Here is a 138,971-nt window from a genome sequence, read left to right on the forward strand (position 1 = left end):
ATCTTTTAAATTTATAAATATCTTTCTTTTTTTTCTTTTTATGTTTTCCTTTCTTATTTTTCTTACTTTTCTTAATCTTCTTCTTCTTCTTCTTCTTCTTCTTCTTCTTCTTCTTTTTCTTCTTTTTCTTATTCTTGTTTATACTCTTGATCGAAATCAGAATATTAATATCCTTATAAATTTGAATTAAATTAACACTTTTCAAATTAAGATTAGAATAGCAATATTTTGAAAATCAAAACAATCTGAAATAGCATATATTAGATTTCAATTAATACTTTTAACATTTGAGGTATTAATATATAGAATAATACTATATGGGATTATTATTAATATTTAAAATATAAAAACTTTATATAGTAATATAGAAAATTCAAATATTGAAATATTAATTTGAAAATGTTTTTATAGTTATTAAACAACTTTTGAATATTTAATGTTCTATTATGAATCACTAATTCTATTTAAAAAATAGTTTAAATGATTACTTTTATTTTCATTTTTATTGACTAGAAAAGGATTTAATTGTTTCTTTTTTCTAATATTATAATTATTAATGTTAATTGAATTCCTTAAAATTATTTGGTTTTATCTTAGTATTTATTTATATCAAAAAGAATACTCCTTATTTTTTCTCTCTCTTTTTCTTTTCTTTTTTTTCTTTTCTAATAAAATCCTGTTCCTTTTATACTTTATGAAATAATAATTAAGAATATAACAGATACTTTTCGTTTATACATATATATTTGGTTTTAATTATATTTGTAAATATTTATCCTTGAAATATATATTTGTTTATTCTTCGAAATTATATTTAGCTTTTTAAAAATTTAAAAGATGTTAGTTTTATTTTCAGTAATGAAAAAGGAATTATTTAAAAAAGCTTTTCTACTTTTATGTATAAATATACTTTTTATGATATTATATAAATTAATAGTATAATATGTTTCTATAGAAAAAAACACAAAAAAACTAAGAAAAGATTTTCTTGGAAAAACTCATTAATCTTTACTATATTCGAATCAGAATATCATCTTCTACTCCCTTTCAAAATTATTAAATTAATATTTACCTAAATTAGAAAGATATCATTATCAATATTAAGAAGGAAAATTTAATACATTTATATCAAAACTATTAATATTAATATTATCAACAATAGGCTTGTTATATTAAATATAATTAATAAAAAAGATTAAATTATAAATTTTTATAATGAGTTGGGCTTTTTAGTATTTAAAGGTTTTATAAGGGAATCTCAATTATAAAGAAAAAGGTTTTTAAGTATAGGAAAATAAAGAATAAAAACTCTTCAAAAAGCCTTACTTTTTTTAAGAAATATTTTATAAAAGATATATTAATATAATATTTAATATCCTATTAATATATCTATAATTATTTTATATAATAAAGAAAAAAGTGAGATCTTTTAAAAAATATTTATAATATATTGATTTAGGTATATAATACTTTATATCAATATATAATATTATTGTGAAATATTAATTTTAATATTACTTTATATAATGAACAATATACTACTAATTATAATTGAAGAAATAATAACTTTTCAATATAGAGTGTATATTATTAAAGTGATAGTATTCCAATATTATTATATTTATTATTTCGATTTTATTTAATCATTTAATTCTATAATATAGTTTTGTTCTTTATATTGATAAAATAATCTAATAGATTCTAATATATTATATTCTATATTAATAAAATAATTCAATAGAAGGAAAGGGAATAGGAAATATTAGATTTTAAAAAGAAATTATATATTATCAATGTATTATAAGAGAAAATGAATATAAAGCTTATAAGTAATGAATTAAAAGTTATAATAGGATTCCTAAAGGACTCAAAATATTAAAAAATGAAAATAACCTTTCGAAAAGGATATAATATTATAATTAACTATAACTTTTATAATATTTTAAAAAGAATTAAAATTGAAAAAAAAAGATTATTATAATAGAATAAAAATTATAAGGTTTTTATAAGTATATTAAGGAATTTAATATAAAGAAATTTTTTGAATATAATAAATCTATAATATAAACAATTTAAAGGATTTGAAAGGATTGTTTGGGAAATTGCTTATAGGTTTTAATAAGGAAGTTTAAAAAGGGATAGGTTTTTATTTCCTTTTTCCATCTATTTTATTCAATTAGAACTATATATAGGCATATTGTATAATCTTAGTATAACTATATAGACCGAATTGATTATAAATTTACTACTATTACTATTAGGTTTCTATATTCTTCAGGAGATTCCCAGGGTTGACCTTATGCTAACTTGCTGGATATTAATGAATACTACTACTACTACTACTACTATATTTAATCAGGAGTATAGCTCAGATATTATATTCTAATCAAGTATTACATAATATAGGGATACTATAAGGGTTCTGTTCCCTATTCCCAATTTTCCTCTCAAAATACCTTTTACTTATAAATTAAATAACTATATCAAAGATATAATTGAGCTTAAAAATTCAATTAAGTTAATATCCAAAATCTAACAAATCTAATAAATCTAATAAATTTAATAAATCTAATAAATCTAATAAATCTAACAAATCTAATAAATCTAACAAATCTAACAAATTTAATAAATCTAATAAATCTAATAAATCTAACAAATCTAACAAATCTAATAAATCTAATAAATCTAATAAATCTAATAAATCTAATAAATTTAATAATCTAATAAATCTAATAAATCTAATAAATCTAACAAATCTAATAAATCTAATAAATCTAATAAATCTAATAAATCTAATAAATCTAATAAATCTAATAAATCTAACAAATCTAATAAATCTAACAAATCTAATAAATCTAACAAATCTAACAAATCTAACAAATCTAACAAATCTAACAAATCTAATAAATCTAACAAATCTAATAAATCTAACAAATCTAATAAATCTAAGATTTCCTATCTCTAGCTATACTCCCTAAATTAATCGATTTTATTTGTCCAAATCCATTTCAAGAACTTCAAATACTTGAATATTTTCGAAACTTTAATCTAAACTCTAATTAATTCTTTTTAATTTAATAAGAAATTGCTCATAAACGAAATATATCATTCACATGTTCTTATTTTTTTTAACATTTATATTCTTTAGATTTTATTTAATTGAATTTTCAATTCCAATTTTTGATTAATTGTATATTTCTAATTAATATCTATCCTTATTACCAGTTCTATAAATATAATATTCTTACTTTTAATTATCATTAATCGGTTTCCAGTTATAAGATATAAGAACACAAAAAAAGAAAACCTGGGTCTTTCAAAACACAACTATATTTATAGGTATGATAAACAATAAATTATGTTTAAATTTTACAAATTTTATAAATTTCAAAAACTTTCTAGATTTCTAGATTTCTCAAATTTCTTGTATTTCTTATTCTTTAAAGTTATTCTTTTACTAATTAATATTATTAATAACATATATGGAAATCATATATTCTCTTATTTGGCGAAATCATTGAAGACATATAATATAAACTAAAATTGAATATAACTTCTACAAATTTTATTTTAATTCAATCAAATTTTATATAGTAATTCCTGTATATCTTCTTTATATGGAAATGAAGTTTTATAGAATTTCAATCAAAAATGAAAGAGATATAATATTAAAGTTAATCAGTTAATAAAAATAAATATAATTTTATAATATATTTTAGATTTTATTTATCTTTATTACTTTTGAATCTTTTGTTTTTATATTTTAAAATTTAAAATTTAATTGAAATTCAAATAATATTTTATCATATAAGGAGTTTTCTTTTCAATTTTTTAAAACAAAAAAGTTATTGAAGATTAAAGTTAAATAAATAAATAAAACTTTTTAATTTTTATATTTAGTATTCTTCAAAATGAATCAATTCATTCTTTCAAAGATAATCTTTTTTCTATTTCAAATATCAAGAACTTTTTCAATTACAAATAAATCTTTAGAGAAAAAAAAGGGTTTTATTGAATAATATATTCAAATTTCAATATTAAAAGTATTAAATTAATCAAATTAATCAAAATCGAAAAAGTATTCAAAAATAAATACTTTTAGGTAAATTTAATATATTTAATTACTTTTATTTCAATTATTATAATTGTATTCCTTTAAATACTTCTATATATTATAATTATTGTATTTATCAATTATATATATCAATTATAATTTATTCTATTCAAAAACATTAAAGTTATAAATATTTCAGTTTATATTATACATCTTTAATTATTTCGTTGAGTATAACAAAACAATATTAATATTTTTTTCTCAATTCAATTCTTAAAAGATAAAGAATTCTTATGCTTGAGATTCATAGATTTGATTTCCAAAGAGATTGATTAGAATTTTGAATTTCAATCGAATTTTCAAAATAGCTCTTCAATTTAAATCTAATAACAATATACTAAGTTTAGAATTCTAATCTTTAATCTCAAACTTCCATTCTACTAAAGCTCTTTTCATTTCTTATTCTTAAGTCTTCTATATCATTCAATTGATTTAACATCTGATCATGAGAATAATAGAATAGCAAAGGAGTTTAGAATTACTCTATATTATTCTAATACATTTTTCTTTTATTCCTACACCTAAATTCTAAGATGTATCTTATAAGTTTTTACTCGCACCTATAAATTCACCCTTGAACGCCCCTCTATGATCTTCTTAATCCACCAACTGAGTTGACTTCACCATTATCACATCTATTCACCTGAAAGTAACTACATATTCTGAAAACTCTTTATTGCTTTAATCTCATTTCATAATTTCGGTTGAATCTATATACCGAACTCTAGCACTCCCCCCGCCTCCCTTTAATCAAAACCAATTTATATTCCAATTATTTTTGACGGTCATTCGAGAGTCACAGAGAGTATCTCATCTAATTGCAACATATAATGACTCTCCTCTCATTCAATTAACTCTCGATTCCCGCCGTTTTACTACCCCCGACAAACGAGAAGATAGACCAAGCACCAATTGTCAGTCGTTTCAATCCTAAGTCTAGGAAGCCACTATAAATTAGTCGGTATTATTTCCATTTCCATTTCCATTTCCATTTCCCCAATCCACCTTTCACCCAGAACAGAGATTCGATCAAAAGCGTGCACAGATTTAAACCCCCTCATCCAACTGAGCTCCCCATCCTAGCCCAAAACTCCCATTCAAACCCTACCCGAAGTCCTCACATGTACACACACACCTCTTTAAACCTCAGGGTTTGAGATTCTCAACTCATCCACTAAATTGTCAATCTTGGTACCATTTGCCTAAATCCGATACTCAATATAAACACAACCCACTCCACTTTCCTTGCTGTCCATTAGAACCCACCTTTGGAAGAGATGGCTTGCAGACCATCTTTCAGTACCCCAATGTCAAGCAGTGGGCCCTCAGAGATGAGAGGGGTAAAGAAGCGACGGAAGGAAAAAGATGAAATTGCACACAAAGAATCATGTAGGAAATCCATAGAGTGGGGTGCATTTCGTATATTTCATTCGTTGATAAGCAACTTGTGAATATCTCTTGAAACCCAATCTACCAGAAGGGCAGAAAAGATGACAAGTACTAACTAAGCTAGCTAAGGTATTTTGCGGGGGTTCAAAGAAAATATGTAGCAAATCAAATGCTGGAAAAAGAGCCCCAATCAATCCTGTCGATCCAGTCCATATACTCGTAAACCCATTTAGTCGTGAATCCATCCAGTCGTCAAGTAACATAGGAAAAACAACAGGCAAACATCGGCATTCCGATGCACAGGTATCATGTGAAGGAGCCCAGACCGCAAAGATAGATGCAAGTAGATAGTAAAATCCAAAACCAAACAAAAAAGTGATGCATGCAAGTAGAACCAATATCCATCTCCAACAAATTATAAATTCCAACCCTTATCGTCAAAGCCATTATCGTCAAAGCCATTAGTATCCATATTCCATCCACATGATTGACTCGCCTTCTGCGAGCAATGTTCAAACCACAAGCAACACCAAGCCAAATCAAGCCCCATAACTACCATTAAATGCAAAGATGAAAACACCAGTAATTTAAAAACACAAATGCGAAGCGAAATAGTGCATGCAAACTGGTAACCAATTCCTTGTTGCTTTGCCTGAAAAATAGTAAGAAATTCTCCCACACTTGAACAACAAATTGCTCATAGAACAACAGCATAGATTCCTCATTGTCCGAGGTCCATGTTGTATTCATCCTCTTCTTTGAAGCCACCAATAGAGCCAGGACCGCTGCCTCCACTATTGTGTCCACTCCAATATTGACCTGGGCCACCCATACCAGTTTGACCAACGTCTGTACTGCTATGGTTGTCTGGGCTTAGAGAGTTGTCAAGCTGAGAGAAGTTGGAGCCACGGTCTGGTTCACCTCTATAATCGGTATGTTTAGGTACCCTTAAACCTGTACCTGGACGTCGGGTGTATTCGAAACTAGCTTCACCATTCTTCGTCATAGCATCCATCAATTCGGTATGCATGCGCTTCTCATCTTCAGTTTTCTCGTAAGGCCATGTTCCTCCCAATTCCGCGATGAGATTGGCTAGATCTTCCATTTGTTGAGCCTGATGATGACACATCCACATCAGATCTCTGGTCCAGCTTACGGCACCATTAAGAATATCGCCCTTATTTGGACCCTTGTCTTTTTCCTCGATCGGAATACCGGTGGTAATGTTACCTGTGGCCCTCCTGGCGCCAGGGCCGGCAAGACCCGAGGTAGCTTGGGGAGGGCTTATTCCATTTGGTGGTTGTGATACAGCCGTGAGGCTTGGAGACAAAGGGGAGTTGTTCATAATGGCTTTGCGTACTTTCTCATCCTCAAGTCGATGCAAGGGAACCAGATGACTCAACTCCTGAATGCGCTCATTGATGTTATCTCGCCTTCTTCTCTCAACAAGGTTGTGTGATTCCCGTCGGCGCCTTCTCTTCATTTCTTGGGATTGCAAACCGGGTGCATTCGCTGCTCCGTGACCATTGTTGAGTTTGGTTGGCATCGAAGTACCCTTAAGAATGTCGGAAATTTGAGGATTTGGATGAATTCCTTGGATAGGCGAACCGAACTCAGAACCTGGGAAGGAACCAAGGCTGTTCGGTGGCTGATCCCATTGATTAGACGAAGTTTTTTGGTGACGGTGGGCATGATTGGTGCGAATTGGCTGAGAAGGAAAGCTCGAGTGATCCGTTGATCCAATATTGAGAGATGATATCACAGGAGTTTTCGGTGTCAGGGGACTTCTAGTGCTCGATTGCCTTCTTCCAGATCCCACTTGACTCAATCTTGGTCGTTGTTGCTTGGTAAAGTTACTGTCTCCAGCTCCATTATGCAAATCCGCACCACTTAATGGCGAGCCTGCATATGAAGCAGGGGACTGCAGCGACGAGCTAAAGTTGTGTTGGGTTTGCATATGCCTGAATTGCGCATGGTTGAAATTGTGAACAAAGGGACTCTGGATAGGATCGCCATCTGGGGTATTCGAATAGCCATTCATGTTTGGGTCAACAGCCAAGCCGTTTCCGTTATTGCTCGCATAGATGTTGTGTCCGTTGTTGAAGTCGAATTCCATGCCAAAGTCTTGACCTCCATTTTGCATACCACCATGAGTGTTCAAGGTGTCTAGACTATCTAGCAATTCGTCATCGCCAAAGGTCGAGATGCCCTTTGAGAAGCTTGCGCTTGGGTTCGATGGCTGAGTTGTGAAATTGTTCTGGAACGAGGTACCGTATCCACTGTTTGGAATAGACATGGCATTACTGCCAACATTCAAATCATTGGGATTGATGCTACCTCCATGTGAACCGAATTGATTGAAGTGTGTCTGCGTAAGACCGAAACTTTGTGGGCTCGACATGAATCTTTGGTTGTGAGAGGAGAAGAATTGATCATCCGGCTCGTCTTTGATAAAAGGGCTTAATGCACCCGTGCCAGCCATTTTGGCTATTTTGACGCCTGACTATAAAGTCTTTGAGGAAGTTATATGTCTTGTACGTGGTTGTTGGTTTGTATTTGCACCTCTTGTGAACAAAAGGTGATCGTTATCTATGTGTGTGACAAACGTTAGCCGTTGTCAAAGGTTCCCAAAAGCCAATTTCGAATGAGAAACAAGCATATCCCCAGATTTGCCACGGAATTGATACTATGCTTGTAATTACCTTACAAGATGACAAAATATTTGTTCGCATAACCAATGATCATGCTATATGACCACAATGCAGAGTATTTTATTTGCCAAGTCGTCATAGGGGGGGGGGGGGCATGCATATATGGAAAAAGGATGCGCACTTACATGCGGGCAGACGGCTGTCGAGTTTCGAAGATTGCAAGCGGGAATGCAGCTGATGCTGACTCCTGAATTTATAAATCCTATCGATCTTCTTGCAATCCTTTGAGCTTTGTTGTTGGATAAATAAGGGCCACGACGGTTATGTGGTCTTTGACTTGGCTGATAAGGCAGGTAGGGCGAAGTGATGAATATATTATCGCGAGGGGGCCTTGTCAGATAGATTGTTAGTACTCTATCTTTCTTCTTCCTTTGATGAGTCCTAGCAAAGTAAAATTGATGGGAGAAGAATGAAGGAAGGATAATTGAGTTGTCAACCCAAGAGGGGAAGGAAGGTTACCTTTTCTAGAGTGCGCTAGAAAAAGGCGGAGAAGTTATGATTGGGGAGAGAAATTTCCCAAGAATGTGTGCCAAAACAGCCGTTGTGTGGGATAACTCACGATATTTCGTTGAAAGGCGGTGGGAGGGATAACCTTTTCTTTCTAGCTCTCGGTAGTGACGGTCGAGGGTCGCACGGGGTGATTTCTATTGACGGGTCGAGTTAATAAGTTGAAGAACATTTATTAATTTCTCTCGTTTGAGAATGAGTATTTCGAATAATTCTGTGTGATGACACCCAAAATCGATAGGAAGCAAGTTCTTGTAAGATGTTGATCGAGGAACAGGGCGAGGAGGATTTGTTTCTGTAAGAGGGATGGAAATAAATAAAATCTCCTTTATTGAATGAAATCTTTTTTAGCGCAGCGCAACGCAATGCAGTGTGAGAGAAAAAAAGACTAAGATTGAATAATTGTTTTGAGTTTTTTTCTCCCTGAAATTTCCCTAAACGTGAAAGTGTGAAGGTTAGAATTGAATCGTACCAGGTTGAGGTTGAGGTTGAGGCGTATATCGATTGCGAAATTGGATGTGCAGTGGAGTGCAGTGCAGTGCAGTGCAGTTGTAGGGAGGGAGAGGGGGAGGGAAAGAGGTAACAAGACTTGGGGATTTCTTTTATTTACTTACCTAGGTATTCAGTCGTCTTGTACGAGTATTCTGCACCGAGTATGGTATTAATTCACTCGAGTCGAATCCTTTCTTTTTCTTGACCGGATTCCTCTTCTTGGCCTCTTTTCCCGTTTCGGAATGGGTTTATTGGTTCGGAATCTTCGATAGTGAGTGAAATGAGATTTTCCTTCCTTTCTTTCCCTTGTTCTTGGGAAATCCGGGGTGGGATGGTCGGTCAATTCGGGACTTGGCGTAATGTAATGACGAATGAACCGCGTCTAGCGATGTCAAATATGGAAAATGGAAGAATTGTTCGGTGAATTGACTGATTGAAGAAGGGAAAGATTCTGTACGCTGTCGGAGAGATTTCGGATAGCTATTGGATTGCTCTTTGACTCGATCTCCTTGATGTTTCGCAGAAATGTAGGTGGTAAGTGGTGAGTGTTGAGTGTTGAGTGTTGAGTGGTAAGTGGAAGTATTACCTCGTTGTATGTATGTAGATGTGAATGTATTATGCTGTTGCATGTATGTGTATGTGTATGTGTATGTGTGTGTGTGTGTATGTGTATGTGTGTGTGTGTGTATGTGTAGATGTGTATGCGTATATGTTGTAGATGTGACTACATGAGTCAAGCAAGTATTGATAGGTTCAGAGGAAGTTGATCGGGTCGGGTCCCAAGCTTCTTCTTTATAGATACCTAGGAAAACCAATTGAGGGGCGATTTCGTTGGAATTAATGGCAGAGAATTCCTAACTTAATATGGAATAAATACCAGCCTTATTATTATCTGTCAATAAGGCTAACTCGTCTTTCGATTATTCGGTCCTCCCTTCAAATTTGGGATGATTACTGAAGTACCAAGGCGATGAAATGCTCGCGTGTAATAATTTGACCGACCGAGAGTGCAAGATGGATAGACTTTCTTAGATGCAGCACAATCTTTTTGTCAATTAGTTTTCTGATTGGGTCAAGAAAGAGAGGAAGGCTTCTTGATTAATTCTTGTCAAACGTTGTACTGGTTATTTACTTTTTTTGCGTTTGCCAATTCAACGAATGAAATAGCTGGGAAGCTAAGGAAAAGAAAGAACAGCAAGCAAGGGGAAGGAAATTGGGAGTCAAGTACCGTATTTTCCAAGAAGATGGAGCTCTTTGCGAATCAGAATGGCAAAGAGGGAATGCAATTTATTTTATTCCGTCGCCAAAATGCGTCCAAGGAGCTTATTTCGAACGGCGGGGTAGATAATTGATAAGGATTAGATAGATAGATACCCAGTCGATAAATAGATAGATAGATAAAATAAGTAAATAAATAAATTAAATATCTCCTCCGTAAAACCCGATAATGTAGTCGTAAAGCGTCGTAGTCGAAGAAAAGGTTCAAAGGGTCTAGGGAGCAACGGAAGCCAAATCTTTATCGGCAAAAAAAGATATTGTTCGTTTCCTTGTTTCCGTGAAAGAGTAGGAGTGAGATCCAGAAAAATCCAATAATCTGATATATCGCCGACAAGACCGGCAGGACGTGTAGTAGAATGGAGTTCAGCCTGTCCGGTGAAACGGGTGCAAGCTTCCACTTCTGAAAACCTTGAGGAATTCGGCCGTTGATACAAGCAAATGAGATGAGATGGTACAACCGAAAGTCTTACACGATTGGGTAAGACGGGATAAAATAGGTAGGTAGTCCAATCCAATATCGAAGCGGGGAGTGAAGTGAAGTAAGGTCGATGGTATGTGTGTAGTATGTCGTATATAGCTTGTAGCTTGTAATGTGTAGCTTGTAGTACCAAGACCTCGGCTTGAAAGGTAGCGAAGGATGGCTGATATCAAAGTTGAGTTTGAGGTTATTGATCTTGTAGCGGTTTGTGCAAGTGTACACAACACAAATGTTATGCAGCCGATAGAAAGGACTTTAGGCTGAATACCTAGGTCGTATGTAGGTAGAAGCAGTAGACGGTGGCTCAAACTTCGGTAATTTGGTTGGAAGAAGTTGAGAGGTTCAGGAGGCGAGGATATCCTTTTATGTTCTTCACTCGTGCATACAACCTCAAGTCACTTGACTTCGCAGAAAGGTTTGAAAGTAGTCTCTACCAGGTTTTCCAAGATTTTATTAAAAGGTTGGGGAGGTTTCACTCAATAATCAGAAGTAAATGGTATCGAAGACTCATACTTTCCCATCCTCTCGAACCTAGCGAACCACCATCCACACCTTTTCATGCCCCTTCACACCCTCTCGCTTCTACATTTGCATCTTTACAACCTTAATCAGATCTATTGATCCATGTCCGGTATTTGCTACCTTGCCCAAAAAGATTGCAATGGAGGGTTGAATGTCTCAAAGTTGAACCACACGCTAATACGCAAGCTCGATAAGGTATGTGAGATAGGGAATCATGCAAGACTTGCGGGATTCCTATGGCCCTGAAGAGGAATAGGCTACTATGCATCGTACTGTATGTAGGTAGATATGTACTCCAAGACTGTGCCACAATACTATTTTCGGATACAGATATTTCGTGCTCCTCCTGCGCGTAAATGTATAATAGAATACAGTTGCGTCTTTCCCCTTAGTTCTAATTCCATAGATTCAGATTTCACTAGATCTGACTACACTATACGCTACTAGGTGAATTGAATACTGTGTGACCTGATTATAGTAGTTAAATCGTTCTTGTCACTCATTAACTGGACTGGCTGGTTCGTCTAGGGCGTCTGTGTACCGGTACAATTCAAAACCCCTGCCGACTAGCGGCATATTATGTGAGATATTTTAGCGTCAAAGCAACAACTTCCCATCATCATAAGCTTTCCCATGATTGCCTATCAACAATACCACCTACACCCAAACTTGACTCTTCCACCACCATCAGCGATAAAAAGAACCCACCCGAGCCACCATAATAATTCTAAAATAAAATACCAGGGCTTATCGCATACAACTGGAGCCCAAAGCTAAAAGAGCGCTTAAGGCTCTTCATTCCGATCAATCCTTAGAAGCTATACCACCACACCCCATTCCTGCTGACTGCGACAAACTGTCCTCAGATCCCACCTTCATCAGACATCCATTATTCGATTTCATCATCAAGAGCCTCTAGAGTGATCACGAGGAGATCTTTCATTGCAGAGAGATATTCTATTCCACCAAAACCCTGTCCGTTGAATAGGTCATTGGACACCCCTTTTCAACATTTGCAAAGAAACCAGTCGCATTCTTTCCACGAGGTCGATTAACGCACGACATACCTGCAGACGAATTATACTGAGTAGGACATAAACGGCCGTATTATCTTCAACAAAATACCCCGAATCGATCGCATCTCTTCGGCCCATCTCTTAACTAGGTTCTTGAACTCGGATCAATTACCTACCTAATCTTGAACATTCACGGCATCTGCGAAAGAAATGACAGGGGTGGAAAAACAACATCAGTACTACATATAGCTATAACTACCGAAAGATCATCGCGACAATGGCTTCCTCCTCTTTCAGAGATTCCATGAATTCCTTAGGCTGGTCACGTCGCGACCCGGACCTACCCGTCAATACTGCTCAGCAGACCGGTGGCCTATTATCCTCAATTAAATCGCTGAATCCATTTGGAGATAGTGGCTATGTTCGACTGCCTACCACAGAGGGTGCGGGTGCGCCTCTACCTGGTCGAAATCGCCGCGAAGAAGAAGAAGGATGGTTTGCCTGTAAGTCAACCTACTTAACTTTCTCATTTCCCCACACGTTGCACTGTCCCTGCATCCGCCGCCACCTGGTGCGACGTACAGTGGCGTCGTTGACCAGTGTGGCTTGACTGTCTTCTTGTGTTACTTACAAAAATTGCTTATTTGAAGGCTGACTGACTATTGATTTTCTTATACTCAGTGAGTAGGTGGGATCGACTCCTATTATTTGCTGGGTTTAATATCGGTGCATTGGCCTGTTTTGTCATTTGTTTCGTCCTATTCCCGTACTTGATCGTTCTTCCAACCAAGTTTGCGATTTTGTAAGTCTTACTTTCCTTGCCATCTGAAACACATGTCCTGCAAGTTTCGTCAAATACGAGCGGCAGTACTCCAAATTCTATAGCAATATGCGTCTATGCAACTACGCGTCGGACATTGCGTATGGAGCTTAAAGTTTGTCGATCAGTCATGATACTACTCAAGCATCTATGAATGGTTTAAGACTTTGAAGGATTACGAAGTTAAGATATATACATCTACACCCTCAAAACTAACTTGGAGCGTGTGACATCTAGATGGACCCTAGGTTCAATGTTATTCCTCGCATCATGGGCCGCGATGATGGGCCCGTGGACGTACATGAACCACCTGATATCAGCGCCACGCCTTCCGTTTACCGCGACTTATTTCGGTTCCATCGCGTTGACCCTATATTTCAGTCTAGGCGTAAGTGTTTACATTGATATTTCTTCACACCATCTTCTCATAATCTAATCTTGTGTGTAGCTTCGAAGCAAGCCGTTGACCTTGATCTCGGCGATTATTCAAATAATCTGCTTGACTTGGTATCTGGTCAGCTATTTCCCGATGGGTTCTAGTGGTCTTCGACTGGCGACCAACTTTGGAGTTAATAGAGCAGCTGCGTGGATGTCGGGATAAAGCAGCGGAGTCAAATCAGGCATTCCTTTGAAGCGGCAATTTTGTAGATCTAGCACATACCCATTTTTCATGCCGGAGTGATTATCTCGGCGTCTCTTTCTATGAGGTTTGTATCAGTGTACCAATCAATGTACGTATCAAATGATGTGGATATGTCGGAAGTTTTCCGTGAACGAAGAGAAGCTTTTGTAACCTTTCACTTGCATGCAGCATCTCGTTTGAAGGACGTGACATAATAAGTTCTCTCGAGTTATGTAGTGGTACCGACGTTCTCCCTGCGTATATGCAGGAAGAGGAGTGGTTGCAGACGATAGTGACACAAGATCTCCCAAATGCTTGCAAGCGTATGCGAGTCGATCAAAAGGACATGTATCGCTGGCGCGGAGGTTACACTTAAGGAAAAGCGCTCATTAATTAGGGATCTCAGATGCCGTCATTTGCAGATTAGATAGTTGGCTTCACGAAAACGGGGAAAGGGGAGATATCGTGAAGAAAGTGTGGGGTTCGGCAACCCGGTGATTGGGATTTGCACTTTACGAATGAACATTTCGGAGTTGGCTCCTTCGTCTGAAGATTGCATCGACTTGCGGTCTGGATTTTGGTAATGTGATGTTGCTTCATAATAGATAGGGTAGCGAAGGTAGGGTAACTAATGTAAGGTGACTTTAAAGTTTGAACCATAAAGCACGGATGGATATAAATAACATCATCGTGAAGATGTTACTTTACAATAAATGAGATGGCTTGACATGTTTGAATCAGAAAGAAATGAGATGGCTTTGGGACTCTGAATCATGAAGTACAAATATAAATGTAGTCATCATAGGTGTATGTGCTTTCGCTATCGTATAAGTTCAAGATGTTGTAACTTCAAAGATCCACTCACAATCTGTTTCCACTCCTTCGCACAGGTCTACTACGTACATTCACCGCTTGTGTAGTGCGTAGCCTATATTTCTCTCCATAGGGCTGCTGGACTCTTTGAATCAGACAATCAGACAATCAGATGCAAAGATCGATCATCATAATTCGACAGCATGAATTTTTTTCACCTTGGTAAAATGGGCCAGAATGAGGGGGGCGGGTGTGGGCATGATGATTGCCAGATACGATCAATGATACGGTGGCGATGACCAGGTGGAGTACGATACCATTATCGAGATAATGGAGGGGTCGTTATTTTGTGTGGATACACTGACTTATTATACGCCCGCACACCTTCCCAACATATTTTGGATGCGATGCTTGTTTTTTCTTGTAGGCGCGGGATCCAGCTTTGTTGATTACGAGATGGTCATTTCGATACCGAAGTTCCGGTCCAAATACTCCGTTCCGTTCCGTGCTGTCTGTAAGTACAGACAGTACAGACAGTACAGACTGTATACACAGTACCGAATAAGTATGTATGGAGTAAGTACGTATGTAAGAACTTACTTTGGTTTCAGATTTCTCGGGGAAGGGATGTACGGCATGTGTGTGATTTTTTTGTGGGGGAAGGAAGAATGAAAGATGGGTAAGTGGAAGTTCATGGATGTGAGGTTGAATAGAGAATAGAGAAATGAGAAGGTTTAGAGAGTCACCAAACAAGCCTCTCCAATGGCAAGGTGGGAAAACAGATCCACTCTGTATGCAGGTAAGAGAAAGAGGAAATCACCTAGGTTGACATTGACAAAATGGAATGAAGATTTTCAACCCCTCATTACATTGTGGCTGGATTGGAAAATGGGGATGAGGGCAGGGAAAAGAAGGGAAGGAAGTATATTTGGTTATCTTCGGCTACCTACCAAAGTGTTGTTATCACGGGATGGCTTCAGATGTTTATTATTGATGAATAGCAATAGTCATGGCAGTAAATGATAATAATGGCAGGAAATGATAATAATGCCAGTAATGACAATAATGCCAGTACATGAGCAGCAATATAATTCAATACAATAAAGAGATTGACTTCGTTCATGCAGGTAAAGATACCGGTACTAGGCATTGTTTAAGTTTGTAGGAGAGAGTGAAGATACCAACTTTGTCATTGTTCGCACGCTCGTTTAACCAAATTTGAGTTCTTCGACCATAGAGTAGTGATTAATGAAACACGATAACATTGATGCAGGTGTCTCATGCGTTTATGCTCGTAGTAATCGTGATTAACTTGTATCATGTTGAAAGGGCCATTTTTGTACGGGTCATCGTAATGTAGATACTTATTCATATTGGGTTTACAGCCCTGACGACGGAGTGCCTAGGTAGGCTCTACGGTGGGCATATCGTTGATTAGATGGGCACTGATAGGAAAGAGGAGGGGTGAATAGAGGGCCGGATGTATGGTTTGAAGTTTGCAAGGCTTTTCTCTCTGGCTACCAGTGACCGGCTGGCTGTTTATCACCAGTTGAACTGGATCTGATGGGGTTCACAGAGGGCACAATGTATCGCGAGTAACATTCAATGATTGATCAACTACCGGTACCTACCAGGTAGCTTGAGCTTACGTAGGTACAATGCACAGCCGGGTACATTCGCATGTAGTGAATGTACCTAGGTGATGCAATGGAATGATATGATATGATTGATGATTGATGATTGATCCATATTTCACCCAGAGACCGAAGTTTACAGATATACCTAGCATGTATATATATGTATGGATATATAATATGCCTCGAGGTAATATCTAGAGCTGGTAGATATCTAGTTATTTTCTGAATGAATGTTCTGTTGTCTCTCACCCAAATATCAAGGTAATAAGCTGGGTAGATACACTCACATACTTACATACAGAACCCGAGATGTCTGCAGTAGTAACGATATCCCAATCCAGGGAAAAATCAATATCATACTACATCGTATGTTCAATTGAATTTCTAAACATTCCATCCATATCACCCATAGCCATCTTCCCCCCAAAAATCCGACTTGATGGACCAGTCATCTGTTGCGGTGAGTTTCTCTCTCAAATCCAAAATCATACCAACGGAACTTTCATACCAGGACCTTCCGTGAAGCCGTTCAGTTCAGCCTTCATCATAGAAATTTACTAGACTTAACACTTAAATCTCTCAGCCGAGAAAATTAAAATCCACTAAATACCGAATCTAACAAAAATTATTATTCCCTTCCTTTCAACCCTAAAGAATCTGCCTTCACAATTTTAATCTCCATTTTTTTTTCTTCCTTCAACGTCTTCCTTTCCGACCCCATTTGGTACCTCTCCTCATAAAAGTGGTGAAGAGAAGAAAAAGATCTTCTCTCATTTGAATACTTACCCTTCCATTCCAAAGAAAAAAATCTTTACTTTGTATTTAGAAGGACAACCTCCAAATAAGATTTCAAAGGCAAAGAAGACAGTGACTGACTGTAATACATTGTCAAACACTGGGGATTTTACATCACTGCTGGCTTATTTTCTCTGGATTGGAATAGTAAAAGACTCATCTTACAGGATTGATCTTCTGCTATTTCTATCCTCTTCGAAAGGTGCGTGGGGGAATTTCGATGTTCTACTTATGACTTTTACTTTTGTGCGGCTTTACATCTGCGCCATTGCAGATCAGACTACTCGAAGAAGCTGCGTCCCATGTCATATTGATTCACAGAATTGGTCATATCATGTTGGAATCATACAGCTGACATTCTCTAATTGATCATAGTTTCCATTCAGTTGTTCGAGCTCACTTTCGCGTTGCCGCCAGCACCACCTGTGCCATCAAACAAATCTTCCGTTTCGTTCCACGAGTCACTGCCCACAGTTCATAAAACGTCGAAACTTGTTAAAACATCGGTCCTTGATTCCCCTTTGACATCTTCAGGTGATTTCTTGGACTTCGATACTCTGCGAAACTTGCGCGACGAAATAAGTCTTCACATTCAAGCAGATACCCCTCATCCACCACAAACAAAGTTTCAGCAGCGATCTTCCCAATCCCCATTCTCGCGGTCTGTACTGAGTCGCTTCGATATTTCTTGAGACGTGATATCTGATCAGCGCATCGGGATAGAAGTGCGGAGAGGTCGAGTCAACCTCTCCGGACGTCCATACTGAGGGTGAAATTTTAGTCACCTCTGTGTATCTACTTCAAGAATTACAGGTACCCATTCGCAAGAATTGGACTTGCTTGATTGAGCGAAAGATTCATACTTTGTGTGATACAATTCATAATGTCATCGGCAACATCGAAATCCGAGGGCACCCCTACCCCGCCTACATTTTCATATGCGATGGCCGCAAAAGGTCGCGTAACTTCAACTGCAAATTCCGCTATGCAATCAAGTCAGGCATCAGCTTCTGGTGTCAGCACACCTGCTAAGGAATCGAATTCCGTATCGAATACACCTTCAGCGTCGGTGAATGGGGCAGCAGCATCTGAAAACGGAGATCGAAATACCAATGGTTCCACCGAAGTTCTAAGTAAGAGTGATCCGCTAGGAGTTGGATTAAACACAGATGCGAACCCAACATTACAAGTAAGCGCAGGTTCCATTCCAGAATCGCCATGTGTGGTTGCTACTTCGAATGCAACAATACCAAAGGAGGAGGAGTTCGCTTTGAATGTAGCTGCGGATGATTCTGAGCAAGGATGGGAGAAAGCTGGGCGAAATAGAGAAGAAAAGCCTACCCCGGAGGTGATCGAGGGCAGAAAATCTAAAAAGTCCAAGAAGCAAAAGAAGGACGACAAGGAGGCAGAAAAGGAGAAAGTGAAAGAAAAGGAAGAAGTGAAAGTGCCAGAGGTTCCTCTGGTGCCAGCTCCACCTCCGGCTGTGAATTTCTGGGAGCAGCGCAAGGTGGCACAAGCCGCAAAGACAAAGTCGAGCCCGTCAATACCTCAAACAGCAAACTCCTTCGGCGAAACCTCAAGTTCCACTACAGCTCCAAAAGGTATCGAATCTAGACGAAAGGGAAAGGCTTCTGTTGAAGATGAAAAGGCATCCCAGACTGGCAAAGATACTACCTCAAAGCAGGGCCAAAAGAAAGGTCCAGATAGTCTGACCAAGGGAAAGGAGGATTCATCCAAGCGACCTGCAAGAGGCAGTAGGAGCTCTGAAGATAAAGATAGGAGTGCTGCCACTTCCTTGCCCCCTCCAGTCGAGGACTCTTTGGCATGGCCAACACCGGAAACTGCACTGGAAGAGGAGAAGCGGAAGCTTCAAGAGGAAGACAAAGTAAAGAAGGATGAAAAGGATGAGAATCCCTCCAACAAACCAAGGACGAAGGAGAAGTGGGTCCCGGTACCATACACTCCATCAGTCACATTCAATACCCCGCTACCTGTTCGAGGTGGTCGAGGACGAGGTGGTGCTCGTGTAGGTCGTGAGGGTGGACGTACCAGTCATGTACCAAATGGTACTGCTGGAGAGAAGTTGCCAGGAAGCGCCACTAAGCCTGCCGAATCTGGTGAAGAAACCGAAAAACGTGGGGTCAGATCATCATCACTTCCACCAAACTCTTCCAAGAGACTTTCAAATGAAGATGAAGTCAGTCGTGATGCACGCAAGCATACACCAAATGCAGAGAAATCAAAGGGGGGTGCCAACAAGAATGAACCTGGATCGCCAACTGACACTGGGCGAACTTCAACTTCTCCGCAAACCGATAAGGATAATCAAACCAATCAAAAAGGACAAGGTGTTGGCGAAGGACAATTCCCTGCAAGATCTGGCTTTGGTGACCGCAGAAATGATGGTTCCGGAAGTTCTGAGTTCAAAAATGGAAGCAAGGATCAGAGAGCTGAGGGTCGAGCAGAAAGAGGCCGTGGAGGTTATCGTGGCAGAGGCTCTCACACTACCTTCACCAATGGCCATGTTTTTGCCAGTGGTCATAACACCATTCCTCCTTACCAAGGACGTCAAAACTCAACACCATACAGTCCCCCACCTCAAGGACCGTTCAGCCACCAATACGCACAAGCTTCTTCCCGTGGCCGCGGTAGCTCGAGATCACAATCTATTCCAAATGTTGCCATGTATCCAAGAGGCTATACGAATGGTAATCAACAGATGCCAGCTCTTCAAACCATGTACGACTATGTACCAATGCAAACCATGAGTGCTATGCCCTACGGTCCTTTTGACGGCCAGTCTGCTACTGTTTTGTCAATGGTGAAGATGCAACTGGAATATTATTTCTCGATAGACAATCTTTGCAAAGACGTCTTCTTGCGGAAACACATGGACTCTCAAGGATTTGTTTTTCTACACTTTGTGGCCGGGTTCAAGAGAATCCAGTCTCTTACATCAGATACTGATATGTTGAGATACGCTTGTCAACAGTCTACGGAGATAGAGATAGTCAAGGGCGAGGATGGCGTGGATAGAATTAGAAGACGCGATGGTTGGGATCAGTGGGTCATGCCTTCCGAGGAAAGAGAAGAGTCAATGAAGCACAATGATGGGCCAACTACACTTATTCGCGATAACCATGGACCACCAAGCCATATGGGCCAAATGATGATGCCAGGTCAAGAGATAGGCTCGCCAGCCTTCAGCCCCGGTGGAAATGACTTTGTGAGATATGGGAACGGAGCCACTCAAGCGCCTTTGGCCAATGGCAACAATAACCACTATCACGAAGAGACACCACTTTCAGCTGCCGTCCCTAACTTTACTCCTGGCCTGTTACCATTAAACGGAAACACCGTCCCTTCGCCCGATCCTTTAGCACCAGAAACCACGTTCACTGATGAACAAATCGAGGATCTAAACTTAGTGTTTGCACAATCTTCTCGCAAGACGAGCGATCAAAGACCCGCCCGACACCCATACCACAGCTCATCTTCAAGAACTTTCTCCAATGGGTCAATTGATGGTAGGTCCATTAATGAGGAGTTGTCCGAAGAGCGCCAAGGTCGACCATTGGTCAATGGGTCAAATCCACAAGAAAGGTAAACAATTACATGCCACCCAGATTTCCACGTTGATTTGCCATTCTAACTCGTGTCATTTTAGCTCTTTGGAAGGTGACTTGAGGGCAATGTCTCCCCATTCAAACTACAGCAATGCCCCAACAGTCATGTGGGTCAAGGATCAAAGACGACAAGCAGCGATCTCCGAATCCAACACCATTGAGAAATATGCCATCTTCCGTGAGAGAGCAACCAGACTCCGAGAAGCCAGTCAGCCTGGTGAGACTCACACTGACATGGAGCTTCTTTACAAGTTCTGGGCCCACTTTTTGTGCAGAAATTTCAATCCAGGCATGTACTACGAGTTTCGCAAATTGGCACTTGAGGATAGCCGTAACAACGCCTCTACCGGAATGGAGCAATTGATTCTTTATTACGATGAAACCCTCAACAACAAAAAGAAAACTATCAACGAAGTCTTAGCCGGACATTATGTTGATGTTGTCAAGGGCGATGATTCTCCAATCCAGCGATCCGCATTTGCAAAACTTCGAACTTCTTTACGCAACGGTGCTCTCGATTTGAAGAGCCGAAAGAGGATCGACAATCTACTGGATGCTAAGTTGAAGGAATTACTCGAGCAATAAATTTCCTTCCTAATCTTCTTGATTTCTGTCTCGATACCCTCGTAGCTTGGAGTCATGCTTGGCCACCGACCTCAAAGTTACGTGCGTGGTTTGACATTTATGTTCTACCTATATCACTTTTACCAATTAGCCCCATATCTTATGAATCGCCTTAACGTGGCACGACTGTTCATCGCTCCAATTCTGCAACGTTGGCTTTCGCTCGTATGACATGTAGCGATACAGATATTATGATCTGAACAACTTACGTTGACTGTATTTACGAGTTTTGACATGTGGTTTCTACGGCGTTTAATAGGAGCTATCAGAGGATTGGAGATCTCTGGGCATCAACTACAACTTGAGCTACGAAGCTTCAACCTTTTTTTTCTCGGCAGAGTATTGGGTGGGTATGACGAATGATATGGCTTTCTCCTTCATTCATGTTTTGCTTTTTACATGTTCATATTCTGGCATAGCCACGGCATACTTTTTAGTTTCACCACCACCAAAAGTCTTCGACAGACATGTTGTCAGTCGGGCGCATTGCTTTTTACGAGAAAAATTTGGGTTTTATGCACGCGATTAATGGTTACAGAAAATGGCTTTTACACTTTTGGCATGCGTATTTCGCGAATACAAATTGAATGTTGCATCCTCTTCTTTTGAATGATAGGAGTGAGGTATCCAACCCATAGTTTGTTACATGAGATAGAAAACACAAAATTTGCTGCTACTTTGTACCATAGAAAATTTGACAGCAGCTCTATCTTATATTTGATTGAAGTGTTGACATATGTTATGTCGTGTGATTTTGACGAACTAAGGGTTTAACAACGCAAGGCTTGTATGTTCTTGTGATATGATATGCTGAACACTCAAAATGGCAACAGCAGTAGTGTATCGAGGTTGGTGAGTTGGTTGTTAACGTGCCTTCCATGTTTGTCAAGTCTTGAAGAGAAACTTTTTATGAACTTTGTTTGATCTCAGTGTAATACTTCAACCATTCATCTCCCTTCCCCCCATCAAGAACCTCACAAGAACAATCAGTTCTTACAAGTTGTCCCTTAATACACCAGTTAAGTTCATGTATCAACAGCACCATCACATTGGATGCCCAATACCTTTTCAACAGTTTCCAACAATCTCGAGTGGTCTTGCTCTCTTTTTGAACAATCTTAACACCTCATCCTACATGTTCTCACCAATTCAACTTTATGAAATACAAAATTTACACTGCTGATCTGATTCCAAGAAAAGAAGATTTCGGAATCCGGATAAAGCTATTCATCTTCCAAGAGGGTTCTCCCCCCTCGAACTTTCACTTTATTTTCGTTTATTTTGTCAGTGAACAACAAAATAAAAGAACAAATCTTTGCCATTGAAACAAGAGCAACTTGAGGTTTATTTTATTCTCTTGTATAATCTAATTTTCATTTCTCCCACTCCTTTTTTTTTCTTTCCCAAACATTAACGTCTTTTCAAATATTTGTCTCACCACCAACAACTACACCAATTGTTGATATACATCAACAGTTTCCTTTGAATCATGAAGCCTCCATCCAACAATGAATTTCTCATTTCGAGTGAGCTTGATAGCTTCAAGAAAACACTAGCTGCTTTGAAGGATAATGGTAAAAATCTGAACATCGAGGATCTCGCAAAAGAGCTATTCGGTCTCACCCTGGAAGACGCATCAAATAATTTGGACATTCGTGATGGTCCCAACGGAGAAAGACCCACGAAGGCATCACAAATGTTGAAGGTTTATTTGATTTTGTCGGATGAGGAGTGCAAGAGAGTTGTGGAGCTCCGCAGCAGGGTAAGATATTTTTCGTTAACTCTCTAAGGTTTACTGCTTCAGTATGATCTTGTGCTGTGTTGATTACAACACGCGTTGACTTACAGACCATTGACTTGAGCCTTTTCGCTATTCTTCTTCACTTCGTTGATTTAAATTTCATGTGTGGCCACTAATCAGCGCGTATAGGGATGGCATGACAACAAAGAAGACGGCGATGCGCACTTCAAACAACAACGAGAGCGTGCCGACTCAACCACACTAGAGGGTGAACGCGGATTTTACAAGATGATGCAACAAATCGGAGAGGAGATGCACGATGCTCACAGTATCTTCAACATACCTTTCGTCCCAGATGGTCAGGTCAACATACTCGATCTCTGCATGGCACCTGGAGGTTACACTGCAGCGGCTCTCGATTACCGCAATAGCTTCAGAGCATATGCCATCACACTGGACCCTAAATTTGGTGGGCACAAAGTTATAATCGACACGGGACGCCTCCACGGTTTTAGATACCATGATATTACAATGTTCAGGGAGTTTTGTCCAGAAGGTAAAAACATCCCCGAAAATTTCAAGTCGGAGTTTGATGATGTCAAGCCCTTCATGTTTATCAAATATCATCTTGTGTTTGCCGACGGCAAGACGCTTCGTACGCATGATCGCATTAAGGACACCTACAATGCCAACCTTAACAAGGAAACAGTGCGATTGCAAACTTCGCAACTGATTCTTGCCATGAATAGGATGCACAATGGAGGTACTTTAGTTATGTTATTACACAAGATTGATACATGGCAATCAGCATTCATGTTGTATACATTCTCGAAATTTGCTAAGGTTGAAGTCTTCAAGCCTGTTAAGAAGCATGCTACAAGAAGTAGTTTCTACATGATTGCGAAAGATATTAAAATCAATCATCCAGAGGCAATCAAGGCTATTGAGGAATGGAAGGAAGACTGGGTGAGTTCGTCAACTTTATGGCTATCATACTACGTCATCTTGCCCTTGAGTTAGCGAGATGGGCCCTTTGTGGAATCTTAATTCTATCAACACAACTAACTGATTACCTACAGTTTTATGCCACATTTGGAGGTCCAGATAACCTGGGTCTAGTCAAGGAGGAGCCAACAAATGAAATAGTTCAAGAACTACTGACTAAATTCGGACCAACGCTGATCGAATTGGGTCACAAGGCTTGGATGATCCAGGCGAATGCATTGAGCCACACTAGTTATGCAGGCTCGACGACTGATGGTAAGCTTGAGAGAGTTTCTGGTAGAATTAATGAGATAAAGGAGAAGCTTAACCTGGAAGGGAAGGTCGAGGAGATTACCGTGGGCTTGGAGAATTTGATGGACAGTGAAAAAGCAGCGAGGCTTGGGAGATTGGTTGAATGATATTAGTCGGTTTTAGCATTGTTTTCACGTTGCTTTGTTTGTTATCCCAGGAATATTTACTAAGATTACTCTGCGTTGCCTTTAGGAGTCAAACAAGGATTAAGAAAGCGGATTTGGTGTGGAATAAAGGGCGTTTTTAGGGACCATCATGAGGGATTCAGAATGGAGCGTGGTGTGGGATATGCTCCGATTGGTGGTAGGGGAGCTGGCTGCTGGTCAGTGGCCAGCGATGGTCAAGTTATTCCTGGCGAGAAAGCACAAATCGATGACGAGGCTACCGTTCATTGCAACGCGGGTATTAATGGAGACAATCGAGCCATTTATATGATGGGAGCTTAGTGCGATGCCACATTTGTGACCGATTGGCTTTTTCTGGGGTGGTTGACTTTGATTTGTATGTCAGGATGGCTGGAATCATTATGGGACGGACGAATAGTTGGTAATAATCTGTTCAACTGATGCGAACATCAGCCTTCACATGTATATTCGAGCAATACTGTTAACAAAAATAAAACTATGGGATGGCGATCGCAATGTCATGTTGCCATGTAAACTAGCGAGCACAATTCAAGTTTATGATGTAACTGCACTCCTAGCTATCTATTGTAGTAAGGCAGTCATTCTCTGAGATCCCCAGATATCTGGAAATCATACCTGGATCCCAAGTACTATCAGAATGTATCACCTCTCTCGTCCCATAGGAACGCTAATCCTGATTACTGTTGTCTCTGTATGATTGATGAGGAATCAAACAGTCTATTATCTGCCACTTCGGCCTGATCTAGGAAAGACGCAATGACTGTGAGCGAGTCGAAGAGAATTATTCGTTTGAGGTATTCCATAAATAATTCTACAACATTGAAAATAGCTCCCAATCGGGACTGGTTTTAATACAGTGATACTCTGATTCTTGATTATAGATACTTTGCCTGCCTGCCATGAACACAACCTTGACCAGTAAATTTGCACCTGTTCCGCAAAGTGTGCATGTACTTTTGATACGGGAGCTGAGTTTTTTTTTGATGCGGGTGTGTCATAGCATATGTTATGGTGTGGTTTGGTTTGGCTGGGAATATTCTGGTTTATGGGATAAGGTTTCGTTCGTTTGTTATTATCGTTGACTGCTATTTTGTTAGATTGGAGGCAGTTATGGAAGTGCGATACCGTGCTCTTATGTGACTTGGGTTGCACAAGAAGGTGGGAGAAATGTAGTCAGGTGCGTAAAGGTCTATCCTGTGAACCGTGAAAATCTTACCCCGAGCAAACAGGATCTCCCTTCGATGCCACAAACTTTGTGAGAAACTATTTTTTCATAGTCACGAATACCGGTAATCATGTGAAAATATTCTCGTTGCTGACATTCCCATTATCAACATTAGATCCTCACCACCGACGAAATAATCGCTTTGTCTATCTCCCCTCTGTAAATTAATAACTAATGAGTACTCCAGCACTATCACCACTCTTCTCTTCTCTTTTCCTCTCTCTCCTCAAACGAACAGACAAACATCCCTCTCTCTATAACCCTACCATCTACTCTCCCTACCGTTCAAATCCCCATCTACACTATAGCAGGTTCATGAAATCAACTTCTCCTACCAGCTCAACCGGAACGGAATTTATCAACTTCCTCAGGCCGGAGTAGCGCACTCTCTTCTCTGCTCTCTCTGTAATATCATTCTGGGCTTGGTATCTCTCACCCTCCTGTGCTTATACACCTATCAAATCGGAAATGGTGATAACAATTGATATACTGCACATTTCATAGTCAACACAATACAACACAACAGCTTATGCAAGGAAAGATTCGATCGACATCATCAGTGTTTATTCATATCTCTCACACATTCAATTTGGAGAAATCGATTTGTTTTCGAAGTTGGCTGGGGACATGTGGGTGTAGTGGTTGGGTGGGTGGGTGTTGATGAAACTGTGGTTAGGGTTGAGAAAGAGGGATGGGTATTCATTTAAGGGTGGAGAATGGAAGGTGTGTAGTTCGAAAAATTCACAAATGGGATGAGAAGAGGAAAGAATAATATGTTGGTGAGATGCAATGACTCAATCTTACTGACTGATAGTATCAGAGATGGTGATTTGAGCTGTTCTCTGATCTTGGGGAATAATCGTACACTCGTACAAATCGGATGTCCCATTCTGCTAAGAATGGGATATGTGTATGTTAAGCGAAGCGAAAAGGAACAAAGGTTTTATTCAAGCTGATGGCAAGATTTTCTTATAGGCAAATATTCAATGGAATTAATATAGATTGTTCAAGATTGCCTGATTGAATATTCCTTTGCCCAACCCCAATGCTATTGAAACAGCTGTCCTATTCATGAACAGATACAGAGAGGAATAAAACCACTCGATCGATATTCTCGAGAGTGTATTTTCCTTGAACGCCACCGTCCAAACCCATTTTCCTTCCATAATTGATTTACCAAATCCATCCATTGAACGCCATCATCAATTCATAAATTCGTTCAACCATATCCCATTCGCCTATCCATAATTTCGACCGACAAATCCCCTCTCGCATCTACGCTCCGGGTTGAAATAATGTCACTAATCCCATCGCAGCCGCCGCCGCTACACCTCCAATGAGAACCATCTCGGCAGCACCCCAGCAATTACCTCCTATACACTTCGCTTGGAATCCTGTTATCATACCCGTTTTGACATATCCAAAGACAAATAGTGTTATCACCATAACCCCAACTGAGATATATAATCCCTCGGCAACCGTGGATACGAAAAAGTATGGCAATAAAGGTAACAAACCACCGAGGAAATATCCCATCGAGATTGTAAGAGCAGATGTAAAAGCGCGGGATGTAGCGGGTTCCTCTTCACAATGTTGGAATTGCATTACGTAGTCGGTGAGAAGCTCTGGGTGCATTTGAGCAAGATGAGTTGATTGACCGGTGATGACTTCTTTGGGAAAGTCGTATGGTTCATATTCCTCCATCAGATCGTTTAAGACGCCTTGAAGATCGTTTTCGATTCGTTCCAGAGTCTTTTCTCGTGTAGCATGATATGATGCACTAATGTAATTATTAGTCAGTCTGATCTCAACTTTGATGCCACTCCGTTGGCCCTCCGGGGGCCACTGCTGTGGAGGCAGACTCATTGATGATAACTTCATTCTTTTGCTGGATGTACTTGTGGGGTAAACTCACAGTTCACTCTTAGCAGCAAGATATCCACCCAATCCCATAGAAATGGCCCCTGCAATCAACTCGGCCATTCCTCCCCCTATAACGATTTTTGAATCATTAAAAGCCGATAATCCAGCCGTCAATGCAAATGGTACTGTCAACCCATCACTCAAACCAATAGTTGCATCCGAAATAACTCTCGCGTCAATTCTCCATCCCTTCTTCTTCGAGGATTTTTCTGATCTAGAATCTTGAGATTCTAAATCCAAAGTACTTTCATCATCATCGTGAGTTCCGTCGACCGATTCGATGTTGTGGATTGTGTTGCTATTTGGTAAGAGAGGCTGTCTAGATGTAACGAAATCGATTTTTGGAACTCCTCGTTCTCGCTTTGGTTTGGGCGATTTGGGAGTGACAGATTGATAGAAAAAGATGTTTTTAAGGACAGCTAAAACCATGATTCCGGTTGGTGGTGGTGTGTGGCTCTTAAGTTATGTTGGGTTTCTTCTTGGGAGACGTTGTAGTTGACTCGTAATGTCATTCAACGAAGATATGTAGTAATTACCTAGTATCTTCTACAATTGTACTTTTAAGGGAAACGAGGTAGATGGTTTTGATATCAATATGGAGTCGAATTGGAGGTTGTTCTGATTCTTGATCTTTTCCACTGTTTGATAGTTTCGTACCTCTGGTTGAGCGTGTATGAAGTGACAGATTTTCAGGGTAAGGTTTGGCTTATGAATGAGAACGGAAATGGGAGGACACTTGAGATCTTTATATGTGTTGGATGGTATGGTTGGTGGTAGTTATAATCTAGATGACATTGCCTACCTAGGTTTTTTGGAAGCTACTAGGTATTTATATTCCAGGATTATCTCAGTTGGTTTGTTAGTTGGACCACGGGCTTCATTCAAAGGTTTCCAAGCTTGTTTGAATATTTGAGGGTCTTGCTGACCATTAATTACCTCGATTCTGATTCGTCCAACGTGGGTAATATCGCAGCGATGATTGGTCGATTGGTTGATGGGGCTAATAAATTGTTGGTTAGTTTCTTCCTACCTGGTCGTTTCTTTGTGCATGGAGTATTTCCGTCTGATTGCACTTATCCTGAAGGAGTTGAGAGAATGGAATGTAATATTTCATTTCGATAGCGATACCCATACGATACTGGTGCTGTACAGTCAATGAAAATGTAGATATGGAGGCGTGAAAAGCTTCATTCAATTGGGGATTGCGATATCTCCTACCGCTATCTCTCTTTGGGCTTACCAGGAATCGGCACTGAATTTGATGTTGCTCTCTTGCTCTCTTGCTCTCTTGCTTTCTTGCTTTCCATTCTAATCCAAACCTTTTCCACATTCAACGGTTCATTTCTATTCAAACTTTTTCTGCTCTGGTTCCTTGACTCCGTGGTGCATGGTCCCAGTTACCACACCACCAATGTCCACCATGGTCCATAACACAGACGCTTTGATCAACCCGGAGCTTCGAATCCAAGTGCAAACCTCCGCGTTGTCAAATGTCTAGCAGCTAGCTTCTCTGTAACCCCGTCTTGGTTGCTAATATCCGTGGTTTCATTGGCCGTTTCAACGGCTTTATTACAATATCCGTGACTGGATTGGCTGAAAATATTCATGTCATACATACAACCTCAAGCTTTCTATGCCGTAAGGGACGGGCTCGCAAATGGGCCGAGAAGGCTGACATATCCGTGCTTTCTAGAACATTTTTCTTCTGCATTGAATTTTCATATATCCTTACCGCTGCAATGCTATAGCCAGACTAAGTACGGTCCCGAGATAGATGCGAGGGGTCTCACTCCGTAACTCCGAAAGGCCCGAGGTCATGAGGATATGTAATAATTCAGATTTCACTTGAAAGATGTCGGAGTTGCATAAAGAGAGACGTGATATCATTAATGCTATATGTGTGCAGGATCCTCTAGATATCTTGATCCTCCAATATCGTTGCTTGCCCCTCTCGATAGTTCCCAGATGCCACTTCATTCCTGGTTTGCCACTGAAGAAACGTGGCAGAGAAGTCTCTCCATGTTAACGTCTTCCTGTTCATCCTAAGCACCGCCTTCTCTCTTAGCATACTCCTCCTCAATTCTTTCCTCGTACAGTCTGTCCGCCTCTAGTTGAGCTTCGGTCTTGTGTACTGTGTCTGTGGATTGGTTTGAGGTGTCAGCCGTAGTGGTGTTTGGGGCCGCATTGGCTGTGGATGAGGGGGTCTCGGTGAAGGATGGCATTTTGTGTGAGGGGTGGTGAATGATTGAGAGTATGATTTCTGTCTTTTCTGCCTGGCAATGATCTCTTGTAGTATTAGAGAATAAATGTAGTGGCTGTATGATGAATAAATTTGGCTTGAAAAGGTTCTCCATGAAGACCTCAGCACTTCTTATGTGCCATGTGTGGCGGTGGCTGTGCCCTGTGGCACGGAAATTATTATGTAATAACGAATGATATTTTCATCCACTTGCTTCCTTTCGAGTGAAATCGACAGTCTCGCCCTCCATGAATACCCGATTCCTCCCGCTGGTATCATATGATGAGGCGTTAGTTGACTTCATTTGACCTTGTAGCCTATAGCTATTGGATCCATGTCAAATTAAGCTCATGCATGTACGTATCACAAATAAAAGATGAGGAAAGCTATCATATTTTACATCCTGTGAGAAGAGCTCTTATTGTTTGTAATCAAGCTTCTCCTATGAACAGCCATATAATGCCAAGAACTCGTTACTATATGTACAAATGAATTCAACCACCGTGCTCTCATGCTTGCTATCCCTCTGATATTGGCCTGAAGTGTTGCTTCGTCATTTAGTTCTTATCATCCTCATCTGGAAGTGGCATAGCGGCGGCGTCCCCCATCCCCTTGTGGTAAACCTTCAAGAGCTTTTTGTAGAAGTGACTTCGCCTTGATGGCACTCTCTTACTAGAGATCGGATTAACTGTCAGCTCATGTTGTAGAGAAAGTGAGCGGGATCTCTTAGTCTGGAGCGCGAGGGCCTCTTCTTCGATATTGTGATTTTTTCGTACTGCCTTTGGTGTTGAAGCCCCAAGTTTTTCAAGCCCATCTGACCGAGTTGATACAATTCTGCTGTTAAGACCGGTATATCCTTTGCCTACAATATTATATCAATATGTTCTCCTTGTGGGATGCTGTAGAGATATGATGAGGGTTTTGGGAAGGTAACCCATTCCGTATCAGATGTAGAGAAATGTTGCTAAAGCTTGCTTGTATACATACTTTTGGAAACTGTTAATGAAGAAACTTGAAAGGGTCAGGATCTTCAGTGATGCGGAGCAGCGCACAAGCCATGGGTATATATGAACTCCTGTGGCTTTGTCGAGAGCATTAAATATCAAGATTGAGATTGATCACGTACCGTTGAAGATACAAGATGCCGCCGTCAATCCATGACGGTTCTCTTTGGATTTTCTTCTGTGTAGATCCAATATAGGGTTCGATACTGACGGTACAAGATATGAATGGGATAAGCTGCAAGCGATAGATATAGACCTAAAAATATACGCTTCCACGTATGATACGGACAGCCTCAGAAGGACATGTAAAATTGACTCATTGCAGCTTGTTCAGATAGTCGAGCGGGATGACAGAGTCCAATTTTCCTTCCAAGATGTCTGTGCAGTAGGTTCTTAACAACAGTACTACACCTTGGCATGAATGTTTCACCATGAGATTCGCGTTCAAGAAATTCACGTCAAGCTATTTCGTAGCCACTCTTGAGGCGAAGTAGTGATGTATTAGATATTTTTAGAAGAGAGAGACTATGATTAATTGTGACGGGACTGGTAGTTTCCCAAAATTATTAATAGCAGTTTGATAATGAAATAAATGGAAAAGAACTAGAGAGAGAGAGAGAGTCGCAGGCTTAATACAAGTTCAACGAGATTACTCGAGGGCATAGAAGAATTGTGATAGCATATCCCCTATCTACAAAGAAAAAATTCACTGGTGTGACAGCTTATTTTCTTGTCTATGTCACAGTAAACGAGGAGAGTTCTGTAAGTTTAAGTCTAGTAAACAGGTCTATATATGGAAGGTTGTAGCTAGTTGTCAAAATCAAAGCCACCTCCTTTCTGGGCACGGATTGGTAACTTGATGTAATATTCAGATTGCTGCTATGTTATTTTGAATCGAAAACTTACGGGGGGCTAACTTGCGGATCATTGGTATCACTATATTGAGGTTGCTGGGATATCAGGAAATCACGACTGAGATTTGCATATTCTGAATAACACAACGAGGAATGTCATTCCTTGGCCAGTAGCTTTTTCTCAATATTTCACAGTGTCTTCCCGTGAGTTTTCCTTTCCAAACTCCCTCGTCATGCTGCTTAGGGGTTGAATTGCGTTCAGGTTTAGCCGTATAAGCCTATGATTGCATTCCGTTTACGGACTCATATAATCAAACTGGGTAGTTGTATAGATACGAATCAGACTATTCAATCTTAAGAACCATCTAGGTCTCCGAATGCATATAGCCACTGAGAGGTGACCAGTAGATGGAGAAGAGCAACCGTACAGCTAGCAGATTGCAATGAAAAAAGAGGTCCGAAGGCCTTCTTAGTTGCAGCCAGCGTTTCAAAACTCCCATCCTCCTCCTCTTCCATCCTATCCTAGGCCTAGAATGGAGGCCCTATATCCTGTGAATTTCCTGAAACTCCTCTCCCTTCCTATCCTTTAAAAAACCCTTATTTATCCTCATCCTGATGGGAGGATAGAGGTGATATCGCACGATTGATATTGATTGAATATAAAAAATTAAAATTAAAATTTACTAATATTATATCATGTTTAAAGCCAATCGAAAAAAGAAAGAAAAGCTTATTCACTCAAAATGATAGCAAAAATAAATTCAACATTATTGAACTTCTAAAATACTTTATTTTTTAATTAATGTAACTTATGGTGAACCAGGTCATATGGGGAACCGGGTCACATTTAGCCCATCACTGACTTCAAACCCTAACAAATTTTACTATACATATTGAATCACCTCTTACACTTTCTCAAATTGAAAAGAAGATATAGAATACTATTATTATACTTCAATTAAAGGAATTTAAATCAATTAGAAAGGCTATAGAGTATTTTGAAGTTCCTAAGTCAATTCTTATAGCTAGAGTCACTAGAAGGAAATTATATACTCAATCCCATGAAATGATTCAAATTCTTTCAAATGTAAAAGAAAATATTCTTATATAATGGATTTTACAACTTATCATTATTGGATTCCTTATTACACCTATATGTTACGACGGGTAACATTGGATCACGTGACGAGTGTCATGTGACAGGACGTTGGAGCCTTTGGAGCTTAGGATCCAAGGGATCCAAGTAGAACAGAACCATGGGTTTCGTAGAGCAGGAAGGTCTATATAAAGGAATGAGTTTCATTATAATGTAGAGCTTCGTGCTCAAGAACAATCATTAGTTTCATTACTATAGTTACGAGAATTGCAACCAGTTACCAACCTTATTGAATTCCTACTTGAAGTCTAGTCTAAACCACCTCGAGAGATCTCTAGACACTTCCACGTGACCCTAGAGGCAGCTCCCGTAACACTATATTGATAAAGGAAATAGTCAACAAAATTCGTTTTCGATACATTCAGATCACATTATTTCGAATTCCTATTTCAATAGAAATTCCATTTATAGATTATAAATGAATCTATAGATTCCAAAAACGATATTCAAAATTTAAAACATACTATTTATATCAATTAGAATTTAATTGGATTAAAGAGGCAATATTAGAAAATATTCAAATTTGATTTGATATGTTTTGTATTCGTTTTATTAAACGAAAATATAAATTAAATGATATATATAATATAAACGAAATTGGATTTGAAGTTGGAAGTACTCAAAGTATATATATTATAATTAATTCTACTCAGAAATCGAATTGAAAAGTTACAGTTAATAAGTAAGAATAAATAACTATATTTGAATATATCAATATAGCTGAAAAGGCTTTATCACCTATAATCATTTTCAAGGTTTAGAATACAAATTCTATATAGATTTTAAAGAATATACCTTAAAACTAATAATTCTTTATTAATACAAATAAATAGATTTCAAATAGTTATAAATTAGAATAACTAAAAAGGATTTTCGAATTAGAATTTAAAAAAGTATTAGATAATCGATCTTAACTTTTGATTATAAATGGTTATTCAAGTTATATTATAAATAGCTTTATTATTTTTTATATAGAAAAGGATATTAATTTACTTATATTACCTCCTTATTACTTCCACTTACTTTAATTATTTGATATTGTAATATATAGGCTAATAAAACGATATCATACTTTAAAGATCAATTGATATTTTCGAACTAATGTAAAGCAAATCTAAAGAGCTGAATGAATAAAACTTTTTCAAAATATTAGAAAAAAAGCATTGAATTCTTTTAATATTAAAGCTAACTGGAAAGAAGCTAGTTTAGTACTTTTTGCCTTACGAAAAGTACTTGATTTATTATTATTTAATTCCTTTTAGCAACCTTTTACTTTACAAATAAGAACCTTTAATCAAAATCTAGATTTATTTATACTTAGAAGTTCTTTTCTAAATAGAACAAAGCTAAGATAAGCAAATTAGATCTTTAATAAAGCTCTAATAGATAATAATTCTCTTATATTATTAACTCATTAATATACTAAAAGAATAACTAAACTTGTAGAATCTCAAAATGCTAAAATAGTTTTACTTTGGAAATAATTCGTTAATGTTTAGGAAATAATTGAGATTTGAAAAAAAAAAAGAATTAAAAGTAAAAGAATTAAATTACAAGGTTAATTTGTTTTTAATAATAAAGAAGTACTAAAAATAATACATAAAGTAAAAAAAAAACCTAAAGAAAAAAGCTACGAAAATAATCATGTAAATATTTAATTAAAGAATTAGAAAAGAAGATTGAAGAAGAAAAGTTAGAAAATAGTTCAAGTAATTTAGAATTAGAATTGGATGAATATATAGCTTGTAGAACAAGATTATATAAAGAGAATTGAATTTTGTGACCCGGTTCCCCATATGACCCGGTTCACCATAAGTTACATTATAATTAAAAATTACATAGATTTTTTAATCATTCTTATCCGTCCTATCCTGTCCTGAGCCCCAAAAATTCTACTATATCCTAGGAATTCTACATATATTCTTATCCTGTCTAGCCTTCAAGTTGAAGCTATTCTACCTATCCTTGATTCAAGGATAGGATAGGATGGGAGTTTTGCAACGCTGGTTGCAGGGGCAGAGATTACAAGAACAAATGTATGCATACTAACAGCCCGGATCCAGCAAGGAGTGCCACTGTAGACATTACCATAAGCTCTAACTAATCATTTGAGCGGCAAGCACTTTTGTTGAGTAGAGCTTCAGGCGGGGACATCCTCATACTCTATTCTGCGTTAGTGAGTTAATAAAGTGTATACACAATCGTTTTTTTCCCATTTGAAATTGGTATTACATCTATGCATCGAGAGAAGAAATAAAGAGATCCATCTCCAACCTGCCAAGTCTTGTGATCTTCAAAAATTGCAAAATATGATACCGATTCTTGCATATCTTTCTCAGCGATCGATTTTGCATACAAAGAATCTCTTCTATCCCGCTAGTATTCTTCCACAGATTTCTTGTCGCGTTTGACTTCCTTCTCATTCTCCATGCTAGCCTAACCCATGGAATGCTTTTGAAAACCAAATGCGACTTTTCAGGAAAGGAAAGAAGGGATAAGAAGCTACTACATCTAGACTTTCCATGATGGTTTCCCTCAATCCAATGCACATGATGTAGGTATAAAGTATAAGTAATAAAGCCTTTTCGTTCTAACGAACCTCTACCCGATTCTAGTCTCACGCCCCTCCAGGAGATATTCCTAATCTACATCTGTGTTCAACTAACTGCAATAATTCGGAGTAAACCATATCTACAAACCTCAGAGGGATTTAAGATTTTCAACTATCGCTTGATCTAACTAGTATGGTGAAAATGGCTTCTAACGGTGCTTCACCTCATGTCCAAGAAGTTGTACCACTGTGATCTCTGCTATTTCTAAATCTTCGCGACATTACTATCTACAACACATGTGCCTACTTAAGCTTTCTCAACATAATTACAATAAGCAATAATATGAGTAATGAACTACACATTCTCCAGTTTGTACTCACAGTGCACCAACTTCCAAGTGAGCAAAATGAGCAGGACGAATCATAAGCGAGGCGAGAGATGCAAGGAAGCACAACGAAATCCGAAGCACGAGATAAAATCATCATGAATATCAACTATTTATCTGATCTCATCTTTAGTTTCTTGACATAGGTACAACCATCCCATTTCATTCCTATAGCAAATATACTCTTTCATTCCTTGCAACGCTTTTATCTTTTCCCTCCACTTCAGTCCTCCCCCCCCAACACCCGACCATAATACTCTCCCATAGCCACCACTCAAATTATGTCTCACAATCACCCATTCAACCGAACCAGAGTAAACCACCCATATGCAAAAATAGATGCATTTCTCTCGCGCTCGCTCATTACACATGTAATAAACAATTAAGCAAGCAACCGCATGCGCTCGAATCCGCCAATATATGTCTCTGAGTTGATTTGCAAACACAAGCCATATGATAATCATAAAAGCCAAACCATCTACTGTATCATTCATCCATCGCCGCGACGATTAAAAGCACCTAAACGCCCCTCCGTCCACCCCTCAATCTTTTCAATCAAGAATCATGCTACGAAAAAATCTCTCCGTTGGCTTCTACGCTCATAGGGCTACCTCCATTGTTTGTCACTGCTCTTGGATTCCTCCTCCGTGGCTTGAGTCGAGCACTCGCACTGGCGCCACCAGGTGCAACGTCGATACCCTCATCACTATCCTCAGCATGCTCTAGCGCATATGCGGTCGCTTCGTCCAACTCTCTAACCTCATCTGGTCGTTTCCTCAACCAGCCCATTCGAGGACCACTTCGTGCTCTCTCCGAAACTTTGAATCCGTAAATTTTGGGTTCGTAGACTTTGCCTTTGCCGAGACCAGGTGCAAGGTTTGATGCATTCATACCGTTGATCTTTTCCTTTTCTTCATCGTTGGAATGTTGTAAACTTCTGCCTCCATGCCCACTTAATGCTTCTAATCCCTTCTTACTAATATCGTAGTCGGGGAATGTGAGTAGAAAGAGCGCCCCAAAAGTTCGTCCAAAGTAGGCACCATCGACTGTTTGGAATCGGGAATTCGGAGGAACGTATACATCGAGACAGGAGGGACAGAACAATTTGACGGTATCTTCGCCTGGTACATCAGATAATCCTACGGGCAAAGTGCGGACTTGTTCGCAATGTGTTCGTGGACAGACACCAAAATGGGCAAGGTCGTACTTCTCGGACATTTGTTGTATACCAGCTCGAGAACAGATAAATCGTTGATGGATAAGACCATAGAGCATCTCTGCGGAGGATTCTATAATTGATAGATCGCTTGCCATTCGTTGATGTCTTCTTTCGGCTGCAGCTTTACGTCCTGATCGATCCTCGCCCTCAATAGATGCATCCTCATCCTCATCCTCCTCTTCGTCATCTTCGTCCTCATCCTCTTCTGGCTCGACATCTAAGATCATCTAATAATAGGTTCACGTTAGCATTTTGTCAAGATACATGAGTCATGTATTGAATTACCTCGAGTGCTTCCTTATACATAGCTACTTGTGTTTGTAAACCTGTCAAATTGAAGTCATCTTCTATGAATTCCTCCGATATCTCTGCAAAGTATTCATGTCCCAATAATGCGCAGAAAGAAGAGATCCAGGATTCTGGAGTTCCAGAGGAGGAAGACATCTTGTGGGGGGGGGGGGGGGGGGGTAGCTGGATAACCTTGAGTTAGGTTTAAGTTCCAAACCCAACCTGATGTTGAATGTCTATTGAAAAACCGTGGCAAGTAGTATCAAGATTGACGCAGCAGAGTTGCCAGTTGAGTGAAAGTGAAGAAAATGTGACGCGAGGCTTATGATCGCTCCAATATACCAAAGCTCGAATGCTTCGTAGGAAAGGCACTTTCAATGACGCGCTGAATGTATCGCAGTTCCTATATCGATCCAGAAAACAGTCGTGTATGCTGGCAGAGACTCTCCAGTAGGAGGTACCGACGTGGAGCTGTGGGTGTGCAAGTTGCAGATTACTTGGTATTTTGATTACCTAGGTATCTCACTCGGGGGTATTCGTTGGATTGCGCTGGTCCGTCTTTGCGCACGGTATGTTGTTGAACTGGTTTGATAGGGGGTAAATGCTATGTATTTTGATGATAGAATTTCTTCAAATTACTCTCGATCACAATTTGAAGATTCGTGGTTTGAAGTGGTTGCAAGTGAAAGTCTTTTCAACTTGTATCTTCCAAAATGGAATTCAACTTTCGATCGCTGTTGACCTTTTTATCAAAAGCCTCGTCTTCGAGATTAAACTTCCGCTTCAGGCATCCATAACCCCGCTAGGCAATAATTTCTGGGCCTGTCCAAGCCGAGGTCATGCCGATCACGTGGTTTCTCTTGAATATGATGTACAATTGAGACTTTTCTTAGTAAGTAGGCATTCTCTTCCTCAGAGCTTTTTGATCTACTTCCAATTACTTTAAGAGATGGGAAATCTTTTCATGCTTATATTATAGTAGTCTGATTGTATCTAGGAATAGTTTCGCGTATTTGAACGCCCAGAACTATTTCATATGAAGTCTTCTTATTCCCAAACTTCATCCTTTATTTCACACCATTTTGCAGCGCTAGAACTCCAAGACAATGCGTCAAAAGCTTCATAGCCACAACTCTCAATGATACTATACCTCAAGTAGCGTATCATTATGATAATTCACCAAGCAATAATGGATTCTCTTTCCTCTCGTGTACCATCTTTGTTCTGTAAGGATTTCTTACACTTAACCATAATATAACGATCGGGCATATGGAAATCCACAACTACTAATTGAAAGCGCTTATCTTCTGGTACCATCCAGACTCTTTCTTGTCGAGGCATTGAAAAGTGTTCCCCGATGGGCGGTGTATGAGCTTGGGTATATGGCGAAGAATTTCGTGGCACTGGATTTTGCCTTTGTGATAAATAGGGTGCAAAGTTTTCCTGGATCAAGTCTCTATCCTTAATTGTTTCGCCATTGTTCCAATATCCTGGCGATAGAACACCATCGTACAATCGTACTGGTTCCCCATACTGGAAGCTCTGGCTGCGGTAGTCTGGCTGTGTATTGGGAGGCTCGAGTCTCCTAGACACATCCAATCCATCTTCTTCGCAGCTCATTATCCACCGACCAATCCTAGCACTTAATACGCCATCCCACATTCCTTCCTGTCTTGGACTTCTAAAAAGTAAATCAATTGCCTTTCTTCTGATGTTTGGTTCCCTACATTTGGTGGCTACTACATGTAATGGTGGAACAATCCCGATATCAAAGCTAAATCGTGATGAATTGACAGCCGAGGGATTTTCCTCACATGCTGTAACAAGCTTTTCCGCAGCTCGAACTATGTATCGAAACTCATTCAGGAAAGAGTCATAAACCATTTCTGAGGTAGACGTCACAGCCGATAGTGTTATGGCTGTAGCTTTGAGATGTGTGATAAGGACAATAGCGGCCTGGTTAAGCACCTTCCCTTCAGGGGATATAGACAATCTTAATATGGGCTGGAAGGCTTGCTCGAAATCATCTAGTCCTGTGGCATAATCTGCATATTGCCGTGCTATTTCGCTAGGGGTGTCACTTTTTGCACTAGCGAATTTCCTATCGAAAAGCGTTCTTCGATAGTATTGAAGTGTTCGGTCCATTAAAAAGTCCCAACAGTGCTGAGCTTCAGAAAAACTTGTGAACGCTTTTGGAATGGGGATGTGATGCGCAGAATGAATGTCCCAAAGTAGGGGAGGAATACCCGGTGTCATACCGAAGAACACTACAAGAAGAAGACAGTCAGCATGTGACAAGTTACAGAGGTAAGATAGAAAAAAAGAATTGTCCAGATCTGTTAATTCTTGGTTGGAATGAATTCTGGAAAAATATTGTAAAAATGAAAGCACACTTACACCCTTGGCCATCTACGCGGACGAATGCCTGTATAATATTTTCCTCCAGCGTAAAGTCGTTGTTTAAAATGGGAGGAGTAGGACTTCTCGATTGAAGAGGCCGTTTCCGAGGATTCATGAGCACAGGTGGGGACTGGGAAGATCTATAGGTCGTAGGCGGTGGTGTGTTGCCCATCGAAGGAGGAGTATGGAGTGATTCTGGAGTGCGGGTGCTGGAAATTGAATGATTGGATGACGGCCTTCTGCTAGTGATTGCAATTGGCATTGCAATGTCTGACTGTTGTTCGTTCGGGGGTATATATTCACTAGGGGTATGGTACGCACTTGGATAACTTTGAACCGGTGTACCTGATAGAGAAAGTTGCTGTTCCAATGTTAAGTTTGACTTGTAATGTGATGGAATAGTCATGGCATCAAGTCGTGGACTATAATCCCTTTGTGGTGGTGTGGGTGTCCTATCTATCGTGGGGGTATGCGCGGATTGAAGTGACGGCTTTTCCGTTTCCAGATACTCTTCAATATGTGATGAGATAGTTGCTGATTTGGAGGAGCTATCCATACCTGGCCGACTTTGAACTTTGGCTATAACTTTATCAGTTTGGGGGTTCGTATTGAACCCTGCTGAGATCCGTCGCGGAATCCATGGTTTCGATCCGGGCTTCCCGGCATAATAACTTCTCAATAACTTCAAGCCTCCATAAGTTTGCTGCACCGAAGAAGCATAGCTTCCTTGAATGGTTTCAAAGCAAACAAAAAGCAAACACGCCATAAGGGCTGTTCTCAACTGAGGACCATTGGAGCTAGATATGTATTGATTCAAGGCTTGAATAGCCTTGAGATGTTGTAAGACGGCAAATTCAAGATGTTTTTTGTTTATATCTTGAATGACGTTGACTTTCAAATGCGGTCCAGGTGCTTCCTCAATAGCTTTGTTAAGGGCTGCAATAGCGATTACTGCATGGCGAATTGGAGTGACATTGTGACTCTCTCGAAGAATGATGTGGTTCCAAAAGGTGGGATCAAAGAAACCAGGCAATTGATACGCTGTTCGATCACAGAAATATTGGAAGTACCGGCCTTCCTCCTCTGTTGCTGCAAGGGAAATACAAGGAGTATAAATATCTGTCGTTGGAATTCTAGGTTGGATTGGCAGCATATTCCCTCGTGATCGAATCTCGTGAGCGTATCCATCGCATATTCGTCCGAACTTTTGACATCGAAGACATTGCGGTTTCGTTTCTGTTGATAATTCGAAAGGATTAGACGTAAATTATGTAAATTTCTAGTAGCTTGGAAGGAAAAATTAAGATGCTGCTCAATTCTGGTACCTTGAAGGGAATTGTGAAAAGTCCATTGCATTTAGAATTGCGGAACAACTTACCATCACACTTAACACGACGAGCCCTGAGAGGTAGTTGTCAGATATCTGCGAATACATGTCCAAGAAGTAGAAAAATAGATAGAAAGTACTCACTTGCATGTAATGCAGCCTGACTTAACCTTAGGTTTGCTCGCTCTAGCTCTTTTGGACGGCCGTGATCCACCACCCCAAGCCGATTGCCGTTCAAAGTAGTCGAGGTTGGTTTCCATGAATGAGACTTTAGAGTCCTGTTTCATCAAAACCGGTGTAATCGAGGATCTAGAAAGCGCCATCACAACGCAAAAAACAGTCTGGAGTGATGTGTTTGATGGGATGTCTAATTGGATATAGGCGAGAAAATGACATTGGGTTTGAGTACTGAATATACATGGAATAATTCTTGATATTTTTGGACATAGTCTCTTTGTCTTCCATGAAGATATTCATGAATGAATATAAGGAAGAAATGATGTCCATGATGAACTGTTGGGGTCCTAATTTGATGTGTCTGAAGGGTCGCTAGTTCATCGGACCCACCGATAATCTATTACAGAACTGACCACTTAATAGTAAGATCTAAAGCCCTATACTTAGTCTCGAGGATAAATAAGTGTACCCCTAATTATTCGATATTCTAGTAGATTCGAGAAAGTGATTAATAAAAATATTTATAAAAATAACTACTTTTACATTTTCATTTTATTAATCTTAATTGAATTTATATGGATTTTATAATTTTAATATCTATATTTAAAATATAATATTATTGTTTATATAATAATTGATTTCGGATATAGATATTATATTAATATATTAACTTTATAAAAGATAAAATTGCTTTACAATTGAATCTTTTGATTTGTTAGATCAAATATACTTTATACTATTCATTTATATCTTAAAAGAAGCGTTCTAATTGTTGATTATTCCTAGGCCCTTTTAAATATTAATAATTAATTAAATAAGTTTATGTATTCAAAAAGAATCAATAAACATTTTAGTATAAAATCCTAATTATTTTCAAATAGGATTGTTATATTTATATTATTAAAATTATATTTAAGCTTAAAGAATTCAAATGTTATATAACTTTAAAGAAGTTAGATCTTATACCTTAATATACTATAGTATATTTAGCTTAAACTTTAGAATATATTAATTAATCATTTGAAAATTAAATATATATATTATAAAATAATAAATTGTAAATATAATTAGAAAAATATAAAAAAGTAAAGATTATAAAATATATAGAAGAAATATTATACAAAGATTATATTAAATCAAAATACTAATGTAAAATCGAATGAATGCTATAGGATTATATTTCTGAATTATATAGAAAAGAAACTTATATATTTTGAGAGAAGAGCTAGAACAAGATTACCTTTGAATTATATATATAAAGGATTATATTTATAGTTCAGAATTATTATTTATAAAGAAGTCTTATTTATATATAAAATAATACTTTAAATTATAATATAAAATTAATAATTATAAAGTTTAAGAGAATAAATATCAAATTAATTTATTGATTAGTTAAAAGTTTAGATTTGAATCTAATTGAAGTTTTATAGAATATTATTAAGAATTATATTACAAAATAATATTCTCAAATTTATTATTATTATTATAGATTGAAAGATATAATATTAAAGGTTTAAAATATAATTATAAAAGAATAGATTTGAAAGTTAATTGAAAGTATATTAATATATTGTAAGGTTATTGTTGAAATAAATAAATGGTATATAAAATATTAATTAAAATGATAAAGTAGTATTAGATTCAACTTTAATGTGAAATAACTAGGGGTACACTTATTTATCCTTGAGACCAAGTAATGATCATTAATAGACCCGAATTCTAGGCAGAGCATAGACCACAACGTGGAAAATGCAAACAAGCCCCGCGCTCCAGACTGCCGAACGTCACCCTACACATGCACGATCCGGGCGGAGCATTGCTCTCTGTGGCTGGGTGAAGTAGTTCTCACATATTTGCAAGGCTTCTATGGTATAGAGGGAGAGTTCATCATCAGCCCTGTGGGATAAGTAATCGTCTTTTGTGGCTTTGACAGCTGCTAAGGCAGCTAGAAAGTAGGCATATGTGTAACATTCATGGGGTCAGCGATCAAATAGCATATTTTGATTGAAGCATCAAAGAATCACCCTGGAACCTGTGCCAGTTATCATAACCGATTTATGAATTTCATACAGTCGCCAATATTGGAAACGAGCTTCCCCGCTTGCCCATACCCTGATTGGCCCTTTATACGGTATCGCACGATCATTCGTGGAAAAGGGGCGCCCCGGTAATCTAATCACCCCATCATGCTTCGTACCTGCCCTTGTTAGATCCGAAGAATAGCTGCCAAAATTGAGCCGCAGGTTATAACGAGCCTGATCCGATGTGCATGGGAATCGTGATGGTATTATAATAACGATCGATATCATGATGATGTTTGAAAGTTCGTTTACCTTCCAATCCAAGGCGTCCATAACCGATCGTAATCTTTCTGGAAAGGTAATTGGAAACAACTTTTTGCGTAAAGTTGCCAATTAGAACGCTGACATTAGATTTTCTCTACATAAATGTATAGTGATATGCCCGACGCTGTGCAAGCCTCTTGATCGGTACAAAACAGCCACAAGCGGGTAACCACAATCACATATAAGGACCCAAGGCCCAAATTTCGAGAACTAGGGATAAGGATTGGTAAGGCTGATGATATTCCGGAGTGATCGAAAATTTCGAGAGAGTTAATAGCTCCTATTGGCTGAGATGACGGAAACGGCTTCCAGAATCGTATCAGACCTCCGCGTTTCATCACCACATCTAACACAAAGAGAAGTATTGAAATTTGACAGTGGGATGCCTATGAATCCTCCATGCACGTCGTTCTTAGAATCTGACATTACCGAGGCACCAAGAAAACCTGATAAGATGTAAGGATTTCATGAATAAAAATAGTATGGCACACCTTTGCACTCAGTCACAGAGGTATGGAAGCATAAGCCGATCAAAGAGACATCGAAAACCTTGATTATCATGTGTTTTGACTGAAGTATAGGAACTCCTAACTTTGCTGTGCAAACTCAATTGACAATTGGAACTTATCGAAGACCCTCGTCAATTCAAATGACGAATCGGGGATCAGCCAGCATTAACGAACAGGCCTTGAAATGTCACATTTTGCTGAAAAGGTAGCAATGCTTCAGGATTGCTATGAGACAAGATTACTCGGCTACACTTTCCTCCAGGCAACGTTCTCAAGACCTTCAAGAAATGACAATTGCTAGGATCGTTTGCAGATTCATGACAAGTCTTTGAAATTACTCTCAGGAGGATGTTAGATCGAGTAATAGTAATTGAGGTTAGTTTCAAGGCTTGACCAGTATGTACGAGTCTGGACAAGTATGTTCCGTTTCCAGAAAACGGAAGATACTTTGTTTGATAATCTCCGAATGTGTGAGCAGAGGTTAATTGAGAAGCTAAATTGACATGCAAATTCTTGTATCGGCAATCTCAGATTGAGACTGTGTGTAGGAAGCAAAGAATTAACCTTTCTAATGATTGGTGATCAATTACCTAACTCTTCTCCCGGCTGACATATCATAATTGGTCACCAAACTTGCACCATTTTTGTGGGACCACTGCCCCTCACTAAAGGTATTAATTATAGCCTCATCGTCTTATCTGATACTGGAATGTATATATGTATATCCTCTGCATTTACCAGCAACTCAATCGTCTTTTCACACATAAGCTTTAGGGAACACGAGTCTATCAAATTCCATACTCAAACCATTACAAAAAGCTCGTACCATGGCTGACCCCTCTCTCTACACCTATCCTTCACCTCTTGCAGGCTATGAGAACTTGGCTCCTCTTGGGACTGAGGTATCACCTGATGGAAAAAGCCTTTTAAACCCGGAGACTGGTATTAGGAGCAAGAGTTATGAGAAGTTCACAGAGCCTTTGGATAGTGGAATCCGGGGTGCGTTGTAGGTTTTCGCTAATGACCATGCACTATAAAATCAAAGGCTAAGCGGGTCTAGCGATATACATATCTATCATTTCCAGAAGAACAAGGAGCAAGCCAAGTTTGCAAGAGAGCTATGGGAGAGGATCAGAAGAGAATGTGGGGTTCTATCTCTATAGTCCCGTGGATTGTTGCGCTCGTACTGACTGAGTGTATAGTTCCGGAGCTTCGCATCTACAGATTCTGGGAAGAACCAATTGGACCTCATCCTGTTGCGATGTTCGAAGTGAACCTCTTCACTCCGGAACAATTTGGCGCTTTCATACCTTGGCTAGTGATTAACAGAGGCCCGTTAAGCGCGTTAGTCCACCCTAACACAGTTGATGAGAAAGGAGAGCCATTAGATGGAAAGAGAGACCATACGCAAAGAGCGGTTTGGATGGGAGAACAACTTCCACTAGATTTGAGTTTGTTCAAGAGGCTAAAGCAGCAGAAAGCCGCACAATAGGAAGACATTGTTCGTCAGAAATAATGGGTAACGGGAAGTATCTGTGCAACTGAAGGTTAATTTGCAAAAGCGGAAAAAGCTTTAGTAACGGAAAGGAAAATTTATTTGGATACCATGTACTTCACCTGAACCACCAGTTCACCGATGCGTTAATCCCACTCTCTGAACTTCTTATGCTATGCCACCATCCTTTTGGTATGAACAACGCATCCCCGGGGCCAACCTCGACCTCGAAACCTTGGTCATTAACTCTCTCACCCCAAACGCGATCCTCAAGTAGAGATCTTTCTGGACCTTCCATCATTTCCTCACCTCTCATGCTGGCAATTCCCGATGCACCAATACTTTGTTGTACATTATGATATATTCCGACACCAATGGCTGGTGGGAATAATCGGACCCTTTTCTTGCTCACTAATTGTATAAAGAGATTCGGATTAGGATCTTTGTGCAATGGCGTATAACTTGTTGATATACCCATCCATATATTAGCATCGTAAATATCGCCTTTCCCAGCTTCCTTCACCACTCTTGGTGTGGGCAAGTCCTCTTGTAATTCTGTCGGCAGATCCGTCATTTGGGCCTGTGCAATGTAGAGCGGGAGAGTGCATGCGGGATTGGTGGCCGATAGAAAGAGAGAAAATGGTGCGTAGAAATGATAGAATGATTTTGTGGAATCGTAAGGCTCTAGTGATTGGCGTAGTTGCTCCGAAAATATCATGTGGTATTGATTGCTAGGCTGCATAAGCCGCTCGATTCGCTTTCGCAAGGCGTCAGAATCGACTGTCAATTCGTAAGGAAGGATAGTGTCTGCGAAGCTGTGTAGATATTGCGATGGCAGAAGAGTGCTAATCTTAGTAGATGGCAGCACTTTTGCAAATTGTGTCGAAGGAACGTGCCGGAACCATTTTGCCGTTACATCTATAGACTTCTCTTTGCCTGAGCTCGTCGATACTTTATCTTCCATGGATTTCATGAATATAGGCTTCATAGGAATGAAGGCTTCTTGTCTGAATTCATCGAGGTTGACATCGTCAAAAGAGGAGTTGATTGTTTGAACGGACGGTAGACTATGGTATTTGCGCATAGCAATTGATCGATAGGGTCCTCGTTTGCATTTTGTTGTTTGACATGGTGTACTGATTAGACGCAATCGCATGTTGTATGGTTGATGGTCTAATTCTTGCAATGCAGTTGAAAATTGACGTTTTTGGAAGGGTTAAGTATGGTAAAACGCATCTAATTATGTTCTCATTTTAGGTCTTTGGACGAATCAAATTGTATTGCTGGTTGAAAATTTATATGGTGAATTCTAGGTGGTGGAAGCGTTGTAAAAGTTACATTTTATTTATATCTTATTCGAAATCACTAAATTTTTTAATTGAATTACGATTTGAAATCTTGTTTATAGTTTATTAAGAACCTATAAAAAGCTTTAAATGTTTCAGATACTATAACCCTATTAATGTTGATAGAGAGCAAAGAAAAGCTTTAAATATTGAATTTTATGAAGGGAACAGCTCAATATCTATTCGAATAGCTTAAAGCAGCAGTAAAATCTATAAAAACAGCAAGATTTTATTACAACCTTCGTATTCGCAGGGATGATCTTAGCACGGCACTACGGATAGCACAGACCATTTAATTTAGCATAGCTGGTTGGCTCACTAGTGGCTCGGGCCGGTGACAATTAATAAGTACTAGACTACATCGTGGGTAAGTCTCCCTTCTATCAAATAAATACTTCTCTTCATAACCTATGTGATTCGAAGCTTTCCAGTCATCAGGGAATGAAGTTCTGTGTGCTTAGAAGTCTGGGTGCCTTTATCAAATTAATCCTCTAAGGTTTTGTCGTGAACTTGAATACATGTATACCAAACGGATTCTGCTTCTCCAAAGTGGTGGTTTTGCATATGTGCGGTTGAAGTATCTGTATACGATGTATGCATGCATGCATGCGGTGCTGACACCTCGGCCCGCACACTAAACAGAGACAGGAAAGTCATATTAAGTGTGGCTGGCTGAATAATGCATTCTCGCAGACCCCGCGCGAGCAGCCTTCCCGTTTGCTATTTTACCTTTAAATTAAAATGGTTTTTCGTTATTGTATCAATTAGGACCTTCCGCAAGCTCAGCTCCGACTTCTTATCGATCTCTACATACTTCGGGATACCGCCCAATCTACTTGTGTCAGTGAAATCCTTCGTCTACTCCTCATTGAAGCTCTAGAAGAGCCATTCACATTTTTTTTGGAAGTAAGCCTAATCATACGGGTATTTAGGTCAAAATGTCTACTCAGACCAAAGGAAATGTTAGTCCTGTCGTAATGACCCATGCCTATTTTCTTCTTGCCAAACGTTGAAATATAATAACGCTAACCTTTATTGCATCCACATATAGTATGGGAATATTGTCCGAAAAAACCATGAAGCCCATGAGTATACATATTACCCCATTGCTATCATCGGTGCCGGTGAATCGGGTATTGCTATGGGATGTCGTTTGAAGGAAGTTCTAGGTTTTGATCAGTTTCGCATATTTGACAGGCAATCGGGAATTGGAGGGACATGGTGGATCAATCGCTACCCCGGAGTTGCTTGTGATATGTCAGTTTCTCGCTCAGTCAGATTATATCTGACGATAGATTCATGCTAACACTTTATGATAGACCTTCAACATTCTATTCATTCTCATTCTGCCCAAAGTACGATTGGTCATGTTTTCATCCAGGAGGCGCAGAGATGGCCGAATATCTCCAGACTGTTTGCCAAAAGTATGCAATTGTGGATAAAATACAAGTCAATACCGACGCCAAAGAAGCACGCTGGCTTGAGAACGAACAAGTTTGGGAAGTAACATTACAACACTTGATGGTAGGTGCTGGAGACTTGAGTGAAGAAGACCGAGCACTCAAGGTCAAAGAGCAAGGCAACAGCGCCGTTTATACCTATGAAGAGAAGATTCGATGCAAAATCTTAATAAGTGCGGTTGGAGGTCTTGTTCAACCCAAATCTTGGCCCGAGAGCATCCCCGGAAAAGATAAATTCAAAGGAGAAATCTTTCACTCCGCTCGTTGGCGATTTGACGTCAATCTTAAGGACAAGAATGTGGTTGTTATAGGAACTGGTTGCAGTGCAGCACAATTCGTGCCCAAACTCGCGACTGAGTATGGTGTAAAGTCTGTCACTCAGCTAATGCAATCTCCACCATGGGTTCTGCCTAAAGTCATACCGCCATTGGGAGAGAAACTGTGGAATAAATGGTCACCAGCACTGAACACATACATACCTGGCTTCAACAAAGCTATGCGTTATTCATTAGGCGGAGTACTCGAATACGATTTTCGAATATTTCGATCCGGCTCTTTCGGCGAGAGGGAACGTAGAAAGGCGGAGGCTGACTGTTTAGCTTACATGAAAAGCAAAGCGCCTGAGAAGTATCACGAGATTTTGACTCCCAACTATGGAATTGGTTGTAAGAGGAGGATTTGGGATCCGGATTGGTACGCATCTCTGAATGACCCAAAAATTCATCTGACCACGCTCCCACTCAAGAGCCTTGAAGAAGACACTGTGACTTTAGGGCCTGGTCGTAACTATCCACCTGAGAATGTAGCAAGCTCAGTACCAACTAACCAAATCACCATTCCTGCTGATGTTATCGTTCTTGCAAATGGGTTCCAAACAACGAAATGGTTCCATCCTTTTAATGTCTACGGCAAGGAAGGACAAACATTACAAGACGTGTTTGAAGAACGGGGTGGTCCTCAAATGTACATGGGGACTGCTATGGATGGATTTCCAAACTTCTTCACTTTGGTTGGCCCGAATTGCTTCACTGGACATACATCTGTCATTTATACGACGGAAAGTATGGTAGCTCAAGCCCTCAACTTTGTCAAGCCTTTGCTCAATGGTGATGCTGCCAAGATAGAAGTCAAACAAGAGGCTCAAATGAAATGGACTTCCCAAATTCAGTCTGCTTTGAAGAAGATGGTCTGGGCAGATTCTCGCACCAAGAATTGGTACCTCCGTGATGATGGATGGAATTCAAATACTTACCCGTATGGCCCCTCTTCTTCTTCCTCTCGATGAACTAACCGATTACAGATACACTCAACTCGATTTTCTCTATCGCTGTTCGTTTCCAACTTGGAGACACTGGAACATTGCATATACGCGTAAAGGTCTTCTCAAGAAATGGACGAAGAGGACATTTGTTCTTCTGGCTTGGTCGGTAGCTTTTATCGATATTTACAAGAAGAGGACGTCAGGAGGTGGGTTGGGGTTGAATGAATTACTGAACAGGTGGTTCAAGAAAGGCCTTCTAGTGACAGCTTCTACGCTGACAAAATTGGCTAAGAACTTATAGTAATGGGCTGTGATCAATTCTATCATACATCGTGGAAGTTTTCATTTCGAACGCATAAGCATATGCCAAAATTGACTCTACCAAGATGAGCCTACTTAGTTGATGAATATGAGCTATATACAATTTTACTGCCACCACCTTGATTCTTATGTATTCTCATTTTTTCAACTTCGGACTGATATAATTTTTGGAACTTGAAACCGTTGTTGTGGAATAAATCTTTATTGCCTCTGATTATCCTTGAACATCCAAATTCTTTTTTCATTACTAGTTCTTCCTGCCGAACGGACTGTAAAGAAATCCTCGACGCAACGCTTTAGAAAATTAACACCTACAGAGTACTGGACGTGAATCGTCATCATCATAAAAACCTTATTTTCGATATCTGCATAGATGGCCGCTCAGTTGTTTCTCTTCGGGTCAAGCATTAATTCGGTACCTAGATATCTCGCTATGTACTCCTAATCGCCCACTTAATCATGAACTACTCAAAAAATGCCTGGGTCAAGACTTGAATCAAACTGTACAAAGCATCAGTGAATGATTCATTTGCATCGTATCATGTCACACTCTCACTTTGCATGGCCTCTACGGCTCAACGTGAAAGTCCAACATCCTGCAATGCAATACTCTACGGTTATCATACACGGAACTGCTTATTCTTAACTCTTTAAGTACTCAACAACCGACTGAGATTACTTGTCCTTCATATTCGGAACAACAACATCTTGAATGAGAAATTTATCTACATTTCAAACCATCTTCTTTACCGAACTCAGAAATATCATCGCTCGAAGATCTTTCCACACTAGTATGGAATCTTTCTTACTATCTCGAACACCAATCAACGAAACATGTCAGATATCGAACGCCTCAATGAGGCCCTACGACGCTTGGATGATCTACGAAGACGCAACCGACCCAATCACCGGCGAATTCACTATTTAAGACACACTCCTGAAGCGCGCGACGTTAACATTTCCTCGCGTGCAACCGCCGCTCCTGGAGCTAGAAGATTTTCTTTCACTAGCGCCAATGAAACGAAATGGATTCGCGAATGTCGAATAGTGCGTGAGGTTGTGTATGCTGGGACACAAACGCTACTCCGCAAAGAACTATCGGCATTACAGCGAAACCAGGCTGAGACGCTGGAACCAGGGGCCGCCACAAATGATGAGGCTACACTATTCACCGGAAACTCTCCTCAGCATCGAGAAAGTTTCGGTTCTGATACTTCCCAGGATACTCATATCAACAGTTTAGACTGGTATTTTCGCAAAGCTTTCGTCGATGCGTTGCTTCGTCCCACTCAGAAACTTTTGAAGGAAATCGACCCGTGCTTTTGCAGCGACCCATACGCAATTGAAACTGCCAATGGGGAATGCCATGAAGCTGTCAAAATGCCAAGGTGCTCGCATATCTTTGGACGCTCTTGTATTGCCGTGTGGCTTCAGAAGAAAGATACTTGTCCGATGTGTAGGCAGAAGGTTGTGATACTACCTTTGGAAGGATGAACTTGCAATTGAGCGAGTACTGACAGTAAAGCGGGTTTCACGCTTCACGTCGGTCGCTAGATGGAAAAGGAGGGACGAATAAAGAATTGGGAGTGGACCGCTTAGCGCAGGCTTGCATGAAAAATTGGGACTTTAGTGTTAAATCGTGTGGCGAGGATTGGATGCTCAAAATCATACTGAGCAGTGATTGAAGGAAGGAGGAAAAACATCTACTGGAGGTATTAGACTTGGTGAAGGTTCAGATATTACCAGGCGTAATGAACTGGGAAAACCAGATCCTTTATCTAGGATGTTATTTAGGAGACTTTAATTGTTGGCCACTAGCAGATACATATTTGGATTCAATTATTGAGAAACTCTATAGACTTTCAACACTGAACAAAGAATATGAGACTAAATCAGCGTGAAAAACGAGCGAGAAATTTCACAATTGGGAAGACCGGATACCCATGATTGTCAAGCGCTTCTTCTAATGGAGCCAGATTCACGAGTCTGAGATTCTCGCTTATTAAATATTTCTGCCTGTGGGCCCCTATTGATTGCTACATTCTGAAATAAATACTAAGGCATGATATCATTCCCCATTTCTATAAAAAAATGTTTATTGTCCGGCTTGTACGTGGTATTTCTTAGCATTTGAACTAGTGACGAAAGAATGAAGTTCGGAATGGAAGCATAATTTCTATCATTACCCGCAATACGAGTGGTACGGCGATGAAAGGTTATTCATACGCTTCAAATTTGGTGACTGAAGCTGTATGGATGATACCGCACTTCAATACACTGTATTACAAAACTGCCGTATTGGTGAGTGATGTGCTGATTTGATTCCTAGCTTCTATATTATCACTATATATATCTTTCTCTGGCTCGTCACATCCCACTTAAACAGAATTAAATCGACAGTTTGAAAGACCTCTACTTTAAGACCTTTAATTCAAAACCATCAAGAATATTTCCATAACTCGGACAGTTCACAACATAGAAGTTACCTACGAAGAACTATCATCTTGATAATAACAGAACAGCCGAAATATCAAAAATCATCTGCCAATTCAGAAGAATACTCTTCAGAGACTCGACTCACGCTAGTAATTTATTACAGAGGTTGTCGACAGACTGACGTCTATATTACATCGGTATAATAGCACCAATGAATCCTCTTAACGCAACACAAGTGGCAGGCACAGACCGTATCATCCTTATTGCAGAACCTGAAGAAGGAAACGCCGTGGTTCTTTTGGATCAAAATTTTCTTCTTGGTGACGATTTACAAATTCAATTGTCAAACACAGAAGAAATACCAGATCTTGTCTCATACTCCCCTCTCCCAGTAGACGTCGCTGATCGCCTGGGACAAGAAGCACAAGAAACACAAAACGAGTATATCGCCGTCCTTCAGAAGCAGAGAAGCCTTGAACGCATAAATATGCCTACGTCTTCGGAGAAAAAGGACAAAATCAGAGAACTCATGAAGCCAGTCAAAGGAAATACGGATGAACTAAGCCCTTGTTTCTGCAACGAACCGTACGCAGACGAAACAGCGGAGGTCGACAATAATTCGCACGAATCAGTAAAGATGCCTGATTGTACACATATTTTTGAGAAATGTTGCATCGTGCAATGGCTGGGCGATAACAGCCCCTCGACTTGCCCGATGTGTAGGAAGGTAGTCCATTTACCGAGAGATAGACTGGTAAGACGAAATGATACAGACGATCTTTACAGTATCATTGACTATCATCAATGAGACAGAAAGGCATGATGGGCAGGGTCTTGGGGAGTAATTAGTCACTGGATAGATAAATTCATGAAGTGCACATTGTATGGAATTTGAGGCCGGCAGGTAAAAGGGGGTTCCAATCATTCAATTCTAAATAATAAAAACCATGTCTACATGATACTTGATAAACTCCAATGAAAAGCTCTATCTTGCAATTATTCTACTTATGTGATTATGATATCTGAGATCTTGCAATTTGAGCCATTATAGCTATTAGAAAATGTGTCTAGCTTTCTTGGCATTATTGATGATACGGCTCGTTACCCTCTTTGAGAATTATTAGCGAGTTAAAGCAATAGTAAGCTAGTACGAAGACTTTAAAGAGTTATGGCTAAGAATCAGAACACAATCAAACTTTAGGTACGGTTATGATACATCAAGTGTAAATTATAGGTACGGCAATGCTACGTTGAAGGTAAATTTGGTGCCGTAGAAATTCCCAACTGCTACGTTGTACGAACAGTACCATGTACAGCACTTTATTGAAGGATTTAAGAACGGCTCCTGACGCTAGCACACTAGTACTGGCCACCATAGACCTTCATTTCATATATAGGGAACAGAAACTTCCTCCCAAAAACATCCATTCTCTTTCCCTATCTTTCTTCTACAGATCAACATCTACAATAACATCTTGACCACCTCCATTTATCTGGCCTGGACTTATTCAAGAATCTTTCAATCTTTAGAAACCTTCACAACATTTCCACTTTAACTTTTTCACTTAATCAACTTTTACAACCAACTCGTTCATTATGACTAAATTCTCAAATTTCTTTCGCGATGTCGGCGGATCCATCACTGGCGCTTTCTACCACAAGGGCGCCAAACACAGTGGCAAGACTAGCCAAATTCCTCGCCCAGACACTCCTCCCAACTATGAGGATCTTTTCGGACAACCAACACAGCTTCCAGAAGGCTTGGACGAAGCTGCAGAGCATGAAGCCTTCTTGATGCGAATGGCTCGCGATCCATCAATCCTCGAACATAGTTCAGAATCGGAGGAAGATTTTCCACAAGACACATTGTTGGACCGAATGGCACACAATCCATCAACCCGAGAGCGCCGTGTACGCCCGAATAATATCACAAGCCATATCCCTATTGTTTCTCGCCTCTTCTCAATGTCACCACAAGTAACTATTCCTGTTTCCCGAGTTGAGGTAGAGCCGCGCCAAACCACTCCTTCGCCATTTGATCATAGTGACAACTTGGTCATTCCAGAGCGTCCAAAAATTGACCATAGTGACAACTTGGTCGTTCCAGAGCCAGAAGTCGATCCTGCTGAGCCATTTTTACATCTTGTCGAGGAAGCTATCGCAGCTTCATCTCCCCAAGCCAGAGAAGTTACTCCTGAGCAAGAAGCCATTCGTCAGGATGACACAATTGCCGCCAATTCTGGCCATCAATCAAGAGGCCATACTCATCGCTCATCCCAGGGTCGCTGTATGAGCTCGCATGACACCGAAGATGCTCAATTACCACCAAGAGTAGTCAGCAGCCCAGAGCCACGCGCCTCGGTATCCAGAATTCCAATTGCTGCTAGATCTAGTTCATTGCAAGATAGATCTACTGTTTCTGCACAACCAAGCTCACGACCAGAGTCTTCTGACCCACGCCGAGCTAGAGGTCAATCAGCTGGTCGTGGACATGGCGAGCCATCTCAGGGACAGCCAAGAGCTGTAAGTGCTCCCCAGCCAGGCGCACAATCATCTTCTCCAGTTGCTGTTAGACAAAATTCAACACAACCAAGAGGTGTCCATAATCATCGAGACATCATTCAACGCCATGCACGTGTATCAGCTCATCATACTAGCTTGGTAGGATCCACAGACAATACAGCACAACAATTGCCAATGCTTAGACAGCGACCATATCCCGTTGTTGCTCAAGATGAGTCAGATGAACTGACGGGAGAACCAAATCCTGTTGAAATCCAAGATTTCCTCGCTCGTGATCGATCAGCCTCACAAACTAGCCATTCCAATTCTCAGAGGGCTTTATCCTCAGGAGATCTTACTGCTCTGAGATCGCAACATGCATCCCATCGGGATACTGCATCCGGTACTCAAGTTGCGCATCAGCGAAGCGCACGCAGCAATGATGTCGCTCGCAGAACTGAAGCCGGCAACAGTCGGTCTAATAGACGCCAAGATGCTCATGACCAAGTTGCTGAACGATCATCCAATAATCACCATCTTGAAAATAGCGATCTCAATGGATCCAATGCTAGATCAGGAAATGAAGCTGCTAGTTCTGACAGTTCTGGAAGTTCAATTGTCGGAATGGATGCCCACACTAGAGAGACTACTCCAAAAATCTCTAGGCCTAGTTCTTCTGAAACTACTAGACCTACACCTGAGCAATGCGATCCCGTTCACCCAGGAATCACTTCTCCCTTGTTAATCGCAGAACTTCACCACGGTCGAGCCAACGGCGCAAGTAGGCCACCAGTCATTGGCCCATATCTTGCTGAGCGGCTTGACGCCGCACGAGCTGCACGTGGTTTACCTAGATCGCCACGCATGTGGGATATCCCAACACCCAATGATGAAATCAACAATCCTGTTCATCCGGCCGATTTCCGCGGAAGTGGTTACCAGCCAACTAATAGAGACCCAGTCTCAAACTCAGAGCGTCCACCTACTCGATCGAACAGCGCAGTTCATGGTGGCCACAGGCAACGCCGTGCGGGACATCAAGGCACTATTGATAGTATGCACAGTCGAGAGTTGGCACTTGACCGAGAGCTCCAGGAGATCCGTGAGCAGGAGAGACAGAGAGCAATCCGAGAGGTAGAGGAGAGACGTCGAGAGAACAGAGAGAGACGAAACAGAGAGCGTGAGAGAAGAGCCAGAGAGAAGAGAGATCGCGAGCAGAAAGAAAGAGATGATTTGAAGAAAAAGAGATCAGATGCCGTCGACGGTATCCTTCAACCAATCCACATCGATCGTTGTTTCTGTCTTGAGAAATTCGGAGATGGTGGCTCGCCTCATGAGCGTGTCAAGTTGGCGCACTGTACTCACATTTTTGGCAGAAGCTGCATCAAAGAGTGGTTGATGATGAGTGATACCTGTCCACAGTGTGTGGCTGCGCACTCCACTCTGAGTGATTTGTCGCGACAGGCACAAGAATTGATCCTCCGTCATGAGGAATGGTAAAGTTTGCGGGAGGATCATTCGACGGACGCTATGTGGGCGGGGTTGATAGTGAGTGGTTTAGACAGATGTTTTTGATAGGAGAGAATCAAAACTCTGGGAAGGTAGCTTGTGATGGCTTTTCACGAATGGGTTTCTATTGAGTTAGCGCTTGCTAGAAACCTGAAGCTACCATTTTATTCCCAGTGGGGAATTGTGATGGGGAGGGGATTGAACCATAATTAAGCATATGGGAATAAGATCAGCGAATATCTTATTTGATATATGGACATTGTTTCTGGATCATGGAGGTGAAAATCGGTATGGATGTTGACACTGATTCTGACAGCACATCATGGCTTCACTGGGCCTCCGACAGTTTCTTGCACTACATTCATCTTAACTTATTAATATAATTTACAAATACACTTTAAAGAAAAATAACTTCTGTATATGTGAATCAGACACAGCGACTTCTTGAAATTACAAAGCTGCTCTAGAAAAAGTTAGGTACGTGTGAACTTGTGAATAGTAACTGCTTCCCCACCTTGTCAAACTAATAAACAAAGTGAATACTTCTTATGAGAAGAGATTGCATTATGAAGAATATACAGAGTAAAACAATTCCCTAGTAGGGAAACTCAAAGCACAAGTACATAGTAAAAAACAATGTTGAGCAGATCAACTGATGTGAGTTTGTGCAATAAAGATTAGGATTAGCAAAGCAGCAGTTAGATTGGGAATCAAAGAAATCACTTTTCATTCTTATAGTAGGCATACAATGAATTTTGGGTATAAATAGCTCACAGTTGTTGAGAATAATGGAATGTGATTATTGAATGCATTTTATAAGTACATAGAAGGACTCATCATTCGAAACTGGGTGACTGACATCTTTCATATACCTATGCTCTTTGTGAAGTCAAGATGGAGGCTGCCAGAAACTGGTCTGGTCATACATCCTTATTTTCCCCATAGTAGCTACTAAATATACCGTGGTTTCAGTATTACTTTAGTATCTTGTAATCGTAAAGTGAGCTACAACATTCTATGCCTACCTAGACAGTTGCCCTTTTAGTGGAATTCTCCAGAGATTATTTCTCAAAGAGTTAAGTTTACTACTAAGTATGGTATGTTTCGAAATTCCTTGGATGAAAGAAGCCTAGTTAAGTCCTCAGATTCATAAGTGATATCCTCAATTTTTGTGCAAACACTTATGTGATTATTTCAAGCTTTGAGCAGTAACTTCATCCTCATACATAGATATCTAGGTTAACCTTGGAATATCTAAACTTTGTAAGATATAATATTTCGTCTATAACACTCATTATTATGCAAAATATCACTGGAAATTTAAAATTCCTTAATGGGCTATATTCAATTTTTTTGATCACTGATCTCCTAGGCCCCTTGAGTATTCACTTTCATCTATTTGTTTTATCAGCAACCAATATAAACTCTTGCCATACGTGTTTCGAACATAAAAGTTATCTAATACACAGCGTCAAGCTTTGGCAGACTGCTGTACTAAAAGTCGCTTGTTGTATACCGAATTCTTTTTGCAATATTTAAGGATCGTTACCTTCATCCTTCTTGCAATTATCTTTCATCATAACATTGACTCTGACTTCAAGTATCTCAGCCATCTGAATGAACATTTCAGACTTTCCTGTAAGCTCAACGACTATTCGAGATACATTAAATCCACAATAACACCAGAAAACTAAGCTTTTCCCACTCTTTAACTTTCATCACTCCACACACGAAAAATCCCATCATCATGTCTTCTGGGCAAAGCAACAATTCGGCCGCTGCGGAGATAGAAAGCTCTGGGCAACAAAACACTTCTGGAAATGCTGAATCACTCGCTCTACAGGAGAATATTATGCAAGACGAAGCTTCAGCAGGTACTAGTTCTCATGACAATCCTGAAGATACCGAGAGTAGTGACTCTGACGACAACGAAGAGCTTTCGGGTGGCCTTACCAATGACGGACGATCAGGTACTTCTTTACAGACTGTTGTGCCACAAGATGCTGCTGTCGAGGACATGTAGTCTATTCATGCTGAGATCGGGGCCCGATTTAATCAGTATATTCAAACCAGGTTCCCAGAAGGCCTCATGGATACTCGGCGTGTAGTGGAAGCTCTCGTATTCTACACACAAGAGTTGAACAACCGTAATGGCAGCGGCGCCAATCCAGCTTCGACAATTGAGATTCACAACGAAATCCCGGTTCAAACGATACCTCTAGAAACAATGAATTCTTTCCACGAGTTCTATGCGAGCATTAGACCACACCAGTCGCAAGCAGATATCAACGGTTTCTATGCGAGAATTAGACCAAACCAGTCTCACGCAGATATCGAAGAGATCCACAGAAACCAGGCCATTGACGAGCTTTTGACTCCAGTCCTGATCGATGAAACGCAAGCAGAATCGGTACTATGCCCAATATGCAATGAAAAGTACGACTCAAGTGCAGAAAACGGTGCTTCTCATGGCGCTTGTATGGTGCCAGACTGTAAGCATGTTTTCGGACGGCAATGTATCAACAGATGGCTTAAGGAAGAGAAAAAGAACACTTGTCCGATGTGCCGCGCTGCAATCGAAATTTCCACTGGCTCTTCAGATGATGACGATGATTGATTAGACTTAATGCCTCAGAGTTGGAGGATGAGAAGAAGCAATTTGGGAAGGATAATTGAGGATGATAGCCATCTCAAAAAGTTGACAAGCATTCGGATCTTAGTGCTCAGTTGCATCATTCTGGTGAGACGGAAGCGAATTCTCTTCTTTTCGCATGCATAATTGAGGGGCTGGGCGAAGGCCTTTCAAAATAGTTAGATAGAACAAATACTACATATTTTTTTTAGAAAGCCATGAGACACTCAATTTTCAAACTAATCTGACTTGGCGAAATGCAATTTGAGCCGTCGATCCGGAGATTGACTTCCTTCACTACTCTGACTGCTTCTTGAACTAAACTAAGGCTGGCTACTTTAAATTTCAATTCTTTGACAGCGGACCTAGAATTTGATGTCACAACCTCGCATTATGTACTTAGAAGGAGTATGAGACTTCGTCACACCAGACGTACAGTATAATTATCCCCCCATTTGAACCTCTTTCCGTAGTTTTTATAGGCCTATTCTTAGCTCTTCGGATTTTGGCGTTCAAGATTAATGTATGTATCACTGTCGCCAGAAATTGAAGACATGATTTATGAGTCAATCGATAATCTCAATGTAGCGGGGGAAGGAAACGTGAGGGGGAAATTGAATAGAAAAAGAAAGAACCCCCAAAGCTTATCTTGACTTCCTTCCATGTTGAAACTTATAAAATGAATGAAATGAAACTTTATTTAATCGAAACTATCTAGCTTATCCTCTAAAATCTCGAATTGAAAAATTCGAAAAGGACCAAATATCACCAGTAGTCCATGTAGTAGTCTCTTGGCGCTTGTGATCTTCCACACTGTGATACGCCTAGAGAGCATTTTCAAGGGACTATCGCATCATCACAGAATTTAATAAGATAATTTGAGTATAGCCAAAATTTATGGTAGAGTAAGCATAGTATTTTGTATTATTTCGTGACATTACACAGAATACCGAAACCAAAGCAGCTTCCTGATCTCGTTCACGACCCAATCGATAAACTTAGTGTCCGTCGTTGAACCAATAAATCGAAGAGACTAGATCCTCGTCAAGCTAAACTTTAGATAGCATGTATATTACTAGCGCTTAAGTCATTAGTTTGAGCCACGCTAATGATTTTTGAACATAAAAAGGTAAAGTACATGCTACAAAACTCTCACACAAACCATCTCTTAAATAAGTTGGACAAAAATTAACACAGATCAAAGAACCTCAAAGTCTATTCATTAATACTTCTCATATTCAAAATTACAGAAAGAACTCCCCAAGAACGCACTCGACCCAATCCCGAGTATCATTTACAAACACACAACAATTATGGCAGATAATCCCTCCCCGGAAACTCAGACGCGTTCGGACGCCCAGCAAGACGTATTTGATCACCACTCTGCTTTGGCTGATAGCCGCATACAATCACAACAAATGGATGATATTACACAGCATTTAATACATGGTGTCGATGGCGTAACTCGAAGACCGACGCTAGGATGGTTTAGAACACGTCAAGAAGCACGACAATCATCTGAAAGCCACGAGGAAGTGGTGGGTTCTCAAGTCGAGGGTGGAGAAACACGACAGTCATCTGAAAATTACGCGGAGACAGCAGTGAATTCTCAAGCCGAGGGCGGAGAAGCTCGATCCCTGGAGTTGGAGGACCAACCCAATCCTTCGCCCTCGATCTTCGAAGACGACACGATGGTGAAACTTAATTGTTATGAGGATTACCGACTTGAAATTATTGAAGATCGACTTCTTCCAGTGTCTGACTGCGAATCAGACCACTGTCCTATTTGCCGGGAAAAATACAATACAAAATTAGATGCTCCTATTGTGGTCAAGGACAAACGCTATTGCACTGATTGCCAAAGATCGTTTAATATGAAGCCTGATACCATCAACTCTCACAAGGCTTGTGCAATGCGAAACTGCTCGCACGTATTTGGCAGATACTGCATTATTCAGTGGTTGAAGAGCAACTCTACCTGCCCTCTGTACCGGAATGCGGGAGATCTCTGACAGAAATTTCGTCCATGGAGGTTTCCGAACGGGTCGGAATGTGAGCCACAGCGGGGGTTTCCGTGACCAAAATGGGTCAGTGAGGTTTTCGGGCATTTTCAATTGTTCAGTATCGTGCGTATGCACAATAGAAGATTGAATCAGCGTTTGGTTGGTGCATTTGGTAATGTCGTTTTAGCGATCAAGCGGGATGTTATCCAGGTGTAATTAAAATGCGTAGAGAATTGGAAAAATCGAAATAAAAAATAAAAAATTCAAATATGGAGAAATTAACAATTACCACAAACTAATCTCATGCCCCTCAGATTCTGTATGAAAACCGTAAGTTCTAATCATTATAGACCATAATCTAAGTTTCAAAAAAGAGAAACAAAGAAATACACATGGTGATCGATTTCACCCTGAAATCTCTTTTCTTGATAGAGAACCTGTCTCGATAGAATCTGGCCCTCCACTACATGATATAAAACCCATTGTTTGACTTTATGATGTAGCCTTTCATTATAAAATCTAGTCTGGCAACCTAGATGCGCAACATAGAATCTCGCCTAATTTAGTTGAGACTTAAATGGGTCACAAGCTGTCATCAGAACACGCTACGACAGCAACTAGTAATTTGAGATATAGGGCTGAACGAATTAATAGTAGTCTGAATTGTAAGGACACACAGATCTATAGTATACGTGACTGAGTATAGTTAGCTTCTTTAGCCTACTTGATCGGATAAGTTCGAAGCTAAGCTTCGAACTTCCTCTCAGAACCATCAATAACTACAATTGCTCCTGCTACACTCGCTTCAACGGCCGTACTTCACATTAGTCATTAAAATTGGAACTCTCTGGCTCTTAGTATGCCTGACGAATACTCTAATTCCATTAGAGATAGAGCCCATATGATGCATATATATATATATTTCTCATCCCCCATAATCCAACCCGGTCTCGCCGTGTGTAATCCAAGAAACAAGTACACGAAAGCGATAGATTTTTCACTTGATACACTCACCACTTTTCGATTTCCACTGATTCAAGGTGGAAGATTATTTGACCTTTCTTTGTACCAAAGTAAACAGTAGAATTCATATTTTGTTCCCCGAGGTGATTGCATAGCATGATGGGCCGTATTTGCGCTTACTATTTCCTGCGTTGAGCAGACCGTATCGTTGATGATAGTGAAACGGTATGAACATAGTCGCCAGCTTATAAAAAAGTCTTGTTACTGTGTTTGCCTCGTTTCCTATTCGTCTATCAACAACAAGTAACGTGTTCCAACCACCTCACAACGCTTCCTAGACATCGGATCTTAAAACGCCATAGAGCAGATCACCTACTGCCAGCCTACAAGAAAGATATAACGAATATCATTTCCATCCTTCTACAAACCGGAAGCACCATGCCTCCTCGAAGACTTGATATACGCCCGCACCGCATCCCACCACGCGATTTCCGAATTTCTGAGAATACCACAAGACCGCAGACACCAACTAACACGACAATACCGTATACACCAATGACACCATTGATTCCGACCTCCACAATGATATCAACTATGGTTGCGACTCGTGGAGTCACAATCGAAGTTATTTCGCTTAATGGCGATATGAGCCGTACCAATCCAGAGTTCGAGAACATTGCAAGAGCGGCCGTTGACATCGCATGTAGCGACGATCCGAGGATATCTTATGGTGAACTTGAGATTGAAGAGGATTTGGAAGAAGAAAATCTATTCAATGCAGCTCTATACTGTCATGATGGGAGCATGAGATCCCTGAGTGTGAAAATCTTATTCGATTACACTTACCGAATCAAGACTATCAATGAAACACTCGAGTCGGTGGATGTTGAAACTATTGAATGGAATAACTGTACCATTTGTATTGAGTCATATACCACGGCTGCCACTCTAAGCGAGCCCGACACAGTGGCAATTACTCCAGAAGAGCCTAGTACTTCTGACATAACAAACGGTTTCGAAGATTCGATGGATGCTTCAAACGAATCTGAAGATTCTATCATTGTTTCAAATGAGCCACATCACACTGCAGTAAAAATAAAGACATGTGAGCATGTCTTCGGTAGGCATTGTATTGCACAATGGTTGAAGGAGAATAACACATGCCCAATGTGTCGTCGGAAAGTGTTACTACCTACGCCATTTCATCTACAGATGTGGGTATATTAGAGTCCAAGAATGGCGAGCATACGGAATCATAGGCCAGGGACGGATAAGGATGGATATTGATACTTCATATGGCCCATTAACAGAGGTTGAAGGGCCTCAATATCAGGATGATTAGTTGAGGGCCAGGAATGATTGCGCTATCATCTTGGGTATTAGTTAGGAATACTTTCAGCCCTTTTTGGACTTCTGCCTATGAAGCTACTTTAAATAATAGAGCTCAGTCAGTTGAATTCGAGCTGTAATGTAGACGAAAGATGGTTTCCAACATATCAACAAACTTAAAGTAAATTTTTGAGAACATCGAACAGTGGAATACTATCTCAGATACATAAGTTAAAAAGGCAGCTTCTACAAATGATCTATGAGCATAAGCGAGCAAATGCATTTGCGAATAGTCATGCAATTGAATATTTAGATGAATATCAAAATTGTGAATGTAAACCTTTGATCAATTTCTTCATCAACATTTGATTGCTCTGAGAACTTACTATAAAGAAAGCTTCAGATTGAATGCAAGTAATTTTCTACCGGTAGATTTCGATGTATTCTACTGATTCGATACTAACCTTGACTCGAAGTCTGTAATAGACTGCGCAAAGATGCTATATACCTACAGATGATCTATAGATAATTTGCTTTACAAGTAGTAAATTAAAGGTCCTCCACACTTTAGAGATCACCGATAAAACCCGTAATCTATTTCACAGTACAAAATTTATGTAAATCTAATATCAAGTCAGGCCGATAACCCACGGATTATCTGCGGAGTCAATTATCTACTCTGCACGTAATCGTTGAATAGTCTACCTAGTCTGTATATAAAATGAAAATGGGTTTCAATGTTTGACTCACTCTTACGGTGATTTCATCGTCGCTTCTCAGGCGAGTGAATCGATGTAATTAACGAGAGTGATAATTAATAGTGAAATTAAATGACAACGTGAAAGACCGTAAAGGAAACTCGTTTTGTACCGTATCAGCCGTAACATTCCCAATACAATGTTCTAGCGACAGTAATAAGATTTTGTCCAAATGTGCCAAAATAATGCCGTACGAATGATATATCTAGCTTATAAGGATTATTTGTGCCAGTCGATAAGAATTTCCATCTTTCCATAGAACCATTACAATAACTTCCATCATCCAATAAGTTCAAGAAGTCGACGGATAACAAATTTCAGAACAGTAACCAGCCGACCTCATCAATTCTCAAAACAATCCGAGTTTGTATCAAAGTCTATCTAACATGTCTTTAATGGAAACTATACTTTCACGATTCCGCAACATTCGCTCTTCGTCGTCGCCCAGAAACACCTTCTCACAAGACATATTCAATGATCTTAACCTTACAAGACCACGTAGACACTTGGATTGGATCGATCTACCCGCTCAATACGAAGAGTCTGGTGTGACACTCGACATTGTGTCTACTGGGGATTTATCGTTTTCGGGAGAAGATTTCGACAGTCTCGAGGATATAGAAGTTATTGAACCAGAGTCTGTCCCATTACTTTCAATCGAAGAACTTCGTAGGAACCCCAATTTGAATGGGCAGAAGCGTCATGCTCTTCTAGGCAGTGAGAATGGCACAATGAAATTCATTGTGGTTGAGATTAGGAAGTGTTACCGCGATCGAACTAGAGCTATCAAGGATATTCTGCCCCCGATCAATCCTGCGACATTAGACTTTGACCAATGCGGTATCTGTATTGAGCCATACGCTGAGGCTACTATTCCCTTTGAACCTAATCATGAGCCTTCAAAGATGCCAAAATGTGGACATGTATTTGGTAGGGATTGTATCGTTGAATGGTTGAAAAATCACGATACATGCCCCTTGTGTCGGGATGAATTGTCCCTTCCAGTTGCATATAGGTTACGTGTAAAGATCGATGAGAATTAGGAACAAGCTGGAACCAGCGCTTGATATTTCTGACGCCCATATATCGAGGAAGATATGAGCAGCTTTTGAGTTCTCATGCATCTAAGTGCAGAGATCAAAGGGCTTAGGTTGATGGAGACACACAATATTTGAACTATCAGGTAGAAACAGCTGCAGACATTTGTAGTCCTTTTGCAGATTAGTTTTAGGAGCCAGAGTAAAGCACGGGGCATCTCCATCCGTTGCAACACTTCAAGAAGGCGATCTCAATTGTAGTATGAGAACACCAATTTAGGACGAACCCTAGTCATTCATTATACGCAAAGAACCCTGCATTATAATCCTGACATACATTTGTGATCTTACTCTGACTAAAATGTGAAAGCGAGCTCTTGAACTCTTCGAAATCGCTATGTGAAAATAATAAATCGCTATGTGACCGTAAATTAGATGTCAGGAGAGCTAGACCCCCTGGGTATGAGGAATATCTGGAAATTTACTGGAGTATCTGACGTTCAACTATAATACAACCAGGAAAAATATGAGAATCAAACTAGAAGCGCAAGTTATATCAAAAATATGTATTGTGCTATGAATTCAAAGCCCAGTGTGCCACTCCAAGCCTAGATCCTTCGATCCGACTCAAACAGCATGAAATTCTGACCTACATGAATATCCTACAAAATACAATTACCCGCTTGCATGAGCTGTTTCATGTCCATATTCATGAATACAGAATGTCCGGACTTGCATGCTACCATCACACGGTGCCGTATAGAAGTTGTTTGTTGTCTACAAATTAGTACTGACTGTATGAATGTATCTTGTCGTTAATCTCCATTTTTTGCAGCCCGGCACCAAACTCATAGGAAAAGCCGTATTGTACTTTCTTGTATCATCTATTAGTAAAGGGTCATCTCTGGAGCTTAATTATCTCCAAGGAACAACAAAATTCGCACAAAATTAGAGCAAGGCTTTGTCGATAACATCTCCATCAAACCTTTCATTAAACTACCAAAGAATACCTATCAATATGCCTTTACTAGACCGTCTTCGAAATAGTCTCAAAGATAGGATCAAGCGTAGGCCTCAAGGCCTCCATGAATGCAACTTCTTTGAAGATGGGAAGCATTCCACACAAGGAGTTCAAGAAAGAATTCCCACTTCTTGCGAAAACTCCAGGTTGTTCGAGAAACATACATTCGGGTATCTTAGCCCTTGTCGATATGGAACATTAGACAATGTCAACGACGACGTTGACGATGATGTCGATAGCAAAGAGAGCTGTTTTACCGACTTCTCATCAGAGAACTCTATAGTCCGCTTTGTTTCCAATGTTTTTGCTCCTGGTTGTGGAACCGCTTTGTCTCCTCGTCTGCAATCTCGGAGTCATCATATTCAACAGCAAACCACTCTTAGCGATCAGCGTATGAGCGACTCTCAGCAAAATAATGACAACGTCCATTTAGATAAAGACAGCCATAACTTGGCAGAAGACCTGGAAGTTTTTGGTTCACCCCTAAAGAGAGTTAAAGCTGGAAGCTCTCATCCAAGCTCGGGCTGGGGAATGCAGGATCAGATTGATTCTCAGATGAGGGAAGATGTTGAAAGATTAATTCCTAGCTCTAGATCAGGGAGTTTACAATCCGAGAATATTTTAGGTACCAAAAAATCTACTAGAGCGTATAACCCATAGCCGCTCTTTAAATTACAAAAATCTCAGTTGCCACACGGACGACAAAAACCTTGAGCGTATGATGATACCAAAACGTCTGTATCTTCCATCCGAAAATCCTCATCGTCGGGTCGGTGTCTACGACGGCGTATTCTTCAATCATGTTTCTAATATTCTCACATTTGAAGAAGACATTTGGGATAGCTCAATTAGGGAAATTGGGTGAATAGGTGTCTCCAAGAGACCCTCGAACGTTAAGGTTGGATTAAGCGAGCATTCATGCCAACAGCCGCGCCACGGAGAGCGCATTAGGATTCCTGTGCCAAAAACATATTATTTGGGAGAAAATTGCATCAATGATCTGCCTATATGCTGGAATATTGATGAGATAGGGTCTGTTCAAATAACATGATGACGTCACGCTTAGGACAAAAAGGCAGGGATTTGGGTAGCTGGTTCAGAGGAGAAATGTTGGAGCAGACTGGATGCAAAATGTATCGTAAAATAAACTACTATTAATATTGACCAATTAAGCTTTCGTGATGTTAAATCTAGCAAGATCAGGCTACTAAAGTGAATTGCACACCATTATCTTATCCAATGCATCAAGAATGGTTTATCGTACATAGGAAGGCAACATAGTTGCTGTTCGTAATCCTTAATTATGCATCACATAGGCAAGTAATCACTGATGTATCCATGAGAGACCTTAGTGCTTGGAAGCTTTGATATGGATCTAGTAGTATTGCTCGAGTGTAATCTCGAATTTGATCTGTCACTATTCTCCCAAAGCATAAGAATACTTTGAATTACTTTTTCCATGCATATCGCTAGGGTCATTTAATTGAAATGAATATTTTGGATACCCTGCACTTCAATTTAACGTATTTTCATAATATGCTTCATCGCGCTCAAGTCCTTCATTCTGGTGCAGCGTCAGAGCCATTCCGAGACTAAAAACCTGAGATTTATCAATAATGTTTAAACGAGACCCTGTAGGGTTTCCTAACCCACGTCAACCGTAGCCAGATTGAAATAAGAAGAATTGCACCCGTAAAGACAATCTGACATACAATAGGACTGTGAGGTATTCCACGATTAATAATGGGGTTCGCGTGACCCGTAGAAGCTCAATTTCCACCGGTGTGCTTGAAAATGCTTGAAATCAAAACCGTAAAGTTCAAATTAGACGAGAAACAATTTCAGATATTGGTGGCCGTAGATGTAAAAATCAAGTTACGGTCAATACAAAATAGAAAATCTATGATCGCACGAGGACTTGAAATAGCTGATCACTGAATCTTAGAGAGCAGTGAATTGCTTGATACTTGATGAGAATCATTGCGCACATTTATACTCTCGTTGCATGGATCTCCTCAAAGTCTATCCCACGGACTCGGATTGCAAGTCACGTTATTCAGATCCGCCTGGATAGACCTTTCCTAATATACGCAAATGAACGACCGATATGATAAGCAGGATTGGAACGTAGATATTTTCTGTAATCTACTGATCTTCAAACAATTAATGTGTAAATACTTCACCCGATCACTAAAGTTTAGCAGCGAGGTACGGTTCAGCCGTATTGAACCCGTACTGAACCACAAATCAATCATCCTATCTTAAGCGATGCAGAGAACCACACCACTCACTATTTACCTAGGTACTTAAGCAATCACCTTTGCAACACTCTCAACTTCCATCTTCCTTCTTCCAATCACAATAAACTCCTCCTACAAAGTTGCCTCAAAGTCAAGGTCAAGAAACTTTAAGTTTTGATATTCGAATTATAACCACAACTCCAAACATATCAAATCTCCCACCACAAGAACCTCAACCTTCGTTCCTACAACAATAAACTTCCAAAAAAGCAAGGCCAGTTCTCTACAAAACTCTTAATCATGCCGCGAATGCTTGATTTGCCGGTTTATTACACTGACGTTCAGTGGCGCGCATTAAAATCTAGTACGTTTAAAATACTTCAATCACTAATCCTCCATCTCAACTCCACAAGGCCCAGTAAAGCAATTCAACTAACGTGAAATCAGAAGCCAGAAACAACCATCCATCTATTACACCTAGGAATGCCGAGATCATCATGGAGACTATTAGAGTCTACGATGCTATTTGTATGTTGTCCTGTCAGTCCTTTTGTCGCATATCTGTTGCAACCTCTGTTTTTTGCGGGCAGAAAAAATTGCCAGCCAAAACTAATTCTTGTGTCAAATTCTAGTGAAAGATCAGAATCCGACACCTCTGCCTCAATTTGCGGATTCTATCACATATGACAAGAGACAAGTCAATAAGTTTGTACTTTACAACAGACGTACGTATTTCCTTTCTTTTACTACAGCACTCCCCCCACGACCTAGCATTCTTTCTTACCCTGCTGTTTCAATCAGTCAGAATATCCAATAGTTTGGATTGGCAGACTGAATACGATTCTCAGTATTTGGAAAGAGCACACAATCCAAGATGAATGCAATATCTCAAACTTTTAACCATAATATTGGATTGAGAAGATTTTCATGATTGGACTGTAATAAAAACTATCAGCGGTCCTGCCTCTACCCTGGATTAATCTAGCACTTCTTTTATCGTCTCTTGTTAACTCACTAATAGACACAAAACACGATCACATCACCGTCATGAGCCCTTGCTACCTTCCCAAGCGTCGCCCCGAAGCTCGCGTTGGCAAAGTTCCGAAGCAGGTTGACACGACTATCAAACCAACAAGAGATCCTAGAGGATCCACATTTGGCTTCATTAGAGGGGCCGAAGTTGCTGTAGTCGAAGAGGAAAAAGAAGTAGGAGAATCGATTGTGGTGGAAGATAAGACCGAGGGTGGGAAAAAGGTTTCGATCAAGAAGAGCGGCCCGGCTGGGAGGAAAACTCTTGCTGAAAAGAAGAGAAGTTCACGTTTGAAGGCAAAAGTGGTCGCCAGCGACGATTTCGTTAGGAGAAGCTCGAGGAGAATTGGTGGTGCTGCAACTGTGAGTGCTGATATTGATATGGATGCGGGGACCCCTGAACCGCAGATTATGACTCGGGAAATGAGCAAGCTTGCTGATTGTAGCTCTCCCGGGTCAAAGGAAGGGTTTTCTGAGCGCGATGAGTTGGTCAGCGACTTCAATGTTACATACGGTCCTCCCATCTCGTACAAATCGCCATACAGCCATCCTAAACTCGTCTACCAATCTCCATATGCACCTATCCCAGACGCCTACGAAAACGTCGCAAGCCGCGAAACTACCATATCAGCTCCACCCACCATCATCCCAGATGTCGAAGACCAGTTCCCTCGAATCAACCGATCAGCTCCACTCACAATTACTCCAGACGCCGGCAACCACTCTCCAAGTCGGAATACCACTATCTCATATCCACCTGTAGTTATTCCAGACATCAACGACCAATTCCCTAGTCGCCAAACCACCGCATCAGCTCCAGGCTCCGTCATTTCAGATGCCGAAGACCAGTTACCAAGTGGCGATACCACCATCTCGTATATATCTCAATAATGCTAGTTCTATGATTCTAGAATCGTGAGGGAAGATGAGTTCTAGGTAATTTAGATAGTTGAACTGCAGAGAAACGATCAGTGAGTTTTAGGCTGGAACATCATTCACTTTATGTAGTCACTGAATCTGGGGTGCGTTAGATATCATGAAAAAGCTTATGTCAAGGCTCAGGAGGAGAATATGCGGACTATTATTAGATAGCTAAGCATCAATAAGCAAAATGTGATATTAATATTAATCGTTAAACTCCTTATTTGAGTTCAAGACCTCAAAAATGAACTGCCTCCCTACTATGTTGATTCCTGTAACTTTTGATTCGCGTATCAATTTTCATTTTACCTCTCTTGACCTCTTGAGCAAATAAACAGCATCACCTCACACCTCAACAATCTCGATTAATCCCAGAGCAAAGGCGAAAAGCACCTAGTAAGTGAGTCAATGCAAGACAAACATCGTCTTCAACTTTCCTACCAACATCTCTAAATTGCTGTCAGAAACCCGGAAAGATTCACACTGGTACATGTACTTATTTTACAGCATCCGCAGAGATATCTAGCGACAACAAAACTATTCTGAGAACTTACGCCTTCATCAAGGAATCAACAGCGAGAAAAGATGATTCAACAATAAACAATTCAAACCCCCGTACGCAATGAACATCCCTAGGTTGGACTTTGCCACGCAATACAGTAGAAGTGTGCAAGTAAACGAGCAAACAATTTCACAAACCCATGAGCAATGGTCGTGCATGCTATGCTTTTATTTCTAAAGTTCAAGTATAGCAGCAGAGCGAGAAATTTATCTTTACATTTATACCAAAGCATTCTACCTCTCCATCAAGCAGTAAATATCCGCATGTCACACGAATCAAGTACCCGACTACCTACAAGCAAATCCCACATATCCCTACTCTATATATTCCACCCACCCCCCATCAAGTATCCCACACAGACTGAATATCACACCATAAACATAATCTAGCAGGTGTATGGAGCATATACTATGTAGATACATACTGCACCAAACAACCACCAGCCAAACAACCATCAATCAAACTAGCTTCCTTCTCAGACACATATCTCGATATCTTTCTCTATCGTCGAGACGTCGTCAAATCTAGCAATAACAGAACGATACGAAACTTCAATATGATAGTGAGAGATATGCCAAAGTGATGAGAAGACACCCAACGGTTAAAGATATGACGAAAAGGGGGCACAGGGACAGCGAGAAGGAAAGTCAAGCGAGCAATATTACCGTAGAGATCTAATGAATTCTCTTTGAATAGTCTGGATAAGATACATCAAATGCAAGAGTAAATGAGATAACCATTAGACTAGCCCCTTTCGAAGGTAAATTTGACTTTCGAAGCCCTTCAGGATTTTGAAAGCAATGTGTCGCATATTTATACAACGAGAGCTCAATATTGACCTGTTCGTTATTGAGCGGTATATCACCAAGCCAAACTCGGCATCACATCGAGATCATTCGTGTATAATGTAAATAGGTGTACATATTGTTTTCATGCGCTTGGATATCTAAGTCATATAATATTTTGGTCCACCTGAACCTTCCGGAACACTCCAATTGATATCCTGATCCGGCACCTTAATATCACATGTTTTACAATGAATGCAACTGAGGGAGATTAGTATTAAGACAGCATGTTAAGATGAGAAACTTACTTTTGCGCATTGATTTGAAACCTCACTCCAATATCCTTTGTTGAATCTTCAACATACTCATACACGCCAGCCGGGCAGAATCTATTTTCAATACCCTTGTATTTTGGGTACTCCATTTCCGCATGCTTATCCCAATCCTTGACCTGCAAATGAACTGGTTGATCTTCCTCGTGATTTGTACCGGTACGACTAACACTTGTCAAGATATCAAATGAGATTTTACCATCGGGTTTCTCATATTCAATCTTTGTACACTGGTCGGCAAGCTTGGTAGCTGCAGCATCAGTGGATTTATGCTTCAATGTCCAGGGAACTTTACCCTTGAGAACATATGCTTCGAGTCCGGAGTACATAATACCACCATATAGCTTTAGTGGTGAATGGAATGAAGGCCGCATATTTCGCACCTCCTTCAATTCTTTCCAGATATACGATTTGCGCAAAGAATCTTCATAATCATACAGAAAAACGGACGCGTCGTCATTTTTCTCCAATGCAGTCCATGTTGCCTCTGCAGCAAGCATTCCGGATTTCATAGCGGTGTGGGTACCCTTGATTTTTGGAACGTTGAGGAAGCCTGCAGTGTCACCAATTAAGGCGCCACCAGGAAAGGCGCATTTCGGTATCGATTGGAAGCCTCCTTCATTAAGAGCACGAGCTCCATATGATATGCATTTGCCACCTTCCAAAACATCTTTGTAAAGTGGGTGATGCTTCATCTTTTGGAATTCTTGATATGGTGACATCCAAGGATTTGGATAATCGAGTCCTACCACAAGTCCAATACTTACTAGATTATCGCCAAAGTGATACATCCAACCACCACCATAGGTGTCTGCTGGGAGAGGGTAACCCAAAGAGTGAATAACCTGGCCCTTCTTAAACTTTTCAGGTTGGATTTCCCAGACCTCCTTTATACCGAGGCCATAAGTTTGTGGTTGACTATCCCTACGGAGGTCAAATTTCTTGATGACTTGCTTTGTGAGACTTCCATGGCAACCTTCTGCGAACAGAGTTATTCTTGCGTGAAATTCCATTCCCCTCTCAAAACTATCCTTGGGTTTGCCACTTCTCGAAATACCTAGATCATTGGTGGCGACACCTTTGACGGACCCATCCGGCTTGTACAAAACTTCCGCTCCTGCAAAACCAGGATAAACTTCAACTCCAACCTCTTCTGCTCGATCTCCAAGCCATTTTGTGAATTGATTAAGACTGACGATATAGTTGCCGTGATTGTTCATCTGCGGCGGGGCAGGTAAAGGAATGGCGCTGCCTTTAGTAAGGAAACGCATCTTTTCACCTGAGACGGGAGTAACATTTTCGAATCTGTTCTCATTGTCCTCCGCGAGCCAATCTGGGAATAATTCGTTGATAGCCGTAGGTTCAATGACCGCGCCAGAAAGAATATGTGCCCCAATTTCACCCGCCTTTTCTAAGAGTATCACCCTGAAATCCTCGTTCCCTGCTTCGTTTGCGAGTTGCTTTAGTCGGATCGCAGCACTTAATCCAGAAGGACCTGTGAATGTTAATTAAATCCCTTGGCATGTGATAATATTCTTACCTCCTCCAACTATACATACATCAACCTCATCCGACTCCCTCTCCACCGATTTTGGATCAAAACCATCTTCGACGTCTGCCAATCGTCGAGGGACTGTGAGAGAGAAAGCGCATCTTTGACCAGCGATTAATGATGAGGCAATGCGGGGTCGCGATGTGGGATGTATGAATGATTGTTGAAGAATTCGCGGACATTGAGTTGCAATCCGGGAAGCATTTTGTCGCGCGATGTTACGCTGCAGACATGCTGTGACAGCCCTTGAAGAAGACATGATTATTGTCACCTCATATCAATTGTTCTTTTTTTTTTATATTTTTATATATTTTAAAGTACAATTGATTTGCCTCTTGACTCACGAATGCGCTCAGAACTCGAATTCGGATTCGGCGAAATTCTTCAAAGCTTCTCGTCTCGGCAAGACTGTACAACTGAACCTCGGACCAATCAAGTGTCACCCGAATGAAAGCCTTTTCAGCTGTCAGCAGCCAATTGAAAGCAGTAGATTGATTCAACAACCATGACAATTATCACGAAAGCACCAACAATCCCATCGTTGCAAGAGTCAGGGAAATGTATATCGTTACTATTCGAAGATTGGATTCTGGATAATCTGGTGGATGCGGAAAGATTGGAGTGTTATTTTGGGCAACGAATGAAGATACCTAGGCATTCTCGGTATTGTACTGTATGTACAGTATGTACTGTACTGACTATATGTACTGTATATATTGTACTGACTATATGTACTGTCCTGACTGTACTGACTATATCCTCGGAAGCGGTTCAGCGGGGTCGCAGTCGGATCGGAACGAAACGCAACCACCCCTCACAAATATGTGCTAGTTCTTCACGAATAGTATCATCTCCAATGTCAGCATTGTTTACCACTGGCTGAGTTTCTCCAGAGAGCACCGCTTCATCCATCATACATCAGACTCATGCCAAGACAGCAGGATTGTGGGTGTCAGTTATCAACGTTATCTTGTTTGCCCCGCGGTACTGATACATGTCGTGGAGAAGATGGTGATGAACAGAGTCCAAGCAAAGATGTCATCTCCTCAGACTGAATCTTGAGGTCAACTAAGCCATTTCTCATTTGCCTTGCTCAACCACAATGTTCTGGGAGAACTTGCGATGCGTGGTCAAATGTTCCGTTGGCACAAAGCCACAGAGAGATCGGTTTGAAGAACCCATCAAGTATATTTGCTCCATTCACCATCCGTTCAACGACTCCAGTGTAGTTTCATACTCTATTTCGAATTAGACATATCATGTCTTCCACCAAGACTCCCTGAGAACTTGGCGAAATATACGTGCCAAGGTATGTTTCTCAGAAACAAGACTTGGGATAAGAGCTTTTCCATTATTCAGATGATACCAAGCAATCGAAGATGATACAGACTACAGTTTATATCTCTTTAAAAATAGGACATTTGAGACTGTGCTACCGTTACACTTCCATTTTTGGGGCACGGTATTTCACACACCCGATGATCTTTGCTTGGGCCCACTCGTCTCGAAAGTATTTGATATCTCCTTATCGTTTGACGCTGTAGCCGAATTGGTTTAATCAACAGTTTGAAACCCCGATTTCTACACTACCGAATTGAGGACTACCTCAATTTGGTAAGATCTTACAATTGGCCACCGTGATTTCTATTTCATTTTTACGAGAGATCCTCAGATTTGGTTACAAAGATACATCCCATTCGAGACGATTGATGCTTAAGAAGCTTATTTTTCGTCTGGAACTATATTCCCGACGAAGCTAAACTGAATTTTCTTGTACTTTACTCTCCATGGGCGTGGGCGTGGGCGTGGGTACCAGAGAATCAGCGTTTCAAAGAACAAATTTACATCATACAACATCTACTGATTCCCATATTCTAATTATGGTGCCTTCCATGGTTCTTGCGTGAAACCGATACCATATGGGGTACGATGGGGTGTTTGTCAGCATACGATCAACAGAATAAACTTTCAAATGAAGTGAAGATCAGACGGGCTAATAAGCATGAGCTGATTGTCTTCCTTTCTATGGCGTCTCATGGTTTCAAGAAGTACGAGGTTCCATGGGGGTCCAGATCAGCCACCAGATCTGCCATTGTTTTCAAACTTGAAGATAAAAGCCTCGAAAGCCTCATGATTTGTATCTTCATTCTACATCAGCACTTCATCTCTTAATCTTTTGGTCTGTCTGCTTTATTTCCCTTTACATTTACGTTCTTTCAAAAGGTAAGTCTTTCTATTTTGATAGAGCATTGAACAATAATAACAATTTATAGCTGTGCTTTCTTACTTCATTACCTTTCTTATTTATCTCACAGCTTGACGCTTATCACCGTACATATTTCATCATGAAGGGTTTCGGATCTATCTTAGCATTCATTGCTATCTCTGCCACACTCGTTTCTTCCCGAGCTTTACCAGAGAGCGAGTCTGATCTCATTGCTAGAGCACCAGTTCCAAATGGTTAGCCAATAGCACCTCACGAAAAATAAACACGGCTAACAAGATCAGTATTTGAGTTCTATGCTCGATCACCAAAAAACAACCAAAACAACGGTGGCGATGACGAAGATGACAATGATGACAACGATACGGACGGCAACGACAGTGCTGGCTAGTCCTTTGGTCTCATTTCATATCATTACTTTATACTGACTACCACTTCTAGCTAATGCAACAGCCAATGCTGCCGCAGATAATCCAAAGGCAAAGGGAAGTGCCAGTCTCAATGTGAACGCCGCAGCTTCAACCGGAGCTGGAGAGAAAGGCAAAGCAAGCAAGGCTCGTCCTACCACATACTTATCCGTATATCTCACAATACTAACTCATCACAGGGAAGCGCAAAGGCAACAGGTGGTGTAGCACAAGCAAGTGGTGCAGCGAAAGCAACTGGCGCAGCAAAAGCGACTGGCGCAGCAAAAGCAACTGGCGCAGAAAAGGCGACTGGCGCAGAAAAGGCAACTGGTGCAGCAAAGGCAACTGGTGCAGCAAAGGCAACTGGCGCAGCAAAAGCAGGCAAAGGTGATGCTGATCCCGCTGCGGACGGAGCTAGCACCGCTAAGGCAGGCAAAGGTGATGCTGATCCCGCTGCGGACGGAGCTAGCACCGCTAAGGCAGGCAAAGGTGATGCTGATCCCGCTGCGGACGGAGCTAGCACCGCTAAGGCAGGCAAAGGTGATGCTGATCCTGCTGCGGACGGAGCCAGCACCGCCAACCAATCTCTCACTGGTGAGATTCAGACCGAGCTCAGCTCTCTCGGACTCCGTGGCCTTCCTCTCCTCGAATCAAGAAAGAACAAGAACGGTACCGCTGCTGCCTCTGGGACTACTGGTGGTAACAATGCTGCTTCAACCGGTAATGCAGGAAAGAAGGGTAAAGGTGCTAAGGGGGCTGCTAAGCCTACCGGTGCTAGTGTTGCTTCCAGTGCTGCTGCGTCTGCGACAAACTAGTGGTTCTTCTCTTTCCTTTTTTCATGTTTTGAGGTGTTTGAATCGGATTTGGGAGGGTTCGGTTGGAAAATAAAAAATTGGACCAGGCGGTTTGATACCAGTCAACTGGGTTGATGTCCACGTGTTGTACTTTAGAAGATATGGTGTTCTGAGCTATAGATTTGAATGAAAAGCAATTTTAATCGAAATGTCCTGTGTTGGGTGAAAGGTTGTTTTAGGATTATTTCTCCATTTTCATCATGTTGAACTCAATCTCTGTTCAATTGGTAGATAACTTCTGGCTTGAATAGCTTCATCATGTGATACCAAACATCTACTGCTTGCTATATTTCCATTATGGCTATATTCTTAAGATAGGAAGTATCCTCGTGATTTACCACATGTATCACAATTACTACATAGTACCGAGCCAGCATCATGATGTATCACTTTCCAAAAGATCCCTTTCTCACTTACCACACAAATTGTCATGAGTCACAAGCCCCATCTACAGGAAGTATAAAATGGTCTCTTCATGCAACCTTCACACTCCCAAACTCTATACGCATTGTGCATGGAAGACCCTCATGTAACTTTGGATGTGGATTACTAGATGCTAGATACGATCTCTACACAGTCATATGGGTCGAATGTCGCTCGAGTCTAAGATAATATGAAGAAATGGGTAGATATTATTGAATCTCCTATTCGTCGTCGATGATGCGTATTATTATGCTCACTGCTAAATCGTCACTCTCGACGGTTGGTACTGCTTGTCAGCATGCAGGGAGAGGATAGCTATAAAAAAAGCATATGAAGCGTAGAGTTAATAACGCATATAAGAAACGTAATAGACAGCAGAAAAAATGTAGCGGGATAAACTGTTCTCAATGGCGTATCTAGCTTCCATTGCGGTGTCGATCAATATAGTTAGGATAGGTTGTTGGAGTTGTTCTTGGGTGATTGTTGGGGGGAGGGGGGTTAAATATCTATTGGCATTAATAAATTTTAAGCAACGACTGCTTGGTTTTCCATCTTCGCCACAATGGATATCTAAATTGATTTCGATTTCTAGATACTTTCCTTTTCCTTCTTTCCTGTTTCCAGCAAATGAATTTACGAACCAGCCTCCTGATTACAAGGTATTTGCATATTGTGCCAGCTTTCTTCTCACATACGTTACTAATTTGCACTAATAAAGATCTACTCACTTCCAGTACTCAAGAAACATAAACACGAAAGAAACCTACAGCTCAGATAGATTTCTCTTAATCTTTCCGCTATATAAAGCACTAACTCTCCTTACTCTGATCGTGTCAACTGAAAGTTAGAGGCTCCTCAAAACGCTGCCATATGGAGATTTTAGTGGCTGAGTGGTAGTACGATATCTTCTAGCCGTGGATCTTCTGCCTGATACGGAGTGAAAGCTTGGTAGTTGTAGCTGGGGTATAGAATTTGTTCTTTTTGTTCGTATGTTCTATTGTTGATCAATTCACTCTTGTTGTCGCTAGATTTGTGATATCGCATCTGGAAAAGATTCTACACTATTGTTGCCGCAAAAATCCTATACTCAATCAATCATCAGCAGATACTCAATGCAATCCTAGAAGTAGATTGCAGGCAGAAGCTCTCTGACATTAAGCATGTCTTTAGCAGCTGGTATTTTTCTTTACTTTCCAAGACCTTGGGATCCTGCTGTCTCTAAATAGTCTCTACCTAAACTATCTCAGCATCTGAACTCGAGCCTCTTCACCAACATGCCATCATCTCCTACTGGTCCCACGCCCGTTTTCGTCTAGTTTCTTATCCACACTGCCGAATTCACCATACTACTTTAATTCAAAGCTCGTGTTATATAAGTCTTTTTCTATCCTCATATACCGACAAGCAAGCATCTAATGACAAGCCAGTCATTACCTAGGTATCGTTCAATTGATGTGTACTTTCAGGACAATAACAGCCCGCTAGTCAATAGTCCTTATAATCGCTTGTAATGTAATGTGGATCGTGTGTGAGATACTTGGGGGATATTCGGAAGTAAGTTATTGCCATAGATTATCTTCCACCGATATTGAGTATTATTGTCATCGAAACTCGACTGAGATGCCGCTGCCACTAAAACCTAATTTATATCATTCGATTCCCACTCTACTCTTCCAACATTTCCTAGGACACATAATGAGCGAGAACCATCAAATTGCAGATTGGTGATCCTATAAGATTATCTCCCTCCATCCCAGCAAAGCGAACCATACTCAGGTGGAAATTGCTTTCTAACCTTGTGTGCCACGGTTCATCGAGTCTCACACATTTAAGCAAGGAATATGAAATTTTTGGATGAGACTCACTATACTAAAGAAGATGTAGCAATTAGATCTAACAATTTCCCTCTTTTTCGATTCTTGACTTAAGTGTGGATAGTATCCGCTTCTAGCACGTAATTTATCAATCTCATGATGTTAAGTTGGTCTCTAGCTGTCTATAAAAGGCTCTCCATGGTTTATTCTTTAATGACAAAATTGCTCAAGTACCAATCTACAAGGAACCCAAGAACTAGATGAGTCTCCTCCCGTTTGTACTATTTGTGGATTCTGGAGAGAATTCTCCTCCAGACACAAAGTTGTTGCCGACTTTACTTCCCCTGAAAATAGATTCAAAACTATGGATAAATGACAGTGATCACCATTTTGACATTCAATTTCCTTGGGAATAGCAGTTGTCAATGTTGTTAGGAAAGATTACTCCCTTGTAGTGATAGCTACAGGATCACTGCATCGAAAGTTCAGAACAAGGTTATGGGGGTCAGATCGAAGTATGGACGAGAGCATGCCGAGATTTGTCTCTTGTGGTATACTCAAGCCATGGCTTGTAAATAGAGAACCATTGGTGATTTAAATACTGGGGAATATAACTTCATCACCTCGCGACATTGGACGTCTGACCCTAAAGATAGCAAGTGGTAACCAATCGATTGCCCTTTACTCCTTATTATTCTGAGAGCCAAGAGCTAGGTATGATCACGATGTTCTCTCGTCCCTTGAGGTCTTTTGCTATCATTGATGATTAAGACTTGTGCGGATAACAAAACTTCTTGCTGCCATTACTTTCCCAAGAGCCGCCATCAACCACCAACATTCCACTTCATATGCCACCGCACCAGGGAAGATGGTACCTCACACGAATTCCCACGAATTCCCACAAATAGAGTAGAAAACTTTCGGTAGTAGCACTTCTCTGACAATATCCTCAAAGGACTTTGAGACGGTTCAATATGTGTTCGCAATGCAGAACAAGAACACTAAAAGTTCCTTTTTATGGACCCAGCCACCGAAATCCAGATAGCCTACGTCATGCAAAGTACCATTCACTCCCTCTAAACTTACGCAATACACTATGGCGCTATGTTCTCCACTGAGGCCATCTCATCAATTGACTCTTGTCGGTCCACGAGCCAGTCCAACCCCCCACGAGACCTTCGATCTACCTACAAATACGTATCCCTTCCATTCCTAACCACTTTTTCTTTCCACAAAATCACGATAGCGAATGTAACACTTGTGAGATGTTCCTAGCCTTTCAAAGCGGGCGCCAGAGGACTAAGTAGCTCAACGATGCCACAAGTTGAGTCATTATCTGATGGAAGATATGGCGTCCGCTAGCTTTCTTTAAGATATTGTATACTCGCTATCAAGTCTGAACTTGGGGTTTTACTGCCGTTCTCGATTATGACCCAAGTTATGTTTGATTGTCGCTTCTGCTGTAAATTTTATCATTGCCATCTTTGTTATTGTTGATCCTAAATGCAAAGTAAACTGGACCTCTCCCGCAACATTGAGATTGTTGACGTGGTCAAATGGAAACAAAAAGTCCGGCTAGACATAGGGACTACCGGTCTTTCACAAGCGTCTTGGGCCTTTTTTCTTTTCTTCGGACATTCGTAATTTGTAGAGAATACCTACAGACAGTCAATTATTATAACCGGCTACTGTTAGGTTTTCCATCGTATACAACGTGGCTCAAGATATGACTGCGAATACTTGATCAGTGCTGTGTGATCTGTATGTATGATTTCCAACCACAATTTCGATACTTCAACAGACATCAGCATTTTATGTCCCAATACAAGGCTTTACTTACACTCTCTTACTTCTTCTACTCTTCTTTCCATTTACAATATTGTATGAATCTTGATTATCTTCACGACCGGATCCATTGCGCCCCACAATCACACATAGGAATGAACAAGACCCACACTTGCTTGCCACATCATTCTCCCCAAAGACTGCAAGTGTTGCACTTCTGATTCTCTTCCAGGTGGTGACCGATATAATCGTACGCGGAGGTTCAAGGCCCACTACATCGAAACCCCACCAGCTTTTAATTATCGAAAATCCGTAGTCACTAGTCCCAAGAAAACCCCAATCTTCAAAAGCCAAAACACTACCGCCATCACCAGCCACAAGCACGATGTAATCCTTCTCCAAACAACAAGGCAGATTCGTGAAACTCAGGTGCTCCTCATGTAGCTGGGGCAAGATCCAAAACGAAGATGCAGGAAGTATTCTCTTGAGGGATCAAGCGTACCTTATACTCCGCAGATAGAATTCCCAGCGCACATGTAGCCATTGTAACCAAGGAGCTCTAATCCTAAAAGCTAGAGTTCGTGGGCTCGAGAAATAGTAAACTTTGAGTTGTTTTTCCTCAAGAGTTCGTTGAGAAACTTTTTCAACGAGAAACTGTAAGCGCGAGACTCGCAAGGAGGATGGCGCTTCATTTAAATTCCAGCCAAGTCAGTCTTTGTGATTTGTGTGGCGAAAGAATGCATTGATTTTCAGACGCGTCTTTGGGAACCGATTCGGCCTGGGTTTCGAAGTGTCAAGACTCCATATTATGGAACTGCAGGCAAATAGTGGTGTGATACGAACTGTGTCGTTCGGACACGGAGTGGTACCCTTGCTTGAAACTGGAGAAGTTAGCATTTAAATGGCCAATTACTCAAATGCTCACGTCATTTGGTGGGATCAGCATGCTTTCTAGCATCGATTTGGGTTGTAAATCAGTGGTTGATGAGTCTTGCTCGAAAGGTGGTGTGCGGAAGTGTCAGTAATATCGCAAAGCAATTGGGAACTCTATGCAGCATGCTTTGAGAATTATTGGATTGGACTAACGGATCTTAAAGAGATCTTCTTAAGAATGCAAACCCGTTGATGCTCTCAATATTTCATGCGAACCCTAAACAATGAACGATGAATAGGCGTTATAGCACTGGAGTCAATTAAAAGCACAATGGCACGGAAGTCCGATGCCCATACCTTTGCTCATGGGAGGACACAAAAGCAAGAGCTGCTAGAAAATTGGACCGTCAATGTAGGTAATCATTCATACAGTTTACCGATATCTACCTTGATGTCTACGAGACAGCAATGCGAGAATTGATGATGGAACCCAAAGGTCTTGCGACTTCTGCGGAGCTACACAGCTTTTTTGTCAAACTCAAGACCAACCTGCAATGATCGAGAGAACTCCAGAGGGGACACAAGAAAAGTCCTAAAAGTACTACCTAGGAAGACTAGATAACATTGAGGTAGGTGTACGCTGAACGGCAGCAACATTGAAGACTGCAATTAAAAAGTAGTTCTGCGTCGCAGAAAGACTGACAGAACTGAGCTAAATGTGCGTTGAAGTATGCAATACATTCACCAAGATGCAGCAGTTGCACATTCGGTATTGTATCCAGCAACACTGTTGAGGTAAGGTCTGGCTTCAATGGCAAGATATACCAATGAATAAGCATGGTTTGAAGACTGAAGCTAAGGCCATGGACAGTCGTCCTCGGAACCATCACCATATCACAGTTGTGAAGGTGATTCTCTCGGCGCGCCGAGAGGTACTAAGGATTTCTCCCACAGATAAATTTCCAAATCAGTTCCAGAAATGTTCTTCCAAAAACAATCTCAGATCAACAACCTTGGAAGAACTCAATTGGACTCTTTTCACAACCATTCCTTACAAATACCTCTCATCACATTGTATCAAAGAAGTTACACACAAACCATCATCATGAGCGCTCCAAATGAACTTGTTTGGTTGGGTAAACTCTTTTTGTTCAGATTGAACAACAAAGTCGTTGATACCTATGAAGCTTGCAAGAAGAAGATTTTGGAGAAGGTCAACAACAAGAAAGTCAAGAAAGTTGATGCTGTCCAAGAGGTTGAGGTTCAGCAGCCTTCCAGAGTCACTCATGTAAGAATGCAGATTACTAAGACAACCTGTCCAAGTTATGGAGATCGTTTTGAAGTTGTGGCTCAATTTCGGGAGCGAAACCAAGCAACCGGCGGAGCGGAAAATTAGCGGCTTGGCTAAATATTACCGATCAACCCTCACAACCTCATCATCACCACCATCGCATCAACAACTCCACCAGCACTCTCTCTTTTTCTCGCAAATCGTCACATCGCAACCCGTTTTTCCAAATATCGCAAGTCTTTCGAAAATGTCTTTTACACGCGCCATTCCTCGCGCTACCAGCACCATCGTCCGCACACAATCAGCAGTTCTCAACCAAGCACGAAATTTGTCTATTACCGCAGCCCGAAATTCAGCAGATCATGGTGACCACTATGATCCACCGAGCGGATGGTTATTTGGAGTGAAACCTGGAGAGAAGGCAGAGAAGGAGGGATGGGAAAATTTATGGGTGTACGGGTTTTTTGGAACTTGTGCTTTTGGAATTGTGGGTTATGCGGTTAAGCCAGATACCTCGTAGGTTTTTTATTTCTTTGTTTTGACGGGAATTCTTGTATGGGTCAAAGGTTGAAAGTGAGGTGATTGGTTTTGGGACTTTTCGGGATGGGCTGAAAGATCAGGGATTTTCAGAAGAGGGGTGGAGGGGTTGTGGCAAGAATGGAGCAAGAGAAATTTGGACGACAGGTTTCTACAGATACAGAATCACGCACGAGGCACAAGCAGCTGCTAACCATCATTCACAGAATACAAACATGGGCATTAGAAGAAGCACGCAGAAGGTTAGAAGCCGAGGGGATCTTGAAGGAGCCAGAAGACAAATCATAAACCATTATACTATTGGGCAAGCAAGTTACAATGGAGAATCTGGAACTGGATGGAACGCTTAAGGACGAAGACTGATGGAGCAGGGGAGTTGTACATACGAAGGATTGATGATGGAAGGCTATGAACATCTTGCGCAGAATTCCAAGATGTACGGGTTGCACGGAATATTATGCGTGCTAATAGAGCGAAGGAATGTTATTGAGTTTCTTTTCTTTTCTTTCTTAAGGAACTTGGTATCAACATGAGCTTACTTTGAATTTCGTTTGGTATGTGGTGATTAAAAAGTGAAAATTTGGAACTCGATGAAAGACCCGCGTACCGCTCATCAGATCAGGATTGCTATCTGGTCATCATTGGATTTGATATTTTTCAACTTCGATCATGTCTTCTCTCACCTGTTCAAATTCCGGCAGAAGATAGTCTTTCACAATGTGATTTTGCAAGTTCAAAGTATGACTAATATATATCCCATTTTTCGCTTTTCCATTCATCCGGCTCTATGAATACATACAAATATATAGCTCGTTAATTAGGTACAACATAACTCCACTCATGCTCTTCATCACCATATTGTCTAGCCTCGATCCATTCTTTCATCTTCAATGCGATCTCACCAGCTTCTTGATCTGGTCTCAATCCACACTCGACCAAATTACCCTTCCATGAGATATTTCTCACTGGACTGACGACTGCAGCGGTTCCTGCTCCGAACGCCTCTAATAATCTACCTTCCTTTGATGCATCTGCTAGCTCACTCATAGTGTATTTACGCTCAGAAATGATCCACCCCTCCTTGGCAAGCTTCTCGCGAGCTAAAGATAGAACAGAGTCTCTTGTGACACCTCCCAGAATTGTACCGTCCAATGGAGCGGTAACCAATTCCTTTTGGCCTTCCTTATTCTTAATAACCACAAACATGTTCATGGTTCCAACCTCGGTAACATACTCCTCCTCGCCGAACAACCATAAGTTTTGGTGGAACCCCCTCTTGGCGGCCTCTAATTGTGGCAAGATACATGGAGCATAGTTTGCACCCAACTTTTTATCTCCAACTCCTCCAGGCCATGCTCTTACGGCATAATCTGTAGCTTCTAAGGACACAGCCTTGAACCCAGTAGGGTAATAGGGCCCAACTGGAGAAGCAATAACATATAGTAAAGCGGAACCTGGTGGTCCAACACCTAGTGTTCTTTGTGTTCCAATCATAGTCGGTCTTAGATATAAAGAATATCCTCTTTCATCTGGAATGAAACGTTTCTCCATAGCAACGAATTTTGAGATCAATTCAATCATAGCGGATTGATCGAAAGTCGGCAGAGCAATACGAGCGGAAGATTTGTTCATTCGTTCCATATTCTTGGTAGGTCTGAAGAGCCGTACCTTTCCGCTTTTATCCTTGTATGCCTTCATTCCTTCGAAACACTCGAATGCATAGTGGAAAACGCAGGACGCGGGATCGAGGGAAAGATTTTGGTAAGGTGTTATGCGTGCGGGTAACCAACCATCTGAAGCTGTCCATTCAATACTAAGCATATGATCTATGGGCGGTCAGCAATTGTCAATGTTGTGAGATCTCCGAGGAGCTTGCCTGTAAACGATCTTCCAAATACCAATTCATTGGGGGGGAGTGGTTCTTTAGGAGTAGTCTTTTTCGTTATGGTCAATTTGGTAGGGTCGATATCTTGTAGCTTCGTCGTAGAAGCAGCTTCTGCTTGTATGCTGTATAATCTCGAAGAAGCCTCCCATCGCCTCAACACTCTGGAGCTTGGCTTTGCGAAAGCTGTCCCTCTTGGGAACAATTGACGAAGCATTTTGACCAATTTCAAAGAATAAAAAGTTGGGATGAACCTCGATATGTGAATTGGGACACTTGAGCTTCTTAAATGTGTAAGATCCCACCTATGCTTTGAAATGGTCCTCGGAGCCAGTCATTCAACTCTCAATGTCCAAAATAAATTTAAATGCTGTGACCACCACTTCCCGGCTCCGAGTTGCGGAGTGTCAGGATAATCATGTCCCATCAGATTGCAAGGATTAGAAAGATAACATTTAAATCTTATGCAGACTTATTAAGCAACATATCCCTGAAATCACAAGCTTAACACTCGTTGTGGTCGAATTCCTGAGTAGGCGTCCCTTTATTATTTTGACAAGGCTTACAGTTTTTGTACACCCAGCGGGAGGGAAAAGTTGCGAAACCACAAAGGAATATATCCATCGTCTAAGAAAGGTCCAGGGGAAAATCATCAACTGTCACTCTAACGAGATCATACCAGTCAAGATAAGCTTCCTTACAATATATTTAATCAAGGGTACAAGGTTTATGCGACAGAAGTTCGGACAATCCTTTGATACTCTAGTGTTGGTGGGAGGAGACTTGCGAAGATGTTCAGTTCCGCGTTGAAGTCCTTCACCTCGAATATCAACTCGAACTACTCAGTATCCTCCACACCCAGTTCATACTCAGGACCATGGAAAATATACGATGCGAAAAAGAAATCAACAGGAAAGACTGCTTCAGTCTTTGTCCTCGATCGCAAAGCCTTGGACGCACATGCAGGATCCTTGGGGCGATCGAGTGCTACCTCGATGAAGCGTGCGACTGAGGAGGTAATTGAAAGATTAAAGAAAGAAGCATCGTCTTTGGCAAGGCTGCGGCATCCTAGTATTCTGGAACTGGCGGAGCCGGTGGAAGAATTGAGGGGTGGAGGACTACAATTTGCGACAGAAACCGTAACGGCTTCGTTATCTGGCCTACTACAGGAAAAAGATGAACAAGAAAGAGCTGGTGGGATTGGCGGACGCTCAAGTCGATATGTCACAGAGGATTCGGATGGTGGCAGAAGGAGGAAAGAGGTCGAGATAGACGAATTGGAAATACAAAAGGGTCTATTGCAGATCAGCAAAGCATTGGAGTTTTTACACGATAATGCTGGCCTCGTACATGGCAACCTGACTCCTGATGCTGTGTTTGTGAATGCTAAGGTGAGTTTCTTAAGCATGTTTACATATACTGCGACTAATGATTGTAGTCTGATTGGAAACTTAGTGGACTTAGCTTTTGCAGTCCGCCAGACAATTCGACCAAAGCATCTTCAGTGCAACCCATTAACCTCTCTGAGGTTCTGAATATCGATCCTCGAATACCCCGTTCTGTCCAGATCAACCTTGACTACTGTTCCCCGGATTTTGTCCTAGACTCGAATTTAAATGTTTCAGCAGATATGTTCTCACTAGGTCTTCTCATTGTCGCTCTCTACAATTCGCCTCATACATCACCACTGGAGTCCAACAACAGTGTATCTGTTTATAAAAGACTATTTACCACATCTTCCACCATCCCTTCATCTAGCAATAGCTTCTTATGTAAAAAGCCATTGCCGAGAGATATGACTGGAGAGGTACTACCGCGATTGATTACTAGACGTCCAGCGCAACGTATGACCGCAAAAGAGTTTCAGGACAGCGCTTACTTTAATAACATTTTGATATCTACAATTCGATTTTTGGACTCTCTACCCGCTAAAACTCCTAATGAGAAGGCCCAATTCATGCGTGGGTTGTCCAGAGTATTACCATCATTCCCAAAGAGTGTTATGGAAAAGAAGGTTTTGCCGGCTTTGTTAGAAGAAATGAAGGATCGAGAACTGATATCATTAATTCTACAAAATATTTTCAAAATAATCGAATTGTTACCCTCCGGAAGAAGGCCTTTTACCGAAAAGATCATGCCTAGGCTTAAGGAGATATTTCTGAATAACCCCAAACCTCCTGCCGAGCGCGATGCTGCAAAGGAAGCCGGGTTGATGGTATTGTTGGAGCATATTCAAGTAATATCTGTCAATTGTTCGGGTAAAGAGTTTAAAGATGGTAAGATATTCGCCAGGTGTTAGATGTATTGTGCTAATTGCCTTAGATATCTTGCCCATTGTAGCGATATCGATAGATTCGCCAACGCATGCACTTGTAGACGCTGCTTTGCGAAGCCTTAATGTAGTTCTTCCTATCCTTGATTTTTCTACCATCAAGAATGAACTTTTCCCAGTCATCTCTTCGGTGTTCACAAAGACCAGTAGTCTAGGAATAAAGGTCCGAGGGCTAGAGGCTTTTGTGGTTCTTTGCGGTGGCTCAAATGATCCAGCTTCTAGCAATGATGGTCTCGATGGCATTGGGGGTGCTAAGAAAAACACATCCACCCCCCTCGACAAATATACCATGCAGGAGAAGATAGTACCTTTGATTAGGGCAATTAAGACGAAGGAACCTGCTGTTGCAGTCGCTGCTCTAAATGTTCTTCGACAGATAGGTAATATAGCTGACGCAGAATTCGTTGCTATGGATATTCTCCCGATATTATGGAATATGAGTTTGGGGCCACTCCTGAATTTACAGCAATTCCGATCTTTTATGGAACTCATTAAAAGCTTATCTGTTAGAGTCGAATCTGAGCAAACAAAGAAGCTGCAAGAGCTATCCGGTACTAATGGTGCAGGTGCAAGGGCAAATGGTACCGATGATTTTATGTCGTTTGGCGCCGCCTCAGCCTTCCCATCCGCCGTGGGATCAGATGATCCTGAAATGGATTTCGAACGACTTGTTAAGGGCGAAACTGGTGCACTTTCATCAAACAACGCCTTGGATTCCAGCTGGGATGCCAATCCCGTAAGCCCCCATGCTCAACAACCACAGTCGGCGCAACCAAAACCCTCTTTTGCTTGGTCTACCCCGTCGCCAACAGCGCCTACATACCCTTCCAATTCAATCAACAGTGTCCTTCGATCACAACAAGCGACATCACGAACAGTCACTCCAGACCTCTCAAGCTTTGGTGCTTTAACACCATCAGCTACCCAATTCTCACAACCGCTTCAGCCGCAATCCAATTACTCAAATTCCATACAACCACAATCCTCATTCTCACAACCTCAATCCGCGTTTTCTCCACCAAAACCTTCATCCTCGACTTTGAACTGGAACAGTGCAGCTGCATCCTCAAATCCCAACCCATGGGGCTCTACGCCCACAACCTCGACCCTATCACCCATCTCACCCCCTCCTTTAAATTCCTCCTTCTCTTCAATGAACAACTCAATGTCTTCACTTTCTATGAATCAAATGAACCAAGCTAGACCCGCTTTAAACAGTTCGCAGAGCGCCTCGAGTGCGTTCTCAGGGTTTTCGTTGCCTCCACCACCCAGTGCGGGGACCGGGGGCACAGGAAACTACAGTGCGGTTGGGAGTACCAGGGGAAATGGGCTGGGAAGTGGCGGAATAGGAATGGGAATGGGAATGGGAATGGGTCAGCCAAGGCCGGTTGTGCAACAGCAGCAGCAGCAACCACAGAAAAAGAGTGGATTGGATGCATACGAGAGTTTATTGTGAGGTGGCGTGACTTCATATCAGATGCGAAGTTAGGACTGAAAAGTATGGAGGCATGGGATCAAACAGGGATCCGGAATCAGAAGACATACTTTAGGTATAGGATGCGGAGTGGAAATGGATCGTTTGCATGAAAATGGATGATGGGAGGTTTGCAAGCACCTGACAATTGGGTGCTGGTGGAGTTATGAGTGTAATAGTAGACATATACCTAGCGGGTAGGAAAATGGATAAACATCGAACGAGCATGAAGTTGTTTAAGCGAGTTGAAGTGAAATATTTCATCTTTCTGAGCAATGTGAATTTCCGTGATAAGTATTTCATTTACATTGAATGATATCTCTGGGATCTTAAATTGTTTGTAATGCCCTCTATCCCTTTCCAGTGCTTCTATTCAAATGAAATAGGTATACAAAGATTAAATGGCCTAATTTCATTTTTTTGTTATCCATCCCACCTTCACAACCGGACGAACGGATCTACAGTCCCTTCTCTGCGCGCATCTTTCTGAAGAAATCTGTCACTCCGGTGAATACGACGAGTAAAATACCTCCACCGGGTCCTAATCTAAGAACCTTAGGTAAGAATCCCTTGTATAATGCTGCGAAACCTTCCTCCTTCATCACCGTACCAAGAGCTGGCCATGCCCAGTTGTATTTTGGTGCTAATCCGGCAACCTTGGGACTATTTTGAATACGCGATTTGACGACATCCATTGGTGTGTTGAGAATTGTACCGGTGGTACCACCGATTGCTCCGGAAATCATGTTGACCATCATTTCTTGCTTCTTGTTATCGGGCTTCGGCATCAATGCCTTGACTTGGAAGATACATCCAAAGTATCCGGCGTTCCATAAGATATGTCTCCACATTGTACTTTCCAGTCCGTTGTATAGAGCTAATGGACCCTCGGCCTTTACAATTTTACTAACGCAATCAACCATTCCGGTGTATTTTCCGGCAGACGCGCGATCTTGCAGACGGATCTTGACGAGCTCGAAGGGAACGACTACGAAGGATTCCGTAGCTCCGGCGGTAGCTCCGGTGAGAATGGAGAGGGATTGGTTCATTTTGGCGACACCGAATATATCACGGTAGAACTTTCCCCAGGATTCGTTGGCTGCAAATTTAGTGGCACGTTTAGGAGCTTCCATCAGAATTGGGGCTTCAATTCCGCGGTATAGTCGTGAGACACTTGGGATATATATCAGTACCTATCTTGAGATTAATGGGGTAGCATTATTGCGGAGTTTATACCCTTCATTCTTAATGATCTTTCTAAAGCAATCCACCATGCCATTGTAGCCATCTGGCCCCGCGGAACTGGTTTGCAATTGTCTATCCTTCCGTCAACATTCTGTCTGACATCTGCTCAATGTACTGGCGCAGTGGGACTGAAAACTTACACTCTAGTCTTTACAACATCTAACGGGTACCTGCATGAGTCAGTAAGATGCAGTAGCAAATGCTTGTCTTCTGTTGAGGGGCACTTACATAATAAGAATCTATGGCAATGGTACATAATTTAGTTCCGTAGTTCTGTAAGTTTCGTATGATACGCAACAGAAAGAACTTACTTCAGATACACCGGCGATCGCACCTACATTGTCTCTGTAAGTCTCAAGTTCATGATATGGGGTGAGGGGTAAAACATACCAGCAGCGAACTGGTAAACGAAGGGAAGAGGCTTTTCGGTCGACATGGTTGCGATCGGGGCTATAAAATAGTTGGAGATGAGTATGGTGTCCTATGTAGAGAATTGTGTAGAATGCGATGAGTTATTGGTACAACATACCTTAATCTAACTACCTCTATCTAAGCTGGACTGTCGCTGTTGAGAAATTATTTTGATCTCGTGTGATCTGTGCGATGACAATCTTATCAACCCCAGGGGTTCTAAGCTCTTCCGCTGCTTCTCCACCTTTAGCCGATAGTCGGAGGGTCAGACATAAAATCACCGGATGATGGATGATGTGAAGTGAAGACAGGGGCAGAATGACAAGACAGTACCAAATACGCGCTAGGACTGGGAATATACATATAAAAATGGAAAGCGCGTCTCTAAATCGCGTAGTCGCGTATTCTACTCCACAAAGTGCAAGAACTGTCAATCAATCTACATCCCAGCTACATTTAACACTTTACATATTGCTTGATGATTCAGATTACTGTTGAATCTTGCTATATTTCCATAACATAACATCATCTTTCATGTACTTTAGCAATTCATATTTTGTGAAGACATAATGCCTCTTCAAAAGTCCTTCTCTGAGACTAATCATCCAGGAAAAGAGAATCACGTATGTATACACTCTACTTACTGTGGAATTACACTACAAATAATTGGTCATGTTATGAACTAAATTGGAAACTAATTGAATCGCAGTCTCGACAGCCATGGCAGAGGAATAAGAATCACCAGAACCAACAACAAAAGCCCAAAGTTCCCGCGAAACCGTTAGCAGAAAAACCGCCGGTACCTGTTTCTACAACTACGAAGAATATACTTAGCAACTTTCAATATCGAGAACAGCCTGGGAGGGGAGACGATTCGAAAGAGGTTATAAATTTAGTGTCGTCGGAGACGGATAGTAGAATTGCCACGCCTTCGAAGAGGCGGCGGCAGGGCTCCTCAAAAGATGAGAAGAGTTCTGTAGAAGACGATGTCTTTCTTGACGATTTCACTTCGGCAGATGTACCTTCAACACCGTCAATGGGGTTTGATCCCACACAAAACGCCGATTTCAGACGACCATTTAAAGCAGTATCACCTGACGATCGCATAATTTGGGATACAAATAAGGATAGTCAACAACTACCTGAACCAGAGAGCCCCAAACTGGGGAAGAGGAAGAGGGGCGATACTGACATCGGCAGAGCACAGAGTTCTTCACCTATACTAGCTCATTCTTCGCAAGCAGATTCTTTTCCTAGGCCGGGGCCAGAAGTCGAGGTATGGATGAAATTGGGCCAGACTAAGGACATTAAACTCTCGCGAATCATGGAAAACGCATCTCCACAATCATCGAGGGAAGGAAATACACCTAGAGGATTGACCAGATCAAGAAGTCTTGGCAATCCATTGAACCCTAAGAGACACCAACCAAGCAGGATAGGGAATAGTAGAAATATCGATACGCCGGGCTTGATGAGGCGATTGCAGGAAGATTACAAGCCGAATGAGTCTAGTGGCCCTTCAAGCTCATCACCTCTTCCTGACAAAGGTCAATTTCAATTTGAAGGACCAAGTTCTCCATTAGGCCCAAAAGGAACTAAGAAGAGGACATCGCCCTTAAAAAAGAGACTCGACCCGCCCTCTTCACCGAGTACGAATGTCGAATCTCATGTTGCTTTACCAAGTCCAAAAGGACCTTCCACTGCCGAGTCAGATTATGGTTCTGATGATGGTCTAGACGAAATTGGTGGAATGATACTTTCGGCTATCGAATCACAATCGCAAGCTCCTGCAGCTTCAACTTCAATGTCACGACCACTACCACAGAAAACATATGAATCGCCAATTAAGCCCAGAGCTCACTCTACGTATAAACCTCAGATTGTAGCCAAAAGTCCTGATCCGTCGAAAGCATTGGAGGACGATAGCAGCGACGAATTTGGTGAAGGTTTGGACGATGATGATTTCGATGCCGCATTTGCAGGATCAGCTCCAGTAGATGATGTGGAGCTTCCGCCGTCAAGGCCCAGAGGGGCAGCAGCTAAAAAGGATGAGTCCGATGATGAATTTGGCGACGATATAGACGATTTAGATTTTGCGGCTGCAGAGATAGCAGCAACGCAGTCACTAAAACAATCAACAGATAGCTTAATGCCTGTACGTCCGAGAAATCCATAGCAATAAATGCTTAATCCAATGCTAAGAAATGTCTAGTCTATGGAAAAAGTTCGCGCAATTCAAAGATATCTTGTCACTATGATAGATGATAATCAGTATGCAGGTGTTAGTGGTAAAATGCAATCAGAAAAGGTAACCTCTTATGAACTCATGCCTTGATTTAGCTAATCACCCACGAGGTACTCTATCTTCAACCCGAACGCTCAAAAATCAAAAGAATGGTGTGTCTTCGAGGTACCTGGATTGATACTCCTGTGACTACAAAAGCTTTTGTTCACATCATTGGCAAATTTGATGCACAGGGAATTTGTGTCATAGATGATAACTCTGGCTTGATCATTCTTCACCCGGATCATCTTATTTCTGCGCTTGTAGTAGCGGATTCTTTTGGATGTACTCGACGTGCAGTCCTTCAAGATAGGGTCAAAGCCACTGGTGAAGCATCTCCAGCTATGCTCTATGGAACGATTCTTCATGAGATATTTCAAGCTGCAATGCTTGTCAATCGCTGGGATCGGACGTTCCTTAGCGAGCTTATTGATAAGCTTGCTCAGAGGCATCTCGAAGATTTTTATGTTATTAAGGTCGAAATACCCCAGGCTGTTGAATATCTACATAGCAAAATGGGAGAATTACAAGCATGGGCAGAATTGTTTGTGTCGTCTCAACCAAAGGTATGCGAAGCAATCCGGTTTCCTCCTTGAGTACTAACCTGTTCAATAGCCTGGAGCTCTAGTAAAGGCTGGAAATGGTGAAACTGTGGCTATGTGTGTCAGTAATCTTCTCGATGTTGAAGAACACGTTTGGTCTCCAATGTATGGTCTGAAAGGTAACGTTGATGCTACGGTACAAATCACAATGAGAGACGAAAAGGGGCAAAGAACTCTCACTGCACCCTTTGAAGTCAAGACCGGCAAAAATCCGAGTGTCGCCAACCGTGCACAAACAGCGCTTTACAATCTTCTCATATCTGATCGATATGATGTTGAGATTGCTTATGGAATTCTATACTACATGGAAACTTCGGAGACCATTAGAATTCCTGCCATTCGTCATGAACTTCGTCATATGATCATGCAGCGTAATGAGCTCGCGTGTTTTGTCCGAGAGAAAAATGCTCAACTTCCACCTATGCTCAAGAAGGAGAACATGTGTGGAAGATGTTATGCGAAGAATACCTGCTTCATTTATCACAAGCTGGCTGATGATGGAACTGGAGAGACAAGCGGTATGAAGGAGAAGTTTGATGAAGTGGTCAGGCATCTTACTCCAAGACATAAAGAATTCTTCCTTAAATGGGATGATCTTCTTACAAAAGAAGAGAAAGATTCCTTAAAATTTCGTCGAGAACTATGGACTATGTTGAGCTCAGAACGAGAGAAGCTTGGTCGATGTTTCTCAAACGTTATAATTGAGGAAGGATCAGCATATGAAGATCAAAATAACGAGAAGATCAATCGATATCGATACACCATGATCAAACCAAAACATACCGCAACACCAGGGTTCTCCTTCATGGACTCTCAGATAATAGTAGGAGAACCAATTGTCATCTCAGATGAAAAGGGCCATTTTGCTCTCGCCAAAGGTTATGTTACGAACGTACGCAAGAACAGGATTACAGTCGCTGTTGATCGGCGTTTACATAATGCTCGCATCAGACAACCTGGATTCGATGAGGTTAATAACCAGGTCTTTGCTAGTATCATGGAAGTCGCTGCAGAAGGATCTACACCAGCCGACTCTATTGGGAAAATTAAAGAGGATCCAATTCTTTACCGTCTCGATAAGGATGAATTCAGTAATGGTCTTGCTACTGTTCGGAACAATCTCATCCAGATCATGACCGAAGGTCCATTTGGATCACGCGAAAGTCGAAGTCTGGTTGTTGACCTCAATCCTCCTCGGTTCAAACCACATTCCACTCAGTACACATTGAAAGACCGATCTTGTATCAATGTGGATCAACGTCGTGCTATCGAAAAAGTCATGTCCGCACAGGATTATGCTTTAGTACTTGGTATGCCTGGTACTGGAAAGACTACAACTATTGCTCATATAATCCGAGCTCTTGTTTCGCAAGGGAAATCCGTTCTTCTCACTTCTTACACTCATACAGCTGTAGACAATATTCTTCTGAAACTTCGCGATGACTCGATCCCGATCCTGCGTCTAGGCATTAAAGCTAAGATCCACCCCGATGTTCAAGAATTTGCTAAACTCGCTGTCGATCCCAAAGATACCATGGAAGAAATTCGAAGTGTCTGGCATGATACACCAATTATTGCTACTAGTTGCCTCGGTATCAACCATCCCATTTTCAACGAACGTACATTCGACTACTGCATAGTAGATGAAGCTTCTCAAATCACACTACCCGTCTGTGTTGGTCCCATTCGTCTCGCTCGCACATTCATCCTTGTCGGAGACCACAATCAACTTCCCCCCTTAGTCAAAGACGAAGAAGCTCGAAAAGGAGGTCTAGATATCTCACTCTTCAAATACCTCTCCGATGCCCATCCTCAAAGCGTCGTTTACCTCGAACATCAATACCGCATGAATGCCGATGTGATGGCTCTCTCCAATACACTTATTTACAATGGTCGTCTTAAATGCGGTAGCACTTCTGTGGCTAATCGTAAGATTGTTATTCCCGATATGGACGCTTTGAAAGCGAATCATCACACACCCAGTAGTATCTTACACAGTACACAAAAATCTGTTTGTCTCGAACCGAAAAAGGGAAGATGCTGGTTACGAGATCTCTTGGATCCGGAAGTTACCGTAGCATTTGTGGATACCGATGGTCTCGGCGAGATAGCACGAGAATGTGAAAAGGGAAATCGAACGGTGAATGACGTAGAAGCTAGAATCGTAACGCAACTCGTCACTTCTCTCATAGCTGTCGGTATCGATCCCACAGAAATAGGAGTCATGACACATTACCGCTCCCAATTAGCTTTACTCAAAGATAGTCTTCGTAATGCTAAAGGTGTGGAAATGCATACTGCAGACAGATTTCAAGGAAGAGATAAAGAGGTTATCGTGTTGAGCTTGGTGAGAAGTAATGAAGCGGGAAGCATTGGAGAGTTGTTGAAGGATTGGAGGAGGATCAATGTAGCGTTTACAAGGGCGAAAACGAAGTTGTTGGTTGTGGGGAGTAGAGGGACGCTGAAAGGCAAGGCAGAGAAGGATGGAGGAGATAAGAAGGAAGAAATGGTTAGTAGATTTGTAAGGTTGATGGAGGAAAAGAAGTGGGTTTATGAGTTGAAGGAGGAGCAGTTGATGGGACACTGGTGGGAGGTGTCGGGGACTGCGACGCAGGGGAGTGTAGGATTATCGCAGTGGGTCAAGGTAGAGAATAATTTGGGGAAGAGAAAGAAGCCCGATCTGATGGATATCGAGGGAGACGAAGATGGAAATAAGGAAAACATGAAAAGGAGCGTGATGCCTAGCAAGAAGGATCCGATGGCTGTGAAGGGTAGCAAAGGAAAACACCAGCCCAAGAGGATCAAAGGGGGGTTGGCGATGAATAATGGGAATATAAGGCAAGGAAGCGTTTTGATGGATTTGGTTAACGATATGTCATGATTCATTGGAATTGGGAATAGAAATTTGTAGGATCATTCTGATTAGGCGTTTTAGGATGGGGTTGGTCTTCCACGTTCATGGATTTATCTTGAGCATAGCGTTGAGGTGGGAAACAGGTTTTAGTATATTTTTTGTATGAATAGGGATGGTTTGTTTAGATCAATGTATGCATGGATTATTGCGTAGGAAATGGTATGCTAGTGTTTGGGTATTTAAAGGCAGGAGAGAGTGGGGTTTGTTTCTCTAACAGCATGTATGAGATGGGTTTGCTTTGTTTGGTCATTATGATGCGATACCTTTTTTTTTAATCTGCAGATTGAATTGAAGGGAAGATACCTAGTTTTTAGTGATTAATTTGAAAACCGTGTAAGAATATTTAGGAATTGAAACTTCGAGATTGCGAGTTGTGAACAATTGATGTTTTTGCTACTTGTTACTTCACTGATTGTGGATATTGGGTCTGTGGATATGATTTGTGAATAGTGGGAGAGAAGAGCCAATGTGGAAATCGTGTATGAGCATCTGGGATTGCAAACTGCAAGATGGCGAGCCGTGAACAAGTCTACGATGTTTTGCTCTTGTTACATCTCTAATTGTAGATATTGGGTTGGTAAATATGATTTATGAAGTGTGAGGGAAATGAGAAAGAAGGGGTCATGATGTGGACAGCTAAAGTGTGGGTATGTAGTCTTGGGGTTGATGTTGCTGTTAGTTAGTGTTTAATGATTTGAATGTTTGTACTTGGATATCTAGTAGTATCGTAATGTATCCTCTCTCAATCTTCTAGATTGCTTTGGGTAGTAGGTATTTGATGGTAGATTGAGGATTCGAATTTGCTCCCTGGTGCACCAATGAGTGTACGGACTAACGGGATACTATGAGAAACTGACTTATGAATCGAATGAGCTTTGGTTTCATTCTTTTTCTTAAGAAATTTATATTGAGGCTAAAATTTCGGTAGAATCTCATTTTAAGTTTTGACAAAAGGGTTTGTATAATATACATTGAAGGAATCGATTCGATAGGTGGGTGTGGAAGGGGTGTGGAATTGTGAGTTCTATGAGTGATCGATCTAGCTTATATATATTGATCTACTTATACTTTTCATATTTATCCCTAACATTAGTTGTACTTGGTTTCAACTTGATGATTTAGTTTAATATTACTATCTAGGATTTGACTTAATGTTTTCTTTGATAACAAGAATAGATTTTAATAGAATACAATACACAATATCTTGATATTTCTTTTTTTTCTTTGAAATTCCTAGAGTAGTTCTGTGAGATTGTAAGATATAGAGAAGTACAATAGATATAACAAATGTTTAGATGCCGGAAACAACAAGATAATGAGGCTTAGATAGTCCCTTTCCACTACCTCGAGCTAATGGGCAACAGAGACGGAAATATTGAAACTTGAGCTTGAAGAGATGAACGAGGAAGAGACTATAAAGAAAAACGGTTTTAGTACTTTATAGAGAATTAACTTGTACAGTCATCAGCAACAATTTCAGAAGAGACGGAATACTCTTGGGGAGCTTATCCTAGGCGTACTTCAAAAATAATAAGCTGGAGAGGGTGAGGAGTGATAGTTCGATGAGTCGAGTGATTTTGTTTGCTCTTATTTATTTTGAATGGACGAGGAAGGGGACTTTCGAATCTTCCTTTTGGCTCTGGATAATGTAAGATATATTGCGCAAGGAATAGGAAGCCGTTTGTTGCGAGGGCAATGATTGGGATCCATTTTCGTGTTGCAGGGAGCGGCAAATGATAGTCAAGAATTGTATTAACCGAATTTCACATAATCAATGATATTGTACGATCCTAATCCTCCATAACTCCTTCTAGGAGAAATTCAATTCTAGATTTTGGCCATGTCTCCAATCTACAGCTTTCTCCAAAAGCGGAGCACAAAACTAGAAGTGGAAGCCCTGCTATCTCCCCATAAGCGAACCCCTATCCTCTCAACGTCCATTGATATCCATATCATACCACGCCCAACAAGAACAAGAAAAAACGCTCAGCATTTAATTAGCATCCAATCTTTAATTCATCAACTCCAAACTTCAACCCCGAGATCAAACACCCTTCTTACAATTATACTTCAAACCCCAAACACCCCCCCCTCCTCACTACCAAAAACGAACTCAAGAATCCAATCCCCTACATCCAATATAAACAATCCGGACGCGAACAGGAGTGATCGTCATTTCTACTGCAATACAGAGTTCTGGCTCTTCGTTACCATATGGATCGACATCTTCCTCGCCGTGCTTCTCAGGAGTTTGGTGAGGTTTGAGTTGAGAGGAAAAGCGGGGAGAGGTGGTCGGAAAAGTGGTGGGTCTGGATTTGTATGTTGATGTTGATCTGGGTCTGGGTGTGATCTCTGAGTCTGTTGTTGTTGTTGTTGTTGGTGGTGGTGGTGGTGTACTGGGACTTTTAAGACCTAATCCTACTATCTCTTCTATTAATCTTTCATTTCTTTTTGTCAAATTCAAAAATTCAAAAAGAAGCATCGCAAAACGCAGAAAAAATCTCAAAAATACATACCACCCGCCCTCAAACTATGTCTCCTCACCTTCTCAATCCCCCGAGTCAATCCCTCCACCACTCTCGGAAGCGCAATAGAATCTTGTCGGCGTGGAATCAGGCGACGAAGGACTCCAGTTGATGTCTTGGGTGGGGCTGGAAGAGGTTTTTCGTGGAGTGAGGAAGTTTCGGTGGATTGTGTGGCGGGATAGTTGGCAGAGTGGGAGGTGCGGTGGCTTTTTCTGGGGGGGTTTAGTTGTTAGGTTGGAATTGGAATTGGAATTGTATTAGTGGGATAAAGGATAAAAGATGAAAGGTAGAACTTACGACCTTCTGACATCCATGGGAGAGGTTAGTAGTCTGGAAGACATTTCTGATAGGAGGTGGTTGTACATTATACGTCTTTAATTTGTTAATCTTGAGGTTGAAAGTCCAGTCGAGTTGAAAGAAAAGTAGAAATAATTGAATATTCTGGAAAGATAGAAGTTAATTAGCGAAGGAAGAAATTTTTCAATCTTTTCAGTATAGGTGAAGGTCAAGTAGTGAATTTCGAGTAGTGAATTTCGAGAAGAGATTAACAGCTGAAATTGTTAGATGAAAGCAATATTACATGAGTAGAGATACAGTCAAAATATCTCAAAGGAGATTGTAAACATGTTTCTTTCCCCATGATTCATTAAAGTAAATAGTAATCATGATCACTGGAGAAAAAAAACAAAACATCAACAAAAGTAGTATCAAACAAGCCTTGAACACAGTTCATAATACCCAATACACCCTCCTCACGCTCATATCCAACAGGAAGACTATAACTTAAAAATCACTACCTACAACAAGAGACGAATCTTGTCAATCCAAAGAACCGAATCGGACGCATCTTGCTTTTCATATATAGAGAAGCTATTTTCCCCATGGAACTATCAACTCATGAATGTGTATTACCTACCCACCTACCCACCATACACACATCAAATCCACATACATCATGACATCAATTCAAATTCTTGTAATCCAGAGATTCATTCAAGAAAAGAAGCCTGGTGGATCAAACAAGATACTCCCAAGACTAAAACTTCCAACAGCAAACAAAAGTAAGTGAATAAATCATCATCCAGACTAAAAACCGACTAAATTCCTGAAACTAGACCACAAACCCAAATATAAAATAGCATCCCCTCCCCCAACAGCATCCCTAAAACAGGAACTATACATCGTTTTCTTCAAATTCAAAATCTCCCATCTCCCATCCCCATTATCTTCTCCAATTAACAATCAACAAAAAAAAGCCAAAAGAAAGACAAACCCTCCAAAATGAAGAATATATAAACCCCCAAAACGAAGAATCCCAAAAAATCAATCAATCACACTAACAAATCCCAAAATTCCAAATGCCAAATGCCCATAATCCCAAATATAATCATAAATACAAACAAGAACAAATAATCAAGTAAATATCCATCCTTTTCAATTCTTCACGATCTCATCTGCCAATCATCACACCCACACCCACACCCAGTCACTCTCATCCACAACCAATAGTCCATAACCAATGACCAATAACTACTCACTATCATAGCTACCATTAATTAAATTTCTCAATTCATTGAGTTTCTACTGGTATCTGCATCTTTGACTTTTACAGCGTCCCAAATATTCCTATCAAATTGAAATTTCAATTCAAAAGTGAGAGGTAAATCAAGATGGAGACTTTCCACGAGTTTTACGAGATATACCAACTATTCGAGGCATACATTGTGAACCTTTCAAGCGCGCAGAAAGGTTGAATAAGATCTTTCTCATTTTTATTGTACCTCTTGGATATAGAAATAGATGCAGAAAACAGTAAAAACCAAAACTCGCTATGCAGCATACAATACACAAGACCAAGACATACAAATATCTATGAAGTTTCATTTCGTGTCATGAATCATGATATAATTTCCTCCAGCATAACCCAATGGATTATGAGTCATCTCTCTCCTCATATTTCCCAAAATCATTACGCCCTCTTTCTTCTCAATGAAGATCCTTCGTCCTCTCTTCCGCCTCACCCATCCATTTCTCCAACTTCCCTTGGTCCCTAACCTTAAAACCGACCTTGAATGGACGGGGATCTGTTGTCAAACTAGTCTTAACTGCATTGCATTCCAAGGCATCCAAGATCGGTCTATCCTTTGGATCTTTTGGAGCCACAATCTGAAAAGCTGTGAACAACCTAATAAAAGCAGTGAAGAGTTCTCTATTTGCAAGATGTGAACCTGCACACATGCGAGAGCCAGCACCGTAAGCATAGTGAGGTGTTCCACTTCCTTCAAGATTGTCAAGGTAGCGTTCAACGGAGAAGGTATCGGGAGATTTGAAGTGAGTTGAATCGTAGTCAGCAGCCCATGCGTTCTATATAATGGTTAGTATGAGTCTGAAGTCTTTAAATTTGAAAAAGAAGCTTACCATGTAAAATGTAGTACCAGCTGGGACAGTAGCTCCATTGTACTCAATATCTTTGATACTGGTTCTTGGAAGACAAATAGGAATAACGGTGAAGAATCGAAGAACTTCACGAACGAAAGCAGTAACATAAGGAACTTTTTCTTCAACAAGACAACGTTCCCATGCGTCTCCAGCGGGGTAAACTTTCATGATTTCTTCATATGCTCGTTGTTGAATCTCTTGACCGTGTTCAGAGGAAAGATATGCAATGCCCATAATCAAGTTACCAGGAACTGTATCAAGACCAGCAGAAACCATGGTTAGACAGATAGATTTGAGTTCATCTAGAGCGGATTAGTATGCCATATCGGTATGGTTGCAGGAAACCTACTCTCGTTCAACTTCGCATCAGGATCTTTGATGATGTTTCCGGTAATACAAGGATTGTCTGATCCTTCTTCGATTTGTTTCTTGAGTTTGTTCAATAAGAAATTCAAGTACTTGTCTCTTCTTTCTCTGTATTCGATAGCCTCAGCGTTCGATTTTGGTAACAATCTCAGCAGTGGAATATAATCCTGCCAGTTATTGCTCGTAGACCTGAGATTGCTAACAGCTCTTTCCACATCACAAATCTCCTGAAGCAAGTCTTTGTCCTTATCTTCGTCAAGTCTTGATCCATAGTTCAATGTCAAAGAAGTGTTGAGAGCAAATCTTTGAAAGTAAGAGATAGGATCAATATCAACTTGACCATTCTTGCTATCATTGAGTAATTCTCTGATGGAAACCTTAGACTCAAGATCAATGATAGGCATGTAGGTTTGAACAGCCGGACGATTCAAAGCAGTAGCTGCAGCCTTTCTTCGCTGTTTGCAAGATTCATCCCAAGGGGAAGTACCGATGGTGAAACCTTGAGAAGTAGATACGACACTATGGAAAGTATGAAGAGTAGGACGAGAAATCAAGGCTGATTGGTTGGTCACCCAGAAATAGCGGACAGCATCAAAGGTGTTGACGAATACAATGCGCTATTTACAGTTAGTGTGGGATTCCCGCTGAGATACTGTTATGTCTTACCCTATTTCCCAACCTGACTTGGAAGACGGCACCATACTTCTCGGCCAATCTTTTGGCTACCAATGCATGAGAGACACCAAATTCCAACAGACTTCCAAAGAGAGGGTATCCAGGAATTTCCGGTAAATTCTTAATCTTTGGAGTATCTGTACGATTTAGATATCGAATGATGAAGAAAACCGTGGCGATAATCGCGATGCCTATGGTTTGAGGAGACATTGTGATGCTATAGATGATGTTGAGGAGAAGGAGAAGCAGGAGTGAGAAGAGGAAGAACGAAGTGAGGAAGTCAATCTGAATGGTGGTAAGATTGAAGAAGAAGAAGAAGAAACAGTCGATATATAATCCAGTCCAAGCCGTGAGATTCTGTTCCACGTCTCAACTGCGAATCCATTTTTCCCAGACTTGTCCGTACGAGATGAGTTCATCTTGCTAGACTTGTCCGTACGAGCTGTGAGATATTAGTTAATCGGGAAATCGTAGATGAATCTTCGAGCTTGAAAAGAAGAGCTTGTGATTGGTTCATCATGAGAATGTGTGGAGAAATGGACCCGATCGTACAGCCCCAGATGTTTTTCTATTCCGCGCGGGTTCCCTTCCGTACCTGAAAATATGGGGATGGAATTGGAAGTGAAGAAAGAATTGAAAGCACAATCATCAAATCATGAAGTTTGTATCGAGTGAAGATCGAGTTAGTCTAGAACTATCCGAATTGACTTTGTCCTGCAACTTGCGTGCATGTGGTCTCAACGGAATACATTCCGCTGAAGAAAATGAAGAAATGTGATGACTAATCTCGTCTGTTCACATTCACCCCCGCATGCGGAATGGAATGATTTGGTGACCTCGATTTCTTAGCATCCTATCGGTTGTACGCGGGGAAAATAACTTCGTCATGAGCGGTTTAACAGTTGAACAGTTCATGAACTGGCTGATTGATAAATATTCAAAAGGCATTCGCAAACTTATTATAGTTAACTTCCTAACTTAATATCTTTCGCATCTTCTCAATCACTTCAAACGATCCCATACATTGAAATATTTCCATACATATCGCCTCTAGGTATTTCGAAATGCCGGTTACCAAATTTAATACACCAGAGAAGTATAAATATCAAAATGGTTTCGGCTCATATCATGAGTAAGCTTATGTTCATAACCCTTTCAACACTTGTTCTAATACTTTCGCAGATCCGAAGCTGTCGAAGGTGCTCTTCCTGTAGGAGCCAACTCTCCTCAAAAGCCTCCTTATGGTCTGTACGCCGAAAAGCTGTCCGGTACAGCATTTACCGCACCCCGACATGAAAATCAACAGTCATGGCTCTATCGAATCCTCCCAGCAGCATCACATCAACCTTTTACCCCTCGCGAGACCTCTTCCTACAACAAAAATCCAGAAGGAAACAAATTACATCAAATACCAAATCAATTGAGATGGGATCCATTCGATCTAGACGAGACGGTAGATTGGGTACACAGTCTGAAACTGGTAGCTGGAGCTGGGGATCCCACCTTGAAACATGGAATTGGAATCTTTATTTTCGCTGCAGGAAAGAGTATGGATAAGAACCAAGCATTCTATAGTGCTGATGGAGACTTCTTGATCGTGGCACAACATGGAGTTTTGGACATCCAGACCGAGCTCGGAAACCTACTCGTTCGACCAAATGAAATTTGTGTGATCCCTCGAGGAATTAGATATCGAGTTGAACTTCCAGAAGGACCTGTTCGAGGATATATATTGGAATTATATTCGGGACATTTCCAACTTCCAGAATTGGGACCAATTGGTTCGAATTGTTTAGCCAATGCAAGGGACTTCCAAGCTCCAGTTGCTAACTTTGAACACAACACCAATGGTGAATTTAAGATCCTGTCAAAGTTCAGTGGACACCTCTTTGAAGCTACTCAAACACACACACCATTTGATGTTGTAGCGTGGCATGGACTCTACTACCCATACAAATACGATCTCGGTCGATTCAACACCATCGGCAGTATATCATTTGATCATCCCGATCCTAGTATCTTTACCGTCCTCACTGCACCTTCCGATCATGTCGGTACCGCCATTGCGGATTTCGTCATCTTTCCTCCACGCTGGCTCGTAGGCGAAGATACATTCCGACCCCCCTGGTATCATCGCAACACCATGTCTGAATTCATGGGTCTCATCGGCGGGGAATATGATGCAAAGACGGGAGGAGGTTTCCAACCTGCAGGCGCTTCTCTACATAATATCATGTCAGCTCATGGTCCTGATGCAGGTACTCACGATAAAGCATCGAATGCCCCACTCAAACCGGCAAAGATTGGAGAGGGGAGTATGGCGTTTATGTTTGAGAGTTCTTTGATGGTGGGAGTTACGGAGTGGGGACTAAAACAATGTAGGAAGGTCCAAGAGAATTATAATGAAGAAAGTTGGACTCCGTTGCCGGCACATTTTAGGATTCCAGAAGGAGCAAAGAAAATTAGTCATTTGGTTTCAGGGGAAATTGAGGGTGTGATTGATATTGGAAAGAGTATTGGTGGTGAGGGAGCAAAGAAGGAAATTAATGAAGTGGCATTGCCACATTATAGTTAAGCGTGAGGGGGTAGTTTCGAAACGGCATTCTTATGTGCGTTTTATCATGAGTCTACAAATATACCAATATCATGTCATTACCTCTCGTCATATCATCATCATGCCATCCCAAACCATACCATATCACATCATGCAATCCATCAACCAACCAAATACCACCATCAAAACGATCTGATCCCATTCACATCGAATAATCACACCAGTCTCCAAAATTCAATCTAGAATCTGGGTATCGTAAGATTAAACCAAAAGACATTCTATGTCTCTATGTCCTGTCTCTCTCTATGTACCTAGGTACCTAGTATTTTCATTCAATCCATTCCATTCATGTCACTCCGCACCAGACTATTCGAATCCAATCCAGACCATGTCAATCTAGACCATGTTAATCCAGAACAGATGATTCTAATGTAGACCAATGGGTTTACGCTAGTTTATATCTCGCGTACCTTGAACTCCGAAGCTTCCGTGGTGGTTTTGAGTGTGAGAGGTAGGGAGGGGGGAGGGGTGGATAGGTGGATGGATAGGTAGGTAGACAGAGAGGTAGATAGAGAGGTAGATGGAGAGGTGGGTGGATAGATGGGTGGATAGATGGATAAATGAATGAACAAAGAGGTGGATAGATAAGTACTATTTATATATCGGTAATAAAAATACCGGTAGAGAATGATTTGATGTTGTAATTTATATATTCATAGAGAGGGAATAGGTAATAGGTATCAAGTAATAAGTAACAGGTAATAGGTGTAAATAAACCTAGTATATAGAAACAGAAATCAGATGGGTATGGGATTTAGTATCGATGTAATGTGTGGAATGTACGTCGTAGGATTATAGGACGGTGTGTATATACTAGCACGAATAGGTAGGTATGTACTAGGTATGTATGTATCGAAGTATAAAACATGTCTCGTGATCTGATCTGGAATGATCTCGAAGTAAGAGGAAAATTGGGGGCGCGAAGAAGGGATGCAACAGTGTGACTTTGATTATCTGAGGGTGAGTTTTGGGGTTTGGGCTTTGAGAGGGAATGTATGGATGGAGTGTGGAAAGATATGGAAAAGGTATACAAAATTAGATTGAGATTTATACGTGGGACTGAGGAAGAAGGGGAAATGAATGAACGAGAGCCGGATGGTTACAGATCAATAGTGCGGGGGTTAGAGCATTGAGAAGTAGCGAGCGGAATTACCTATGCTATGCTATGTTGATATTATGTTGTGTTAAGTAGGAAAGAGGGGATGGGATAGGATTGGGGGTGGTCATTATTGATGTGATGTGATGTGATGTGTTGTAATGTACTGTAACCCTTGATGTTCTGGATATGGTGTGATATATACATACCGGTACATACTTATCGTAAGAGAAATCTAGTATCTACTCAGCAAATTGGAATTCGAACGCAGCATACCTTTACCTCCTCCTCCTCCTGTACTCACACCCAAGACCATCCATCCATTATGCTTTCCTCATCATCATCATCATCCTCATTGCACAAGGACTACTTGGAAACAAATGAACAAAATGCCTCAATTAGCATTGCAGAGTAAGTACCTCCATTGCATCAATTCCCCCAGGTTAACTCGATCAAGAATGATCAACTTCTTATTTCTATGGGATACACACTGGCTTGTATATCATTTGTTGGTGCTGGGATGGGAGGAAAGTTTAATAAATGCGAATGAGGAGAGGAGGATGGATGGAGTATGCTGAGGTTAGATATTCAAGCATTAGAATTTGAGAGTACTAGATAGTTGTTCTGGATTTGATGCGGTTGGATGTGTTGATACGTAGGTACGAGTTAGTGGCATTTTACCCCTCACGGAAGAAACCAATCGAATGATTGTACGACCCCTCTTTTGAGTGACGGGGGGATTGAGTGAGTGATTGGATTTCAGTCTATTGATTTCTTACTTCTTTTCCTATTTTGGTGTTGATGCAGTTATATTATTAACCTTATCAATTAAATTGTCTACGTAATACTCAATGTATACTTATTATACTCATACTTATTACTAATGACATTTATTACACTCCCAACTTCAACTTCAATTTCAATATATTCAATAAATTGTCTTGATAGACGACGACGCAACAAAGGAATGAACTGATCCCAAAAGCTAAGGTTACATGACGTGATAAGAGTCAGCAGATACCATGGGCTAAACCTGGGGTATGACCCACTTCCCCAGTTTTGAGGGTAGAAGAGGGTCGGAACTTCGGCCTTTCTCTTTACCGGACCAGGGGTAATTGGGGAGACTAGGCTTCTTTGGGTGTGAGATTTTAGGTGGATGATACTACATGGGGAATGGAGCGATATTTTGATATTGAGATGTTTGTATAAGGAATGGAATGGGATATGATGATGGAGGAGTAAGGATTAAAGATTAGATTGTATTATTGTATGCACCTAGTAGTATCTCATTGAATATTTGTTAAAGTCTGGTTTGAGGTATGATGGATGTGAAGTGTCATGGGAAGTGTGATTGGAATATGAGGTGGTGTGATCTGAGGTGTGATCTGAGGTGTGATCTGAGGTGTGATCTGAGGTGTGATCTGAGGTGTGATATGAGGTGTGATCTGAGGTGTGATCTGAGGTATGGTTTTGAGGTACGACTTAGGTATGGTTCGAGAGGTGTGAAGTGAAGTGTGATTTGAGTGTGATTTGAAGCACAATCGAAGTAATCTTACAATTAAAGTATGATTGGAGCATGATATGATGGAGTTTGAAGAATGAATCGAAAACGATCTTGACAAATGGAAATCAACAAAATCCCTAATCATGTCCGAGGTACACGGGTTATTATTGGCTTTTCATCTCCAAACAATTATAATTATTACCTCTTTCTGATTCCGATAACCTCAACCAATCACCAGTCTGTTGTGTGACTTCTTGTCTATTTCCCCTCATTTGGAAATCGAATGACCTCCTCCTTCCTCCCTCCCTCCCTCCTTTGTTATTCATTCACCATCAAAACTTATTACTCACACTTTCAAATCTTTCAAATATCTACACATTAACCTGTTCGTACCTGAATCCATCAAACATTTTACAATCTGCATCACTCCAACTTTCTTGATCATCAATTTATCAAAGAAAGTCTCTCTTCAAAGCATACAACTTCCAAGTAACTATATCAGTTATTTGATCCCCAAACATTCCAACATTGTCTTTGTCTCTCGACCAATATCGTGAGATATCGTATCAATTACCCTTTTACTACATCAAGGAAAACAAACAAACACCCTGCAATCATGTCTGCCGATACAGCAACTCAACCCATCAATACAGCCAATGCTGGTAAAGATGCTGATCCAATACCTTTAACCAAGGTTGATTCTGCAGTTCAAGGATTATCGAGTAGTCCTACTGATGAGAAGAAGACCATTGGTCATCGGAGAACAAGTTCAAGTGCTCCTGGTGTATGGAATATTAATGACCTGGGTATGTATTCTCTCTTTCGTGTTCTTTTCTTTTCATTGATGCTCTGATTGATGGACACATTCTGTGCCGCTTGATATGCAGCCTGACTTGATAATGACGAGATATTAACAATATAAACAGAGAAAGAGGGAAAAGAACTAGAGATTGCAAAGGAAACTCAAAAGCTGAACTGGTATGTACTCTTACCCCGCTTCACATATATCTTCATATGTACATGATCTTATGAATGATGGCTGATGATATAATTACCATGTAGGCGTATAAATAAATCTCCAATGACTCTTGATGACCCGGAAAAGAGTTACCTTAAGAAATCTCTCACTACACCACCAGTCAAGAAGATTGATTTACATTTCCCACTGGGGTTGGAAGTCACTGCGAGAAATATGAAGGGTGTTACAATTAAGGATGCAGTAGATGCTATTTACAAGCAATTCCGTAAGAAGGTATGTTGTCCCTTGGCATTTTTCCCTCACTTCCCTGCCCAACCACCAAGACCTCATGCTCTTCATTTGCCATCCCTTCAAAAGAATATTCTAACAAATCTCCCCCACCAGGCCGATGATGAACTAGAAACTCCAGTCCTCGCAGGATTTGAATGGGATAAAGATGAATCATGGACTCGTCTCATCGTTCACTGCAAGAAAGAAGGTGCACCACAACCCAAGAAGAAGAGTAAGAAGGCCGGTAAAGAAGGAGAAGATTTGTAGTCTCCTCACACTACAATTCCCTCTACCTACACCTCCTTTTCTGCACTACTCGTAGACTGCACTTGTTGTTCGAATAGAGCATTGATGGCGTGCGTGATTATGGATGGATTTTGCTTTGCTTTGTTGCTATTTAGGGAATGGATGAATTTTTGCTTGGGATATGGCTGGATGGATGGGTTCGGATTTGGTACTAGGTGGCAACCATGATATTCTTCTCTCTCTCTCTCTCTCTCTCTCTCTCTCTCTCTCGCCAATCATGGCTTTACAACACACGACGTGATATTTATTGAGCTAGCTGGCATGCTATGCTATTATGAGATTTCTAGGAGATAATCAAAGTCTGGAAGCTGTTGACTGGCTGGTAGATAAGTATACTAGTTAGGAATTAGTCGAGGACGGATTGTTTGGGAATTCAATAATTTCCACTTCTATTGCTTTTTTGGTGTGTCAAATGTGATATAGAGGTATGTGTGCATTGATGTGTAAAAACCCTTTTTCGTTTCCGAGTTGAGGGAAATTTTCACTTGGTGGGGTAAGTAAATGGTGAGTAAGTGGGTGAATGGATATTGGAGGAAAAAAAAATGGAATGATTTTGTGGTGGGCATGGGATTTATGATTTATGATTGATGGTTTTTGATTTATTATTGATTTGCTGTGTATTTAACTATTTAATGTTTATGATTTGTTTCTTTCTCGCCATTTTTGATATTTCTGATATCTTTAATATTTAGATTCGGTGGAGGTGAATTTCTTAATACGATGAGATTCTGAGATTCTGGGATTGGGGGATTTGGGAATTTGGGAATTTGGAGTGGAAAGTAGGATGTGGCAAATGGGGAGTGGATGGATGGGAAATGGGTAATGGAGAGTAGTATTTGGTATGAATTGAAGGGGGTGAGAAGGAGAAGGGGTGAGAAGGAGAAGGGGTGGAAAGGTGGTAGAGGTGAAGATGGATGTGAAAAAAGGGTGGAAAGACAAAGATGTGAGGGGATGGGATGGGGGATGGTGTGTTTATATTGGAGAATGAAAGTGGTGGAGTTGAAAGTTGGGGGTTTGAGATATGGGGAGGGGAATGAGGGAAGGAAAGGGATGGGCTGGATGTGGAGATGTGGGTTCTGGAAGTCTGAGGAGTTTTGGGGGGGCTCTGGGGTGCTTGGGGAGTTTGTATGATGTGATGTTGGATTCGGGTGTAGGTTTTGAAAAGGGAGGAGGGAGGGTAGGGAGGGAGGGAGGGTAGGGAGGGATGGAGGAATTGAGGAATTGAGGGACGGAATGAAGGGGAGGGACAAGAGAGGGGTGGGAATATGATGGAGAGGACGAGGGAGGAGGGGAATATTTGGGGAAGGCAGTAGAGGGAGAGGAGAAGGAGATAGGGGAGGAAGAAATGTAGTAAAAAGATGGGGAAGGAAAGGAAGGAAAACGCTGGGCGTGAATAAAGGAAACATAGGGGATTCAGTATGCGCGTATTGAAAATTCGTTGTGTGGGAACTTGGAAGTTGGAGGATAGGTGGAGGATGGGGAAGGGGAATAGGGTATGAGAATTCATGTGAGGACGGGGTGGATAGGTAATAAATATGGGGAGGAGAAAAAATGGAAGAGTACAAATGGATAGATGAGATGGATAGAAGGGTAGTCAGTGGATGGAGTGGAGAATTTTGTGTAATGTAAGGGGTGAGAGGGAGAAAATGTAGGTTTGAAGATTTGGATGAGGAGGGGATGAAGGAAGCGGGGGGAGTGAGTGAATTTGTTTGGACATGTTGAGTGTGGAATTGGTGAGGGGTGAGGGTGATGGGTAAGGTAAGTGATAGTTTGATGGTCGATTGCTTGTTTGCTGAAGGGTCGTGTTGAGAGTGGGAGGAAGAGGAATTTACGTTTTACTCTGCTGGATATGGTAAAGGTGCTGAGGAGATGGGGGGATGGGTTGGGGTTGTGGGAGATTGGAAATAAATTCTTCATAGAGAGGAAGTAGAGAAAAGATCGGGCGCAAGAAACTAGAGAGTTCTTGCAAAAAAATCCATGGCGAAAATTAGATATAAGGTGGTTATAAAGAGTAGAGAAGAGAAGAGAATTAGATACTGTAAGTTTTGAGTTATGTGAAGGGGTGGAAGAGAAGAGAGTGAGGGGGAGAGATGTCTAAGTGTGTATTATATTATGTATAGTGGGTGATGAATGAGGAGTGATGAATGAGGAGTGATGAATGAAGAGGAGTTGAATACGCGAGTATGGGATCGGGAGGAGAAGGGGCGAGGGGATTAAAGGAGATTGTTCTGGGGAAAAATGAAAGTTAGTCTGTGAGTCTGTGAGAGAGAGATTATGAGAATTGAAAACTTGGAAAGTAAAAATTCCTTTCTTCCTTATTTTCTTTCTCCCTCATTTCCTCAGCATACACTGTTATATATCTAGTAGATAGTGCATACTTCACCATCACCACAGAAAAACACAATGCCTCTAACCCCTACTCTGGAATCTACATATCCCTATTCATCTCATAAATCTATTCTATTCATTTTATAAACTAGCAGCCTAGCAATCTAGTACTAAGATTTCCATTCAAGCAAACATGAATCGCGAGATTTCATATATTCATAATAGATATACGAAATCGGGGAATGGGGAGGTGGAGGGAGGTTGTTATGTTACGGATGGCTTTTGGATGTTTTTGGGATTTCTTTTGGGGTTTGAGGTTTTGGATTCAAGACTAGGAGGGAGAGCGAGATGAAAGTTTTGGGGTTTTTTATCCGAACTTTTGGATTTTTAATTGCGGGTTTGATTTATTGAGATGCAGTTTTGGTTATCATTACCCGACTCATTGTAAGGTCATTTGGATTTATGTTGAGCTCCTCACGAATTCAACTCCCAGTCTCGATTCTAATTCTAACCATATAAACACACGCCTAGATACTTATCAAAATCCAAGGAAGAAGGAAGCGAGGAAGTAAAAAGGCGAAGAATCTCAGATCGGATTGGGTATCAAGAGGTAAGAGCAGTAAAGTGGCATGTATGATCTATCAATCGAGATGGGTGGATATATTATATGAAGAGAATTTATAACATGGTTTATCATTGAATAGCTCATATCATCAAGTAACTCACTTTCATCTCAATTTATATCTATCTCTTTTAACATATATTTTATCAACAATCTATAATAAATTCGAATAATTAAAAAGCTTGTATACTCCTTATTGTTAAAGCTATTCATAAAGATAAAAAATTAAGTATTTGAAAGGTTATTATACTTTATAATATTCTTTATATAACTCTTCAATATAAAATAAAAGGTTTACCTTTTTATATAAAAACTCGAATGAATTGTTATAAGATTATAGAATTAGAAGAAGAAATGATTGTTTAATATATATTCGATATAGATTTAAAAGGATTTCTATTTAAATTAAAGAATATAGAAGATATAGTGAATAATATTCTCGAATTGAAAAGTATGAAATATATTGGGAAGTTTTGAGTGTATTGATTTGTAAAACGTTGAATCAAATTAAAAACATGTTTTAGTTATGTTTATAATTTTCAAAGAGCTTTTTGTAAGAATTCTAAGCTTTTTGAAGAATAATTTCAATTAATTACGAATATACGAGCGAAATATAATATTTTAAATAAAGATTTCTATAATTTCGATGAAATAGGTTTTATAATAAGGATTATATGTGTAGTAATAATAATAACTAGTGTTGAATGAAATAGTAGAAGTAAGATAGTATAATCAGATAATCGAGAATGGGCTATAATAATAATATACGGAAATAAAAAGAATAAAATTATTCTCTTATTTCTAATAGTTCAAGAACAAGTTCATCTCTTCAATTAATACATCGAAACGAATCTTTCTATAAAATAAACTATTAAACCTATATTTAATAGGTAAACAAATAATAAAACAGATTTAGAATGATTGAAATATTTTGATAAGTATATTAAGAATTGAAGAAAAGGTAAATATCAAATGTTGATATTAAATAAACATGAAAGTTATAAATCAATAGCTTTTTAAATATACTATAAAAAGAATAATATTATATATTTATATTTATTATTGTATTCAAGTCATTTAATTTAATTATCTAATACTAACTATTTTAGTAATCTAAAACATTTATATAATAATCAAATTAATAAATTTATTAAGATATATATTAATTATATTTTAAAGGTTGAATTCTTTATAGTTTTTAAAACTATATATAAGGAATCAATTATCTTTTAGAATATAAAATCATAATTTCAAAGAATAGGTTTAATTTCATTTAATTCTGAAGTTGTACTTTCGAAATTAGATATTTAAATTTGTATACCTACCCCCCTGTTACGGGAGCTGCCTCTAGGGTCACGTGGAAGTGTCTAGAGTTCTCTCGAGCTGGTTTAGACTAAACTTCAAGTAGGAATTCAATAAGGTTGTAACTGGTTGCAATTCTCGTAACTATAGTAATGAAACTAGTGATTGTTCTTGAGCACGAAGCTCTACATTGTAATGAAACCCATTCCCTTATATAGACCTTCGTTCACGTCTGGATAGCTTGGGTAGACTGTCTATCCATCACGTGACACTTGCCCCGTGACCTACATGATACTACTGCTTATCTAACCTGTGCTTACTAGATAACCTGTACCGCTATCCCTCCTGTGCCTACTGTAGGGTAGGTGCTAACAAAAGATAGGTACCTATCTTTTAATCATTGCTTATTGATTCGGTTACCGCTATCTTTCGTTACCCTTTAATCCAACTGTCCCTACAGTGCTGTTTTCGTAGGTTCCAACACCAAGGCCTTAGGTTTATCTTATAATCCATGTTGCGGTGCGGGTACCTCCGTAACACCCCCCCTTTTTTGATCTAAATCAATAAATCTTTTAAACTCTTTATAATCTAACAAAAGCTCTTTTTTAATCAATATTAATTAAATCTCGAATAATTTGTTATTAATTAAGTTCTTTTACACCTATATTCGAAACTATACTAGCTCTAGTTAAGGGTACAAAGAGATTAGTTTATAAGAATATACTTTTAAGTACAGAGAATTGTATATTTTGAATAGCAAATGAGATATTAAGCAAACATCGACACGCAAAAAAAACTTAATTATATTAAGAAAGAATATTTATTAAATAAGAGGCTTTTAATATATTATCTCAATAAAAAATTGATATTTAGATTTAATGCGATAAATGTCAAAAAGGGGGGAATTCTAATAAGGAAACATCTTCTAATTAATGTTGTAATAAATACGGAAAGATAGGATATAATACAAGAACCTATCAAAATAATGTAATAGATCCTAAATTATTAGGTTTTTAATAATTTCAATTAATTGATTCAATTATTGTTGAATAATATGGGTTTGAAAGTGTAAATTGAGGTGAAAGTAGGCTACTTGATGATATAGGCCACTCAATGATAAACCACGTTATGTTTGAATTGAGATTATAGATTGTTGAGTCTTGAGATTCTTTTGTACACTGATACTGTACTACTATATGAATTTGGGCTTTGAAGCGAGAATGAATGGGGAGATATCTTTACCATCGCTCTTTACTATTGCTCTTGAGTCTTGAGTCACCCCTCCCCTCGTTTCTTCCAGCAGAATATGAAGAAAAAAAAAAAAAAAAAAAAAACACAAGAGCTCGATATAAAAGCTCGAATACACATACTCATCTCCTACCTCATTAATAATATCACAAGAAATGTCGACGGATCCGAAGTCGTAATGACGCGAGTAATTGTCGAAATATAAAACCTTTTAATCTTCATCCGGAGGGGGGGCGGGTTATGTATGTATTAACGGGACTCTCTCGTTTTCATTACTCTTAAAAGCGAACTTGTGCTGAAGGAAAGAATAATAGCGGGAAGTATAAAGGAGAGTAGTTGTTGTTGTTATTTCCTAATACAGCAACACCTATTTCCGAATATTCAACGTGCTTTGATGTGATTTTGGTAATTAAGGATTGAGTGTGTGAAAATCATGGGAGTTTGAACTCGTTAGAGAGTGATATGGTAGATGAAATGTATATTGGAAGATCAACGATATTACTTCTGTAACAAATCTCTACATAATAGATGATTATTCCCTCAAAAGTCCATCTATTCAAGCTTCTAACATGAGATTCTAGACAAGAAGATAGATATCGAGATCATCCTATCCCATCCCCGGATAAAATCCAAATAAAGGGGGTTCTCGGACTACCTATTGGCAGTAGGCGGTCTGTGTGTTTCCACTCCACTGTAGAATATGATACGATACTGGCATGTATGATGTATGATGTATGATGTATGAAAACTCCACTCTCTTTCTTCCTTCCCGCACTCTCTACAGAGTGAGGATTGAGGTGTAATGTATTGAAGTTTATATTGGGATTTATAGGATAAGTGACATCTTTCTTCTGAAAGGGAGTGATTCACAGGGAATGAATAGGCAGGGAGAGCATCGTGTAAGGGATTCTATTTATTGATGTCGGAATTGATCGGAATAGCTGGAGATTCCTTGATATATATGTAGAAGTGTTATTGGAGATGGTCGGTGGTAGCTGGGAATTGTTGGTTGGATTGCTGATCTATGAATCTTTGGTTTGGAGGGGAAATAGATGGAAGTTAGGCCTCTGCGTCTACGTCTACGTCCACGTCTACGTCTGCGTGTGAGTGGACATTTGATGATCATGTGTGCGAGGGAGTAGTCTTGATGTCTACTTGATAAGATTACAAGACGACTTTATGAGTCTGTCTGCAGAATAAAAGCTGGAGATAGTAGTATGATGGTTATACTAAAAGGACATGGTTCCGAATTTCTCTGAATACGTGGATACGATACGATATGTGAATGCTTTGACATTCTTATCAAATTCGACTATGATTTTTCAACTAACCACTATGAAGCTGTTGATCTTCACACTCAAGTACTGCTAAGTACATATTGGGTTGTAAAGGACACTCGGGTAGCTGAAGATTAAACAAGTACCAGACTACCAGTAGCCTGTAGGTACCTAGAGATAGTCAGTACCCACATTCTGAGCCCATGAGCCCACTCAAACTCGCAATGTTCACCGCTTCGGAGGACATCACGATGATGAATGGGTATTTTCCGAGGAGAGAAGATTGATTGTTGGGTGATCATTTGGTGGAATGGATATAGAAAAAGTCACTTGTCAAGTATTGAACTTGAGTACTCGGTAGATGGGATACGGATAGATGGAGTGCCGGTAGATGCATACGGGTGGTAGAGTACCGGTAGATGAAGTATCGGGAGATTAGGGGAAGTACTTGGCATTTAGTGGTGAGGAGTTCTCCGGATCTTGTTTCAATAGCTCTAGTAGCTTGATAGTTCTTTCTTTTGGCTTTGTTCAAAATAAATGGGAGGTACCGGGCTCTTGTGTCCTTGTGCTATCGTATGTAGTAGGCTTGGTTGGCCTCTTTGACTCGAGAAAGGGGTTTGTAGGGATTGGAATGGGAGTGGGAGTGGGAGTGGAAGAGGAAGAGAAAGTTGCTGTTGATATCAATTGGCGTGTGTGTATATGGTTGACGATTGTATATCGATGTACTGGATAGATACGTATGTGTATATAGATGTAGATGTATATCATTTGAGCGTGTCTCATAATTGCATACACTCGAGTATATGTAAAGCAATTGTCTTGAAATCCACCTCTCAATGATTACCATCTTTATCCATCACGTGTACAATCATCTTCCCCATCACCTCCCCTCCCCCTCCCCTTCCCTTCTCTTTCCTTTCCTTTCCTTCCCTTCCCTTCCCTTCCCTTACCAATTATCCTTGTCCGCCTTGTCTTGTTGGTTCACATTTCTTACGTCTCTTTCTCTTTACACTAAATTTCCCCGCATACGATAAAAAAGCGCAGTCAAGGGAAATCCCTTCACTCTCATTTGTCAGAAGGTGAAAGTCGATTGGACTGGATTACCATTTTCTAATAAGTCCGAGTCAAATACGACTAAGTTACCCCTTCTAAGAAAAACCTCGTCGACTCACCTAATAAAACTCAATAAAAACTACTTCCAACATCTCCGGCCAAATGCGCAAAGGCACACATTCGTCCTTCGTATTTTCAATGTGATAATGAACATACTGGAATCACAAGTAAATGATCTAAATTACATCGCAGAGTCTCCTATTGCTATCCCGGTCTTTGAGAACATGAATGGTCAACACCAGCAGCAGCAGCAACTACAGTCTTCGGAATCGCCCGCAGATACTGGGGCTCAGAGCGGAAAGAAGAGAAAAAATGATTCCGGTGAAGGAGGCGACTCAACGTTGAATGGAAATAAGGAAGGCACTCCACATACAAGGGCAAAGAGAAATAGATATATATCTATTGCTTGGTCAGTTAAGATTTTCCATGTTCCTTTCTTTCTGGATCTTTGTGTGCATGTGTGTGTCTTGTTGTGGTTGCTGTGGATCCTGGTTGATGTTCAATTGCTTCTTGGTTGATCTAATGGAAATGCGCCCGAGGAAATCCGAAGGGGGGTCAGAAACCCGACTCTACCTGCAGACAATCTTGCACATTTGATGATTCGAGGATGGGATTTCTATTGACTGATACTAATTTATATATTGATATAGTAACGAATGCAAACGAAGAAAAATCAAATGTAATGGAAATACACCATGTCAAAGATGCGGAAATCTCAACCTCGAATGTCAATATGCCCCGAATTGTTGTACCAATGGCTTCAAGGAATCGGAGGAGTTTCGTCGAATGAATTCACAACTTGCTTCATTACAAGAACAAGTGGATAACCTATATTCGAGTCTAAATGCCATGCGCCATGGTGGCGGCGGTGGAGGTGGTGATGGTAGCATGTCCTATGGCGCATCATCAGAAAGATCATTGTCAATATCACAACAATCTGCGGTACAAGGACTTTCTCCCTTGAGTTTTCATCATAAACATATACCCAGGCATCCCTCATTTCGAGGACCGACCAGCTCTGCTTTCGGTCTAGATGTGGCTAAAAACACACTTCATAATATGGGATATCAATCATTGGCAGATGATGGCATCGCGACTCAGGATCCTACTCCGGTACCATCACCACCTTCAATACGGCCAAGAGCATTGCCATCCATCAACATGAACGGTGTTCGAGCTCCAGATCCATTGAGAAGTGTGAACCGAGAAGAAATGATTCGACTGTGTAGGGTATATGAAGAAGAAATGGGTCTGATGTATCCTATTTTGGATATAGAGGAAGTAATCACTCATGGTTCCAACCTTTTTGAATTCATTGATGCCGCGGTGAGGAATGGCCTTGCCACATCCAATAACCCTCAAGGGATTAATGATATCAATTCCTGTATGTTGAAGACTATCATGGCTATCTCAATGATCACAGAGGGGAGTGGGCAAAGTGATTTGGCCTTCAGATTATTTGAGAGTGTTAGAGAGCCTGCGGATCGTGCACTACATGATGAATTTGTGGAGGTTAAAAGCTTGCCTTTCTTGGTACTTGTGGTGAGTTACGGAATTTTGTTTCTTGCCCCTTGTATATTATTGTATGTTCTGTTTGCTTCAATGTTGTGGAGGATAATGGAAGTCACAAACTCTAGTGGGTCAGGATTTGAAACAGGTTTGTCTTGTTTCCCCCAGTTTTGTACTGGTCGTTTCGAGACTCATGAGTTACTGTTGCCATGTTGAGTGGGTGGAAACAAACTCAACTTATAATGTTGCATTTGGCCAAGTGGGACTTATGCTGGACGCTGAGCACATGTGGTTGGTATCATGGACACATTCAACTGTATATGGCATAAAAAAGATATAAGGCTGTGAAAGGATATCTGGAGAGAATGGCCGCCACAATGAAATTTGGAGGAGTAAAATGTGTCAAAAAAGAAATTTGGCCTTGGGAGGAATCGAACAACCTTCTTGCTCCCGCTCAATTAAGAACGTCACATGTTTTACCATTAAACTACAAGGCCTATATCATTTATTGTTGTCCTGGTAGGATTATCATACTAGAAATCCGATTATAGATCATATGATGGTTGAAGCACAAAAAACCTTCCTATCGCTGAGTTTAGGACTTCACGAAGAATGGAAGAAACTGTAGAGCCTTGACACTTTGGCTCAGGTAAAATCTCAAAACGATCATTGACTTCGTAAGGGATCAAACGTACTTCTACATCTCACATAAACGCCATGGATATCTTATTTTGTTATTCACTTGCAAGGCCTATATCATCTGGTCTTGGGTCGGATCACTTATTGCATGTGTCACTGGTTTCAAAGACATGCAACCCACGCTGTTGTTGGCGTTGCGAATCCTAAAGGCCACAGCAATGATATCTTGCTATACTTGGTTGAATTGGAGGTCGGAAAACTTGAGAAAAATACCTAATGGACATCTCTATCTGGCCCGAGAGATCAGAGTCAGAATAACGCTTGCTCCTTGGAAGGAATCAGCCCACATAATGCCACCTCCAGTTACAACTTGGCGACCCCAACTTTAAATCACAAACTCTATCTAAGTCATTCATCCAATAGATATTATATTATGCAGACCTAGTCGTGTTAGTGCCGACCGTCATGGATTCTAGACTATGCGACTCTGTTATGAGTTCTCATCCCTTATAGATTCCATCACATTCGTGGTTCTTCATTATTGAGGATAAGCGAAGAACCACAAAACCCCGTCTCATTAGAGGTGGTGCTTTTCATTCGCCCGTCCCCAGAATGAAGATTGAAGATCAACATAAAGAAGAGATGGGCTTTGCAACATGAGCGAGGAAGAAGGCAAAAGAAATAAAAAATAAAAATGATTTGGACCTCGCGGGTTTCGAACCCGCTTCTCTGGAAGGCTCACTTTCACCTGGAAAGAAAGGTACACAGTGTGTTAACCAATTACACCAAAGGCCCTTGTTGTTTTTGTTGACTGAGATGACTTGTTCAGAATAATGTTGTTTCGTTCCGTCTCTACTCGTGGGTCCTCTGATTGGTGTACATATTATGCGTCGGAGCCGTGGTTCGACGCTTCGTCCCTTAGCTATCTCAAATCAATTACCCATGTCGCGATTGTATTTTTCATTTTCTGCGTCAAAGTTTACACTGTGTTCTACTCCTGGACCTCAAATAGCTTCCCCATCAATCTTTGGCAAAACATTTAAGCCCTGTTTCCACCCTCAAATTCTGATTCGTTCCCTTTTCTTCTTTTCTGCAAACTGACAGACAAATTTACTTCTAATCAACAAACTAACATGATCCTTAGGCAATATTTCATTTCCATTGTGACGAAGAAGCATTAGCCTGGCGCATAATCGGTCAAGTCGCGCGAATGTCAATTGAGTTAGGTCTACATAGACGTGATTCTTTTCTCAAAGTTGTGACTGATGAACGAGAACGGGTTGCGATTACCAAACTTTTCTGGTCAATCTATGTACTTGATCGAAGATGGAGTTTCGGTACAGGCATGCCTTTTGCTATACAAGATTCAGATATCGATCCTTCTTTACTAGAACCTGTATGTAATTTCCTACTTTCCTTGACGACTCAGCTAATCATTTCAGGATAATACCGTCCCTTATCTACATGTTATGATATCATATTCAAGAATAGGTTCTAAAGTTTGGAAATCGATCTGCTCCTTCTCTCCCACGCCCTCAACGAACATAATCACCGAGGACTTGAATTATCTAGACTACCAGATCACACAATGGCAAAAAACGATACCACCTCATTTACAACTTCCAACTGCTGGTGCCCCTCAAGCCTCCTCTCGCGCAATCCATCGACTACAAATACTTCTCTACCTTCGTGCCAATCAAATGCGTATCCTGATTTATCGCCCTGTATTACACTCCGCATCTTCAATACAAGAACACATTCAACATGCGTCCACAGTTGTCGAATTTGCGAAAGATACAATTCGCGCCCTCACACATCTCAATCAAACCACAAACATTTATCGCGTACAACAAGTTTGTTTCAATTATTTCCTCATTTCAGCATTGGCTGTCATTTTTCTAGCAAGTTGTCATGCTCCAGTTACTTTCAGCTCGATTTGTCGCGAGGAATTTTATATGGCACTCGATCTAGTGAAGGGTTTCTCGAATAAATCATTTGTGTCGAAGCGTCTTTGGAAAACAATCAAAAGTCTGAAACAAGTAGCACCAAAACTTGGGCTGTCTCCCACTTCAAATAATCATCATAACGGTGCATTGGGAGCGGATGATGCCCATAGTAGTGCGGCACTTGCAATGGCTGGATTGGCAGGTCATGAAATCACGGGAATGGGAGGAGCATACGATACAAATGGACATGGACATGGTCAAGGAATAAGTACGGGATCAGGAAGTAGTCCGATGACTGGAAATCAAATGAGTTATGAGATGACACATCTATTCGAGGCGGCATTGGGGATGGGAAATGGACATAGTGGATATGGAGTTGGGAATGGGTTGGATGGGACACCGGGAGTGGGTGATGATGTGGGAGGTGTTGGTCCGGCTTTTGGAGAAGGTGATGAATTGTTTAGGCAGCTGAGGGATTTGTTCTAAGAGTGATCAAGCTCACGGTGGTATTTGTAATATAAGGAGCCTGTATTATTGTGTATATTGTAGCGACTAAATATTACGGAGGTTGTTGATATTAGGTGGTCTGAACATAGGGCTGAAAACTCGCAGCTTCGCTGTTACTTTACATATCCTCTTTACGTTATTAATCGAACACAATAGTCTATTTTAGCTTATGAATAGGAGTATCGAGCATTGTGCAAGCAATTAACATTATTTAATCACTGTCGGAGACTGAGATGTCAAAAGCCCACTGACAGGTGAATCAATCTCGCCGAGGTTGACGAGTTGATGAAACCACCGGTATCTCGATCCAGGATTGTATTTCGTCAATTATTCCACTGTATGATACAAATTGAATCATATCTGATACATCACTGTCATGATCTTCGACCAGCATTAATGTCTGACAGCGGAAATGGATACTACAGATTTTGTGGAGGGATTCAGGACGGAATTAATACCGTGCCACCGAGCGAAGAAGTGCAGCTCCACAAAATGTTCATTCCGCGAAGACTATGTATGTATGGATGACCCCACAATGTGGAAGCTTTGCACTTAATACCCCTCCATTCGAAATAGCTTGAGCTTGACGTCGGCTTGTAAAATTATCGGCTTCGGTTGATGTGTATGGAATACGGATCGAAGAACTTGTGCTTTGTAATTGACATATTACTTACAGCTATTATCCCTTTCTTCTCTACGTTCATTAACAAGTCTCAATCCTATCTTACATCAAGTTTCTCAGTATACAGATTCCTCGCTAGCTATTGTCAACATGCCTCCTCTCAAGTCTTGGCTTCGAATACCCCCTCATAGCGATTTCTCCATCCTGAATATCCCTTTCGGTATTATCACCTCTCGTAATTCGCAGGTGACTCACCGCCCTGCTATTCGTATCGGCGACCATGTCTTAGATCTCCTCGCTTTTTCTAAATCCTCCGGATTCCAGAAACTTCCTTCATTGAAAGATCATCTCTCCGTTTTCGAAGAACCAACTCTCAATGCATTTGCAGCATTGGGCCAACCCATTCATCGGGAAGTTAGAAAATATATACAAGAAGTTTTTAAGGAGGATACACCATATCCGGAATTATTGAAGGATAATGAAAAAGTACAAAAAGAGTGTTTGCTGAAGGAGGGAGATTGGAAGAATCATCTGCCAATGAGGATTGGGGATTATACGGATTTTTTTGCAGGAATTAATCACGCTAGGAATGCGGGGACTATGTTTAGAGTAAGTTTACCTGTGGTGCATCTTGTGGTTGGGGGGGGGGTGCTAACAAATATGTCTAGGGAGCGGAAAATGCACTTCAACCAAATTATACACATGTTCCAATTGGATACCATGGTCGGGCTTCATCGGTTGTCGTCTCCGGAACGCAAGTTACACGTCCCAATGGTCAAATAATTCTCGATCCAAAGGCTCCTGGCCCTAAGAAACCTATATTTGGACCTTCTAGAAGACTCGATATTGAGCTTGAGCTGGGATGTTTCTTATGCACGGGAAACGAACTCGGAGAACCTATCAAGGTTAACAAGGCTGGAGAAAATATCTTTGGATATGTTCTCATGAATGATTGGTCTGCACGAGATATTCAGAATTGGGAATATGTCCCATTGGGTCCCTTTAATGGAAAGAATTTCTCAACCACTATTAGTCCCTGGGTTGTGCTCCAAGACGCTATTGCACCTTTCCGAACCGCTAAATTAGAGACGGAAGCGTCGAAGTCGGGAGAATTGTTAGGTTATCTGAAAGAAGAAAGTAATAATACGGGTCTCGATGTTAATCTAGAGATTGATCTCACGACTCCAGATGGAAGTACAACTACGATTGGCAAAGTGAATGCGAAGAATCTCATATGGAGTTTTGAACAAATGCTTGCGCATCATAGTAGTGGAGGATGTAATATGAGGACGGGTGATCTTTTGGGGAGTGGAACGATTACTGGGGAGGGCGATCAGGAAATGGGTAGTTTGTTGGAGATGTCGTGGGGTGGGAGTAAGGATATTTGGTTGGTGGGGATGGAGACGAGAAAGTTTTTGAAGGATGGTGATGAGGTTACGATTAGGGGTACTTGTGGGGCGGAAGAGGGTGGGAAAGTGGGCTTTGGGGAATGCAGGGGGAAGGTGATTAGTGCGGTTGTTTATTAGGGTGATAGGGTGTGTGGAGTGGGTGGAGTGGGAGGTTGGGATGTTGGGATGTTATGTCGAATAGAATTACATTATCAACATTGCCGAGAAATCATGCCATTTTTCACTCTCATGTGAAAACTGTCGTAGATTTAAGTCGGCCTGGTTTTGATAGTGAAAGGGCTACCTGGCTGTTACCGCGAAGATTACTATCCTTAAAATTCGTTAATTACCCCTTTTAATTTGTCCTTTCCGCTTGATTCCCCCACGTTCCCCTACCGCTTCTGAATATGCTAAGCGATGGGGTAATATTAAATCGATGCGATAGACTACAATGCCGTCTACAGACTCATCTCAGGACCACCAGTGTGGATGTCGGGGATCGGTACCTTTCATTCGATGACTGCTTGATCGAGATGTTAAAGGTGTGGTTAGGTCAGGTCATTTTCTAGCGAGATTTGATGTTTGATCTTTGGGGTTGGGGTTGGGGTTGGGGTTGAGTGGTGTGGTGTGGTGTGGGAAGGGGGAATGTGATGGCTGAGAGTAGATGGGATTATTATGTTGGATATTAGGGAGGTGATAGGTGGGTAGTAGGTGGGTAATAGGTAAGGTTATATAAAACTTGGGGTTTTGATTACTTGAATTTGGAATATCATTCATCGCTATGCGAAATAGGGGGGAATGAAATGAAAAGAAATGACATCTGGCTGAATTATAGGTGTGTGTGTGTATGTTGGGGATTGGACGTGTGAGAATACGGCGTGTGTATCTGTATGGGTAACGTTAATTGATTGTAGGGCCTCTTCATCACCGTCATTTTGAATACTAATGGTTGCTGTTGAGTTGAGTTGAGTTGAGTTGAGTTGAGTTTAACCTTGTTGGTTGAATGTCGATGTTGATGAGGAGAAGGAGGAGCTTACTTTAAATGTCACGATTCTCTATTTTACCAAAGCAGCACTGACATGTGATAGAATATAATATACTCTGTATTGTATTTGTGTTTAAGATCATTAGATTTTATCAATCACATTTAATCTCTTCCGTTTCATTCCATTCTATTCTATTCTATTCCTTAGGCTTCCTGAAACCTGCAAATCGAAAGTGTGAAAGTCTGAAATGAGGGGAATGTCCTGAGTGGCTTGGCTGATGTATGTGTATCATATCATATACCTACTCGCTCGTGATGGATTTGAAAAGATGGGGTAGGAAGAGGGATTTATGAGGGTTGTAAGGAGAGAGTCTTGCGAGGTGGGTGTGTTGTATTGGGATGGAGGGATGGAGGGATAGGGGAAAATGGGAAAATGGGAGGTGTGGAAGTGTGGAAATGAAATATTATTGGATTGGGATTGAGATTGGGATTGAGATTGGGATTGGAAGCGAGTTTTAATTTGTGAGCGGTGAGTTTTGGTTTGGTTATTCTGGAATCTGGATGTGAGGTGCGGGGAAGGGAGAGGAGGAAGTGAAGAAAATTTAGGGTGTTGTGGAGATAGGGAGTTATGAATATATAGCCGAGTAACTCGCGGGGTTTATGATTGAGTGAACTTCTAACGTTGCCAGAGCTTCGATTGCAATAATCGAAAGGACAGCTTAGGACCCTAGGGTGGAAAAGAGTAGTCACTGGAGTGGTACCTAACTATCTCTTGTTTAGTTTCTTGTATCGAGGTTCTGGAGATGAGATATGAGATTTGAGAATGCTTTGTTGATTCATGTTGTCGTTTATACTACTTTAGTATCAGTAAGTATGGAAGAATATGCGATGATGATGGATTTTGGGAGTGATGGCAATCTTTCATCATCGAGTACTTTGTATTGTATTCTCTTTGTCGAGAATGAGAGTTCTCACAACACACTCGGAGAATTGCGTTTAATAATCAAACCCAATGCACAAAAAATAAGATTGGTGATTGTCTCCCAATTAACTGCTTCCACATAAAGGTTTCAGTCCATTCTTAAAGGGAGTATTCTGGTGGTTGGAAGTTGGTTTGAATTTTGATTTGTATAACCAGATTGGATGTATTTGCAGTAGATGGGGTTGAAGTGAATACGCTGGGGGTATGGGTTTGTACGTCTGTATGCTCATAAACATCTGAAATCTGGAGAACCTTAATCTTGATTCGTACAGTAAGTTTTTCCTCTAATCAAGATGTTATAAGTTGGACAAATATAATCGCTGGTGACTTGATTCCAACACAGCCACGACATACGATTTAAAGAAGTCCACCACATAAAAATCATAATATATAACTATGGGAAATAAGTCTCTTAGATTCACGATTTCCTAGTCATAACTATCGTTCCAACACTCAAAGTTCATCTGCATCAATTTCCAATTCCAAACAACCGCTACTCCACCATCAAGAAACCACGATCCTAAGAATCTAAACCCCCAAAACATATACTCAAAATCATCATCTTTCTCAGTTCTGCCTCGCCACAGGAATTGTAGCATAATAAGACATAGCTGCCATGTTAATCTCTGGAGTTAACTCTTTTACTTCTTCCATCATTGCCGCTAGGAGTTTGAAGTAGTGGATGTAGAATGCTTAGGGGTTCGTTAGTTGAGGTTTTCTAAGCTATGTGATTCCCTCCTCTCTCTTTAAGCTTCCAATCATCCCCCATCATCGCCTTCCCCAGAACAAGAACTACAAATGAGGATAAAACACAACCAAAGAAAAAAATCAAACACACCGGCGTAAAGTATTGACAAATTTCGCCTCCTCCTCCGTCTCATTACTAAATGTATGAGGTGCTCTAGGATGTACAACAACATAATCACCTACTCCTGCGTCAATTCTTTTCTCTGGCTCGCCGGTCGACGGATTGTTGGGAACTCGGAAGGTTATCACTGAGGGTGTTAGGAAATCCAGGTGAGGGTAGGATGAGAGAAGATGTAGGGAGAGAGTGAGGATAAAAGAAGAGAGGAGTGAATATGACTGTGTAAGGGAACAAGAAATCTTACTCCCTTTCGTAACCAAGAAACTTTAATCATGCATCTCGTGCCAGTGAGCTGGGGGTCCCTTCATGTCCGCAGGAAGAGTTCCCTCAACGGTTGAAATCCGGTTATCTATCGTTTTGTTCACTTTTCTCATCTTATTTCTTTATCATGCTATTGATCAACTCCACATATCTCTCATACCAGACCCCTCAAAACCAGAAATAGCAGGAAACCTGCCAGATCAAGAGGAAAGAAAAAAAAAGAAACACATACCAGTCCTACTCCCATCCTCCAAAACTCTCAATTTGACATTTCCGAGTGTGATTACTTCCCCCGTCTCTGCTCTGACACAGTGGATTGGAATATTTAGTTGAGGGGTAATTAGTGCGGGAGACTCATTTTGACCGCGGTGGTTCCTTGACGGTATTCGTGAGAACAATTACACTGTTCTGTCGATTTGAGCGAGTTTTAGATGTTTTACTCCTCGAGAAGCACGGAGAAAAGATAGATGAGAAATGTATGAGTGCTTTGAAAGATGAAGTGTAATGAAGCGAACGCAGATAGTCACTTCCACTACATCTTTATATTCTAATCGCTACTCCAACCACTTCGAGGATTCATCATCAAACATTATAATCATACAATAATGAACCCTTCATCGGATAATCTCCCCCAAGCTTGCCGATCCTCTGAGCCTACTAGTGTAATGTGATTGGTTCGCTCGCATCAACGGGCATCAACGAACAGCTTGGAAGATTTCGGAGTAAGCAGTGGACCGAAGTGCGGTTATGTGAGGATTAGATGCTTAGTAATGATTGTAGGATGTGGGACTAACACTTGTTGAATATGTTGGATATTGGAATTTAAATCCGTTGTATTAATGGTTTATTGTGTGGCTATCGTGATGTCCTCGTCGACTGTGGAGATAGTAGATGGGTGTATAAACGCGTGTATTCGTGGAAGGCTCGCCAAACACACGTGCTCTCAATGAAGTCTATATAAATTAATGAAATGGCATATATAATTTTACTTGACTAACTAAAATCGAAGTTCCCAAACAACAATCGAAGTTAAATGGAAAGGTCTTCGAATTCTGGTCGAGTAAAAAAGAAACCCACTCCACCCCCTTCAAATTCTTTTGGCAAGTCACTTTTCAACCCTAGTGTTCTTCCAAAACCCGCTGAGTAATTCATCATCATTCAAACACAAAAAGAAATATTCATTAATCATTTTCCAATAAATTCCCCAAAGACCCCCCCCCCCTGGTTCCCGAATCAACCCTGCCATTGAACCTTTCCACTTCTAACCAAATTAACCATCCCGGTGGGCAACAAACCCTTATCCACAACAGCTAATCCCCCAAATCTCTCTACCATTTCTTCTCCATAAAGCTTCACAACCCATTTCCAATATCCCATATCTATTCCCTCAAACGCCAAAGAGAAGCCACTTTCAATTGCCTTTGCCAGAATCATATCAGATTCATCCCAATCCGCCGATTCTTTACTTGGTTGCTTGAGTAGATCCTCAAAGACCCCAATTAGAGTTCCTTCCCAAGAGTCAATAGATTTTTCTCTATATCGGGTGAATTCTTCGAAAGACATGAACTCTTGCAGACCAGGGCGATTGAGATTGTCGAGTTGCCACTGACGCGCCATTGCCACATTGACTTGAGGAGCTCTCTTTTCGAAATTATCTTTAGCCACTCTATATGCTTCAATCTCCGACTCGAAAAAATTATCCATCAACGTTTCCGGGGCTTCATATACCCCATCTCGTAATTGTAAAAGTCCAATGAAGGGATTGTGTAATTCAAGACCGCCAAGACTAGTTGGGAAGTAAAGGTATCCATCGGGTACGTTGTCAATTCCGAATCTCTCTTTCAAGGTATCTTTGAGATATGATACCACGTTTGTGTTGGTAAAGATGAGATTTTGGATGTGTCGGAAACTTGATAGCATAGCGTCAACATGTGCGCGACCGAAGGAATTCGATGGCTTTCCGAAGTTCGAGGTGAAGAAGCGACCGGCATAAGTGTTCCAGGCTTGGATCCATGAAAAGACACTTTTCTTATCACGGAGTTGGGATTGAAGTTCTGAGACATGTTGGTCAACCATAGATTGATCAATGGTAAAGTGGCCAGTCGTAGGATCTAGTTTAAGAAAGCCCCAGCGAATGTCTCCGACTGGAAGAGAAGGGTCCATGGGCTGCTTGGATCCACTAGATGTGATGCGCACAGAGCCGGTTTTACCTTTGTTAAGTTCAACTCCCATGATTTCTGAGAATTGGAGAATTGAGTTCCATCCTTTGACAACAGATTGGTGAGAAGGCGACCAAATCCAAAAGTCATCATGCATTCTGTAGAGTTGAACTCCATCTGTGCTTTGATTTACGGCGTAATCAAGACAGAAAAGAATTGCTTCCCCGCAAACAGCAGATAAAGCGTGAGCTCCGGGAACACCACGCTTCCGAATGCGAGCTTCCGAGGATATATCTTCATCGACAAATTTCAGTGGAGCTTCAAGAAACTTTTGGAAGAATCTCGACCATTTCACCAATAAACCAAAGAACCCAAGAACACAGAAAATAGTGGAATGTGGCAATGAGGGACCATATGACTCGAATTCTGAGCGAGCACAGCTTATCTCGCCATGAAGCTTTGTATTAATGATAATCTCAGTTGACAGTAAATGAAGTGTGAATTGCTTGATCTCCATTGGCGTTTTTGGCAAATTGTCGGAATCCCCTTCCTCGGCATTTAGAAACGAATCGAAATCAAAATCTGTAAGTACATCTGCAGTACAATCGAATGCAGTTGTCTGTGCCTGCATCTTTGCTCTCTTTCTCTTTGGCGCAGGAGGCGGAGCTTGCTGAGATTGCATGAGATTACGGCGAGACATAGCTGGTCCCTGCCTTAGACTCATCCGCTGTCCGGGAAATTCAAGCATATCATAATTAGCTTCTTCGACTCCATCCTGGTCTGCTTGCTCATCTTGTTCCGAATTGGGAAGCTGAGACATGAAGTATATGGATTTGTAAAGTCCCTCCCGCTTCTCCATAACACTTCCCTGATGGTTGTATGATGGTCCCAGGTAGAAATCTCTTCTTGCCTTATCAATTGGAGGAATAGGTTTGTTCAGTTTTGACCATGCTCCATCGAAATTGGAGAAACCTATGAAGGCTTTTTTGAAGAAAACAGACCATTTAACACCAATGTATTGAAGGAACAGTGCTTCTAGGAGATCTTCGTCAATGAACATATGATGTGTACCATTAAGGTGCCGTCTTTGCTCAACAGCAATGTCCCTGTTCCATTCCCAGATATCTATGGATGCAAGACGCATGTTCAGAACATCTGCAACTTCTGTGAGAATAACGGGACTGGCAAGAAAATCTTTCAGCGCTGCACGCTTTTCCTCCGATAGGAGACCGGAAGATATAAGGCCATTGATAGTCCAACGCAAAACGATAGGATTGAATTGACCTGGGACAGACAATGTATTCCCGAATGTCTCTACTTGTTTTCGTAGAGCAATCAAGGCTTTCTTGGCTTGTTCATTCTTCCCATCCATTCCAAACAAGGTAGTGAGGTATGCCGTGATTGTCTTATGGTCGGTTTCGAATGGTTGAAAGACCAATTCTTCCCATTTTGCTCGTCCATCAGTCCTAGCAACTCTCTCCTTCTTGACTTTTTGAAACTCCTCATCGGTTTCTGAAGTATGATTTGCGACGTCGACAGCTTTCTGTTGCTGCTCTGCTGAAAGCCATTCTGTAACCAACTCGCCGTACAAAGTCGCATACTGGTGTTTTGATGATTGCACATCAATATGACGTACCAAATATTTTTCCCATTGCTCTAGAGTCTTATCAGAGATGGATGGATCATATTCAGCTTGTGCAATAAACTTCTCGAGATTCTTGACAAGTAGTTCAACCGAAGATAATTTGATGTCATGGTCGTGACTACGTTTCTTCGTGATTGATGTCGTAATGGCAAAGCTTTGCTTCACACCTTCCAATAATAGCTTTAGCCTTTTTCGTTGATCGAGTTCATTGTTCAGTTTGTGCGAGAGAGCATTCTTTTGGCTCTCGAAATGATGGCGCTTTTTGGAAAGTTCAGTAAGCTTTGTAGTAGTGATGGATTGAAGTGTCTCGGAGAAGACCCCTCCAGACATGATGAAGATGGGAAGTTATGGAAGACGAGGCGTTTTATGAAGGATAGGAGAATATGGAAGGTGCGGCTTAGGAAATACCAAAAACGAGGGACTTTCTGTAGAATGAATAAAAGTAATGTGAGTAATAGATTTCTGAATACTGGGGGATCATGCAGTGGTGCAAACCACTCCACGTCACGTGTTTTAGGTTACACTCAACAATGAGAAACATGTGCACAAAGAAAACTTTATGTCAACCACACCATGAACAGAATAGGAAAGCTTGACGTTGATGACAATTGAGTGAGCGAGCGAGTAAAAATATTACTTGATAGAAGCAAATGTAGAGCTAGAACCGCACCAAGTAAGCTGCGAATAAAATTCATCAAATCAAAAGGACGTCTTTGCATATACCATCTGTATGTACATCTACGGGGTTTTGGCCCAATTGGCATCCAAAAACTCCTTATAAGCCATGAAAAGCAAAGTCAGATGAAAAATATGAATCAAGCTACAAAGAGGGTATAATCAAGAAAGAGGAATACAAGTCTTTGGAAAGCGGCGAAGACCCTATGCGGATAGGAAATCGCGCCAGCGAGTCGACAGAGGACCACTAAATGCCGATTTTCCTACCTTATGATATTACACACTTCTACTGCTTTATTGAAATACAAGGAAAAGCTTGTTGGGATTGTCAGTAGGATAAGGCACAGGAAAAACGATTATCTTCTAGGCTTGTACATAGAACTCATTTGCGTTTCATGGGCCGCAGAAGTGAAAGAATAACAAAGCGATATCAGCTGTGCATAATATGTGAGACAATTCTGGAAATTTCAAAAAGGAAAGTTGTACAAGATATTTATACATCGAACATATATTAAAAGAAGAAGCAGCAGCAGCATGAAAGAACCACTAGTTAGAATCCTGAAAGCTCACATAGATATGAATGCTGCTTACATTCGCACTGCCCGTGAAAAAATCCCCAAACTACCACAATCCAGCACCCGTACTAATGGCATTTGCATGGATATATCCACAGATTTCATGGCGTATGCGAAGACCTTCAAAAGTCTCCGATTCAATGACTTGATTTTGTATCGCGCCCTCTGATTGAAGGTGGAAACAATGTCTTTCACGCAGGATGCGAAACTATTGCACAGGCTGTGTGGACGATGATGATAGGTATGATTGGCGCAAACAATATACCATAAGATCCATACTCAAACACAACAGCTGAAGCCCAAATCTTTGATTACATTACACCATCTCCCGGTAAGTCTCTCATGCAGCTTTACATATTGACATTAGAGAAGAGGTGTTTCCAGCATTTATTCTTCCACCCGCAGTATAACATGTCTGAGATTGCATTGTATGAGATATCAAAATGTATGTTTTCGCAGCAGGATTTCACTAAGATCTTGGAAAAGACGTAAGTAGCCTGAAGGAAGAATGTATTCCGTTGGGCTCCTTGTGAATTTTCAGGGAGTGGTCGTGATATTTGAGCTTAGAAGATTCGATTTGAATCTTGAGTAATTAATGTGCCAATTACAATCTTCTAGGGGGATTCTGCGTCGAGGTTTTGTCTTAGTCATCTTCTTGAAATATCATATTCGGCACAATTTCGATAATAGACATCCCACATCTCTAAGACCAATCAACAAACAAACAGTATTTGAAATTACTCGTGACCTGCTCTTTTGTTGCATATCTCCTTTTTCGATCAGTATAAAACTGCCACCCACCAAGGCAGGAAGCAAAAAGCAGTGACAGAAACACAATGCAGAGCTCTTTCAATAAATACGAAACTTTTAAACGATAGATCAAGCCATCTTCGATTGCTCAATCTGGCAGCCGGAAGACAATGAGTATATATCAATAAGACATCGCAGACTCTAAGTGGGTTGAAGCAGTATGTCGTATGAATGTTTCTCCTGATCTGCTTTAATATTCGATTTCCCGGCTTCCCTCGATTCATACCTCTCAGAACCAAACCAAGCCGCAAGCCAAGTCAAGCTATTGTACATCAAATGTAATATTCCCAATTTCCCAGGACATAGCTATTCATTGCACACGACAAACCTCTATGCAGGCATCTTGCAACGCATTGTCGTTTATTTTACTGCAAGCTTCGAAAAAGGACCTTCAAAAAGTCCCATAAAAAGAACAGAGCATAGAAATAGGCGAAACAAATAAACAATGTTCTCCAAAATCGTCCTTTTAACTTTCCACCTGGTGTAAGACCCCTCGAATACAAGAAGAACAACATCCCTATTTCATCCCCAAACATATCTTTAAAGGTATCTAAATCATACTGATAAAATTCTGATCCCCGGCCATACACCCAATAAGACGCGATATCATTCGCGTCCTTAACATCACACTGGTGGTTTTGAACAAGGAGGCTCTCCAGATACTGGCGGACATCTGAAGGCGACATATTTTTGGGTCTTTTACGATGAGTTAGTTCATTTTGCATGCCAATTTTTGTATTTGGAATGATACACAACAGAAGGGAAATAAGATTTCTAGATAACCTGAACTAACTTTGTGAGATATTTATCCGGGTTTGATTGGCCCCTATATTGAGGTAACGCCAACATGTTGATGTCTGAAAATTGGGGGACTGTCTTTTGCTTTGGAAATTGTGGGTGTGCTATTCCCTTGAATTTGATTCCGGTAGACGAATAATTGGAGTTAATGATGAATGCTGAAAAACTCGCATATGAACCAGCCGAGAAGAGTTCGAGATCAAAGACCTCTATTTCTTTCTCCAACCTTCAAAGAATTCACGCGCTTGAGATTCTCGCTAACAATGCCAGAAACGGAACGCCACCTTTGTCTTTTGCTTCGTCCAATTATATACCCGAGCAGAATCATGGTCGATGCCAATTTATGTCCTCTACACAAGAAAACCTTGTCCTTCTAGATTGCTTTGTCGAATCAAATCGGAATCTCTTGAGTGATACTGGGACCCTGGCTATCCATACTTTATACCACTAATCAGCATCAAAGCCACAACGCGAAAGATATGATCAGCTAGATAATGGGGTTCTGTCTGATGAGATACGCATTGAACGTTTGTCAAGTCGGTTCCTCTGGGTAAACGAATCTCAAATTGCCTAGCATCGAATGAGAATGCTCAACCACCTGAATGCCGAAAGTTGTCCTAGATTGCCCCGTTTTGTCGAATTCCACTTCTGCTAAGCCCAGCTCTTGAGATATCCTTACAGCAATACCAAGTATACACATTCGATTTACGGGCCTAATGCCCACAAACCTCACCAATCTGAACTAAATCTACTAGTCGGATTTCATTGTTCCTTCTCAACCTCAACAGATATGTTTACCATGGCCAGTCATTTCCCTCTCAGGGCCAATGAAGTTTGATTCTATGACTTTGTTGCATATCTATAAATTCAGCTTACAGGATGTATCCTGACAAGCGCAATTACTATTCCAAACCTAACAATCAGAACAAGTTGCCGCTATCTTCGCGTAATCAGTACTTCCAAAGACAGAATGTGGATGCTTGTTTGGTTGCAATGTTTACCAACGGTCGTTCTCGATTCGAGCTCTTAAACACCCAGAAATATACTCATTTTACACGTGCATTCGAGGGATACGTCAAATCCTTCTGATAGCAATCCTTATAGCCAAGCTCATGTATTGTAGATGCTGCTATGGCAAAAACGAAGATTTGAATTCATATGATATGCTGTTGTTATAATCCCATGAAGAAGGATATGGGGTTCTCTTGAATTCCCTCAAGCTTGGCATCTAGATTTCGCTTCCAAGCAACGCGGCCCCTTGCCCGTCCCAAGTTCACATTGAGCTGTCCATTCGAGTTCAACGCTTCTGAGCAATTCTTAACATTTCCGAGTTATGATTATGCGGAGAAGGGATTGAGCTCCTAGGTATTCTGGGATGTTTATACCCGGCTGACCCCTTTCCATTTCTGCAGTTATGATTCATTACACAACTTTGTCTTACTAGCGTCGAGTTGATCTCGGATGCTAGCGAATCTGTATTTTGGACTGATGTTGACTGCTTTTTCCTTAATTGGGGAGCATCGCTTGCTTCTTGATACGAAGTCTATGAATTGTAATTGTTTATTTTCCAGACCTTCGGTCTTCCCTCTTCCACGTCATTGATTACATAAATCATATCAGGAGTAATTCGTAACACGCACTTTCACAGCAACGAAGAAGAAAAATCACTTCAGTAGGTGTAATCAAAAATTATCATTAACCTTCTTCGAACTACGACATAAAAGACCCCCCACTTAAATCAACAATTTTATCATCCCGCTATTTTATAGCCTTCATAATATATTACACATGCCATAGCGAATATCACCCTATGGATTTAAGTCTCGCATGTATCATCATCAGCGCTTTCATCGCTGGTGTTCCCATCAACCGCTCTGTCTACTGCACTCGATTTTCCAGTCTCAATCGTGATAGCGGACTCAGAAGTGGTGCTTGCGGAAACAATGATGTTTGATGTAGAGGTGGCATTGCTCAATGGATAGCTGACCGAAATAGTAGCTACTGGAAGAGAAAATCCAGAACTGACACCGGTCGAGATTGCAGCAGTGGATGCTAATGTAGCTTGGGTGTAATGTCCAGTACCGTTTGTGGCACTCGATGGAGCCCCGCTAATAAATGCACTCGCAGTCGAAGTGCTCGCTTTACTAACAATTGTTGAGTATGCGCCGGTCAAATTGAAGAAAGCGGATTTGGTAGGCAAGACATAAGTTGCTGTAGCATTAATAGCAACCGTCGCGTTCGTGGTGATGTTGCTACTCATAACAGGATCCAAACAACCGTTGTACAAACTATCGCACATGCTCACGAGTGATTCGTCTCCGGAACTACGGCACGTGTCGAGAATAACGGCGCAGTCATTTTTGCAGGTTGCGTAGTCGGAATTGCAGGCGTTTGGAGCTTCGAGACCAGCGAGGGAACAGGCGTAGTATTTGGAAGAGCAATCTTGACCAGTAGGAGTGGTCTCGTTAGAGGAGAAAGATACAAGACAGGAGTCATAGAGTCGAAGGGCTTGGGATGCAGTAACAGTTGAGTTGTCGGCGGAAGTACCGGTGATATCGTATACGGAGCTGCACTTGTTCTTGCAACTGGCCATTTCCTGTGATGATGTTAGTGGTGTTTCGCAATCAAGATTTCTCACGAGACTTTTTCTTACCGAAGAACAAGTATTGTCAGCCCCTCCGTTGTTTCTACATTCAGTGAATGAAGCCACACAATCCTCTCCGATGGCAGCAGTAGCGGATGTGAAGGAAACAAGACAAGACTGGTATTGTTTCTGACAACCTGCAGTGAGGGCTGGATCTCCAGAACTTTGACAGATATCGAGAGCCACGGAGCACGTGTTTTTGCAACTGGCTGCATTTGCAGCGCAGGAGTTTGAAGCATCGTCGCAAGAAAGGAGACTAGTAGCACAATCGGGAGTCGCGATGGTGGAATTGAAGTTGACTAGGCACGAGTTATATTGCATGAGACATGGCGCTTCGAGGGATTCGTCACCGGAGCTCAGACAGGTTGAAAAACTTGTAGAGCACGCACTAAGAACCGGAGAGTCAGTGACCAGTGGCTTAAGATTACCATAAAGTTTGATACTTACGATTTGCATTGGGCTGCCTCAGCATTGCGAGCATTGTCTTCTCCGGTAGATGACATATACTTGGAAACACAATCCTGCCCAGTAGTGGGAGTGGCGGTTTCCCAGGCAAAAGTCACAAGACAGAAGTTGTACTGTTCCAAGCAAGGAGCGTAAAGAGCTGGGTCACCCGAACTGAGACAAGTGGAATATGATGTGGAACAATCGGTCTGCATTAAGATTTTGGTGTCAGTAATAGCCTCGGCTGATGTCGAAGAATAGAAAGGAATTTTCAGAGAGCAAAGGTTAAGGAACTTTACGAACCTTGCAATCGGCGTTATTGCTTTGACATAAGCTGTCTTCATTTCCCTTATTTTCACATTCGGTGAATCTGGAAACACAGTCTGTATTTTTCACCAAGGTGGTGGTGTTGAATTGGACGAGAGCTGAATCGTATTGTTTCAAGCATGCTGATTCATCAGCTTGACCGCTGGAAAGACATGTGGAGTAGTTGATGCTTGCGTCGTTCTTGCAAGTTGCTGATTCGGAGGCGCATGTGTTGGATTCGCCACCTGCATTTCGACATGCTGTAAAGATTTGGAGTTAGTAATTGCCTATCCGGAAAATTTGTGCGGCTGGGTATAGGTGACTATCATGGAAGCAATCAATAATTGAGCTTACATGTGAAACTGCTGACGCAATCCAGGGCAGTTGAAGGCGTGAAGGAGTCTAAGCAGTTATTATACTGATTCATGCATAACGAATCATCAGCGCTTCCACTGCTAAGGCAGATTCCATAGATCCCACTGCACTTGTCCTATTCAAACGTCGAGTTAGTCATTGGTCTTAAAAAACGTCGAATCTCAACAAGGGTGTGGTCGGGTTGAGTGAAAAGGTTATAGAACTGCTTAGCTCTAATAGGTTCTCGCAACGATAATAGAAGGAGCTTTGGCTACAGAATAGAAGGGATGAGGGGTGTGAGGAGGACAACTGCCTGTGCCACATGATTTTCCGCGATAACCGGTACCCTTCACGTCCACACGTGATTTGAATCTTCAAATGAGATTTCTAAACAACAACATGAAAGGACAGGAAAAAGATGAAGGTGGGGGGAACGATAAGAAGTGGATTGAAATGAGAGTTTTGAGCTCGTCGTGGATACACAACATTGAGAAAGAAAGGGAGTTCGCAGTAGACATCGCTCACGTGAAAGAAATGATGGTACTCACTTTACATTGTGCTGTGTAAGAATTACATGTGTTATCGGCGGTGCCATTGGCTCTGCAGGCCGAGAATTGGGAGACACTATAAGATGGAGAAATTAGTATTTTTTTCATATAGCAAAATTTCTGGGGGAACAAGGGGCATAAGTTGCGCTGCAAGGTACTGGAGCGTAACAAGCAAGGTAGAACATAATCACCAAGTCGGAATTGGGGAACGAAGAAGCGAAAAGAAATTCATGATGTCTGATTTGATATCACTTACCAATCGAGATTAGATGAAGATTCTCTAGTAGAGAAGACACTGAAAGAATCAAGACAATTATTGTATTGCGTGCTGGCTGCCGACGAGTCTGAAGATCCACTAGTGAGGGCTGTGGCATAAATCGTGCTACATTTGTCCTTGCCTGGTTTTGTTAGTCGTCCATTCCAACAACAATCTTATCATGTGAAGGAACCCTACACTGAGCTGCATAGCTGTTGCAGGTATTATCTGCCTCTCCCGAGTCGTGGCAAGCCGAAAAAAGAGATGCACAGTCCTTCCCGGCCGAATCCTCTGGTGTGGTGAATATGGT

General features: G+C 40.8%; 38 protein-coding genes across 38 annotated transcripts in view; 23 read left to right on the forward strand and 15 right to left on the reverse strand.

The window, feature by feature from the left end:
* Positions 1 to 6,224: 6,224 nt before the first annotated feature.
* Positions 6,225 to 7,985, reverse strand: EAF01_011242 (uncharacterized protein; the record flags this gene model as incomplete). The annotated part of the gene is made up of 1 exon (XM_038919499.1): positions 6,225 to 7,985. One exon carries the CDS (start codon positions 7,983 to 7,985, stop codon positions 6,225 to 6,227), a length of 1,761 nt encoding a protein of 586 aa, XP_038765013.1.
* A 4,799-nt stretch (positions 7,986 to 12,784) lies between these two features.
* EAF01_011243 (uncharacterized protein) lies at positions 12,785 to 13,928 on the forward strand (the record flags this gene model as incomplete). The annotated part of the gene is made up of 4 exons (XM_038919500.1): positions 12,785 to 13,010; positions 13,189 to 13,309; positions 13,565 to 13,715; positions 13,776 to 13,928. 4 exons carry the CDS (start codon positions 12,785 to 12,787, stop codon positions 13,926 to 13,928), a joined length of 651 nt encoding a protein of 216 aa, XP_038765014.1.
* Positions 13,929 to 18,077: 4,149 nt separating this feature from the next.
* Positions 18,078 to 21,405, forward strand: EAF01_011244 (uncharacterized protein; the record flags this gene model as incomplete). Its single annotated transcript, XM_038919501.1, has 2 exons — positions 18,078 to 20,797; positions 20,862 to 21,405. The coding sequence occupies 2 exons, from the start codon at positions 18,078 to 18,080 to the stop codon at positions 21,403 to 21,405; spliced, it is 3,264 nt and encodes a 1,087-aa protein (XP_038765015.1).
* A 1,528-nt stretch (positions 21,406 to 22,933) lies between these two features.
* On the forward strand, positions 22,934 to 24,927 carry EAF01_011245 (uncharacterized protein; the record flags this gene model as incomplete). Its single annotated transcript, XM_038919502.1, has 4 exons — positions 22,934 to 23,206; positions 23,375 to 24,151; positions 24,265 to 24,445; positions 24,674 to 24,927. The coding sequence occupies 4 exons, from the start codon at positions 22,934 to 22,936 to the stop codon at positions 24,925 to 24,927; spliced, it is 1,485 nt and encodes a 494-aa protein (XP_038765016.1).
* Positions 24,928 to 26,826: 1,899 nt separating this feature from the next.
* EAF01_011246 (uncharacterized protein) lies at positions 26,827 to 28,615 on the reverse strand. The gene is made up of 2 exons (XM_038919503.1): positions 27,768 to 28,615; positions 26,827 to 27,632 (listed from the first exon to the last, which is right to left on the reverse strand). Exons 1-2 carry the CDS (start codon positions 28,202 to 28,204, stop codon positions 27,128 to 27,130), a joined length of 942 nt encoding a protein of 313 aa, XP_038765017.1. The 5' UTR covers positions 28,205 to 28,615; the 3' UTR covers positions 26,827 to 27,127.
* A 1,202-nt stretch (positions 28,616 to 29,817) lies between these two features.
* EAF01_011247 (uncharacterized protein) lies at positions 29,818 to 29,997 on the reverse strand (the record flags this gene model as incomplete). Its single annotated transcript, XM_038919504.1, has 1 exon — positions 29,818 to 29,997. One exon carries the CDS (start codon positions 29,995 to 29,997, stop codon positions 29,818 to 29,820), a length of 180 nt encoding a protein of 59 aa, XP_038765018.1.
* A 5,885-nt stretch (positions 29,998 to 35,882) lies between these two features.
* On the reverse strand, positions 35,883 to 37,628 carry EAF01_011248 (uncharacterized protein; the record flags this gene model as incomplete). Its single annotated transcript, XM_038919505.1, has 2 exons — positions 35,883 to 37,411; positions 37,470 to 37,628. 2 exons carry the CDS (start codon positions 37,626 to 37,628, stop codon positions 36,533 to 36,535), a joined length of 1,038 nt encoding a protein of 345 aa, XP_038765019.1. The 3' UTR covers positions 35,883 to 36,532.
* A 780-nt stretch (positions 37,629 to 38,408) lies between these two features.
* Positions 38,409 to 41,522, reverse strand: EAF01_011249 (uncharacterized protein; the record flags this gene model as incomplete). Its single annotated transcript, XM_038919506.1, has 4 exons — positions 38,409 to 39,739; positions 39,870 to 41,108; positions 41,251 to 41,273; positions 41,344 to 41,522. The coding sequence occupies 4 exons, from the start codon at positions 41,520 to 41,522 to the stop codon at positions 38,649 to 38,651; spliced, it is 2,532 nt and encodes an 843-aa protein (XP_038765020.1). The 3' UTR covers positions 38,409 to 38,648.
* A 3,538-nt stretch (positions 41,523 to 45,060) lies between these two features.
* EAF01_011250 (uncharacterized protein) lies at positions 45,061 to 45,725 on the forward strand (the record flags this gene model as incomplete). Its single annotated transcript, XM_038919507.1, has 3 exons — positions 45,061 to 45,239; positions 45,294 to 45,376; positions 45,436 to 45,725. 3 exons carry the CDS (start codon positions 45,061 to 45,063, stop codon positions 45,723 to 45,725), a joined length of 552 nt encoding a protein of 183 aa, XP_038765021.1.
* A 121-nt stretch (positions 45,726 to 45,846) lies between these two features.
* EAF01_011251 (uncharacterized protein) lies at positions 45,847 to 46,884 on the reverse strand (the record flags this gene model as incomplete). Its single annotated transcript, XM_038919508.1, has 1 exon — positions 45,847 to 46,884. One exon carries the CDS (start codon positions 46,882 to 46,884, stop codon positions 45,847 to 45,849), a length of 1,038 nt encoding a protein of 345 aa, XP_038765022.1.
* Positions 46,885 to 47,801: 917 nt separating this feature from the next.
* Positions 47,802 to 50,287, forward strand: EAF01_011252 (uncharacterized protein). Its single transcript, XM_038919509.1, has 5 exons — positions 47,802 to 47,914; positions 48,007 to 48,036; positions 48,126 to 48,331; positions 48,394 to 49,788; positions 49,835 to 50,287. The coding sequence occupies exons 2-5, from the start codon at positions 48,013 to 48,015 to the stop codon at positions 50,094 to 50,096; spliced, it is 1,887 nt and encodes a 628-aa protein (XP_038765023.1). The 5' UTR covers positions 47,802 to 47,914; positions 48,007 to 48,012; the 3' UTR covers positions 50,097 to 50,287.
* Positions 50,288 to 50,950: 663 nt separating this feature from the next.
* On the forward strand, positions 50,951 to 51,610 carry EAF01_011253 (uncharacterized protein; the record flags this gene model as incomplete). The annotated part of the gene is made up of 1 exon (XM_038919510.1): positions 50,951 to 51,610. The coding sequence occupies one exon, from the start codon at positions 50,951 to 50,953 to the stop codon at positions 51,608 to 51,610; it is 660 nt and encodes a 219-aa protein (XP_038765024.1).
* A 1,153-nt stretch (positions 51,611 to 52,763) lies between these two features.
* On the forward strand, positions 52,764 to 53,360 carry EAF01_011254 (uncharacterized protein; the record flags this gene model as incomplete). The annotated part of the gene is made up of 1 exon (XM_038919511.1): positions 52,764 to 53,360. One exon carries the CDS (start codon positions 52,764 to 52,766, stop codon positions 53,358 to 53,360), a length of 597 nt encoding a protein of 198 aa, XP_038765025.1.
* A 788-nt stretch (positions 53,361 to 54,148) lies between these two features.
* On the forward strand, positions 54,149 to 56,554 carry EAF01_011255 (uncharacterized protein; the record flags this gene model as incomplete). Its single annotated transcript, XM_038919512.1, has 1 exon — positions 54,149 to 56,554. One exon carries the CDS (start codon positions 54,149 to 54,151, stop codon positions 56,552 to 56,554), a length of 2,406 nt encoding a protein of 801 aa, XP_038765026.1.
* Positions 56,555 to 58,310: 1,756 nt separating this feature from the next.
* EAF01_011256 (uncharacterized protein) lies at positions 58,311 to 59,180 on the forward strand (the record flags this gene model as incomplete). The annotated part of the gene is made up of 2 exons (XM_038919513.1): positions 58,311 to 58,582; positions 58,637 to 59,180. 2 exons carry the CDS (start codon positions 58,311 to 58,313, stop codon positions 59,178 to 59,180), a joined length of 816 nt encoding a protein of 271 aa, XP_038765027.1.
* Positions 59,181 to 60,508: 1,328 nt separating this feature from the next.
* On the forward strand, positions 60,509 to 61,207 carry EAF01_011257 (uncharacterized protein; the record flags this gene model as incomplete). Its single annotated transcript, XM_038919514.1, has 1 exon — positions 60,509 to 61,207. One exon carries the CDS (start codon positions 60,509 to 60,511, stop codon positions 61,205 to 61,207), a length of 699 nt encoding a protein of 232 aa, XP_038765028.1.
* A 1,392-nt stretch (positions 61,208 to 62,599) lies between these two features.
* On the forward strand, positions 62,600 to 63,388 carry EAF01_011258 (uncharacterized protein; the record flags this gene model as incomplete). The annotated part of the gene is made up of 1 exon (XM_038919515.1): positions 62,600 to 63,388. One exon carries the CDS (start codon positions 62,600 to 62,602, stop codon positions 63,386 to 63,388), a length of 789 nt encoding a protein of 262 aa, XP_038765029.1.
* Positions 63,389 to 64,634: 1,246 nt separating this feature from the next.
* On the forward strand, positions 64,635 to 65,291 carry EAF01_011259 (uncharacterized protein; the record flags this gene model as incomplete). The annotated part of the gene is made up of 1 exon (XM_038919516.1): positions 64,635 to 65,291. One exon carries the CDS (start codon positions 64,635 to 64,637, stop codon positions 65,289 to 65,291), a length of 657 nt encoding a protein of 218 aa, XP_038765030.1.
* Positions 65,292 to 66,303: 1,012 nt separating this feature from the next.
* Positions 66,304 to 67,171, forward strand: EAF01_011260 (uncharacterized protein; the record flags this gene model as incomplete). The annotated part of the gene is made up of 2 exons (XM_038919517.1): positions 66,304 to 66,953; positions 66,994 to 67,171. 2 exons carry the CDS (start codon positions 66,304 to 66,306, stop codon positions 67,169 to 67,171), a joined length of 828 nt encoding a protein of 275 aa, XP_038765031.1.
* Positions 67,172 to 68,846: 1,675 nt separating this feature from the next.
* EAF01_011261 (uncharacterized protein) lies at positions 68,847 to 70,644 on the forward strand (the record flags this gene model as incomplete). Its single annotated transcript, XM_038919518.1, has 4 exons — positions 68,847 to 68,910; positions 68,994 to 69,074; positions 69,179 to 69,271; positions 69,568 to 70,644. 4 exons carry the CDS (start codon positions 68,847 to 68,849, stop codon positions 70,464 to 70,466), a joined length of 1,137 nt encoding a protein of 378 aa, XP_038765032.1. The 3' UTR covers positions 70,467 to 70,644.
* A 1,360-nt stretch (positions 70,645 to 72,004) lies between these two features.
* On the reverse strand, positions 72,005 to 73,986 carry EAF01_011262 (uncharacterized protein; the record flags this gene model as incomplete). Its single annotated transcript, XM_038919519.1, has 3 exons — positions 72,005 to 72,104; positions 72,152 to 73,670; positions 73,716 to 73,986. 3 exons carry the CDS (start codon positions 73,984 to 73,986, stop codon positions 72,005 to 72,007), a joined length of 1,890 nt encoding a protein of 629 aa, XP_038765033.1.
* A 246-nt stretch (positions 73,987 to 74,232) lies between these two features.
* On the forward strand, positions 74,233 to 74,789 carry EAF01_011263 (uncharacterized protein; the record flags this gene model as incomplete). The annotated part of the gene is made up of 2 exons (XM_038919520.1): positions 74,233 to 74,400; positions 74,559 to 74,789. The coding sequence occupies 2 exons, from the start codon at positions 74,233 to 74,235 to the stop codon at positions 74,787 to 74,789; spliced, it is 399 nt and encodes a 132-aa protein (XP_038765034.1).
* A 1,283-nt stretch (positions 74,790 to 76,072) lies between these two features.
* On the forward strand, positions 76,073 to 77,173 carry EAF01_011264 (uncharacterized protein; the record flags this gene model as incomplete). The annotated part of the gene is made up of 4 exons (XM_038919521.1): positions 76,073 to 76,187; positions 76,236 to 76,337; positions 76,393 to 76,505; positions 76,559 to 77,173. The coding sequence occupies 4 exons, from the start codon at positions 76,073 to 76,075 to the stop codon at positions 77,171 to 77,173; spliced, it is 945 nt and encodes a 314-aa protein (XP_038765035.1).
* Positions 77,174 to 81,285: 4,112 nt separating this feature from the next.
* Positions 81,286 to 81,778, reverse strand: EAF01_011265 (uncharacterized protein; the record flags this gene model as incomplete). Its single annotated transcript, XM_038919522.1, has 2 exons — positions 81,286 to 81,678; positions 81,737 to 81,778. 2 exons carry the CDS (start codon positions 81,776 to 81,778, stop codon positions 81,286 to 81,288), a joined length of 435 nt encoding a protein of 144 aa, XP_038765036.1.
* A 1,434-nt stretch (positions 81,779 to 83,212) lies between these two features.
* EAF01_011266 (uncharacterized protein) lies at positions 83,213 to 84,223 on the forward strand (the record flags this gene model as incomplete). The annotated part of the gene is made up of 3 exons (XM_038919523.1): positions 83,213 to 83,395; positions 83,451 to 83,914; positions 84,142 to 84,223. 3 exons carry the CDS (start codon positions 83,213 to 83,215, stop codon positions 84,221 to 84,223), a joined length of 729 nt encoding a protein of 242 aa, XP_038765037.1.
* A 525-nt stretch (positions 84,224 to 84,748) lies between these two features.
* Positions 84,749 to 86,034, reverse strand: EAF01_011267 (uncharacterized protein; the record flags this gene model as incomplete). The annotated part of the gene is made up of 2 exons (XM_038919524.1): positions 84,749 to 85,761; positions 85,812 to 86,034. 2 exons carry the CDS (start codon positions 86,032 to 86,034, stop codon positions 84,749 to 84,751), a joined length of 1,236 nt encoding a protein of 411 aa, XP_038765038.1.
* Positions 86,035 to 86,608: 574 nt separating this feature from the next.
* Positions 86,609 to 89,605, forward strand: EAF01_011268 (uncharacterized protein; the record flags this gene model as incomplete). Its single annotated transcript, XM_038919525.1, has 3 exons — positions 86,609 to 87,208; positions 87,256 to 88,093; positions 88,140 to 89,605. 3 exons carry the CDS (start codon positions 86,609 to 86,611, stop codon positions 89,603 to 89,605), a joined length of 2,904 nt encoding a protein of 967 aa, XP_038765039.1.
* A 476-nt stretch (positions 89,606 to 90,081) lies between these two features.
* On the reverse strand, positions 90,082 to 91,304 carry EAF01_011269 (uncharacterized protein; the record flags this gene model as incomplete). The annotated part of the gene is made up of 6 exons (XM_038919526.1): positions 90,082 to 90,796; positions 90,860 to 90,940; positions 91,009 to 91,038; positions 91,097 to 91,107; positions 91,180 to 91,202; positions 91,259 to 91,304. 6 exons carry the CDS (start codon positions 91,302 to 91,304, stop codon positions 90,082 to 90,084), a joined length of 906 nt encoding a protein of 301 aa, XP_038765040.1.
* A 544-nt stretch (positions 91,305 to 91,848) lies between these two features.
* Positions 91,849 to 97,046, forward strand: EAF01_011270 (uncharacterized protein; the record flags this gene model as incomplete). Its single annotated transcript, XM_038919527.1, has 5 exons — positions 91,849 to 91,902; positions 91,989 to 93,434; positions 93,492 to 93,587; positions 93,635 to 94,129; positions 94,179 to 97,046. The coding sequence occupies 5 exons, from the start codon at positions 91,849 to 91,851 to the stop codon at positions 97,044 to 97,046; spliced, it is 4,959 nt and encodes a 1,652-aa protein (XP_038765041.1).
* Positions 97,047 to 99,192: 2,146 nt separating this feature from the next.
* EAF01_011271 (uncharacterized protein) lies at positions 99,193 to 99,945 on the reverse strand (the record flags this gene model as incomplete). Its single annotated transcript, XM_038919528.1, has 3 exons — positions 99,193 to 99,500; positions 99,596 to 99,816; positions 99,902 to 99,945. The coding sequence occupies 3 exons, from the start codon at positions 99,943 to 99,945 to the stop codon at positions 99,193 to 99,195; spliced, it is 573 nt and encodes a 190-aa protein (XP_038765042.1).
* Positions 99,946 to 101,265: 1,320 nt separating this feature from the next.
* Positions 101,266 to 103,549, reverse strand: EAF01_011272 (uncharacterized protein). The gene is made up of 4 exons (XM_038919529.1): positions 103,076 to 103,549; positions 102,393 to 103,026; positions 102,023 to 102,345; positions 101,266 to 101,968 (listed from the first exon to the last, which is right to left on the reverse strand). Exons 1-4 carry the CDS (start codon positions 103,292 to 103,294, stop codon positions 101,591 to 101,593), a joined length of 1,554 nt encoding a protein of 517 aa, XP_038765043.1. The 5' UTR covers positions 103,295 to 103,549; the 3' UTR covers positions 101,266 to 101,590.
* A 599-nt stretch (positions 103,550 to 104,148) lies between these two features.
* On the forward strand, positions 104,149 to 105,659 carry EAF01_011273 (uncharacterized protein; the record flags this gene model as incomplete). The annotated part of the gene is made up of 2 exons (XM_038919530.1): positions 104,149 to 104,216; positions 104,267 to 105,659. 2 exons carry the CDS (start codon positions 104,149 to 104,151, stop codon positions 105,657 to 105,659), a joined length of 1,461 nt encoding a protein of 486 aa, XP_038765044.1.
* A 2,576-nt stretch (positions 105,660 to 108,235) lies between these two features.
* EAF01_011274 (uncharacterized protein) lies at positions 108,236 to 110,245 on the forward strand. Its single transcript, XM_038919531.1, has 4 exons — positions 108,236 to 109,104; positions 109,225 to 109,276; positions 109,361 to 109,550; positions 109,662 to 110,245. The coding sequence occupies exons 1-4, from the start codon at positions 108,915 to 108,917 to the stop codon at positions 109,812 to 109,814; spliced, it is 585 nt and encodes a 194-aa protein (XP_038765045.1). The 5' UTR covers positions 108,236 to 108,914; the 3' UTR covers positions 109,815 to 110,245.
* Positions 110,246 to 117,889: 7,644 nt separating this feature from the next.
* On the forward strand, positions 117,890 to 122,323 carry EAF01_011275 (uncharacterized protein; the record flags this gene model as incomplete). Its single annotated transcript, XM_038919532.1, has 4 exons — positions 117,890 to 118,152; positions 118,394 to 119,285; positions 121,036 to 121,287; positions 121,334 to 122,323. The coding sequence occupies 4 exons, from the start codon at positions 117,890 to 117,892 to the stop codon at positions 122,321 to 122,323; spliced, it is 2,397 nt and encodes a 798-aa protein (XP_038765046.1).
* A 793-nt stretch (positions 122,324 to 123,116) lies between these two features.
* EAF01_011276 (uncharacterized protein) lies at positions 123,117 to 124,492 on the forward strand (the record flags this gene model as incomplete). Its single annotated transcript, XM_038919533.1, has 2 exons — positions 123,117 to 123,575; positions 123,635 to 124,492. 2 exons carry the CDS (start codon positions 123,117 to 123,119, stop codon positions 124,490 to 124,492), a joined length of 1,317 nt encoding a protein of 438 aa, XP_038765047.1.
* Positions 124,493 to 128,680: 4,188 nt separating this feature from the next.
* EAF01_011277 (uncharacterized protein) lies at positions 128,681 to 131,581 on the reverse strand (the record flags this gene model as incomplete). Its single annotated transcript, XM_038919534.1, has 1 exon — positions 128,681 to 131,581. One exon carries the CDS (start codon positions 131,579 to 131,581, stop codon positions 128,681 to 128,683), a length of 2,901 nt encoding a protein of 966 aa, XP_038765048.1.
* A 2,095-nt stretch (positions 131,582 to 133,676) lies between these two features.
* On the reverse strand, positions 133,677 to 134,160 carry EAF01_011278 (uncharacterized protein; the record flags this gene model as incomplete). Its single annotated transcript, XM_038919535.1, is given in 2 exon segments — positions 133,677 to 134,094; positions 134,105 to 134,160. The coding sequence occupies 2 exon segments, from the start codon at positions 134,158 to 134,160 to the stop codon at positions 133,677 to 133,679; spliced, it is 474 nt and encodes a 157-aa protein (XP_038765049.1).
* A 1,527-nt stretch (positions 134,161 to 135,687) lies between these two features.
* The window catches only part of EAF01_011279 (uncharacterized protein), a 3,668-nt gene continuing 384 nt past the window's right edge, over positions 135,688 to 138,971 (reverse strand). Inside the window, exons 1-8 of the mRNA XM_038919536.1 lie at positions 138,860 to 138,971; positions 138,662 to 138,803; positions 138,406 to 138,481; positions 137,858 to 137,993; positions 137,501 to 137,763; positions 137,201 to 137,406; positions 136,763 to 137,141; positions 135,688 to 136,705 (exon numbers count right to left, since the gene is read on the reverse strand). The exon at positions 138,860 to 138,971 is cut by the window's right edge and continues 384 nt beyond it. Coding sequence (XP_038765050.1) covers positions 135,926 to 136,705; positions 136,763 to 137,141; positions 137,201 to 137,406; positions 137,501 to 137,763; positions 137,858 to 137,993; positions 138,406 to 138,481; positions 138,662 to 138,803; positions 138,860 to 138,971 — 2,094 coding nt within the window. The 3' untranslated portion in view covers positions 135,688 to 135,925. The remainder of the gene's footprint in view (positions 136,706 to 136,762; positions 137,142 to 137,200; positions 137,407 to 137,500; positions 137,764 to 137,857; positions 137,994 to 138,405; positions 138,482 to 138,661; positions 138,804 to 138,859) is intronic.

The sequence above is a fragment of the Botrytis porri genome (genome assembly GCF_014898465.1).
Source record: "Botrytis porri strain MUCL 3234 chromosome Unknown BPOR_020, whole genome shotgun sequence".
NCBI lineage: Eukaryota > Fungi > Ascomycota > Leotiomycetes > Helotiales > Sclerotiniaceae > Botrytis > Botrytis porri.

Bases quoted from the DNA above. Each gene is read 5' to 3' on its own strand.
- EAF01_011246 (XM_038919503.1), bottom strand. From the start codon at position 28,204: ATGGTTTTAGCTGTCCTTAAAAACATCTTTTTCTATCAATCTGTCACT. The intron at 27,633-27,767 runs GTGAGTTTACCC...TAATTACATTAG, and splicing joins CTTGCTGCTAAGAGTGAACT to TGCATCATATCATGCTACAC.
- EAF01_011274 (XM_038919531.1), top strand. From the start codon at position 108,915: ATGTCTGCCGATACAGCAACTCAACCCATCAATACAGCCAATGCTGGT. The intron at 109,105-109,224 runs GTATGTATTCTC...CAATATAAACAG, and splicing joins ATGGAATATTAATGACCTGG to AGAAAGAGGGAAAAGAACTA. The intron at 109,551-109,661 runs GTATGTTGTCCC...CTCCCCCACCAG, and splicing joins ACAAGCAATTCCGTAAGAAG to GCCGATGATGAACTAGAAAC.
- EAF01_011252 (XM_038919509.1), top strand. From the start codon at position 48,013: ATGTCTACTCAGACCAAAGGAAAT. The intron at 48,332-48,393 runs GTCAGTTTCTCG...ACTTTATGATAG, and splicing joins CCCGGAGTTGCTTGTGATAT to ACCTTCAACATTCTATTCAT. The intron at 49,789-49,834 runs GTATGGCCCCTC...AACCGATTACAG, and splicing joins TGGAATTCAAATACTTACCC to ATACACTCAACTCGATTTTC.
- EAF01_011272 (XM_038919529.1), bottom strand. From the start codon at position 103,294: ATGTCTCCTCAAACCATAGGCATCGCGATTATCGCCACGGTTTTCTTC. The intron at 103,027-103,075 runs GTAAGACATAAC...AACTGTAAATAG, and splicing joins AAGTCAGGTTGGGAAATAGG to CGCATTGTATTCGTCAACAC. The intron at 102,346-102,392 runs GTAGGTTTCCTG...AATCCGCTCTAG, and splicing joins TGATGCGAAGTTGAACGAGA to ATGAACTCAAATCTATCTGT.